Source organism: Alosa sapidissima, chromosome 13, assembly GCF_018492685.1.
Source record: "Alosa sapidissima isolate fAloSap1 chromosome 13, fAloSap1.pri, whole genome shotgun sequence".
Taxonomy (NCBI): domain Eukaryota; kingdom Metazoa; phylum Chordata; class Actinopteri; order Clupeiformes; family Clupeidae; genus Alosa; species Alosa sapidissima.
In genome coordinates, this window is record NC_055969.1 from 29,333,768 (window position 1) to 29,476,165 (window position 142,398).

Genomic DNA, 142,398 nt, shown 5'->3' on the forward strand with positions numbered 1-142,398 from the left:
TGTAGATTACCCTATCGCTCATAAATGTGGAAGTAATTGTTTTTTTTTTAATATAGGCGGTGTTGTGCGTCTCCACGTTTCACGATTGGCCAACGTCATCCCAACACCGAGAACGCGCACAGATCTGAGCTGAAAGCCTAGTTTGACAAATATATCACATAACTGCTATCATAGTATCACTTAACGTATACCCCTGAGTCAAGGTTACCTGCGTGAAGCTGGCCCCCCATGTTATTCAAAAATGATTAAAAACACTGCTATTCGTTTGTGCCTGTTTGTGCCGTAAAAATGATCGTTTGTGCTGTTAAGGGTTTTAAGTAATTAAACTTTACATTTTCTGGCCAGTGACGTCACTCAGCCCCCCATACTTGTTCAAATTTCCCCAAAATTGTGTCAATCGTTTGTGCTACGTTTGTGCTCATTTGTGCCGTTAAAAGTAACATTTGTGCTACTATGTTTTTTAAGATATTCCACGTTATTTGTTACACGTGTGACGTCATCCAGCCCCCCCATCAATGTCCAAAACTCACCAAAATGGTCTCAATCGTTTGGGCTATGTTTGTGCTGATTTGTGCCGTTAAAAATAACATTTGTGTAGCTATGTTTTCTAAGTTATTATGTACAAACGTAGCACAAACGAATAGCAGTGTTTTTAATCATTTTTGAATAACATGGGGGGCCAGCTTCACACAGGTGTCAAGGCTTTGTCAAGCCTCGATATGTCTACATAGCCTAGATATGTCTAACGTGCTTCGTAGTATACCCAACAGGGCAATGTTTATTAACTTCAGAACTTGCAACACACTGCACTGCATGGGTGTAAAATGTAAAAAAACAAAACAAAAACAAAAAAACAGCAATTATCCATTAGGCCTATCAAATTATCGAAAAAAACTAGACAAACACTCGAAAATAAAAACATATAGGCTATAGTATGCTATATATTGCAATGATGACCACTCAGTAATCAATAATCAACTAGATACAGCGTGGAATGATTAGTAATTTCTGATTGACACATCTGAATACCTATCTGAACCCCTATTCCGCCCCGGACACCTCCCCCCAATCAATACACATCGGAACTGACACATACTATGGACACAGAGAGGGAGCGGGAGACACAAACACTCACGCGCACACACACACAGGCCGAAAACAGGAGATAGGCTACAGGGGAACCAACAAAACAGTCCAACAAGGGGCTAATACCCTCAGCGCAGAGTATGCTATATATCGCAATGATGACCACCCACACCCAGTAATCAATGATCAACTAGATACAGCGTGGAAGCGCGATTTCTTCCTACCGTAGCCTAGGCCTACTTGTCCAAAATGGCCCATACAGCATCCAGACCCCCGGCCTCCATTACCCTGCTTCTTTCTCTACACCTATGCCCTTTAGAAATGACCTCACGTAAGGAAAGGGGTTGAACCGGGCAAGCGGCGGGCCGACAAGGCAAATGAAAAGTAGGGAGGAGATGGTAGAGGTGGTAGCCTATTCCCTGAAAGCCCTGATGACATTCCGCAGGCTATCGATGCAAAACTGCTGGCAGAGCGTCTCAACTTCTCTCTCCCCGAACAGCGCGTCACCCTCCTGTGGCCAATATTGTGGATAAAGCACTTTCAAATCATTGATTAGCTTGTTGTACCCTGTTTGGTCTTTCCCCTATTTCTAAAGACTAATAAGAAAGATATCAACATTGAACACTACACAAACAGTAATTTATTTATTTTTCGTTTAGGCGATTTATTTTTTTTATATTGACGTAGGAGTTGACGGATCCAATAAAAAAGGTTCCAGATTCAACGTCGGAGGTGCCGGAACATGTTCCAGCGTGTTCCGGCTCAAATTAAGCCCTGATTCTAAGAACAGAGAGTTCAAGTTAAATGTTGTTGTGCGGAGTTCTAAGAAGTGTGCACCCACACAGACAGGAACTGCACCCTGTCTGTGTGTGTGTGTGGGTGAGATAAGAGTGTCACAATGAAGTCGCTAAGTCTTGCTTCCTATTTTCTGTGTGCATCTCTACAATAAAAAGACACAGCTTTTGGGCTGCAGAGTCAGAGACTGATGGTGTGAGGAATTCTTCCTTACATTAGCAGGTTCTCCTCTTGGTACCAGAGTTTGTGGGCAAAGCCATACTACGTGTTGTGGTTCTTGTATCTATATGTTGGGGTTAAATTCCCTGACAGTTACCAACAATGTTAACAACAAACTCAGCTTTACTGCTGCAACAAAATATGACCGCCGCCCAGTCCAGCACATTTTTTCCACAAAAATAAATCACGCTGAAAGGCCTATATGATTCTAACTGTCTCACTAAATTGCATTATCCACACTCAATTATCACTGGTATCTGCTAGACAACAAGTACCAAAGCATGATTAGTTCATAGATTTCACATGTAAAATTAATTTTATACAACCCCACATGTATGTGTGTGTGTGTGTGTGTGTGTGTGTGTGTGTGTATCTGTTTGTGCACATGTGTGCACATGAAATGGGTTAACATGACCCCTGGAGGCAAACATGCGGAAAAAAAATGGTCATCCTAGGCCCTACAGTTCTCAAGATATTCACAGAGAACTGTGTCTGCCCTACCCTCCTTTCGGGGGGTCCAGTCCAGCGGGGTGGCTACAGATCAAAACGAAAAACGACGGTTCCATGCTATCCATGTGGGGTTACATGCCCACCAAGTTTTGTGTACCCCGGTCTTTTAGTGTCCCGGGAATCCTTGTTGGTGTACGTCACTAAATGTACACATAAATTATTTTATTGTAAGGCCCCCCATGAACGAAAGTACACAAAACTTGGCATGCATTCGGAGGGTGTCATAATGATCCTACACTTTTAATTTCGTGCAGTTTTGACCTTGTCAGCCAGAGACATTGTAATGAAAACACCTAATTTTTTGCTTTTTAATTTTTAACTAGGTGGCGCTATACATGAAATAAGTGGTAATGGGATGGGTTGACATGCCCCCTTAAGACCAACATAACAAAAAGGTGGACATCCTAGGCCCTACGGTTCTCAAGATATTCACAGAAAACTGTCTCCGGCCACCTACAGGCCAGTTGGTGTATAGTAACATAAATTAATTTATTGTGTGGCCCCCCATGAACGGAATTCCACGAAACTTGGCGTGCATTCAGAAGGTGTCATAATGATCCTACACTTCCAATTTCGTGCAGTTTTGACTATGTTAGGTCACAGATACCTGCGATTACAACACCTCATTTTTACTTTTTTGTTTTTAACTAGGTGGCGCTATACATGCGCTTCGCTGCAGTCATAATAATTGGGCTATTGATAGCCTACTATTACTTTACTACTATTACTGTTATTATTATTATTATTATTATTATTATTATTATTATTCGGATGAGGCAAAGGAATGTACATCTGAGTCTGAAATGTTGGTTACAAACAGTCTGCTGTAACTGCACTGCTGCTATTATTAATTGTTAACTTCCGGGAACTATTTGAGGCTTCCATTAGCTGCCATTGTTGGAAAAAAATGGAACATTAGCGTCAATGGAGTTGTCGCAACTCTACCTTTATATGTTTAGCGCCTCTCTAGCGTGTTTGGCTATAGTGAGAGGTGGCTATCCTGAATTCTTTATATAGCTTACTATCAATCAAATAAGTGGGGTTTCACTAATAAACTTATCAGTGTGTAATCAGTGTTTAACTTGTGTGTGTGTAATGGCTAACTTATTATATGAAATACTATTTCCCTTTAAATCACTATTTAAGCATTAATATGTACACTTTAACATCAAACTTTAACAAGGTAATGTCTTGGACTTACCTTTATCCTTTAAACACTTTCTAACCAAAATTACTCTTTTTCTTAATTAACTTAAAATATCAAAATAGTCATTCACCACAACTGTTTTATAAAAAAGTATAAAAGATTTACTTAGAAAAAAAGGTAAGTATTTAAATGTGTCTTTTCAAAAATCACTTCTCCAATCATAAATGCATTCACATTGAAAACATGAGGGCCCAAAAAAAAAAAAAATAGCCGCAATAACCTAACTGTAAATACCCTTCAAATGTTCAAATGATGCAGGCCTGAATGCAGTACGGGTGCGTTGTAACCTTAAACTGGGGAGGGGGGGGGGTGTTATTTCATGAAAATGTTCAGATTCAACTTTAGCCCAGATTTTCTAATGCTCCCATGTCTTGGGAATACATTGATGTGAAAAAATGTAAAATCAAGCCCGAAACCCCCCCCCCCCCTGAAAATTACTTTTTCAACCCTGAAAACGTGTGTTTTTTGCCAACTTTCAAAGTACATAGTGGATTTATGTTCATGCTGGGTCCTTTAAAAGGTATTTAATGTGGCATGCAATGCCGTAAGAGTACTTTGCACTACAAAGGGTATAGTGTCAAGGTCATATTTTAGGTCAAAGGTCACAAAAATGGCTCAAAATGCCTATTTTTTTCCAAAAAAACACAATATTCTAACATTTTGTTAAGTTCAGTGTAGAGAAATGTTCATTATGGGCCCTTTGATGGTCTTTCATGTGGTATGTCATGTCATGAGAATAGTTTGCATTATAAAATATCCTATTTTAAGGTCAGATCAAAGGTCACCCAAATGCGCCAGAATTACATTCAATAAGAAACATTAAGCAGAGATCATTACAATGCACAATGTAAAACAAAGTTGACCTCAGTCATAATGTTCTGCATGGTTCACTTTGATAGGCCATCTACAACTGCATCAAAATCCTCCCAGGACACGTCTGCTCTAGAACTTATCTTTGACAAATATGTCTTCAAGTTGTTGGCATATCTAGACAGAGGCAGATTTTTATAATTCTCCTTCAGCTTGAACAGTGGAGATGTTTTGGGCAACGACAGACTGGTGGCCTTACTGTATCTTATCTCAAGATAGAGCCGGTCACCTTTGGCTTCCTCTGATATGACTGTTGACTGAATGAACTCGTCGACCTCCTCTGGCTTTGTGAAGGGACCACCCATGGACTTCAGTTTGTGCAAGTCTGCATTGCGTTTTCGATCCAGGTCCTCATTCTGAGCTTCTCTCACACTTAGTCCCTTCTCTTCCAGCTTCTGCTGTGAATCCTTCCGGTTCTTCCAGAGGGCTACAAGCTTACCATCGTGCCTTACCAGGTCACGGAATCTGTCCATTTCGTCTGCTGGCTTTAGTTCAATCAGGTCAATTGACTTCGCCTTCACAATGCTGCTGCTTGCAGCAGCTATCTGACAAGCCCCACGGACTGACAACTCATGCTGAAATGATCCCACATGCCTCTCAGCAGCAATGTTGTTGATTGGTGCATGTTGCAACTTAGCTTGATCCTTTTTGTTGACAAGGAGTTCACTGTTTTCATCAAAATCTCCAAAACCAAAGACATCTGCCCGCTGTCGATGAAACCCCTGAGCTAGCTTAGGGAGAGCAAGAGAAATGACTTTGACAATTCTGTCTGAATGTTCTCGCACAACACTGGCAACAGCCGAAAGAATCTCTTCACTGTACTTGCAGTGTTGGAATGACTCCATGGTTATGAATCCAAAAGCTGGCTTAGAAGTGTCCAGAAGTGCACGCGGATCAGTCGTTGACAGATCAAGGTACAGTTCCTTCATGTGATGAGTGAGTCTGCTGTAGTTGATAGCTGTCGACGTGGTGATTGCTAGGAAAGGCTCTATCAAATGGACACCAAACAATGCGCCTACTGCCAGGTGCACCTTCAAAAACTCAACTCCTTCAAATGCCCTCACAATGCATGCCAGGCTATTAGTGACATGCTCATACTTTGCAAGAAACGACCAGATGTAGGGATCAAGGTAAAGAATCACGGCACAAAGGTACACAAAACGATTGAACCGTTCCTTCCTGAATCCTACTGCCAGATTCTTCTTGGGTGACCTATGGATTGAGAACTGTGCGCTCTGGTTCCATGCCTTATGGTTGAAATCAGGACTAAAAAGATTGGTGATACAGTGGATGAACTGCTCAGTAATGCTGTTGTGTTGATTTGTGGCAGTTAACTTACTGAAAATCTTCTCTGAGCCTATACCCTGTTCGATGGCTGCAAAGAGATTGATGAGTTCACGGTTGAACATTAGCACAGGATGAGTGTGGCATAGAAGGTGGTCCGGTGGTCCACATCTTCAAGTTCCTTCTTGGATTTTGACCTTGTTCCATGAATGCAAATCGCCATTGTTAATTCGTTCGTCAGTACTGGACATGCCAAACTTCAATTATGGTGAATGTGGGTTTTGTCACTGAATAAAAGCCACATCACATGAGACGGTTTTTTAGAAACAAAATATCTTAACTTGTATGACACTTAAATTGTCTGTCAGTAGTGTGACACATTTCGACGAGAACCATGATTTGATGAAGTGTGGGAATGTTATTGATTTTTTTGGGGAAAAAGGCATTTCGGTGACCTTTCACCTACAATATGACCTTGGCATTAGACTTTTCATTGTGCAAAGTACTCTTACGATACGACATGACACATATGAGATCATTAAATGGTCCAACATGAAATTATTTATATGTTGTAATAGGCCAAAAGTGGAAAAGCTGTGGAATATGGCAAAAAACACGCATTTTCAGGGTTTAAAAAGTATTTTGGGGGGGGGGGGGGGGGGGGGGGGGTTTGGAAGAACATTTAAAAAAAATTACACAGGAGTGCTTAAAACATCTTGTTGCATCAGGAAATCAGGGCTATTGTGGTATTTGGTATTAACACCCCCCCCCCCCCCCCCCCCCCCCCACACTTAAACAAAATGGCTGCTTCACCACCAAGGCATAAAAAAAAGAAAATGGTACCTTTACTCAATGGGAATGTAGCCTCACACACGCAGAATCAAAGGCAACAGCAGCAGGAGATATGACGAGAAGATTCACAATGAAGAGGAGACGGTTAAAGAGAAGATTCATGCAGCTGACGACCTCGCAAAGTCCAGACCTCGCAAAGTACACAGCTTCATTACTTGAGTAAAAGTACAGATACCCTTTGCTAAATTTTACTCAAGTACAAGTAAAAGTACAACAGTCAGATGTGTACTTAAGTAAAAGTACTGAAGTACTTGTTTTTAAAAGTACTTGAGTATTCAAGTTATGAAAAATGTTAATGTTAATACCTTTTTACCATGTTGCCAGGGATGGCCAGTTTTTCTAATACATGTATTTAAAATACTTATTTCAAATACAAAATACTATTTTGTAATTGAAACACTTAAAGCGAAAACTATCATTAACTTGTTCAGAAAATTGAAATAGTGGCGAGGTGGGGCCACGGGTTGGCACATTCCCGGGATGGACCTGCTGCATCTTCATCCATTGTATCGTCCATGGTTTTGACTTTGGCGGAAAGCTGAACGTGATTGCTGATAGGCTGTCCCAATCAGTGGCACCTGCACTGAGGGAAACAACAAATTGAGGGTTTCCGAGATTTTTCTTTTTCCTTTTTTTTAGAAGAAGTAACGGGTACTCACGGTTATGGATAGAAATGTAGTGGAGTAAAGAGTACAATATTCAAATGTACTTGAGTAAAGTAATGAGTACTCCCCAAAAATGATACTCGAGTAAAGTACAGATCACTCAAAATTGTACTCAAGTAAATGTACTCCGTTACTGTCCGGCTCTGGCAAAGTCCACCACTCGACAACGCTATCCGGCTCCGTCGGGTCTTTGTCGTTCTTCTTGCAGTTTCACACAGGCTTTAACTAGTCAAGGTCACTGATTGATAGCTTGTTAGCAAAGTCCATGCAAAGCACTAGCCACTAAGTCAGTAGCTAATTTAAACTTCTTTCTTTCTTTGTGTGCCGAGTCGTCCACTCAACCGGACATAAACTATCACCATTTACGCTTTGTATAGGAGTTCTTGTTGAACACTTACTAAACTGGTGCATTACATAAACAGTTCTCTATAAGCAAACACGCTTCTCGACACGTACTCTTTCGTGCTTTCTCCCAACTCCCATTTTTTTGTTGTCTTTACGTTTCTCCCGCACCACTCACTTCCTTGTCCTTTGAACTTGAATGTGATTGGCTCATTCACAAAACTTTAGAAATAAAATAAATTCACAAAACATTTGTGTAACTCTTTCTTCCTATTATTACAGGCATTTTTAAAGCATTTTAACATATTATTAAACAACAAATATTTAACATTTTAAATGCTATTCTCAGTAAAGATGAACATTACCCAATATGCATTTCTCTTATTGAGCAAACTCATAAATAGATTGCTGGTCAACGAATCTTAACCTTTTAACCTTACATTCTATTTTTTAAACTATGAAATTATGTATTCCCATTCGTATACATTTTCAACAGGGTTACATATGGCTCTGATGGTATGGCTATGGTATGGTATTCTCTCCGATATAATAAATACAACACATTGGGTTTGGCAAGAAATTTGGCAATACTACTTTCACACAAGTGATTGAACCCCTGCTTGGAGACATATTGTCCGTTTTGCTTTTAAGGATTTCATCTGCAATGGAAAAAAATGGAACGACATGTAGGCTATGCTTACTTTAGTGCTGGACTTGGACTCGACTTGATCAATAGGGACTCGACTCGGACTCGACGTGGATCAATAGTGACTCGACTCGGACTTGACTCGGATGAGTAGTGGACTCAACTCGGACTTGACTTGGAATTTTTTTTTAATGACTTGGACTTGACTCGGACTTGAACACTGGGGACTCGAACCTGGACTCGGACTCGAGGCATAGTGACTTGACTACAACACTGCCATAGTCATATGGTTTAAGCGTGACTACTCCCAATGGGTAGTCACTTCATCAAATGTTGGTGGTTTGTTACCTTACTTGTTGTGAGCAAGGTTGTCTAGTGATCTTGCTGTAACAGTACAGATCCACATACATTTTGTCGTGTCGCATTCCACTCTAGTCCTATAGGTGACGTCAAGCGACTTTAACGTGCCCGCAAAGCATTCCGGGAAGGCAGCGCTGCATTTGAAAATATGTTGCGCGTCAAAAAGCTGGGCGATGCCCATCTTTATGCAAATTAATCTGTTGAACGCGAGGCGACTATCAGAGAATGTCTAATAAGAGGAGAACCGCCACCAGAGAATGTCTAATAAGGGGAGAACCGCCACTCTTGGGAAACTTCCGGTTTCTGAACTGGTTGCAGTTCCTTTTCTGGTTCCACATGAGGGCGCTCACGAATAAGTGCAGAATTAATGGAGGTCTATGGAGCTGTACCCCTCAAATCCACTTTTCTCGGGATATAATTTTTTGCCCAGAAATTTGAATGTTGCATGCGAAAGAGGGGGCAGAGAAAATACACACCGCTGAGTATTATATTTTTTGAGTCACTTATTTGTTCTAAAAAGCCTTTCAAATGTGTCAATGACGTCATTCATTAGCAGAAAGCTAGTGTGTTGTGGGCAACAACGACCCAACCTGTAAGAAATCGAAAGGATGTAAGTACTCGTTCATTCAACTTTTGACCTATAATCCATAGTGAGCTTGCAGAAACCACAATCAAATCTTCGATTTTTCAACGACAACCAGGTGAAAGAGACAAATTTAGCCGTCTAGCTCCATAGACCCCCATTGTTTTTGCACTTAATCGTGATCGCCCCTAGTGGAACTGCAACAGATTGCAGGTACAATGGAGTTAATAGGGAGTGATCCGGCTCTCCGTAAACCATAGACAGTAAAAGAAATGGACGAACAGACTCCGTCGTTTTCAATGAGAGGGCACTGAGTCAAATAGAACGATTTTTCAGTTGGTCCCCCCAGTACTGCGCAGCCTCACACTTAACTTCGTGATGATAGCCATAGAACTGAATCTTGTAACTCATATGATAGACACACAGAAATTCTTCTCACATTTCCTTCGCCTTCAAAGTCATCAAAGTTAAACATTTATTTATGTATTATTATTAATATCATCCTCACCAAGTCGTGTTAATGTTGAAGCTACCATACATGATCATCTTCAAAAACAGTCATGCTAAAACAAAACAAAAAAGTTATAGCCTTGAAGCTATTTTCTTTCCACTTTTCCGACATACGGTCAATCCATCGAAAACCTCTGAAATGATTACTGCCGTTTTTTTTTTTTTTTTTTTTTAAATTAGGTTGCCTCTGTGTAATGCTTTACCTTAACATACGGTCGTGTATGCTAGGTTTTGCTTACGAGTTACCGTCATAGACAGTAAGGTGGACTGAGCTTCTTATCCAAACAATACGGTGATCTCCCTACGGCGCGAAAGAGAGATTACGTCAAAGCTAGCTTCCCTCCAACCAAACAAGCTAACCATTCTTCTTACGGGTAACCAACATTACGGACGAGGTAGTGGAGTCTGTTTTGCCTTTGTAGTGTTTATGTTGATTACACAAAAGCTACAATATCAGCACAGGATATATGTTATATGAAGTTATGGTATTTCAAAAAAATCCTAGAATGAATGGACTTCTATTGGAGTTAGCAGAGAGGTGGTCCCTCCAGCCTACGTCGATTCTTCTACTTCCGGGAATTCGCCTGCCCCCTTGCCGTAAACGGGCTCTGCGACTATCCAATGAAAGGACGTAGGTCCTTTGTTCTACCACAACGGTGCCTGTGAAACTTTGGTTCCGCTTACAAGACAAATAATGTTTTAACAATCTCTTTCACGACCACCCAGTAGTCCATAAAACAAACGAAACTATTTGAGATTGCATTGAGTAGTTTAAATAAAACAAGATTTCAAAATGGCTTGCATAGTTTGTTTAGTCTATTAATGTGTTGTATACTGTTAAGTACATGCCTAAAATTGTGGTCCATTTGTGGAAAAACACTTAAGATACGTTAAAACGAACTGAATATGAGCTGGTAACTGACATTTTAAACAAAACGCCCACACACGACTGAACGAGGGGAGGCAGCGCGACCCCATGCGTATGTTGTGTCGTGCAAGTGGATCGGTACCGTGACCGGTTCGCTCGCATGACACATTCAACAGCATCTAAGCAGATTTTCTAAAATCGTAAAGTTAACTCCTTAATATCTATGAAAAAAATAAAAAGTCAAGTCATTTCAAGTCATTTGTCTCAAGTCTAAGTCAAGTCTCAAGTCATGATTAGCAAGTCAAAGTCAAGTCGAGTCTTTTATACATGTTGATCAAGCAAGTCTCAAGTCCTGAAAAATGTGACTCGAGTCTGACTCGAGTCAAGTCATGTGACTCGAGTCCCCCATGTCTGCCAAGCAAAAACCCAAAATAATTCTCTTATTGAGAGGAAGCAAAAAAAAAAAAATCAATACAGTTAACAGTCAGATGCTTCTTTCTTATGTGTTCTTAGATATGTGACTTTCATGCATATCAGCTGGCCAACACACACACACACACTCTCACTCAGGCCTCATGTCGACTGACAGGAGAGAAGACAAAGACAAAACGGACTCACTTTTTAGTTGCAACACATACAACACATAACATGTAGCCTATAGTTTTAGACACATTCTTTCTCCTAATTATTTTGTGGTATATTTGATTGGCTGACACACAATGTTAGCAGCAATGGGATGTTTTGAATAGGCGTCCCCACCTTTATCTTAGTTTGGCCCAACTAATGCTGCTGACCATGTGTGACTGCCACAGACAGACAAAGCTGCCAAGTAAATTAACTTTCCCTTAACAGCGCAGATGAGGCGGATGTTTTCTTAGATTCAAATAGCTTTGCAGCTCCGAACAAACTATGCCAATTAGTAGTTCAAGCAGGGGCAGGTTGACACTCAGACATGTTAGTATCAGAGAGTACCTTTAGCAGACAATTGCCAAGCACACATACACATAACCCATAGGTCAGAAACATACATAGACATACATGTTGAGACACAAACTCATAGACTCATGTTCCTGATTGGTTACTGTAAAGTGACTGGTCTCAAAATTTGACAGATTGTCCAATTTAGCAAACCCAGTGATGGTGATCCCCCACCCAGACCCAGCATCAATCATCTGTACCTCTCAGGAGATTCGTTGACTTATACCGGTTATGTGTGCGCACACAATCTGTTCCTTGTTTAGGGGCAAAATGCCCAATTCTGTCAAGGGCCTAGATACACTATACAGCATATCACCCAACATGGACAGTAATCTTGCTCAACTGAATCTCCCTTGTTGTCCAGCTAAGGACTATAGCGTACTAATAGCGTAAGGACAAAACGTACTACTTACCGAGAGCGCATCTTACCAGCGGGCTGAGGGATCACACACAGTAAGTTTGGTAAAAAGAACAATCCTTAATTCAATAGATCAATATAATCCTTATCAATCTCGGCAGAACCTCCATAAACTGTTGGTAATTTTGATACCATAGATTTAATAGAGACCCAGTCAGACCAATAGTATGAAAAATGCATGCAAAATAGCATGACTTCACCTAAAGATCCATCAGCTGCTCTAGACAAGGAAATAGTTAGGGTTTAAGTATCCTTCCAGGCTGACGGGAGATGGCGTTGGTCATCCCATCTCACGTGGACTACACTGAATCAGACTCTGATTAGTGGCAACCTGGCAATCCGGAGCAGATAGCTACTGATGCAGCCATGCAGAACAGTGAAACACTGCAGTCATAATATTCCCGCTTATCTCTAAATACAGTCACACACAGATATACACAGGGACAGTACAGATATCATAGAGTCATTACATAGAATCATACTTTTAGTATCAAAGTGACCCACTAATGAGAAATGCAGAATATTAAACCACATATTGGAATATTGGACATAATGTTCTATTCCACTTTCTCTCAATGTTCATATTTTTCAGTTGGCCAACATTTCTAAAAAAACGTTTTTTGTATTGGTCCTAAGTAATATTCTAATTGTCTGAGATACTGAATTTGGGATTTTCATTAGTTGTCAGTTATAATCATCAAAATGAAAATAATTAAACTTTTGAAATATCAGTCTGTGTGTAATGAATGACATACAAGTTTCATTCAGTGGAATTACTGACATGATTGAACTTTTTGATGATATTCTAATTATATAACCAGCACCTGTGCATTTGGCCTTATAAACTCTTAAAGTCATTGGACCTTCCCTTTCGGATTTTCTTAGGTCCTCTGTGACAGACGGTTCTGCAGATGTCTTTTGCAAGGGTATTGTCAAGCAGTTTCTTCATAGTAAAGATGCTACGGCATTTTCTGTGATACAATATGGATGGTATTCTACCCTCAGGGAGACCTTTAGCAAGATCAAGGATGGGGCGATAGGCTCTTATTTCAGCTGCTCTCAGTAGTGTGTTCCATGACTTTATGTTCATACAGTAGGTGCCACAAGGTTTATCATCTGAACAATGTATTAAACACTCCGCCTGAATACCACTACTTCCTTCTGCCATGCTTCTCTATTCTGGGATGTACAACAATTTGAAAGCAACAGAGATATATCAGGAATGATGTGCTAATTTTGTTGTGCTGGGCAAATGATGTGCTAGGCATTTTCCTACTCAGCAACAGTGTGTGTGACTGTGTGTGTGTGAGAGAGGGAGAGACAGAGAGAATATATGAAGTGTGTGTGTGTGTGTGAGTGAGAGAGAGTGTAAGAGAGTGTGAGTGTATGTGAGGAGAGAACATGTTTGTGTATGTGAAGTATGTGTGTGTGTATGTGAGGAAGAGAAAGAGAGTGAGAGTGCAGTGGCTTGACTGTGCATCATCAGTATTCTGCCACTCTCATCAGTATTCTAGCCTAACAACTGAAACGGCTCTCTCACACATGGCTACATCTCTGTATATTATTTAAGTAAGTATAAGTAAGTATATGGACTCTTTTGATCCCGTGAGGGAAATTTGGTCTGCATTTATCCCAATCCGTGAATTAGTGAAACATACTCAGCACACAGTGAAGTGAAGCGCACTAATCCCGGCGCAGTGAGCTGCCTGCAACAACAGCGGCGCTCGGGGAGCAGTGAGGGGTTAGGTGCCTTGCTCAAGGGCACTTCAGCCGTGCCTACTGGTCGGGGTTCGAACCAGCAACCCTCCGGTTACAAGTCCAAAGCGCTAACCAGTAGGCCATGGCGGCCCCTAATTTTTGTCCTTTCTTTTGTTCACACACAAATTGGGGAAGTCTACAGTACGGTTTACAGCAGACATCATTGCTTGATAATGATGTTAGTACCTTACTTGGGCCGGTTGGGTTATTATATCTTGTCATTCACAAGTAGCCTAGTCATTGGTCATATCCTTACTCATTCTCACACATCTGAATCATAACAAAAAATAAAAATAAACAGGACTCACCTTGTAATCTGTTTTTGACACTACAACAGCCATTGTTGTTCTGTAGCCTAACTAAACTGCTTCCATCCACATACTGGCCCTGTGGCCCAGCAAACACCAACAACATACTCTAAAGTTGGCAGTTTATATTTGTATTGTAGAATGTTCAGAAAAGAAATCTAGTTCCAGACAAATTGAAAAAACAGATTTTAGGCCTAATAGTTATGCAGGATCTACATGCATTCTCTTTAGAATTGAAATATCATGGCATGTCCGATCATTATAGTTTTGGTATCATTAAGGAAAACAGATTAATTACCCTAAAATATATTTTTCTGAGAAGTCTATATATTCTAGATGTGATATAATGTGCATTGAGACATCTCCCAACTTCCTCCATACCACTATACCTTAGTTCTGTAATGTATTTTGCATTACATTGATTACATGCATTGATTTTCAATGGACAGCTATTAGTTATGGGTCTTAAATAGCTGTGTAAAGTGTATTCAGCTATCTAACCCATATATTTTCTAAAAGCCTATACTCTGTAGATGTGATATAGCAAGAGTTTGGATTTGACCCACCCACTTTTAGTCTTTTGCCTCTATCTAATCCTATATTATAGGTGAAAAAGTGTATGACGGATACATTTTAGCCTATGTAATTCATGGAAAGCTAAATTATCCATCTAAACTGTATATTTTCTAAAAGCCTATGCCATTTACATATGATATATCATAGATTAAGACATATCGCATCATCCCACACACTTGCATACACCTATACCTACACATAGGCATGTATTGTGAATTGTACTGGGTATAAAAGCTAGTAAAAATACTACTAAGCTACCACTTAGAAAACATATCTCTCAGACATAGAGGATTACGAAAATCATTGCTAGATTTTGCCACCTTTGCTGATACATGGTGCTCTGGCCCATGGACTATGATGGTGGGGACAAAATTATGGGCTTGTTTGCTAATTTTATTTTTTGTACAATGAGCACACAGTTTAGTGAAATTGTACTAAAACTAGCACTATTTACTGGAGTGGACAATTTAGTAAAACGTGTGCACTAGGTAGTAAAACAAGTGCACATTATACAAACTTGTGCACAGAGCAAAATGAGCACACTATTTCGTGCGCATGTTCTCTCCGTATATATATATAAAAAAAAAATTCTCGACTTCATGGCTTAATTTCACTCTGACCATCAACTGTGAAACCAGATGTGTGTCTCTCCTAAATGTCCAATGAATTCATTTAGGCACAGGTGGACTCCAATTAAGTTCTAGAAGCATCTCAAGGACCATTTACAGAGGTAGGATGCACTAGAGCTCAATTGCAAGCGTCATAGGGTCTTAAATAGGATATTACCGTCTCTTATTTTGGAGTATTTTGTGTAGAAAGAAAGTAACACTTGTGGTATACTCTTCTGAAACTCTTTTTTTTAACTAAATTTATACATTTCCACATTTTAAAACCACTCCATCCACCCTTATTGGAACAAATAGCTTAACTGCAGAATGACTTCTAAAGCAGTGGGACATCTGGTTGGTTCTGGGTGCAATTAGAGGGTGTCCAGAGGATGAGCAGGCAGAGTTTAACTGAAAAATGTAAATGTGAGTGTATGTATGTGTGTGTGTGTGTGTGTGTGTGTGTGTGTGTTTAAGTATGTAGGTTTTAGTTGTTGTGCACTTTTTTAAACTTATATTGGATTTTATGGTACGGTGGTGTTTTTACAAATGTTCAAAATGTTCAAAACTAATGCACAGTATATATATGCAACAGCAGTATTTGCACTTTTAAAATTTTTTATTTATATAAATTGTGGGTGAACTTAAACTGTATGGTTCCTGTAGGCTTTGCGTGGGGTGTGTGTGCCCTGTAGGCTTTGCGTGGGGTGTGTGTGTGTGTGTGTGTATGGGGGGGGGGGGCCTCCATGTCCATTTTGCTTGGGGCCCCCAAATTCCTTGAAACGCCCCTGCTTGTTATTAGACCTCGCTGACTTGCCAACTGGCGTCGTGATGTCTCCACTCGAAAGGGGAGGAGATGTAGGCAACTATTTAAGAGGGCATTTAAACAGCCTGTTGATACGTTGTCAGCCTAGAGGGACATCTCAGTCAGTGCATACTGTGAAGTTATACCCTTTATTTTTTCATTCATATTTGTTGGGAAAAATGGCTAGCAGCAAATTTCGCTCCATTGAGAGCCCCATGAAATTTAAAGATCAGGATTACAAATCCCTGAGAGATGCCTGTTTAAAGTCTGGTTCTCTCTTCTGCGACACTACATTTCTTGCTGACCAGAGCTCCATTGGAATGCCCGTGGATCCCAACACTGACAAGGTGACATGGTTACGACCCAAGGTAGGTTAAATAATCCGTCTCCATTATATATTGTATCAATAGTCAGCTCCTTCAAAGCTCTTTAAAATCATCTGAGTATTCATGTAACTAATTTTCCTCTTGTCAAAATGAAGATGAACAAGGAATAGGTATGGAATAGAAGATGGATATATCTGGGCTTAAGCAGGCAAAAGTTATATCTGAATTTACAAATGCTAACATTTCAACATAAAATAAATGAATAGCAGTTACTGCCTAAAAGTTATTCAGGTAGCTGCCTGCAGGTTAGTGAGTATACATTTTGTGTGTTTTATGATGTTTCTACTCTTCAATATGAACTCCTGTTACCATGTTCCTGCAGGAGATCTGTGACAATGCTGTATTTGTGGAGGGCACTATTGGCACCACAGATATCTGCCAGGGCCAGCTGGGTGAGTGTGCACTCTATCTATCCACCATTTATCTACTCTGTATATCTGTTCAGCTTCTCTATACCTATTATAGTATGTCTAAGGACTCCCCTGAGAGATGGTTATGAGCACTTGGATAGATTTCCCTTCTTCTTCTCTCCCTTATCTCTCTGTCCTGCCACCCCTCCCTCTGGGTCTGTTCCACAGCAATTGACTAACTTGACTGGACTTGCAGGGGGGAAGGATTAATGTCTTCATAATTTGTTCTCTCCTTTCTAATTCAGTTAGCTATGCTTACTGTTTTAGTATGTGCATGTCCATGTAAACTTGTGTGTGTGTGTGTGTGTGTGGGGGGGGGGGGGGGGGGGGGGGGGGGGTGTCCGAGATGTTTGTGTGTGTGTGTGTGTTTGTGTGTATTTTTAATTTTTTTACAAATATGCTCTAGCCCCTACAGCAAATTTTGTCCTTGGAATACAGATGAGTAACATTAACACAGGAACACAACATCTCTCGTGTTTTGGAAAACATATTTGGCATAGTGAGGGTTGAGTTTTAGGAATTTCTGAGAAATGTGCCCACACAGGCTATTTGCCCTTGCAATAGTGTGTCTGTGTGTGTGTGTGTGTGTATGTGTGTGTGTGTGTGTGTGTGTGTGTGTGTGCGCGCGTGTGCGTGTGTGCGTGTGTGTGTGTACAGCATGTGTGTGTGTGCAAATATTATTGTGATTTTCCTCATTCAGGTAACTGCTGGCTCTTGGCAGCACTGTCCTGTCTCACCATGCATCCTGAGCTTTTTGTAAAGGTGGTTTCATCTGAGCAGAGCTTGACGGAGGGATATGCTGGGATCTTTTATTTCCATGTAAGAGCTGTCAAATGCACTTAACTTATCCTGCTGTGACATGCAACAGGAGACTTTAGTATATGAGGCATATAAAACTGTGTGTCACCATACATATATCAATATACAATCACTGATAAGATTAAATTAAATGTGGTCTCTTTTATGGGGTGCCTTGAAGGTTAGGTCGTAATTAAAACTTAATTAAGGTTTGAATAAAGAAGAAGTTTCCAGACCCTTTATACATGAACATAATTATTTTGCAGCAAGCATGACCTGACTTGAGAGAGAGAGAGTAAAAAGTAAGGGATCGGTCAAGGGGAAAGAAGATATTGGAAATGACAAACAAGAGACAAGGATACGAGTTGAGACAAGAGAAGTGAGTGCTCCAGGGGTTTTACTCCAGCTGTTTTACTACCAACTTAGCAACACTCCCAGAAACAGACCAGCTGTGGGCTGGTGTGGACGTGTTTTCAGTCACCAAACAGGAAAAAAACAATTTGCACCTGGATGAAAGTCAAAACTGGTATGGGGTATATAAGTGGGAGTAAACATTGGGAGTAAAACAGAATGCAGAACAGCATATTTGATCAATCATTTAATTATGGCTCCCAAATGGAACTTTGCAAGTCAGACAGGCAAACACTCCACTTGCAAACTGTATATATGAACAAAATGTGTTAAAACCTGAGTTACAGTTTAAACAACAGTTGTCATATAGTACAATACATAGTATGAAAATTCATATGAAATTCATTTCACATATCTTCATCTCTCCTTCTTCATTTATCTATCTGATTGTGTTTCTCTGTTCTGTTCTTTTCGTGTGTGTCATCCCTCTCCCAGTTCTGGCAGTATGGGGAGTGGGTTGAGGTGGTGGTGGACGATCGGCTGCCGGTGCGCGGCGGCCGTCTGCTGTTCAGTTACTCCCGCAGCAAAAACGAGTTCTGGAGTGCCCTGGTGGAGAAAGCCTACGCCAAGTGAGTGCAGGCTTTAAGCACTTTGACGTGTGTGTACGTGAATATGTTTGTGTGTGTGTTAGATGTGTCAGATTAATAACTGTGCTGAATTCATTGTGTCTTCATGTGATGTTTACATATCTGTCTCCGCTCCTATAACACTTGTTTTTACATGCCACTCAGTATGCTTATGAGTACTGCCACTCGGTATGCTGGGATATGGTGTTTATGTGCTTATAAATGTGTTTTGTGGAGATTGATGGGATCCTACAGCAGTCTGAAAGGTGGTAATATCTCAGAGGGGATGGAGGACTTCACTGGAGGCATTGCATACTCACAGCTTGTGTCTGCCTACAAGCCCCCTGTGCTCTGGAGACAACTGACTGCATCACTGTCTAGAGGGACCTTGCTGAGCTGCTTTATACAGGTACTACAGCCAGACAGTCAGACAGACACACACACACACACACACACACACACACACCTTCATATCATATTCTTCATTACCAGGTCCAAACCAGTTTAATGCTGATATTGGCACTCTGGGCCTGGGGAACAGAAATTAACGTAAATAATGCAGGACGGCTGATTTATTTTAAAGTTTTTGCCCATTGCTTGAACACTACACATGTCTGCAACACACAATTTTGCAACACACTTGATCCTTTCTGCAACACACTAGCTCCTGCACACTACACACTATTTCATAAGACTCTTCGTTTATAAATTAAATCTCATGGGTACCATGACAACACATCTATTCAAAATACAAAACACAAGTGTTTTCAATCACCCAACACCTGAAAATACTTACTTACAAAACTGAACACCAATCAGCCAGCCACAAATAGGCCTCAGTTGATCCATTTTGAGAACTTTGCAAGCATCATGTTTACGGAATTAGCCGCCCTACATAACAAATAACAAAATCGAAATGTGCAACTGGTCTATGAGCTCTCACACTAAAAAACAGTGTGGAGAACAACATTATGAAACACAAAGAACAAAGAGAACATAGACTTAAGATTTACAGTTTTTGCCCATTGCTTGCACTTTTTGCAAAACTTTGGCTCACTGTTCTGTTATCTGTTCTGTTAAGTCTTTTTCTTCTTCTTCTTCTTCTTCTTATTGCATTGCATGTAAATGCAATGGACTATTATCACTGTTCTTCTTTTTACAGTGCATGAAAATGCACTGTTCTGTTATCCGAAGTCTTCTTCTTCTTCTTCTTCTTCTTCTTCTTCTTCTTCTTCCCACCAAATTTCTGCGTCTAATTTAGCTTCAACCGTTTAACGTAGAAACTTCGTTCAAACTTTGAAACGTAGGTTTTGAAAAGCACACTTGGGGAATGTATTTTTTATTTTTGTAAACTTTATACTTTTTGAGATATTAATAAAAAACAAGCTTATTTTTCCCCATAGACTTAACATTGGGCTGATGACATCACAATGGGCTAATTAACTTGATTTGCACCTGTATCAACTTCCAGCTGCTCAACTAGGACCCATCAAAGGGCCAGTTAAACTGATTGCACCTGTATCAACTGCTTTTTCCTCAACTAGGCCAAATAGGAGACCTTTTCCACCTAGCCATTTAATTGGACCCCATTCAATAGACCTCTCCAGAATAAGTCCCGCCTCCTAACTTCCGTATCCATCCAACCTTCGGTCGTCAAATGTCTATGGGAAATAACATGGCGTTTTGAAAGATCGTACCTGTCAAACTCTGTAGTCAAGTCAAGTCGGCTTTTATTGTCAATTTCTTTACATGCACTGGTCATACAAAGAATTGAAATTTCGTTTCTTACTTTCCCATGCAGACATAGACATGCTTTAAATACAGACATAGACATACTATGGACATAGCCATAGACAATAAACATTAAATTAAAGTGCAAGACTGAAATATAGAACATGTATGTATCAAAATAGAAATATAGGACATATATTAAAAAAAAAAAAAAAAAAAAAAAAAAAAAAATTCTGTAGGTGACAAAGTAGAAAAAGCTGCAGGGCAGATTGGCCTACACACTTCTGCCATCTAGTTTCCACTGGATTTTTTGATTTTCGGTGCCGTTTAAGTAGTATAGTCTATAGTATACTACTTAAACGGCACTGACAATCAAAAAATCCAGTGGAAACTAGATGGCAGAAGTGTAGACCAATCTGCCCACCAGCTTTTTCTACTTCGCTACCTACAGATGTTTTACCGGTATGATATTTCGAAACGCCATGTTATTTCCCATAGACAAATGACGCCCGGAAGTTGGATGGATACGGAAGTTACGGAGGCGGGACTTATTCTGGAGAGGTCTATTTGGTGCCACTTTGACATCAAATAACGTTACAGCTGAAGCGTTTTAAGCTTTTATATGAACCTATTGGCGTCATAATCTATAACTGACTTACCGGCTGAGTTGACACGAAACAAAGTTTTGCAAAATGTGTTTGCAAGTTGCAAGTTTTGCAAGCAATAGGCAAAAACTGTATTATTGACAATTGGACACAGATGTTGCTCAAACATCTTCAGATCTCACAGTAGAGTCACAGTAAAAAATACACATCTGAAGTATATTATCTGTGATAATAACACAAACCATCAAATGTTTCTGTTCATTCTGAAAGGGGTCTTTATATTTTCAGTGTGCCTTCACTGACACTAACAGCATTACACCGGAATGCAGTTGAAGTGTACAAATGTGTTTAATCAATGATCTTATTTGTGGTACAAGATTTATTTTTATATATGGAAAATAAATCTGTTAACACATTTGGAATGATTATTCTCTGTTTTAAATGACCTTGATTCCCCTTGTTTTCTTTGTGCTGTCTACAGGCCAAGACCTCGCGTGAGATTGGGACCATCACTTCAGAGGGACTAGTGAGAGGTCACGCCTATGCCATCACTGACACAAACAAGGTTTGTTCAGCCTCTGTGGACCAGACAATAATTCACAAACCAATCAAGTTTTTTATTCAGTCCATTAGGTGTTTTTGTATCCTTTAAATATGATATATGATCTGTTAAATTATAAAACGATTAAATTATTAAATGATAATTGCAACTTCATTGCAATTATCATTTTCATAACCATCGTTGGGCCTATGGGCCTTATAGGCCTATGTATTATCCATGTACTAACTTCCAGGAAATATGTATGGTATTTAGTTGACTATCATCAGTATCATATATCCAACTCTGGTAAGAAAATGTATCTGAAAACTGTTGTCACTGGCAGCCGTATTGAAAAATCCTTAATATGTCTTTAACATGCATGTGTCTACAGATACAAATAGACTCAACTGAGGTCCTGCTGGTGAAATTGCGTAATCCATGGGGTTTTGTGGAATATTGTGGACCCTGGAGTGACAAGTAAGGATGGGTTTTTATTTTATTTTATTATTACAATGACAAGTAAGGATGGGTTTTTTTTTTATTTTATTTTTTTTAATCATCTTCTTCTTCTTCTTCTTATTATTATTATGATGATGACTTCCAAACACCAAATTAACATCTCTGTTTAATGTGTATCTGTTTCTGAAATGCTCAGGTGTAAGAACTGGAAGAAGGTTGCCAAGGCTGAAATTGAAAAACTCCAGCTTCAAAATATGGAGGATGGGGAATTCTGGTGAGTCCTTGACTATAGCACAAGCACAACAATATCATGAATTTGTTGAACATACCTCAACCTGACAGACTACTGGGTTTGACTTTTGTTTTTGCTCAATGGGCATACCTCTGTGTGGATTTGTGTGTGTCTGTGTGCATATTTGAAGAGTTGTCGGAAACGGGATCATTATTATCCATTAATCTGTGTTATTTAAACATTACTTACAATGTGTGTGTGTGTGTGTGTGTGTGTGTGTGTGTGATTTGCAGGATTGCAGTGGAGGCGTTCAGTAGCCTCTTTAACATGGTGGAGCTGTGCAGTGTGAAGCCAGACTCCCTGAGCAGCGACAGTGACTCCGCCTCCTCCTGGTTTCTCACTGAGTACGAAGGCTCGTGGATCCCGGGCTGCTCTGCAGGAGGCAGCCGCAAATATAGACGTTAGTGTGTGTGTGTGTGTGTGCCCGCGAGCTCGTTCATGCAAATATGTGTTATATATGGAAATGAGTGTTTTGGAACCATAATATTTAAATGTGTTTTGCCTGTCTGTGATCTTGCAGGGTCGTTTTGGAAAAACCCAAACTTTAAGCTATCACTGACAGCAGCAGATGTCGAGGGACAGGATGATGATGATGACGATGAAGATGATGCAAACAGTGGGTAGCCTACTGGTTAAAAATTGACACTTCATTCACGATCACTTCTTATACGATCAAGGTGATTCACGCAGCTGGGTGAAATGTAAGTACAACTGCAGCCGCTTGGGGGCAGCATAAGTCCTCTGTGGTGTTCCGCGGTCGAACCGGACGAAGCGTTCGACAGCAAGGGCTGTGATTGGCTGAGTTTTCAGTGTGTTGTTTCTCTGTGTTTTTAGCAGCCCCTGCAACCTGCTAGTCCACTGTAACCTATAAGCTTTGTACATAATGTTAAACATAGTTTTGGATTCAGTGGCAAGATTTCTTGATTGTACAGTGCCTGTCTCTCAGTAATGTTGTAAAATGAGAGCTTCGTCAGCTGGCAGTAAGCTACTTTGTCGGCAGTCATGAGAAGTTCGCTTGCTACAAGGATACAAGCAGGGACGGATTAAACAAATATGGGCCCCTGTGCACAATATCAAAAAAGCCCCCCCCCCCCCCCCTCACCCTGACCGCGACGCGTTTGCGCATGCAAGTGACGTGCGCGTGCAGCCAGCGCTTCTCTCTTTGCTGTCGCTGTGCAGGCTGGTGCACAATTGCACACAATGAAAATGTAGTACATTATGTCATATATTATAACTCAGGCCCACACAGAAATGAATTCCAGCAGCTGTTTTTACTATTAGGCTGTAATCTCCCTTTGCTGTCCAAACAGTCTACAGCAACATTTTTCAAACGGACCGGACACAGTTGTCATATCTGACGTTTTCTGTCTGACTCAGGTGACGTGAACATTGGCTACCTGCATGATAAGGTTTTCACTTCACTGCTGCTTGACACTACCTTGCATGGAGACATATTTCACGTTAACAGTGGAGATGTTAGCAAAACTATAGCGTTTGGTAAATGGAGATGCAGATCATCTCCCTAATTAATTTCTTTGCGCAACAGCCCACATTATGCGCTCACTCAGCGAGACGAGTGAAATAAGTGTAGGCCTATCTGTCATCGGCATCGCCATAGGCTATTTGCTACGATATAAGCTACTGTTAGGCCTACACAAGTCAAGTCACGATTTATTTGGCTATCCAATCGCTGTGCTGTTTTCATGAACATTGCAGGAATCCACTTCATTCACCTACCCACGAGTGGGTCAGTTTCACTTTCGTAAACACGCATACACATTGAATGAGCACTCATAGCCTACCACTTCCACCTAATGTTATGCCTCTATATTTTATGAATTAAGAAGTATTTATTGATCAGGAAAACATTTAGTTTATTTTTCTTTCGGTCCGTGGTTCCATAACATCATTCAGTTGTGCTGCAAATTAACAGACAGAAGCACCGGGCTAGCCTGGGTGTTCCCATGCTGCCTTGCGCGTGATTTGATTCACGCTGCTAAGGCAGCCTGGAGACCATGGAGCAAATTTTCGCCTGAGATAGGGAACCAATCACAGAACAGGGGGGAAAGCAAGACGATGATGAGCTATGCACAGACGCATTTGATAGACATCCGTGGCACCCAATAAACGGATCTGGGCATTTTTTTCAAATACGAGAAAATGAACGTTTGGTTCCCAGACCACGTCTCATTGAGAAGTGGTGGCGCTAGCCAGGCTAGCACCGGGCATAATCTAGCCTAAATTCATGGCATTTTTTTTTTAATCCGAGGGCCCCCATTGGCTGAGGGCCCCTGTGCACGTGCACACTTGGCACAAGCCATGATCCGTCCCTGACTGCCGCAGAATGTGAAAAACTTTGTGGTCTCAACACTGCAACGAAAATTTCTTGCTATGGGGAGGAGTGACCTACAGGACTGCATCAGAAAGATCAACGAATTCCTCCGCACAACACGCAGATCTTCCCAGGGATTCAACATGCTTTAATGTAGACATTATTACACAGCTCTTCAAAGTGCTGCAGAAAGTTCCATTCACATGAATGGGCCTTCCCAACGTTCGGGCCTATGTTAAATCTTCATAAATCACCGGCAAAGCATTTAATCACCGCTGTCAATGGCAACGGGTTTTGTGCTTCTGATTAATGTCTTTCATATCACTACGCAAGGACTGGAACTTCATTCAAACGTGAAAGCAGACGGTTGATCAGCTGTGTTCTAAAGAATGTTTGATTCAAGTTCAGCAGCGTGTGTTGTTGCAAACTATTTGTTTCTCAGCAAATGCCACGATGAACGGTAACAAATAGGCTAGGTTATGTAGGCTAAAGTCATATCGTGGGGAGTTTATTATTTCGTTTTGGCAAGTAGCCGTATAATAAGCGGGATAATGTATAGAACGCCGGTCATTACTTTGAAAATAAGTCCCTTCAGGGCGGAACAAGACCCCTCCGCTGCGCGTCGGGGTCCGGTTCGCCCTGTCGGGACTTATTTTCCCAGTAATGACCGGCGTTCTATACATTATCCCTTACGTAGCCTAGGCTAGAATATAGAATGTAGACTGTTCATTATTTCAATAAATACGTTTTCTCTGAAGCACTTTTCCGACTTCGTCTTTCTATAAGCATATTAAGGAGATATGATAGAAAACTGGATTTAACTAAACCGTGATCAATTTAAGTTCCCGTGCCCCCGCTGAAAGTCTCATGCGCTTATCGTTACACTATCAAATCTATAAGTGACCGTGACAAATAGGGTATAAGATACATAAACTCACGCTATTGTATTATCATATATGTTTGGTAATGGCTCAACTGTCTCTGATTTTTCTACTGATTTGGACTGACTTGGAAACTGCGTTATGGAAGCAGTAAGTAAGTCACATCAAAAATAGTAGTGGCAGAACTCCCAAGTGACACCTTGTGGTTGTTTGTGTCAACTGCAGTTTGTGCCATTTCTGCTGGGGTGAGTAATTCATGAAGGAACCCGTCCAAACTTAACTGGTACCCACTGTAGATGTTAGTGTGTGTGTGTGCCCGCGAGCTCGTTCATTCAAACGTGTGTTATATATGGAAATGAGTGTTTTGGAACCATAATATTTAAATGTGTTTTGCATGTCTGTGATCTTGCAGGGTCAAACCCAAACTATCAGCTATCAATGACAGCAGCAGATGTTGATGGACAGGATTATGACGATGAAGATGATGCAAATGCTGCTGCACAGAATCAGAAGGAGAAAGGGAAGAAGTGCACGCTGCTGGTGGAGTTGCTGCAGAGAGACCGCAGGAGCAAGAACAAAGTCCAGTTCCTCCACATCGCCTTCCACATCTACAAGGTGAGAGAGGAGTGGCAGAGAGGAGTGGGTAGTGATGAGCGGGGAACATGGAAAATGGTGGTATATGCAGATCAAAATGTGAGAAATTTTGTATCGACATAAGAGTGACATGACACGGTCATGAACACATGAAACTGTCATGACACATGAACCCTAATCCTAACCCTAATTCTACACCTAACCCTAAATCTAACCCTAACTTGTTATGACAAAAAACGAATGTCACTTAATAACAGAAGTCTTATGTAATAAATGTTTATGACTTGTTTATGACACATTCATGACAGTGTCATGTCACTCTTATGTTGATACTGTCAAGTAAAGTGTAACCGAAATGTTACTATGGTGCACTGCTGCTGTGACTGAACAGCGATGCTCCTAGGAGCACAAATACTTATAAAATGTTGTTACAGATGAAGGCTTTGATTATATGGTAGAGTTTCTTTTTTTTTTGGGGGGGGGGGGGCTTTTTATGCCTTTAATTAGATATGATAGTGGAGATTGACAGAAAGTGAGTGGGAGAGAGAGTCGGGGTGGGATCCGGAAAGTCCCACGGGGTGGGAGTCAAACCCGGGTCGCCGGCGTACGGTGCAGGTGCCCCAGCCCCAGCCCCAGCCCCCGCTCTGAAGAGTGTATCATTTTTTGTCAAAAATGTTTTCTTTTATTCGTGCAATCCTGTATCCCTTTTTTGTCTCTTTCTCCATTGCTTTCCCATAGATTCCTCATACGGAGACACTGTTTTTAAGGATTATGAAATGTAAAATAATCTAAATATCATTGTTATAATGATATTCATAGGAAGTTCTAATAGGACGTCTGTATTAATTGTGTGTGTGTGTGTGTGTGTCTTTCTCTTTTGTTCTTCTGTATATATTTGGTTGCAGGTGGAGAACCAAGTGGGTAAGCTGGATGAGGCATTCTTCTCATCCAATAAACCCGCGGGGCGCTCGGGCAAGTACCAGGCCGTGCGGGGGGTGTATAACAGAGTACTGCTGGAGCCAGGCAATTATGTCATCATACCGTCCACCTACAGACCCAACCAGCCAGGGGACTTCTTCCTCCGGATCTATGCCAAGACTGGCAATACACTGGGGTGAGTGGTAAAAAATGAGCTGGACAATGTTTGGAGAATGTCTGTGTGTGTGTGTGAGAGAGCGAGTGTGTGTGTGTGTGTGTGTATGTGTGTGAGAGAGAGAGAAAAATCACTTCGAAGACTGGATACATATTAGTTGTTTATAAAAAAATACCTGTATTTTGGCCTAATTGTGCCCTTATTGGATAAATGTGAGGATGCTATATAAGTATTTAGCAAAAGCTTTAAAAATGTAATATGAATTCCAAAGAGTTATTCGGTTGTTAAGTTTAGGCAACAAGTGAGTAGTAGGATGACAATTTTCTTAAAGGCTGAATAGTGGAATTTTTATTTTATTTTTGCTGTCTATGGAGAAAAACAAGTGGCTCTGAAAGCTGTTGGACCCAGAAAGAAATTTATTATCCCATTATTGCATCATCACTTAATAAGCGAATTGCTTCTTGTGTTACAGACGTGAAAAGTTCACATGCTCCACAAACTTCTTCATGGTGAGTCCACCAGTCTTCATGAAGCGTGTTTTTGTGCCACATGTAAAGCATATTACTTTCAATATTAATACAAATACAACAAGTTATATATCATACCTTTTAGCTCACAGTCTCTCTCTCTCTGTGTGTGTGTGTGTGTGTGTGTGTGTGTGTGTATCTTTGCTTCAAAGACTGTGATGTCAAACCCACCTCTGCCTGAGGACCAAATGAGAGTGAATAACTGGTTCGATCAGGAGGATGTCTCTGTAAGTCCTGCCCTCCACTTTCATTAACAATTGTGTAAAACAGCAGTTAATATGAGACTCAAGGTGGCATATTTGAACTCTAAATCTAAAGATTAGATTAGATTCAACCTTTTGTCATGTACAGAGACCAGGTACATAGCCATTGAAATGCAGTTAGCATCAATCCAGAGGTGGCAAATAAGTGCTACAGCACAGTGGTGCTACTACACTGACACATCTAATCTCTAAATCTAATCTACAGCATTAGTCGTATGACCATAACATGTATTCTGAACTACAGCTATACATACAGGGGTGTATCTCTCTCCATGTTTACCCACCTTTTTCTACCACATGACCACTGCATGTCTGAGAATGAACAATGTCAGCCCTATCAGTTGGGCATTTTCATGTTTAGATCAGCATTAGTTTCTGCAGCCCTTCATTAGATTGTCTCATTACTAGGTTGAATAAAGCACAGCAAGCAATCTAATGGTCTGTTCTTTTTTTAGGACGACAGACTCGATGCTGCAGCGTTCATGAGGCTTGTGAACTCAGGTTTCAACTCACATTCATCTCGTGTTTGATTTTGTAATTGGTGTCCTGTTATCTTGTTTGACCACAAGGGGGAGAACTATCCTTCTGAGCCCTGTCAGTTGTCAGCAAAACTGTATGCTGTGATTGTGTGTCATTGGAATGAAGACATCCATCTTCAACCTCATCTAGTGGTTTCACATTTCCACTTACATTTTCACATTCTTGAGGAGGCTTTTCAGCAGAATAATGCACAAGGTTAATACTTACAATGATGCATAGTATCTGAAGGTTGATTCAACTGACAGAAAGTTTCTCTCCCAGTTTTGGAGAAGGACTATCATCTTCCTCTGGAGACGTGCCGACAGCTTGTTTTAGGAGAAGATGTATCCTTCCCACATGTCTTGCACTAGCTATTGTTCTGTCTTCTGCGTATCTGAGTGTGCATGGTTGATCCTTAATAATGCCCCACAGACCAGAGGAAAGGCCAGGCTGGACCGCACACAGGCTCTCAAGCTGGTGACATCACTGCGAAACCTACAAGTCAGTTGTTCATTGATTTTCAAATATTTTGTATCAGTCATTGTAAGGGAGACATATTGGGGATGATACGTGGCAGATTGGCTTCTGTATGTTAAGTATCTAATCAATTCATTATTTATTTTTTTTACATGTTTGTACATGTTTATGTTTATTGTTATTATGAAGACTTGCTATTGGATTAAATTAGATTCAACTTTATTGTCATTGTGCAGAGGTCAGGTAAAAAGACAACGAAATGCAGTTTGCGTCTAACCAAAAGTGCAAAAAAGTATAGACAGGAGGTACATATTATTGTCATAATTATTGTTATTACCAGTATTGTTAATCTATTATTTATCATTATTTGACTTCACTTTCAGTTATTATTTCTAATGTTAATGTACTGTAATGTTTACTGTCATTGTTGTAAGTCGCTTTGGATAAAAGCGTCCGCTAAGAAAACACAAATATATAACTGGTTTTCTCTTTACCTTTTTCCACTCTCAAAGTCAACCTTTTTCAAACATGATGAGGACTCATCCGGAACTATGAGTCCCTTTGAGCTCACTGAAGCCCTGAATGCATCAGGTATGCATACATAAGTAACATCTGGAAATTGAGGGTGCTCATTTATGTTCCAGAGGACAGAGGAATGAGACCCCTGTCTGTATTTTTGTATGTCGAAGTCAGAACATCAAATACAGTATTTGCTTTCCTCCACCCATGTAATTGCATTGGTATCACTCCTTTCCTATAAATCCAGACCTCTTTCGATCTCCTCCTTAGGTTTGAAGTGTGACAGTGAGGTCGTGAAGGTGGTTTGGGAACGCTTTGGGTCTGGGGAGATCCATCTGCCCTTCCATGGCTTTGTCTCCTGTGTCACCAGGCTGAGAGCACTCCATGGTGAGCCAGCCCAGCCTTCCACACACAGCCTGGACTTATTTGATCATTGTTTTGTTACCTTTCTCTACCTGTCACAGAGTAAGGCTTTTGCCAATGGCTTGTGATGGACTGTGTTTGTTCCCTCTCCTCAGAACTGTATGAGTCGGAGAATCTTGAGAAGAAGAAGTCAGGGCTGAAAACTGTGAGTATATCTTCATTCTGACTCAGTTCATCTCTAATCTGATCTCTTTTTGATCTCCCTCTTCTTCTTATCTTAATGTGGACAGTGATTAGATGTGGTGAAGCATGCTGTGATACATCAGTGATAATATAATGATAGTAAACTAGTATCATTAGCAAACTAGTGTCATTATTTACAAGCAGGGCACTAAGGTGAATCTAATTCTCAATAGGAGACAAACACTAAAGATGCTGATACATGACTGTTATCTCTAAGACCATTCTGTTATTATTAATTTAGAAAGTTTGTCACGACTACCTGGCTCACAGTAGTAATGACATAGGGGAGACCAGACCATTTGTTAGGTTAAATCCAAAATAATTTATTAAAACATTAACTTGATGAAAACATAATTTGAATAAATAAGTGTAACAAGTCAGTAAATGAGAAGCAAGAGAAATGTAATCAAAAGTGTAGTGCAGATCAGTAAAGTGTAGGCTGTGTGTAATGCAAAAAGGCAAAAAGGATGGTGCTGCCACCAGCATGGAGGCCAGAGCAAAGCCCAGCCGAGCAGAGCAAACGCACTGCGCAGAGCAGAACCAAGCAGAGCTGTGCATGGCAGAGAGCGAACAACTGGCAGGAGATGTTTTTAAACAGTCTCGCCAATCAGCTGCTGTCTAGACCAGATGGACTGAAAACAGACAGCTCCCCCTTCAGACTGGGGGGAGAGAGACCACCCAAACATATTTTATCAAAGGTGGAGTGAGCACACCCAGCAGGGCAAAGCCGGGCATGACAAGTTAAAATCTTGGTTCCCAGAGTTGTTACTGGACGCTGCCTGTCAATCAAAATAACCTCTATCTTTTCTCTCTGCAGTGGCTGCTGAGACTGCTGGCTTTATGAGGATACTCCAGATCCAGGATATTTCAGCCTATGATACAAGCGAATCTACAGTGCTTTAACGCATGCCTTTCTTTGTTCTTCCTACCAGCCATGAGACCCCCTAAAAAACATTTAGGGCCATACATTTGAAGGGTCAGTTTGAACTTTTCTAATCTACAGTAGCCTATGTCTAAGCCATAAACACTTGTTTAACATAGCTAATATGTGACCAGCCAAACAGCGTATGAGGAATGATTATCTGCTCCTGTTTAGCAAAGGCATGTTCAAAAGCAAAACATTCTGCTCTGTTTTGCTAAGATTTCTGGTTTGAACAACATGTTTGGTCACAATGGATGCAACGATGTGCAACAGACTTTTGAGGCATTTTTCTCTTGTTCGGTGGGTGTGACAGAGACACTATCCTATCAGCATATGTGTATACAAAACCAGCAGCATGAAAAAGGCAGTGACCACAGCATATCCACCTACAGTCATTTACCAATGAAAGATAAGAATGAAAAGTTGAAAGGAAGATGAAACCTACATTTACATAGATTTAATCGGGCTCAAAATAAATGTAGAAAACAAAGCAACTCTTAGAACACTTGTGCCGTCAACTTAAAAAGACAAATTATGAAGGCTGATTATTGGAGAGGTGTTTAAATGTTGTAACAAATTACATTGTTACATTGTAACAAAATACAATGGAACAATTGTAACACCCCTGGGGCCTTGTATACGTGTCTAATGTTGGCTAGTTTTTGTGTTTATGCAAGTTCGCCCAAGAGAAAATACAAGAACATAGTTGGGAATAGCCTGCCATATAAATCTGCCACTTCACAGTGATCATATCCCTTCACATTCCAATGAATATTTTGCTGTCCTCTGAAACTAATACAATTCATAATCAATTATGCAAAATTATACAATTTCTAGTGCTTTTTTAACACTGTGGGCATGCTGGCTGAATCTCAATAGCAATCTAGATGTCATGCTTACTCCAGCAACTCCCATAGCTCCCAATCCAAGGGCACACCCATCCTCCATTCACAAGACCAATTAGTTGTGCTTTATCTTCTCTCAGTTCCAGACAGTACTTTAACATTGTTGGGTTATGTGCTGCTGTTATTATTCCTCACTGTGAGGTACATTTGATCTCTTCAGCTTTTTGTTGTTTTTGGTTGTGCCTACTCCTTGTGAGTTAATTTTTGTAACTTGCAAGCTTTGTGGAATAAATTGCACTTGCATCCTGTCGACATGAGTGAATCATTCCATAGCCTTCAAACTACTGTACTCAGACAATAAGGTGCCTTTGAAAGTAATAATAATAATAATGAGGTCCAATGCAGCAGGTGATCCATTTTGAACACTAGTTATCATGCAGTTAGCCAAGTAAGTTGTGCTCTGAATTCCCCTTTAAGATGAAAGTTAACCTGCTCCGTGTCATAAATCACCACGGTTACCAAGCTGGGATTCCCTTGAGGAATGGAACGGAACTCTCACTTAAATTATCGAGATTTATCTAAATAAGTCAGGATTTGCATTTAGCTTGCTTGATGGAATACCCCCCTGGTTCCCTGAACTGTAAACAAACAGTATTTAGTAATCCGGTCCCCCAAACCATTCCAAAACACTGTGTGAGGTTGCTCACTCGCTGTCCGGTGTGTTTTGTTTGGTGTTCAGCTCAAATATGAGATTACACAAACGTAGAGAGCGAGAGAACTCAGTAACTGGTCTTATTACTTTATTTTCTCATGGATGAAGACCACAAATGCTAGCTTGTGTATATATGCTCATAAACGAGCACACAGACATTGTCCATGTGGGTCACTTTAAGATGAGGGGGTCATGCAACATTCACAGGGGCCCTGCCCAAGCTGACAACCAGTCTGGCTTACAAGGAGAGTGTGGGGAACGGCTTCCTTTCTTTACCTGAGAACGACGAGAGGTCATGAGCAGAAAAGCATCAACAGCATCCTTATCTGTGTGAAACAGAAACAGAATGAAAACGTCTCAGACAAACATTCAGTCATTCATCTGAAATATAAATCTAAAAATAGAGTACTAATTATACACATTCAAATTGTTACATTATTAAATCTCCAAAATGGCCTTTATTACCTATTCTCTATGACAGTAAAGGAAATAGGAATTATTTCTTTTGCATTTTTGTATTACACAAACCTCACCTTTTTGAGGAAGATGTTGATAGAGCTGCTTCAACTCCTGTGGCTGAAGGGATCTGAGTACTTCTGAAATGTCAGTGGTCTTTCCCCCAAAGTGCATGTCATAACTTGTCAGCTGCTTCCTGGTCTCCTGGTTCCTAATGTGACTGTGAACCACCGTGGGGACTGAAAGAGGACGGAATGCTGCTGTGTTCAGCTGACACACAAACCCATAAAAAATGCTGAAATGCCTCCATTAATCATGAGAACGACTGTCTCTGCCTTACCTATTCCTTTTGGGGCAACTCCATGGAGTGCATTGCATCCATAACGAGTCGTATTGCCTTGGAGGTCAGGCTTGTTTGACGGCTTGCAGTAATTGTGGCGCATCTCTGTGTCAATGGTGTAAGAGACCATTTTCTCTAAGCTCAGAGGTTTCAGTTTAGTGGGTTTCTGGACACCTGCAATTAAAACACTAATGTAAATCTACTTTACATACAACTATTCGCTTCATGTTATCTTTAAGTGTTAAATGTGAATTGGTAGGAGCAGGCTTCACTCTTTTTTGTTTTTAACCAGGTAATCAGAAAGGAGAATGAAAAGAAAATAGTTCAATGTTTAACAATTTAGTGTAAAAAGCCTCAATGTTGTACCATGTTTTCTTTAAAAATACATTTACTTAATCACATTGATATATCTGCTTCTTAATTGCTCCTGAGAACTCTATCTATCTTGTTTCTGAGGAACTCTATCTAATTATCTGTGGTAATTGTGACACTTTGTAAATGTCCATACATTGAGCTACTTCCACATACTGTAGATTTTCAAGTTCCTTCTAGCTATCCCACAACCTTCCCTTCCTTAATATCTTCAGCCCGATTATATACCTGAAAACATAATGATTAATACCATGCATACAAAAAACATGTTTATGATACCCTTAATGTCACTCTCTTTGCATTTTTTTCTCCAAATCTAAGGCCTTGTACATAATCGATGAGCATGCCATAGCCTACATTTAATGTTTCAGTCATACTGAGAACATGTTAGTCTTCCATCCCACAGTTTGGGCTGGCTATGAATAACACTTTTCAAGATATTGATGCCAAAACATTGCTCAATGTTTTTCAAGCTGTTAGGCTGAAGTAATATCAAGGGCTGAAAAATAGAATAGATTTGAACAGAAACATTTTACAAGCCTTGATTTTGGGACCCTTTCATGATATAGACATGGTTTGAACAACATCTGAGAAGATGCAGCAACAACCTTTTTTACATTTTTATTCTATGAAGTATATTCTGTGTGTAGGCAAATTGTGATGTCATGGAGAATTGTAAGCAATTAAAAACATAAGCTTACTAAGGTCTTCCTATCAGGCCTTCATTTGAAATACAGTAGATAGATAGATAGATAGATAGATAGATACTTTATTGATCCCCAAGGGGAAATTCAAGGGTCAGTATCACTGGGCAGTATCACTTGCCTTCATATATATATATATATATATATATATATATATATATATTATATATATATATATATATATATATATAATATAATATATATACAAATCATACCTTGAGGGATGCCCAAGTAGTCAGTGCGGTACGTAGAGCGATACTGGCCAGAAAGAGCATCAGTTATCTGCTGCTCAGAGGGGAGGCTTGTCCCAGGCTTTCCATTATAAGCAGACCTTAGCCCTCTGGGCAGCCGCCATACCATGAAAGACTAGGAAATAGCATCAGAATGCTAGAGTTACTGCAGAGGCATCCATGCACATTTATTGCTATAGGCTACCAGGCTGGTAAAGGCTACACACCTCACTCGGGTGGGGATTGTTTCTTCTGTTGCCAGAAACTGTTCCAGTTATGAAAGCAGGTTTGGACGTTGGTTTCCAACTGAACTCCTCATTGTACACAGTTTTTGTATCCACAGGCTTATCAAGTGTATATGGATTTATGTGAACCTTTGAAGTTGAAGTGCTAATATGTTGGAGAAAAAAACAACAACCGAGAGATGGGAGGCATAATTCGAATTTAAGAATTCTAAATGTTTTGCATAGCCTTTACATGTGCCTACCCGTAAACGGGCTCTGAAGAGTTGGGTCGGTAAACAAAGTCACGTCTGTGAGATGTCTGGTATGGATCCCACTGCTTTGCATCTTTAAAAAAAATATAGCAGCCTAGTTATGTCTGAGTTTAATATTAGGCTAGATAATGATGACACATAAGAACCGACAAATGCTACCTTACATAAAAAGAAAAAAAACATTTTGTCGCCGACTTCTAGAGGCGTACAGTTGGTGCTGTCCTTTCAACCTACCTGAATGGTCCATGGTTACTTAGGGTCAGGGGAAACTCCTGGGACTAACCTACATTTCGTCCTCCTCTCTACTGCTGTGTGTCCTCTACCATGTCCTCCAAGACGTTCGGAAAAAGGTTCGGCCCAAACACAGTGCTAATTATGACGCGACGGGTGCGCTCCACTCTACTATGACACACTCGGTGAAGTCTACAGGGGCTATTAGTATTCCAGAATCTTTGCCTAGGAACTTTCAAGCACCGGTTGTTAGGAGACTAGGCTACAACAACACAGGCTTTGTGTTGATTGATAGCTGGGGGGCGGGAGGATAGAAAATAAATAGGTCATTTTGCTTTACAAACCTTTATTTGCTTTTGACACATACACACATTTTAAGTTTCGAATAGGCAATATTACCCTATATTGTCTTAAGAAGCACTATCCGTAGGCTACATTATATTTTAGCTGAATGTTGCCTAGGCCTACTTAATTTAATTGAATGCTTGAATTATTGTAAACTAAAAAAAGGCCTAAAGACAACAAAAGGAACAGAAATATATTTAAAATGTGTAGGTTGAAACTTTCAGATGCACAGTTGACAGATGCAAAGGCTTAGGCCTACATAGGCAAAATCCGTGAGTGAGCTCAATGGCGCTGGCTATTATGTTCTGAACAGATCCAATAAGCTATGTTTCACATGCACATTCACTGTCATCCATTTTATAGGCTATCATACATACATAAGAATTTTTTTTTTATGATTTTAAAATGAACCACAAATACAATCCATATCACACATTAGTTGGATGATGTGAAATAAACAAAGTTACAGTGCATATTTTTTCGCAATGAAGAGTTTAATACATTAATTTCATAAGCTCACTCTGTTTTTTTTTTTACCACACTTTTCATAAAGCACCTCCTGAAGCAGAAGCAACATGATTTTACCACAATAAAAATGAACAATCCCACTGTGGCAAGCAGGAATATAATAACATCCAGACAGTGGTACTGGTACCAGCTGAGGTTGTGGGCCTGGACACGCAGGTGCTTCGCTCCTTTATTGCGCATGACAAACTCAATCCAAAACACAGCTTTATCCAAAGGTTTCATTGGCTGGTCATGGTGAATCCTGGAGAGCCTCATGATGCTTTGCTTATATCTAGGGTAAAACAGAATACGCAATACATGGTATGTTAGGAAGAGTCATAAGCTTAGGCATACATTTTAAGTAACAGCAATGCTGCACAACTTGTGAAATCAGGGAAACCTTGAATGAGTTTAATGCTCAACGCTTCAAGTTTATAATGCCAACATATGGCACTACAGATTTATTCAACGTAATTATGTAAAACATAATTTATCATAATAATTAAAAAATATATTTTATTTTTTATTTTATTTTATTATTTTATTAATATTAATAATAAAAATAAAAAAAAACGGGCAAAGTACAAAGTATATCAAAATGACTTTTTTTTTAACTATATAGCATTGTGTGGCATGTGGGAGCATTAAGCTGACTCATCAAAGTTAACCATGATGTTAAATTGGCAAATTGATTTAGCCTAGTCATTAAATTAGCTCTAGACTTCAGACTTTCCACTTTGCCCATCATTCAAATAAGGGCCCAGACTGTTGAACTAACATCAACTTTTAAGCAGGATTGCTTGAACTGCACTTCATTTGCAATCAAATGCAATGCGTGTTAGGTCATTTTGTGGTCAATACTCACATTGAACATGAAAGTAATTGTTAGGCCTATAACACCACTACATAATGCAATCATATCTACACAACACACTTGATTCAGTTCATTTTATTATTGTCATAAAGCCTGGGTTTTCCCATGCTGCCTTACGCGCGCAAGTTTATTCACGCTGCTAGGCAGCCTGGATTTTATGGACTTCGTTTTCACCTCAACGAACCAATCACAGAACGGAAGGAGGGCAGCAAGATGATGACGACACACCGAAACTGTTATGAGCTACGTACAGACGCATTTGATAGACATTCGTAGCGCCCAATCAATGGCTCTGGGCATTCGTAAACCACGTCTCATATACGAGAAAATGAATGTCTAGTTCCCAGACCCCATCTCAATGAGATGAGGTCTGACGTTAGCCAGGCTAATTGTCATATGACTAAGCAGAACTGTCAAATGATATTTTCTGTTTATCTAAGTCAATTAGATAATAAATATAAACAACTACAAGCAGAGAGTAGCTTACGATGGGTCATTTATCACTGTGTTGAGGGCATCCACAAGATCTTTACTTTCCAGTTTGTTGAAATCCAGAATGACAGCTGCTCCTTTCACCTTCATAATGTGAAGATTATCAGGCTGGTCACCAAACAGAGGAATGCCCACCATGGGCACTCCATGATAGATAGCCTCATAGAGCCCATTGGTGCCACCATGGGTTATGAAGGCTTTGGTCTTGGGATGGCCTTTCCAAGATAACAACATAGTGGACAGATTATTACAACAATCTCCGATCAACAAAATTTGTCTTCATAAGAGGTGTAACCTAAGGATTTACCTAGAAGGTCATTTTGGGGAAGCCAGTCATAAAGTCTTATATTGGGTGCCAGTGTCTCTGGTTTAGTCCCACTGTACCTCCATAATACCTAATAAAGTGTAACATACACACACACACGCACACGCACACACACAGTGACTCCACATGGTCTAATGTGATTCAGATTTTCAAGGTTATGTAATAACTATAGTGCATAATGAAGCATATTTGAATATATCAAGATATAGAACTACAGTAGAAAGTAACATGTGAAAGGTGCATACAACATTAAATTACATTACATTACATTTGGCTGACGCATTTTTAACCAAAGCGACTAACAATTATTATACTATTATACAAATATAAATATCCATTAACCTTTTGAGGTATCTGTCCAAGTGCAAAGGCTATTATGTTCGCTTTGTCCATCGTAATATTCTTGACAATGGATCCCAGTGAGAAAACCACAATACCGTCATCCCCGGAACTTTGAGCAAAGTCCTCCATATCCTAAGATACCATAGATATTAAGTATTCGCCAAACTTCATAAAATGAAAGAACTGCAGAATCAGATATTTTTACAGATAAAACAGATTAATTGTTCTTTTAGAGGTTATTTACAAATATATATATATATATATATATATATATTATGGCTGTCAAAATAACTGATTAATTTCGATTAATTAATTTGAGAAAAAATAACTGATTAAAAGAAATAATGCAGATTAATCGATTCTGTATGACCTTTGATCCCGAGCCGTTGTAGTCAGTAACCATTAGACTGTAAAATGAAGAAGAGAGAAGAAAATGTGCTGCCTAGATCATTGATTGGAACATTTACTTTTCAAAAACGGCTTGATGGTGTTGATAAAAATAAAGTCCTCTGCAATATGTGATAAAAAAAAATTCTTCCCGAAGCACTTTTGAATTTATTTCCTCAGCATATTAGGTCACATCATAGATTATTATGGCCATTATTAAAATAATAATAAAAGATTTGTTGAACTTTTTATGTCACTAATGCTGATTATTCAATGATTCATTTGAATTTAAATATTTAAAATACTTTCACAGCAAAAATCATATATGCGATTAATTTAGATTAATTAATCACAGAGTATGTAATTAATTAGATTATTTTTTTAATTGATTGACAGCCCTAATATATATATATACACACACATTATATAAACACATTGCTTCATCTCTAAAAGATATATAAATTATAATAAAAAATAACAGATATAAATAAAAAAAAAAGAATCTGACCTCACCTCTGGTAGAGGCTTAGCTGGCTTGCAGTGATACCCTCCAATAAATTTGAAATTGGGGAGAAGAGGTCGTGGGTACTCAAAATCCCAGTAGGTCCGGATCAACCAAATATCAGCTTTACTAGCAACATCACAAAATTCAGTTGGCTTACCTAAGAGAAGATATCAAAATAAATTGATTGAAAATTACTTTTTTTGGAAAGAGCAAGTGAAGAACACAGAGAAGGTCTAGTAGTAATGCAAGCAGTGGTGAAGACAAGACGGTGGCAATAGAAGAAGAAAGAGCAAGCTATGCCTTCAACAAGGATCCTAAGAATTTAAGTCTGAGATGTCAGTATTCACTAAGGAGAAAACAGGAGGTTTGAGAGTTGAAAGAAGTGACCTTGAGGAGTAAATAGTGTGAAAAGTGTAAATAGAATGTGTAAATTTCCACCAAAAAATTAATAAGAAATCCCTGATTGGTTTGGCTGGACAAAGTTGATGCAGAGTCTACACCTATTACCATGCTAGGGTTGGAAACATTTCTCAGTACAGACTACCCAGACTGACTCTACAAAGTGAGTGTATCTGGTGAAATCAGGCAAAGGATGCCAGAATTTTCTGGATATTTGGACAGTAGCATGATTTGGCATCAGATTCAGACGACAAGGACACAAAGCAGAGATATCCAAGTGGTCTTTATGAATCTTGCAAATGGTTTTGGATCTGTGCCTTGTGGAAGGCATTCAATTATTCTAAGGTCTCTGTGAAGATTTCGGCGTTAGTGTTAGGGCATATTTGGAGGACATTCAGTTGTGTTCAGTTGTGGATGTGAACTAGCCTGGGTGTTCCCATGCTGCCTTGCGCTGAGGCAGCCTGGAGACCATGGAGCAAATTTTCGCCTGAGATAGGGGACCAATCACAGAACAAGGGGGAAAGCAAGACGATGAGGAGCTATGCACAGACGCATTTGATCACATCCGTGGCACCCAATAAACGGATCTGGGCAATATGAGAAAATTATCGTTTGGTTCCCAGACCACGTCTCATTGAGAAGTGGTGGCGCTAGCCAGGCTAGATGTGAACCATTAAGGCATTAAATTCCTTTAGAAGTCACTTATGATGTTCTTCAAAATCCACAGAACCTCAGTCATGGGTTGGTGCAGGCATAAGCTGTAAGCTATGGATCATGGCCTGCAAAATGGAGTGTGAGTGCATTGTCAGACTTTATTGAGCTAACTATTCCCTTTGAAGAGGATGCCTTTGAAAAAGTATATAGAAGTGAACAGGTTGGCAAGCACACACAAGACCAGTGGAGAGATGTTAAAGACTTTGTCACAAAGTCAGCCACCACACTTTTGTGGGATGTTGGTTTATGAGGATGGTCACTGAAAGGAGTTGTAAAGGAGTAATGTCATGTTGTAACCTGAATTGATGCTGAGATTTTGAAATGTTGTCGTGGATTTCTGGAGTGGCAGTTGGTGCCTGCATCAAGGGTTTGCGTTTAGGCTGATAAATGTTGCTGATCAGAAACAGCCACAGCAACAAAGAGGAATGACTGAAGAACTGGTTGGCATTCCCTGGTGCCTGCATGTGGTCCCATGAAAGAAGACCATTATGAATCCTGGGTACAACATGTGTGTTTGCCGCCAAGTTGCCAACTGTGCATTGTTGGTGTCCCCTGCATCATGTTGTGTAATTTTAAATAGGCTTGGTCATTGATTGGCCTATACAGTAGGCAATAAGGAGTCGTGTACATCCCCGACTCTGCTATACACCTGGAGCAGCTAACGTGCTATCGAGCAGACCGAGCCCTAGCAGACAAAAGACGTGGTGGAGGAGTTTGTGTTTACACACATGATGCTTGGTGCCGAGACGCTACGGTAGTACACAGACACTGCTCTCCACTGGCGGAGTTTATGATTATTAAGTGCCGACCCTTCTACCTCCCCAGGGAATTCACCGCGATTCTGCTGGTCGCGGTGTACATCCCCCCCAGCAACAAAAACAGTGACAGGAGCATGGCACTGAATGAGCTGTATCGGGCCGTCAGTGAACAACAAAGTGAACACCCGGATGCCTTCACAATCATCGCTGGAGACTTCAATCACGCCAATCTCAAAACTGTACTACCAAAATTTCACCAACATGTAAACTTCCCAACAAGAGGACAAAACACCCTGGACCTTGTTTACACCCCACAGAAAGAAGCCTACAAAGCCAAACCCCTCCCCCATATCGGGCAATCAGACCACATTAGCATCCTACTAATGCCCCGATACAGACAAAGAGCAAAAGTCACCAAACCGGTTCTGAAGGAGGTGAGAATGTGGCCGGAGGGGGCCGTCTCACAACTTCAGGACTGCTTTGAAACAACAGACTGGGATATCTTCAAAACAGCTGCCACCCACAACAACCACATTGACATTGAGGAATACACAGACACTGTGACCTCCTACATCACCAAATGCATCGATGATGTTACAGAAATAAAACACATCACCACTCGGGCCAACCAGAAGCCATGGCTGACAGGAGACGTCCACAGACTGCTGAGGGCCAGAGACAAAGCCTTCAGAGCTGGAGATGTAGCTGGCCTAAGAACAGTGAGGGCTAACCTGTCCCAGGGCATCAGGAAGGCAAAAAAGGATTACACAGACAAAATAACAACACACTTCAAAGACAGCAGAGATGCACAGAGCCTATGGCAGGGCATACAGGCCATCACTGACTACAAGCCTGCGCCACGGAGCTGTGAGAACAACACCTCTCTGCTAAATGACCTGAACAGTTTTTTCGCCCGTTTTGAAGCACAAAATGACACTCACCCACAGAAAACCCCACCTCCCCCCCACGACCAACCCCTGTACCTGTCCTCTGCCAGCGTGAAGAGGACACTAGCCACCATTAACCCACGCAAAGCAGCAGGCCCAGACAACATACCAGGACGAGTGTTGAAGGACTGTGCAGAAGAGCTGAAGGATGTTTTTACAGACATTTTCAACACCTCTCTGGAGCAAGCAGTCATCCCATCACTTTTCAAAACTGCCACCATCATACCCGTGCCAAAGAAATCATCACCATCATGCTTCAATGACTACCGTCCTGTAGCACTCACGCCCATAATCATGAAGTGCTTCGAACGGCTAGTCATGTCACACATCAAAGCCACCCTACCCCCCACCCTGGACCCCTTCCAGTTTGCATACCGAGCCAAACGATCCACGGAGGATGCAATCTGCTCTGCCCTCCATCCAGCCCTCACCCACTTAGACAATAAAGACTCATATGTGAGAATGCTGTTCATAGACTTCAGTTCAGCATTCAATACCATAATACCACAACAACTCATCAGCAAACTGGACAAGCTAGGATTCAGTACCTCCCTCTGCAACTGGCTGCTGGATTTCCTGTTGCAGAGACCACAAGCAGTACGTGTCGGGGACAACACCTCAAGCACTCTGACCCTGAGCACGGGGGCCCCTCAAGGGTGTGTGCTCAGCCCCCTGCTCTTCACACTGCTAACACATGACTGTACAACCACTCACAGCTCCAACCATCTGGTGAAGTTTGCGGACGACACAACACTGGTGGGCCTCATCACTAAGGGCGATGAGGCTCACTACAGAGAAGAAGTAGACCTGCTGGCTAAATGGTGCAAAGACAACAACCTCCTGCTAAATGTCAGCAAGACCAAGGAGATTGTTGTCAACTTTCAGAGAGGCCACAAACAACTGCCACCACTGTCCATCGACGGAGATGCTGTGGAGAGAGTGAGCAGCACAACATTTCTGGGGGTGCACATCAGCGACGACCTCTCCTGGACCAGCAACACAGCATCACTGGCGAAGAAAGCCCAGCAGCGCCTCTACTTCTTGCGCAAATTGAAGAAGGCAAGTGCCACGCCTCCTGTCATGACTACATTCTACAGAGGGACCATCGAGAGCATCGTCTCCAGCAGCATCACAGTGTGGGGCGGAAGCTGCACAGATCAGAACAGGAAGACCCTCCAGCGCACTGTTAACACAGCTAAGAGGATCATTGGAGCACCACTCCCCTCCCTGCAGGACATTTACACCACCCGCCTCACCCGCAAAGCACTAATGATTGTCAAGGATACAACCCACCCTGCACACGAACTGTTCAGCCTCCTGCCCTCTGGAAAGCGGTACAGGAGCCTCCGCTCCCGCACCACCAGACTGGCAAGTAGCTTCATCCACCAAGCAATCAGGATGCTGAACACTCTACCCACTCTCCCATCACTGACAGCCCCCCCCACCCACCAGCCAACCAGGAACCTAGGAAACTAGGATCCTGCCTACCAAACCCCCCCCCCCTCCCCCAACACCGCCATGTGGAACTGCACTGTGACTGCGCAGCCAAACGTGTTGCTGCTTCACATCAAGCCTGATATACTTGAATTACTGCATACTGCATATCAATGTAAATATACAGGTCACACAAGCACAAGTTTAAACTTCATGTAACTGTTAAGACTATAGAAATATACAACACAACTACCTCTATTTTTTTTTTTATATATATGTCCTATATTTCTATTTTGATACATACATGTTCTATATTCCAGTCTTGCACTTTAATTTAATGTTTATTGTCTATGGCTATGTCCATAGTATGTCTATGTCTGTATTTAAAGCATGTCTATGTCTGCATGGGAAAGTAAGAAACGAAATTTCAATTCTTTGTATGACCAGTGCATGTAAAGAAATTGACAATAAAAGCCGACTTGACTTGACTTGACTTGTGTATACCTGAACAATTACCCAAATCAGTACACAAATAGTCAGAATAGATCAGATAATTATCCCAACAAAACCAGCAACAGCAGTAGGCCTATGAATTAAGCACATTAATGACATTAATGACACATCAGATCAGAAACTCAAGTCCCACAGTCACATCAAGAACATTCAGTGAGTTTTACAGAGTGGGCAAGAAATCATGAAATTATTCAATTAAATCTATTGAAAATGTATTTCCATATGGCACTTACCTCTGATTTCACTTAGATATTTATTTCTAGTCAGCTTGATGTATAGATAGAAAGATGCAGTGTGAAAGCCATACATTAAAAAATTCTGCAACCTTTCCATGAAGTCCATGCGGTCTGTCAACTGCCCAGGGAGAGCAGGTACATAAGATGGGGGTGTTGGCAATTGACCACACTCCCTTTCAGCCACATACCCAAAAGTAAGTCTCAGTGACAGAACGAATGGCACGCCCAGTATATCTGCCAAGATTTCACCACAGGGCATGATAGGGTCGGACAGAATCACCTCGAAGTTCGACTGTCTTAGAGTATCCATAAGCGCCTCATTACGTAGAATGCCATCACAGATTATGTTGTTATGAGAACTGAGACGGTCCATCATTGCTAACATGTCCAAAATAATCTGGAGTTTTGAAGCAGATGGATACATCTGTATTTCAACAAATTCAATCCACATGGCATGCACTTCGTGTTTCTCCAGAGGGACTTGGAAAATTGTGAAGTTTATACGCTCGTCCTGAAATGATTTCACAGAAGGCGAGGCTGAGTGGACCAATACTGTAACGCTGTGGTTCCGTTCAGCAAGCTCCTCCACAATAATGCGCATGTGGTGCCAATGGCTATACTCCCACGGCAATATCAAAGCTTTGCCACTCTCAACGCAAACAGGAACTGTAAGCAAAAGAGACACAATCGAAGAAATAATTGCGCAGTGGTGAAGTTTTGCTGGTGTTACCATTTTAAACGGTGATTTTGTCTAAAGCCACAGCCAGGAAGTCCATTCAGTCAACTATTGGGCAAAGTAGCCAAATAGCCTAACATCTAGTCACAGACAGCGGTAGAATTACAGACAAAGGCTACTCAAATTAAAATACGAAGTTCAGATAAGAAGACGCAAACAAGACGAGCAAACATCAACACAAGTGATTCTCAGAGATGAATAGCCTTGATATGCGAGTGTGCCGGGACCGTCTACAAATGGCAAAACGTAAAAGACCCTGTAGGCTGCCAACTGCACTTTTTAAATGTCAAAAGGGCGAATTTCCTGCAGTTCATATGCATTCATGCAAAACATGGAAAATTGCATTGCACTGCACTCTACTACAGAAATGTATTTGGACGGCAGTATTTAGGACATGAAACTGCATTGTACTGCCTAAGTATTGTTTTGTAAGGGGTGTACTGGCTATTCACATAGCTTAATCGCAAATATCGTAAATCCCTGAATGGCCTGGCACCAGCCTACATCACTGATCTCATTCACCACCACTCTGCCCCCAGGTCCCTTAGATCCTGCAATAATACAGTATGGGTCCTTTACACATTCCACGGACCAGGCTTAAGCTAAGAGATGATAGAGCTTTTGCGGTGGCTGCGCCACGCCTCTGGAATCAGCTGCCACCTTCCAATAGAAATGCTCCCTCCATCGATAGTTTTAAATCTAGGCTTAAAACATACTTCTTCACCTTAGCAATTCACCAATCTTGAATTTCCCCTTGGGGATCAATAAAGTAGGCTATCTATCGTCATTGAATCATTGAAATGCAATCCATTCCTGAGTACAGACTACACGCCAATTTCTGTAATCAGTAACATAATCCATTGAATTACAAAAATAATGTAACATAATCTAAATACTTTTGACAAAATTTAAATACATTAAATAAGACAAACACTGGCAAAAAATGTTCCACCAATATTCCTTTTCTTTTTCACTTTAAAGCAACACAATATAGTTATTTTTTACCTTAAAATAATGGTGTCAAGTTCATTTCAATGCTACACTGACTTATGTCACATTCCGTGTCCATTCACTCCAAATTGGGTCTATCGTAATTTTCCGACTATTAACTACACTGTATATTGACTGCATGATGTAAAGCTATGTTATGTATTGAAAGACATAATCAGGGGTAGCCGTGGCCTTCTGGTTAGGGCTTCGGGCTTGAAACTGAAGGGTTGCCAGTTCAATCCCTGACCAGTAGGAAAAATGTGGGTGGCGGAAGTGGTTGAGCACTGCTGTCCCATGCCCACATCCACGGCTGAAGTGCCCTAGAGCAATGCACCTAACACCTTACTGCTCCCCGGGCGCCACTGTAGCAAGGCAGCTCATTGCTCCAGGTTAGTGTGTACTTCACCTCACTGTGTGTTCACTAATTCACAGATGGGATGGGATAAATGCAGAGAACAAATTACTTGTATAAAACTGATTTACATTTACTGATTTACATTTACATCAAAATGTAATCAAGTAATCTTAGACTATGTAACTTTAATCTGATTTCACATTTCTTTTAATGTAATCTGGTCTGATTATAGGTTTTTGTCTTTAGTAATTTGTAATCCAGATTACTTGTAATCAATTACTGCCCAACCCTGATTACAGCAAATACAGGAATGCCCATTATTGGTATTTCATAATTAGTCTATTTGGGGGCACTACTGGTTAGCGCTTCGGACTTGTAACCGGAGGGTTGCCGGTTCGAACCCCGACCGGTAGGCCACGGCTGAAGTGCCCTTGAGCAAGGCACCTAACCCCTCACTGCTCCCCGAGCGCCGCTGTTGTTGCAGGCAGCTCACTGCGCCGGGATTAGTGTGTGCTTCACCTCACTGTGTATTCACTGTGTGCAGTGTGTTTCACTAATTCACGGATTGGGATAAATGCAGAGACCAAATTTCCCTCACGGGATCAAAAGAGTATATATACTTATACGTATACTTACTTATACTTATACTTACTTATGGCCCCAAATTTAGATACTGCGCAAAATGCAAAGTCAGTCTATTTATGTGGAATTAGACATCTTTTAACTGACCTATTGCTGTTTGTGCTTAGGTTATGGTATTACATTTGCAAATAGATCTTTTGTGTGTGTGATGATGGTAGTTGAGTGACCTCTGTCCACCAGCTTAAAGGAACAGCTTGCAGTGAAATGTTTCGGGTGAAATGTTGTTGATATTTGGGCTTGACAACCAATCAAAATACATCTCCCCTCCATTTTCTTTCAGTTTCCTATACAGTGCTAGGACTGTGTATGAACACCAGTTCTTTGCACCCTGCATACGGAGAGAAAAAGGACTTCCTTCCAAGCAGACCAGCCCACAATCCAAAACAGGAGTTATATTATATAGTTACCGCCATGCAATAACAATGTCACTTATTTAGCTTTGCACCTGGATCATGGTATTATTAACATGTCTAGACATATACAGGTTGGGAAACGTAATTCACTGGAGAAAGCTGTCTCATTAAGATAATTCATAACTAATCTCATTTTGTTACAGCCTGTAAAGATGGGATGTAGGCAACAAGCTCAAACAGGGACTTGGTCCAGAGGTTTCCAAGCAGAGGAAAGGCGATAAACTCTCTGTAGGTTAACTGAAACAGGAAGTGTTAGGCACCAATTTAACACTATGAGCATGAATACGTAACTACCAGCAACATCCAAAATTGGACAAAAAAATCGATGTCCCCTTTGAGCCCTGAAGCAGCTCTTGAGACCAAACTGCAGTCTCATCCCCTGTGACGGGGCTCTCTCCTCTGCTGCACCGGGAGTGTGACTCAGCAGGATTGGATTCTCTTACTTGTTTGATTCTGTCTCACTCTAATCAGACAGTGACATGGCCAGAAATGCGCTCCACGAGTGGATTTCAGACCACTTGTGAAGATGAAGATCTTGCTACTGTTATCTCTTGTATGTTGTACACACAACAGGCAGGAAGTAGCATTCACCATATACACACAATTTTTTGATGATGGTGTTTCACCTGTTCTTTTTATTTGTTCAAAGCAAGTATGTAAACTTTCTTGTTGTGTTTCACCTGTTAATTTTATTTTTTTAAAACAAATGTGTAGGATATTCTATGAAAAGTGTCCTATACATATAGACTTTCACTTGCATATAAATATCATCTAAAAATGTCATGATTTTTTAATTAAGCATTGATTTCATACAAATACAAATTCATACACCCCTTCCACTCGATTACTTGCATGTGTACTTGCAGTGTTGGATATAATCCAAGAGGTATTCATATACAGTACAGTGCATATAATTTTTTTCCATGGTAAAAACTTGAATCCATATTTTTTAAAATGTTACTCTGTTTTCTTTTTTAGGAGACTTTTCCCAAAGCACTTCCTGAAGCAGAAGCAACATGATTTTACCACAATAAAAATGAACAGTCCCACTATTGTAAGCAGGAATATAATAACATCCAGACTGTGGTACTGATACCAGCTGAGGTTGTGGGCCTGGACACGCAGGTGCTTCGCTCCTTTATTGCGCATGACAAACTCGATCCAGAACACGGCCTCATCCAAAGGTTTCATTGGCTGGTCATGGTGAATCCTGGAGAGCCTCACAATGCTTTCCTTATATCTAAAATCAAACAGAATGGCAATTGTCAGCAATGGGCATCAACAAAATGACATCATACCACAGCCTCCACGGTGTTTCTAAACTACAAAAACACATTTACTGTAGTAATGTCCACCATGAGGGTTCATGCTTAAAAGTCAGGTAGCTTAGTCATTTGCTTAAAATAATGCAGCCATGTTGCAAAACAAGAAAGGGAATCCTTGAAGTTCAAGGGTCTTAATTTATTGGGTGGGCAAAGTGAAAAGCCTGTCAGCGATCAAGTTCTTTGGCATGAACTACAGCTATCATGCGCCATATTGAGCTATCATGCGCCATATTGGAGCACTGAGCTGACTCATTAATGTTCAATGTCTTGCCCATGATGTTAAACTAGCAAACTGATTTTGTCTAGTTATTAAACTAACTAGTTAGATTTAAGACTTTACACTTTGCCAATCATTCAAATTAGGACCCAAAATGTTACCATCTCAACTAAACACTACACATATGAATTATGTAAAACAACTCAACTAAAGCAAAATTACCTGTACTCTGTCTCAGAGTACAAGGTACATTATCTAGACTATAACCTCCTGCATGCAATGTTTTCATAAACCAATGTAGACAGAGAGTGACTTACGAGGGATCATTTATCACTGTGTTGAGAGCAGCCACTAAATCTTTACTTTCTAGTTTGTTGAAATCCAGAATGACAGCTGCCCCTTTCACCTTCATGTGGTGCAGATTATCAGGCTGGTCAGCGAACAGGGGGATGCCTACCATGGGCACTCCATGATAGATAGCCTCATAGAGCCCATTGGTGCCACCATGGGTTATGAAGGCTTTGGTTTTGGGATGGCCTTTCCAAGATAACAACATAGTGGACAGATTATTACAACAATCTCCGATCAACAAAATGTGTCTTCATAAGAGGTGTAACCTAAGGATTTACCTAGAAGGTCATTTTGAGGAAGCCAGTCATAAAGTCTTGTATTGGGTGCCAGTGTCTCTGGTTTTACACCACTGTACCTCCATAATACCTAAGGAAGGCACACAAAACGTTAAACACATGACATGAGTAATATATAATATAATAATAATAAGTTTATTTTATATAGCGCTCAAAGCGCATACGTTTATTTTATATAGCGCTCTCAAACCCAAGGTCGCTTTATATAGTAGGAAGGCAGGGAAACACAATAACAAACAAACAAACAATACAACAGAGACAAAGGCAGGGAAATACAATAACAAACAAACAAAACAATACAAGAAAGACAAGTTATCTGTAGGAACTATGTGTTGGGTGTGGAGGAGAAGTTATCATTAAACAGAAAGGTCTTGAGATGTGCTTTGAAGAAAGGAAGAGAAGGGCAGGCTCGAAGTGGCTGGGGGAGGGAGTTCCAGAGTTTGGGGGCCAAGGCACTGAAGGACCTGCCACCCAGGGTGGAGAGTCTGGAGCGGGGGATAGCCAAGAGGTTTTAGTCAGAGGATCTGAGTGAGCGGGAAGGAGTGTAAGGGGTCAGGAGGTCGCAGATGTAGGGGGGAGCAAGGTTGTGGAGGGCTTTGAAGGTGAGTAGTAGTACTTTGTATTTGATCCGGGACGGAACTGGTAGCCAATGGAGTTGATGGAGAATGGGGGTGATGTGTGCTGATCGTCTGGTATGGGTGAGGAGCCTAGCTGCAGAGTTTTGAATATATTGTAGTCTTTGAAGGGTTTTAGTGGGGAGACCAAGGAAAAGTGAGTTGCAGTAATCTAAACGGGACATAATGAAAGAGTAAACCAAAGTCTGTGCATCACTAGCAGAGAGTAAGGGTCGGAGGCGTGCAATGTTACGGAGGTGAAAAAAAGCAATCTTAGTGAGTGATTTGATATGAGGATCAAAGCTAAGGGTGGAGTCAAGCTGAACGCCAAGGTTTTTAACAACAGGGGTGGAGTGGACAGATGAGCCATCAATGTTGAGAGTGAGATGGGGAGATTTGGTGAGGATGCTTTTAGGGCCAATCAGCAGAATTTCGGTTTTGTCTTGTGTTGAGCTTGAGAAAATTGTTTTGCATCCATAATTTTAAGTCAGAGAGGCATTCAGTGAGGGAGCGTGGTGGGGGGTCAGAGGGAGAGGGAGTGGTAAGATAAAGTTGGATGTCATCTGCATAGCAGTGGAAGTTGAGACCGTGGCTGCGAATAATCTGGCCAAGAGGGAGGATGTATATGAGAAAGAGGAGGGGCCCAAGTACAGAAACCTGGGGGACACCACGAGTGACAGGGGACTTGGGGGACTGATGTGGACCAAGTGTTACAAACTGCTTTCTGTTGGTGAGGTATGACTGAAACCAATTGAGGGCTGTGCCAGAAACACCAATAGCAGACAGTCGATACCATCAACCACATTGTGGTTGATGGTATCGAAAGCAGCACTAAGGTCAAGGAGAATGAGAATGTTAAGTGAACCAGAGAGTAACTTCACATGGTCTGTAATATCATCCCTGTGACACAGATTTTCAAGATGACATCTAATAACTGGGGGTGCCTTAAAAATCACAACCCAAGATATTCAAAAGACAGTATGAAGACATTTGAATATCTTAAGTTTCAGTTACAAAGACTGGTGGAAAGTAAAATGTAAAAAATGTCCATCAACCTTTTGAGGTATTTCTCCAAGTGCAGAGGCTATTGTGTTTGCTCTCTCCATCGTGAGGTTGTTGATCATGGATCCCAGTGAGAACACTACAATACCATCATCCCCTGAACTTTGCACAAAAAACTCCATGTCCTAAGAAACCATACCATAAAAAAAAACATTAAAACACTTACAGGTAATAAATGAATGGGAGCAAGGAGCTTCACAATTAAAGGGACACCAGGCAACGTTTTCGTGTTAATTAATCATCTTCGTAAGTCGGTATATGGTTAAATGACTCATTACGGGGCGAATGAAGGCTCTCTCGCCCACCCCTACTGCCTGTAGGAAGAATATCCCACTTGCAAGTTAGGTGTATCCTACCCGCCGACCGAAGCAGGATCAGTTTACAGCACAGAGGCAGGCTAACGAAACACTAGAGATTGTTGCAAACGTGTGTATAATGGCAGAGCCGGCGAAGAAGCAGCGAAAACCCTTGACGGAAGATGCAAAGAAAAGGAAAAGAGCTTCAGACTGAGCGAGGGGGAGTTTCGTAGAGAAAAAGCATCAGGCTTGCCTGGTGTCCCTTTAAATACAATTCTCACATATGAATTTTTCCATATTGAAATAGGGGTGTTCAATTTTCGATATTATTTTTTATGTCACTCTTCTTGAGGAGAAACATTGACATTTTTTAACAGTAAAAATCAACAAATAAAAAAATAAAAAAGCTGATCTCACCTCTGGAAGAGGCTTTGCTGGCTTGCAATGCAGGCCTCCAACAAATTTGAAATTGGGGAGAAGAGGTCGGGGGTACTCAAAATCCCAGTAGGTCCTGATCAACCAAATATCAGCTTTACCAAGGACATCACATAATTCTGTTGGTTTACCTTAAAAAAGACAAAAATCTGTGATGGTTTCTCCTAATTTCTAAACACAGTAATTGGAAATTGAATAGATCAGATAAACCTTCAAGACTAGCTACAGTAGTTGGCCTATTATGGATTATAAACACAAAATGACACTTCAACAGATCAATTTTAGGAAATTCAATTCCCAAAGTAAGATCAAGGACAAGTCAACCTTATCAGACTAATCAAACATGGAGTCAAAACAGTATACTAATGCAAATACCACCGTTATATGCGCCCCTTACCTCTGATTTCACTTAAATAATTATTCGTAGTCAGCTTGGTGTGCAGGTAAAATATGGCAGTATGAACTCCATACATCAAAACATTTTGCAGCCTTTCCATAAATTCCATATGGTCTGTGAACTGTGTTGGTACAGCAGGTACATATGACGGAGGTGTTGGCAATTGGCCGCATTGCCTCTCAAATACATAGCCAAATGTGAGTCTCAAGGATAGAATAAACGGTATGTCCAAAGTTTCCGCCAAAACATCACCGCAGGGCATCATAGGATCAAACAGTATAACTTCGAATTTGTCCAGTTTCAATGCATCAATTAACATTGGGTTGCGTAAAACGCCATCACACATGACATAGTTATGAGCAGTGATGCGATTCATCACGGCTATAATTTTAAAAAACATTTGTGGCATAGACGCAGTTCTAGACTGGTACATCCACACATCAACAAACTCATTCCACATGGCGTGCACTTCGTGTTTCTCCAGAGGAACCTGGAAAATTTTAAAATTTACACGCTCGTCATGAAATGATTTCACAGATGGGGAGGCTGAGTTTACCAATACTGTAATGCTGTGGTTCCGTTCTGCAAGCTCTTCCACAATCATACGCATATTGTGCCAGTGGCTATACTCCCCAGGTAAAATCAAAACATTGCCGCTTTCAACGCAAACACCAACTATGAGTAAGCCTAGAAGAGGTGCAATGGTAGAAGTCATGACGCAGTTATGCGCTTTTGGTGATATAAACATTGTGCTCCGCTGGAAATAAAGCGCATTTACGACGGTGATTAAAACAGAAAAAGCCACGGAAAGTCAGTCCTCTGTGTAACTTTCGTTGGTAAATACTTGTACTGTGGTATGCGTACCGAGGCGTGGCCAAAGTCTACTACAATGTGTGGCCAGATAACATGGAATTGAGATTAGCCCACTTAATTAGTTAGATTTAGTTAGCCCACAGAGCCAGTACGAACTATATATCGTCATGCCACCAGCTACTTTGCAATTCCTTTGTAACTCATTGAACTCAACGTTGTTTTTGTTTTCTTTATTTTTCAAGTTCAGACTTACGTGTTTGTGTGGGCAAAGGAAATGAGGTGAAAGCAGAGAGTAGAAAGCACAACAAGATGTGTCAGACAGTTGCAGTTTTTTTGTCATGGATTTTGTCAGCGTCAGTTTTTTTTTTTTATCATGGATTTTTGTTCAACATCTCCAAATATTGTCTGTGTTCTGGAACTCACCTGCCAGTTCAGTATATATTGGGTCCCAATGGAAATATGTATAAACATGGAGCAAAATATCTTGAGATAAATTAAAAAGAAACATTTTCATCCTCTGAGCTTACATCTTTGAAATTAGACTAAACCTTTCATATTTTATGTTATTTATCCATTCTCACAACAATAACCGCTTCCATGAAGCTAATGATTCAAACTGATAGGTTATCTCTGAATACCCTTTAACACACTGGACTTTGAACTGGCAGTTACCCAAAGAAGGCTGACCCAGCTGTACTTCTATTAACCTTATACCGCCCTCCTAAACTCTGGACTGGCTTTCTCGACCAGTTTTCTGAACTTATGTCGCTCATCATCACTAGCTATGATCGGATAATTGTAAATGGCGACTTCAATATTCATGTCAATAAGACAACTGATGCTAAAGCCAGTAAGTTCCTTAATGTGTTGGACAGTTTAGAGCTAAAGCAGCATGTTACAGGACCCACCCACAACCTTGGCAACACCCTCGATCTAGTCATTTCCAGAGGGATAGAAGTCACAGACTTATCAGTAAATGATATAAATATGTCTGATCATCATTGTGTATCTTTTAATATTGTACTACATACTCCAAAAATTCATCCCGAAATTGCAATCAAATCGCGACTCTTGGACATTAGAGCAGAACAGCAGTTCATAGCTCTTATAGACTCCATAAATTTAGATATTTTACATCATCCCATTGATCAAATGGTAGAGGCTCTCAATCGTGAATTAGGCGCTCTGCTTGACAGAGTGGCACCCTTAAAGACTAAAAAAAGGCCCTGTAGCAAACTGACACCTTGGATGAACGAAAATATCCATGATCTAAAAAGATCATGTAGGAAAGCTGAGAGAAAATGGAGAAAAACTAAGTTACAGGTTCACCGTGCCATTCTAAAAGAAAAAATTGCAAATTATAATAGAGCTATTCGGAATGAGAGGAGGAACCACTTCTCTAAGGTAATTGCTGAAAACAGTGGAAACTCTAGGGTGTTGTTCTCTACCATTGATAGGCTATTGCATCAAACACCTTTTGATACACTCAGTCAGGCATCCTCTCTAAGATGCGAAGAATTTGCAGACTTCTTCAAAAACAAAGTCATTTCTATAAGGGAGGCTATTGGTAACACAAGTAATATGTTTGATAGTACACCCAAAAACAGCCCCCCAAAATTAAGGTCCTTTAGCACTATTACTCAATCTGAGCTTGGTAAAATTATAACTCAAACCGGCTCCTCAACATGTGTTTTAGATCCAATCCCTACTACATTCCTCAAAAAAGTATATGATGGCTTAGCTCCCTTTTTTCTCAAGGTAATAAATACCTCATTAGAAACAGGTATATTTCCAACTGCTTTTAAAACCGCTGTTGTGAAACCTTTACTTAAAAAGTCAAATCTTGACCATACCAATCTGAGCAACTACAGGCCTATATCAAATCTATCGTTTTTGAGCAAAGTACTTGAAAAAGTTGTTTGTAATCAGTTAAATACCTTCCTCAACGAAAACAGTATCCTTGAAAAATTCCAATCAGGTTTTAGATCAAATCATAGCACAGAAACGGCTCTAGTAAAAATAGTCAATGATCTCAGACTAGCTACCGACTCAAACAAAGTCTCAATCCTTATTCTTCTGGATTTGAGTGCGGCATTTGACACCATTGATCATAGCATCCTAATTCACCGCCTTGCGAAGTGGGTGGGTCTCTCTGATAATGCTCTAAACTGGTTTCAAACCTACATTACTGGCAGAGATTTTTATATCAGTCTAGGAGATCATGTATCTGAAAAACAAGACTTGCCTTTTGGTGTGGCCCAGGGGAGCTGCCTTGGTCCCCTGCTATTTTCTCTATATATGCTTCCATTGGGAAACGTCATAAGTCAACATAATGTAAACTTCCACAGCTACGCAGATGATACCCAATTGTATCTTTCTGTGGAGCCAACTAACCCAGATGGCCTTTGCTCCCTCACTGCATGCCTAACCTCCATTAATCAGTGGATGAGCAAAAACTTTTTGAAACTAAATGATGACAAAACAGAGGTACTTCTGGTTGGACCAAAACTAAAGCGAGATATTATTCTTAGTAATCTGGGAAACTTGGCACACCAGGTCAAACCAAAAGTAACAAGCCTCGGTGTCATCTTAGATGCAGAGTTAAGTTTTAAGCCCCATATCAGTAAAGTTACTCAGACAGCCTATTTCCACTTGAGAAACATTGCCAAAGTGCGGCCCTTTTTAACTCAACAAGATGCAGAAAAACTAATTCACGCCTTTATCACTAGCAGGTTAGACTACTGCAATGCACTTTTCACTGGTCTTCCCAAAAAACATCTAAAGAAATTGGCACTCATACAGAACTCTGCGGCTAGACTTTTAACTAAGACTAAGAAGAGAGAACACATCACCCCTGTGTTGGCTGAACTGCACTGGCTCCCTATTTCCTATAGAATTGATTTTAAGGTTATGTTAATTACTTACAAAGCTCTGAATGGCATAGCACCTTCATATATCTCTGAGCTTTTAATATCTTATCAACCACAAAGGAAACTTAGATCATCCAATTCTAATCTTTTAATCGTACCCAAAGTGCTCCACAAACAAAGTGGAGAAGCTGCGTTTATCCATTATGCCCCCAAACTATGGAACACCCTGCCTCTGTACATCAAGCAGGCGAGTTCAGTAAATATTTTTAAAAAAGATCTGAAAACATACCTGTACAGGAAAGCTTTTAGTTAACTCATCTTATCCTGTAGACTACATTTTCAGATTATTCTACATCTGCTACTATTGGAGGGCGCAGCCAGCCAGAAGCAGATGGGCTCCCCCTATTAAGTCAGGTTCTGCTCAAGGTTTCTTCCTGGAATATGGGAGTTTTTCCTTGCCACAGTTGCCATATGGCGTGCTTGTGGGGGGTAAGAGGGTTAAGGCTGCCAGTCTTATGACGTCATTTTCTATATTTTTGATATGTTGCTGAGTATATCATAAACAGCAAAGAAAAGTGATTGATAATGACTGACTGACTATTATTGTGTTACATGCTTCAAATGTAAAGCACTTTGAGCTGCATTCTGTGTATGAAAGGTGCTATACAAATAAAGCTTTATTATTATTATTATTATTATTATTAAAGAACTGATCTGTAATGTGATTAAAATAACACATGTGGCCGAATGTAAAGGATTTGAGAATTGTCTAGTTTTATTGTAGTATGGTTGTAAATTATTTGGTGACAATTTTGATTAGAATGAAATCCTCATAATGATTTATAATTCTCTATCTCTTTCGTGGTAACATTTATTGAGAAATATTTTTAAGTTGGCAAATGGAGTGAAGTAAAAAAAAAACAAATCCAACATCTCCACTGCTCTTATTACACCTATTTACATTAAATAGCAAAGGATGAGGTTAGTAAAACATGACATCATGCCATTTTAAATGTGTGAACAAATTTGTGTGCTCCTGATATTTCAAACAGCTATCAACTGCTCTTGTATGATCTATAATTATTATGGCCGCCACTAGCAGTTTTTTCCCCCATATTTCATGGTCACATGAAACGTGGTCGGCATGTTGTCATATTAGGTACCACTACACAGTACATCTAGTTTTTGGGCTCTATTTACGCTACCCAGACATGGGCAGTGTGAGAGAGAGAGGCTTTGCAACCCCCAACTCACATTTATGGGATGGGCGTGTCCAGAAAAACTCCAGTGGCAGACAACAAATAGCTCTCGAGTTTTAAGTGATAAAGGTGCAGGTTTATTTACAGTGCGCAGGTGCAATATATGAAATAACAAACAAACAAAAATACTTTGAAAAAGAAAACAAAACCGGCCATCATAGGCGTTCCAAACTCACACTGTATACAGATACAGCCTCACAGCAAGCTGACGCAGTACTCTGCCATTTCAAACCAGTTCTCCATTCCACTCTCTCTTTCTCCCTTAAATAGGCCTACCAATCAAAAGTGAATTGGTAGAGCTCACTGTCCAACAGGGTGTAATACATGAGGAATGACTATGGACCTTTTCCATACAGATACATAACATATGACATAACACATAATTTTACCACACAAAGTACATAAATGGCCACACATATACTTTACATACAGACAGGGACTTTACATGCAACAATCATAACAAATAATAACAAACTAATTAAACACACGCCAACTCACCACCCCCGCGCCAAACAACCCACTTTCCACTGTCCCGGGACAGTGAATAAGGAACTGGCTCCAATGCGGTTCAGCAAACAAGATGCGTGAGTGTTGTGTATGTTTCAAAAGTGATGTTATTGCTACTATGGAATGAACAATGGAGCTGAATCAGTGGGTACCTCACTGTTCGCTATGTATGTTGATAAATAAATGTAGTAGACTGAACTGACATGCATTGTGTTTGTTTTAAACGTAATGTTTGTAGCGGTCGCTAGCAGGGTAGTCTTTGAAACGCCGCGGGTCGTGTATGTGATGCACGTCGGGAACTGTATGCGTTTATCAGTGTAAATGCTATGTGGGAGCTACGTCAAAGTCCTTTTAGGCAAGTCCCTCCACTCGGCGGCCATATACCAACGTTTTATGGGCACTCATCGGGCACAGTCTTTGGGTTGAACTGCGCGTGCGCAAGGCTTCACGACACCAATCTTGCTCCAGCGGCAAGATCACAACACATGATTGGCACGATGTCTTCACAACACACCATATGATTGGCTCAATGTATTCACATCACACCACATGATTGGCTCAATGTATTCACATGTCGACGTTTTGCCGAGGAAGGGGTGGGATATGTGTAGACAACGGCCATATTGGCGTGACAAACTAGCCCCATGCATTTCTATGGAGTATTTTTTGAGTGCTGTCTCCACATTAGAAAGTCTCTGGCTACGTGTAGGGAATTAAGGTTTACTAACGGTGGGACCTGTGAAAGCGAGACCTTCGCTTTTCACAGGCAGTATTTCAATTATATGTATTTAAAATATGTATTTAATTACTTTAGCGTATTTTGTAATTTGTATTTTGCAGGATTGGAAAAACTCAAATGTAGTTTGTAACAAAATACTTTGAGGGATTGTATTTGAGTATTTCAACTACTTAAATACTTCTTAAATAAGCCAAAATGTCATCACTCAATTAAATACTACCCACTATAACCATGGCAATAGGCAATGCTAATCATAAAGCCAAAGGCCAGAATCTTGGTGAATCTGGTTTTAAGAATAGGCTGGGTGCCTGGAGATATCCTTTGGGCAATTCCCTATATTCAACTGTAAAGTAGACCTAAACATTTCATTACCTTTTTGGAAGAAAAGCATGAAATGTTTACCCATTTTCCATTTTTCTTACTGTGGAATGCCACATTGGGACCAGCTTAAAAGTGTTACATCCAACTTTCTTCTATTACGATCCCCTCTGAACATGTGTAAAGTAAAAAAAAATGAAAAGAAAAGTCAATTGTGGGAGCCAAAATGGTCAACTTTATCACCCTTCTGTAAGGACAACATGGGGTGTAAACCAAATTTGTTTATGTCAATTTTTGTCACCCTGTAGACAACTTAAAGCCCCTTAGAACCCCTTAGAACATGTCAGGAAGTTGAAAGAAATTAAAAAAGTAACTAGGAGCTTGAATTGTCAGGTGTGTTAAGTGCTACAAGACTAAAATTTGAAAACGATACAGATAAGATACTGAGGGAGAATACTAGGACCACGACCTTTGACCCCATGACCTTGAGTACCTAATAGCTGACGTTCATTCTTACTATAGGACAGTATTAAAACTTGGATTTGACATGAGGATTTATGTAGGATATCGTAGTGCAATTCATGACTTTCCCATTTCTGTTTGAGGTATAAGTAATTTGCAAGAGGGAGTGAATAGCAGGTACATTGACTTCTTTAGAGGCATTTGCACCTCATTGAAATGATGAGGACTTGGACATGGCTTGAACATACAGATTAGCGTTACAGTTCATCAATGGAGAGGCTCCTTTAAATGTAGTATCATTACCGCAGCAGCCATGATGCTGTTCTTGTACCACATCTATTGCCAGCAATAGAACATTCTCAGTTCTCAGTAGACCTGGATGACCTCGTCCCACTCACGCACGGGCCACACACCGTTCTCCTGCACGTTGGGTGGAGAGCTCTTAAAAGTCCCAGGCCTTTACCGGAACATTCCAGTCGGAGCCGTAGTTGGCCTGCACGTAGTCCAGAGTCTGACACGGCACCCGCACCTTCAGCTCCAGTAGCTCTGTCCAGCACAGCTGAAATCTGTGGAACATGTATCTGTCCAGGAAGAAAACTATATTGTCATAAGAGTTAGACGGTGAAGAGAGCTGACAACATTAACGCGGAGAAGCATGATTTATGAATGTGACACTATCATTGGCCATATGCCATATGTGTTCAGAAATGACATGAATCATACTGTAGCATTCCTTGTATGAATCATACTGTAGCATTCCTTGTATGCAGTATATAATGCAGTACTGTGGTTTCAGAAATATTTAAACAAAGTATGACCATGTCGTGCCATAGGCTCTAATGCACCTCCTTACCATCATAACAAGGCCGTAGTCTTGATGTCAACATTGGGGGGGGGGGGGGGGGGGGGGGGGCAAATCTGTGCTGTGGTGGGGTCTGAGGGACCCCCAAACAGAATTTCAATACATTTCCTACCATGCAAAAAATATTATTAAAAATCACAAACAAGTCGTTAGTTAAGTCAGTCAATTAGGGTATTCCAAACATTTGACGGACATAGCATGGCATGGATGGATAATGAACCCCTGGGCAGAGATGCCCCCCCCTCTCCTCCAGATAGAGGGGTCCTGAGGCATTCTCCCATGGAAGATTTTTTATAAAAAAAAAAAATGACCCTTTAAATGATGACTTCTGGTGAGTTTTGTGAAAAGAGAGGGTGGAGAAGAGGCAACTTCACACAGAGGCTTGGGCTTCAGGGCCTCCTGAGCTCTTGGGCCCTGAAGTAGGCCCATAGGCCCATTCAGTAATCCATCCCTGGACCTGTGGTATGACTCCATTTGTCTTCAAAATGTATAGATTAAAATAAATTACAAACTAGAGTATCTTTGTTAAGCTCTATATTACAAAGAATGTGGTTCTTTGACTTGTTACTTTGTACACCTGAAGATTTTTTTTAACTAAGGCTTAGATTCATAGGTTTGGACCTATAACCTAATAAGATTTTGTCTTTTAATTTAGATTGTATTATGCTGGTGGCTACCCACACAATTTTAACGTAGTGTAACGATTTGATAGCGACGCACAAAGTTGTCCAATCAAAAGGTTTATTAGCTGGGAACGAGAGCACACAGATCAAGACCAAGACACACCAAGATACAGAACACAATACACACGGGGCAGGTCAAACAGACACACACACTACACATACAGGGGAGGACGCAGCCCCCCACACAAAAAGGAACACACACGAGGGAGAATTAAAGGGAAACATGTTACAATAAAGACGCTAACTTTACACTTATAACTTAAGAGAAATACAGACATAAACCCCCCAAATGTTCGCTCTCGTATCCCAGGATGCCTTTCGTGGGAGAACGCTAACACTGTCTTTTTGCGGCGACGCTACAGTAGTTTGAAAGGGACAGGATTCAGGAATAGGCTAAGACAGGCCCCTCTTCTGTCTGACTCACGTTACCACCTGCATTAGGCTATAGACTGGCTTCTGACAGAAATGACGTTTTGTGCCAACAACATGTAGAAACACTAGGCCTACTACAGCCTTTAATTGGTGAATGGAGGTGCAAATTCCTTTCTTTAGTTATTGTCCACGATTCACATTAACTGTAGGCTATCACCGCCAGTGCACTGTGAACGTCTTTTTCAACTTGTGTGCCGTCGCCACATTTGAATCCTACGTTTTGCCTGCATGGATGCGCGATTGAGTGCGCATCTAAACAATATGCAAGATGCAACAACCATTTCTAAGAGGCCTATAAACGGTAATTTCTGGCATTACTACTAGCATATGAATGCATTATTTATGTTGAAAGACATGTGAAAGAAATGAATGACACAGGCTTGCACAAATTCTTCATTAAAAATAAAACGTTTCATTGCGAGAATAGGCTACAATATGAAAAATGTTTCAAAGTTCCCTTTGAGTCTGATCGGCTCCAAAAATGTATGGGATGTCCTTAGCCTGTGCTACACCTTTCCAACAAGTTATGTGAAAATTGTAGCCTACGGGTAGCTTTTGCGATATTGTTGACAGCCCTACCTCACCACAGTATAGGGTGCAGTAAATGGAAGCTTTTAACAGCGCATGCCACTAACGAAAAACGGAAAACCACCAAGACAAACCACTCAGGGGTGTAGGCTACTCTGGAACCATCACTAGGTCACTAATTTGTGCGTTATTTACGTTTGATTTTGTTTTTTCAATATTTGTTTATGAATGTGCACCCGAATGTGATAGGCTACAAACCAACAAATAATGCTTTGTTTTTCAGACTTTTGATTTCATGATCAGATCAAAAGTAGAACGTTTAAAAAACGGCCTCAGGCCCAAAACTGATTTTGATATTTATTTTTTTCCGATTGCTCTGACCCGGAAATTATTTATTGACTTCCATTGCCAGCTGCTGCTTCTGTTTTGCAGTGTTAAATCGGACTAGGCCTACCAGTCCGATTATAACTACCACACACAATTTAACCTAAAGATATATATTTAAATGACCACTCGGACAGAGCAACATAATCTCTTTTTTCCCCCTCAGTCGGCAGTCTAAACGAATAGGTTTTTCTACTATATGCTCGATTAGAGTAGCCAGAAATGTTCAAATGGGTGGGCACAGAAAGAAAAGGGTGGGCAAAGCCAATTTGATTGAACATAGCCTAAGAGAAGCCTAGATGAGATACACCATACAAACATTAATCGGCATGTTATATTTATGACATAGTGGAATTTATTGAACGCATTTGATCACAGCTGACAAATTAGGCAGAAACATTTTAAACTGGAGCAAAACAATGCATGAATGTAGGCCTAGCTTCGGAGCGTCACATGAAACACAATTGAGACAATAGATTGACCATATTGAACAAGTGCAAAGCCTTATCATAGGCATGTTACATTCATGACATGAAAAGTAGAACTTATTGAACAAAAATGGCAAATTACGCAGTCACATGAACCCAATGGTGCGTCGCATAACTTAAAACACAAACTGAAGCAACAGCTTGGACAATCCTACTGCAAAGCCTTTCCTTGCATAGGCATGCAACGTCTATGACATAAAAAGTGGAATATGAACGCATTTCACACCTGACAATTAAACGGAGCTGCCGCCTGTTCGCGATTTGACTGATTCTTGAGCTCTCAGAGTAGTGTTGACTTGCGCGTCTTTTTTAGATGGTGAACGTAATTGGACGGGCAAGACTGACAAGTAGACTACTATATGGCTACGCCTATGGCTCGATTTGAATTATTTGCTCTGTTTGTGAATGAAGTTGTAGCCCCTAGTATGTGTCCCTAGTTTCCCTGTCATATACTGTCTTTGGTGTAATCTCACCAGAAGGCTTCTGCAGCTGGCTGCCTTCCAATGACGTTGGCGACAAATGATGATCTGAGCTGGTAGATCTAACATCTAGGCCTACATGGGCTGATACTACATAGCCTAGGCCAGTTATTACTTCTATAATCATGGGGCAACGCTTTGGGCGAACGCGATGTTCATAAACGAAACAGGCATGAGAAGGGAGATGATTTTCTGTCGATTCAACGAAACCAAGTTTGCCATCGTTGCGCAAGTCGCCCAATTTCTCGCTATAGTTGTTAGACAATATTTTCTGTCGCTAAGGATGGCCAAAATTAAATCTAGCAATAAAGTCACTAATTGGTAACACTGAGCACCGACAGGTCTAGACCAAGACTTGGATAGACTTCCAGGTCACAGAAATCGGAACAAATATCAAAATCAGTTTCGGCCCTGAAGCCATTTTTTAAACGTTATACTTTTGATCTGACCATGAAATCAAAAGCCTGGAAAACAACGTGTTATTTGTTTGTTTGTATTACATTCATAAACAAATAATGAAATAACAAGTAATTTTTTTTTTTTTTTTTCGTTTTTGATTCTCAATTGAATATCAAATGAACGAATGATACATGTTTCAACCTGTTCGTTTATTTCTTTTTAGAGGCACCATATGATTTTTGTGTACAAATATACTGTAATTCAGCGATCAGTCACTGGCTACTGGTTAGTGTTCATCAACAGGTTTGTAGGATATTCCATAAAGAGTCCTACGTTCATATTGACATTCATTTGCATATCAAAAGGTCATGATATTTAAATGAAGCATTGATTTCATGCAAATACACCCTTTCCACTCGATTACTTGCATGTGTACTTGCAGTGTTGGATTACAATTCAACATAGAGGTATTCATATAGTGCATATTTTCCCATGATAAAAAACTTTAATGAATATAGATTTTTTAAATTCACTCTTTTTTCTTTTTTAGGAGACTTTTCCCAAAGCACTTCCTAAAGCAGAAGCAGCAAGATTTTACCACAATAAAAATGAACATTCCCACTATTGCAAGCAGGAATAAAATAACATCCAGACTGTGGTACTGATACCAGCTGAGGTTGTGGGCCTGGACACGCAGGTGCTTCGCTCCTTTATTGCGCATGACAAACTCGATCCAGAACACGGCCTCATCCAAAGGTTTCATTGGCTGGTCATGGTGAATCCTGGAGAGCCTCATGATGCTTTCCTTATATCTAGCATCAAACAGAATGGCAATTGTCAGCAACCAATGGGCATCAACAAAATTACATCATACCACAGCCTCCATCCAACACATTATATCCACCCTGTGTTTAAAATATCCAAACTTTGGGCTCATGTTGGTAATTCATGTACATATTTCATGTAGTCATTCATTTAAAATAATGCAGCCTGGCTGCAAAAACAAGAAAGGGGATCCTTGAAGTTCAAGGGCCTTAATTTATTATGTGGGCAAAGTGCCAAGCCTGTCAGCGATCAAGTTCTTGTGTATGAAATACAGCTATTATGTGGCATATGGGAGCACTGAGCTGACTCATCAATGTTTGAGGTTCAATGTCTTGCCCATGATGTTAAACTAGCAAACTGGTTTTGACTAGTTATTAAAATGAACTTGAGCTAGACTTAAGACTTTACACTTTGCCAATCATTCAAATTAGGACCCAAAATGTCACCATCTCAACTAAACACATACAGTGCATACGGAAAGTATTCACAGGGCAGGGTTGGTTTTCATTCTGACATACACCATCAACTGTGAGACCTTATATAAAGAGATGTGTGCCTTTCCTAATAATGTCCAGTGAATTACTTTAGGCACAGGTGGACTCCAATCAAGTTGTAGAAGCATCTCAAGGACCATTGATAGAAGTAGGATGCACCAGAGCTAAATTACAAGCGTCATAACAAAGGGTCTGAATACTTATGTAAATGGAACATTTCAGTCTTTTATTTTTTTTAATAAATTAAATTAAGATGAGTCTGAAACATAACAAAATATGGAAAAAGTGAAGTGCTGTGAATACTTTCCATATGCACTGTATGTATTATGTAGAACAACTATTATTAAACTCAACTAAACCAAAATTACTTGTACTCTGTCTCATAGTAAGAAACCTCCTGCAATGTTTTCATAAACCAATGCAGACAGAGAGTGACTTACGATGGATCATTTATCACTGTGTTGAGAGCAGCCACCAAATCTTTACTTTCCAGTTTGTTGAAATCCAGACTGACAGCTGCCCCTTTCACCTTCATGTGGTGCAGATTATCAGGCTGGTCAGCGAACAGGGGGATGCCCACCATGGGCACTCCATGATAGATAGCCTCATAGAGCCCATTGGTGCCACCATGGGTTATGAAGGCTTTGGTCTTGGGATGGCCTTTGTAGTATAACAACATGGACATAAGACACATCTCTCATCAACACAATTTGTCTTCATAGGGATGTAAACCTAAGACTTTACCTAGAAGGTCATTTTGAGGAAGCCAGTCATAAAGTCTTGTATTGGGTGCCAGTGTCTCTGGTTTTACACCACTGTACCTCCATAATACCTAAGGAAGGCACACGAATTGTTAAACACATGACATGAGTAACTTCACATGTAATATCCTCCCTGTGACACAGATTTTCAAGGTTACATCTTATAACTGGGGTGCCTTAAAAATCATAACCCAAGATATTGAAAAGACATTTGAATTTGAATATCTTAAGTTTCAGTTACAAAGACTGGTGGAAAGTAAAATGTGAAAATGTTCATCAACCTTTTGAGGTATTTCTCCAAGTGCAGAGGCTATTGTGTTTGCTCTCTCCATCGTGAGGTTGTTGATCATAGATCCCAGTGAGAACACTACAATACCATCATCCCCTGAACTTTGCACAAACGCCTCCATGTCCTAAGAAACCATACCATAAAAACAACATTAAAACACTAACAGGTAATAAATGAATGGGAGCAAGGAGCTGCAAAATCTAACACTGTAGTGCACATTTTTTCCATATTGAAACAGGGATATTATTTTTTTTATGTCACTCTGCCTTCTTCTTGAGGAGAAACATTGTCATTTTCCAATAAATTAAATGAATAAATAACAAATGAAAATGTGAAAAGTAGCTGATCTCACCTCTGGAAGAGGCTTTGCTGGCTTGCAGTGCAGGCCTCCAACGAATTTGAAATTGGGGAGAAGAGGTCGTGGGTACTCAAAATCCCAGTAGGTCCTGATCAACCAAATATCAGCTTTACTAAGGACATCACATAATTCTGTAGGTTTACCTAAAAAAGACAGGAATAGGCAGTGATAGCTAATTTGTTATCCCCCAAATCAACACAGATACAGCTAGAAGTCAGCCTATTATGGATTATAAGGACAAAATGACACTTCAACAGATCAATTTTAGGAAACTCAATTCCCAAAGTAAGATCAAGAACAAGTCAACCCGTCACCCAGACAAAACAAGTCACTAACTCGGAGTAGAAGTGATGTGATAGTAGAAATAAAGCGCAACGACGGTAATTAATCCAAAGCCACGGAAAGTCAATGTTCTATGAAATTTACGCTTGTAAATAATAGTACCGAGGTATGCGTATATTGCGTGCAGAGGCGTGGCCAAAGTCTTCTACAACTGCATCTATGGTCAAAGATGACGGCTATGTTATTGTGATTAGGTAACCCACAGACCCAGAGCGTAGGCTACTATATCGTCATGACACCGGCTACTTTAGGATTATATTTATCATTGAACTAATAACAGGTTGGTTGCTGACAGTTTTTTTTTTTATCTCACCTCAAGTTCAGACTTATCTGTTTATGTGGGGAAAGAAAAGGAAAAGAGAAAACACAAAAGAGTAAAGAGAGCGCATTAAGAGGGACAGATATACCATATAGATAGATCGCCTAGTTAGAGTTTGGAGTGCTTGAGCAGCGAAAGCAGACTATAGAATAGTCAGTGGGTTATGTGGGATCAGAGATGACCGAAAAAGCTTTCTCGGTATAGTATTTTTTTCATGGATGTTTGTCCAGAATTTCCTAATATTGTCTGTGTTCTGGAACTCACCTGCCAGCTCAGTATATATTGGGTCCCACTTGAAATATGTCAAAACATGGAGCAAAATATCTTGAGATAAATAAAAAAGAAACATTTTCATCCTCTGAGCAAAATCCATCTGATCTGTGTACTGAAAACCAACTCCTGGCACATAAGAGGGGGGAGTGGGCAGCTGCCCACACTGTCTCTCTATGGCACTTCCAAAGCTGAAGCGCAGTGTTAGCACGAAGGGCACGTCCAGTGTCTGGGCCAGCAGGTCGCCACACATGGCCATGGGGTCAAGAAGTATGACCTCATAGTGCTCCTGCCGCAGCTTCTCAATCAGGCCCTTGTTCGAGTACAGGGCCCTGCACAGTGCATGGTTCTGCTCCACTCCTCTGTCAATCATCTCTTTGACCTTCAGCGATGCCCTCAGGAAGCTGTCATTAGGCATGTCATACACCCAGTAACTCAGCATCTCTTCGAAATGTTTTGTGATGTCCTCTTTAGTAAACGGAACTTGCAAAATCTCAACGTTGAACCTGGAGGACTTGGTCACAACAGATGGTGTGGCGGAGTGAGTGATAATGGTGACAGAATGGCCTCTGTCCACCAGGCTGTCCAGGATAGTTTTCATGTTGAGCCAGTGGCTAAACTCACCTGGCCACACCAGCACCTTCCCTCCATCACTACATGCAGCTAGAGACACCAGTGAAACCAGCAATGGCAGCACACGCATAGTGGTTCACCGGCAGCTACTACAACTGGAAAGGAGCTCAAGAAACCGGAGGTAAGCTCCAGTCAGTGAGAATACATGTGATCTAGAGTGGGAGAAAATATGAGCTGCCAACTAGGAAGCCACTCCCAAAATTACGCAACTCCACAAGCAAGCGTTCCACGTGAAATGCATGTCAGCCAACTCCATTTCCTGTCATTTAACAAACACTTGTGGGCTTTTAAGTTAGATCAGTGAGATATTAACTACGAAACAGTAAAAAGTAAAACAAAACAAAAAATTATGAAAGAAGTTCTGAGGATGTCAGTCAGCTGTGGCTAAAATATAAAGGGGAAGAAGGTATTGCATTAAGCTGCACATTGCCTGGCTTATCAAGGCATGTTTTGAGTAGAGCTTACATCTTTGAAATTAGACTAAACTTTTCATATTTGCGTTATTTACCCTCACAACAATTAGAGCTTCCATGAAGCTAATGATTCATGGAATCATTTGGGTCATTTCTGAATGCCCTTTAACACACTGAACTTTGAACCAGCAGTTACAAACCCAAAGAACTGATCTGTAATGTGATCAACACCTGTGGCACAATGTAAATGATGTGAGAATTGTCTAGTTTTATTGTTTATCTGTTGGTAAATTAAGTTAAATTAATTATTTGGTGACAACTTTGATGAGAATGAAATCCTCATAATACTAAAGAACACTTATATTTATATCTCTTTTGTGGTAACATTTATTGAAAAATATTTTCTATTGTAAATGTAAGAACAAATTTGTGTGCTGATATTTCAAACAGCTATCAACTGCTCTTATCAAACCAGATTTTTGCTTGACGACTCCTGGGACACTGAAATGTTATGGGCATGTTATGTACTACTACACGGTACATCTAGTTTTTATGTTAATTTTCCTTCCCGGCCAGCACACACAACAATGACTTTCTATTCCGTTCAACATTTAAATACCTGAGAGCAGGTAGACTTTCAGAAAGATGGCCAAAGGTGAATACACCCACAACACAGTATTCAAACAAAGGCAGGCTTTTTTCTTCCAAATGAAACACGACAGGTGATAATATTTTTTTAGTGCTGTAGTGGTCTGAACATGGGTCATGATGAGATGTGAAAGTCAAATTTTGTCAAAAGGGAACATTATGACAAATAATACACATCATTATTTAGAACACATTTAACTGGGTTAGTTAGCATGCAACAGGAGCCCACTGAAACAGATATGCCCATTCCTGTTACTGTACATGTTGCAGAGAAGAAATACAGAATGATACAGAATCAGGTTTTGCTAGTGTCATATTTAGTTGTAATCTACATTTCCTTTTTGAACACTGCAGATCATCTCTAGGGCCTCTTCAGATTACAGTCTGTGCTGGGACCCTCACATCCAAACACGTAGCATGGATCACCAAACCCATCAAATACTGCAGTTATTCATTATTTCCAGAGCTCCTTTTATCATTTACATAATCAACATTATACCACCATCTATCCATATTTATGTTCAAAATTACACAAAAACAGTGTTAAGACATACATATATATACATATAAAGAAAAAAGTTATGAAATTCACTGTTTTCAGTCAAATAAATTATAGCCATTTAATTGATATCTTAGTGCAGTGCACGTTTGTCCCCCTCCTGTTTGAGGTACTACTAAGTAATGTGCAAGAGGGAGGGAGTGAATAGCAGGTGTATCACTGCCTTATGTTAAGGCATTTGAAGATTGTTTGAACTAATGAGGACTCTGACAGGGCTTGAACACGCAGATTCGAGTCACAGTTCATAAATGGAGAAGCTTTTTTGCAGAAATGTAGTGTCTATCATTACCGCAGCAGCCATGATGCTGTTTTTGTACCACATCTATTGCCAGCAATAGAACATTCTCAGTTCTCAGTAGACCTGGATGACCTCGTCCCACTCACGCACAGGCCACACACCGTTCTCCTGCACGTTGGGTGGAGAGCTCTTCCAGTCCCAGGCCTTTACCGGAACATTCCAGTCGGAGCCGTAGTTGGCCTGCACGTAGTCCAGAGTCTGACACGGCACACGCACCTTCAGCTCCAGTAGCTCTGTCCAGCACAGCTGAAATCTGGGGAACACGTATCTGTCCGGGGAGAAAAAAACATATAGTCATAAGAGTTAGACGGCCAAGAGAGCGGACAACATTAATATAGACTGCTTTTACATGCGCGTTAGTATCCCGGTTATGATCAGGATTTTGATGTATCCTCACTTTGTATTTGCGCATGTAAATATCATATATCATCATATATTATATTTACTCATCATAATATCATATCCGTATTTCAGCCCTTACCCCAGTTTTGAGTATCCTGGTTATGCTAGGTGGAGTACTCCCGAAAGAAACCGGGATCCTGTTCCATACACCTTATCCTGATTTGTCATGCAAACGTGCGATAAAGTGTGCTAATAGAACTTTACTGTTGGTAACCGGGATACTAGAATTTATCATGCATACAGGGGTATTAATAACTGGGTTTCTCTGTGTTCATATAAACACCATATCCTGAATATGGGCTACTGAAGCGCATGTAAACATAGTCATAGAGAAACCATAAATTATGAATGCAACACTATCATAGGCTATATGCCATTATGCATTCAGAAATCACATGGATCATACTGAAGCATTCCTTGTATACTATACAGTATATACTGTGTGTGAGGTGTCAACAAAAAGTATACGCATTCAAGTATCTATCAGCGTATGCAAACTGACAACACACTTGAATTTCTTGCCACTTTTCGCCTGCGTGCCTCCATTCCACACGGTCTCTCCTTCATCATAGAAAAAGAAGATGTCCAGCTTCACATCTAAGCCTTGGAAGGACAGCTCCAGACTGTCCTCGACCTGAGGATGGACACATACACAGAGGCTATGCGTTTAACAAACACTTGAAGAGTCATAACCATCATGTCTGACTGAAAACTGAAGACGAAAGTTCTCAACGCGTCCAGATATTACCAGACCTTTCCAAACTTGTGTTTGAGTGGGAGCCCTGCTTTCTGAAACGCGTGTGTGATGTCGTGTCTGTAGTTCTTGATCCAGATCCCCAGGTCTACATCTTTACTGTAGGGTATTATACTGCACTGCCTGAACCAGCCTGCAGGAGAGAATGAGGAGACCACGTCAAGTCTGAGGATGTCTTGGGTATGTTTAGAGTGGACATGACTGTCTGCATTTATGTGCACATCTTTATGTGTGTGATCAGAAGTATGTGAAGTATCTAGTTATCTATTATGCGTGTGTGTGTGTGTGTGCATTTGTCACCTAAACAGGTTCCACTACTGAGCCAAAAGGGAACTCCAAGCTCGTACAGCGTTCTAGCGGCCAGGTGCAGCAGACTCTTGGCCTTCATCCTGAAGTCCATGGCCTCTGGTGACAGGTCATCTGGATACAGCTTGAGGAAACAAGAGAAAGCAACACTGAGAATGCAAAGGGAAAAGGGAAAATGGAAACTGAAACTTCTTGACAATAGCTAAGACCTATTCATTCTCAAGGAGAACAAGTCTTACTGTTATCACCTTGTCCTATGAACAACCAAGGAACAGTTGAAGCCAAGGACAGAAAATGTATGCTTGACTGAGCAAACAGATAAAAACTGGTTCCAAGTTCAAAGTAGCATTCTGTATTGGAATGCTTCAAATGCTAAGCTTAATACAGAGTTGGGTCAGCGTTTTCCAGGAAAGTGAGTCTGAATGTTACAGAAGCGGAGAAATAGTGGAGATGATGCAGTGGCAAAATTTTTGTGAAAGGCACTTATGTGTTGGTAGGTGTGACATGAGTATGTGTACACGGATGGCAGCAGGTATTTGATGAGCGTGTGTGCACGGGTGGGAGCAGGTATTTGATGAGCGTGTGTGCACGGGTGGCAGCAGGTATTTGGTATTTGATGAGCGTGTGTGCACGGGTGGCAGCAGGTATTTGATGAGCGTGTGTGCACGGGTGGGAGCAGGTATTTGATGAGTATATTTGCACAGGTGGCGGGCGGCAGGTACCTGGTAGAATGCACGGGCCTCTCTAAAGGGGCACTCGAGGAAACGTGCCTCGGAATGTTCTTTCAGGAAATATGAGAAGTTTCGTGGGATTCGCACGTCCAGCCCATCCAACGTTGTCAGGACCAATTCAGGCCTGAAAAGATAACAATGTGCACAATATGTTTGTTGAAAATCAACTCATCTTAGTAACCGTGGGTGATTTAAGCAACCATTCAACTGCCATTTAGTGTTTGTGAAGCATATGCACACAATCAAACCCTTACCTATTGTACGCCCCAGCGTAGCGCCCAAAATCCAGCTTCTTAAAGGGGGCAAACCTTCTGTCCATGCTAGGTTTCAGTCTGAGGGGGCCGTGCCATAGATAGTTTCCGCTGCGCTCGTACAGGACCACCAGATGCACCAGCCGGCCATTCATCTTGAACAGGAAGTGGAGGGGGATGTCATTTCCTGCCAGGTCGTCCATGCTGACGAGTCGGGGGTCCTTCCCTCGTATCTCGAGGACCTCCATACCCCGTTCCTCAGCTGCTTCAATCAGACCGACCTAACATCCACACAAAGAATCAGATTATAGAACCTTTCAAGAGAGTTCCATTATCAGCATCATAGTTGGCCCCACAAGGCTTCCGTTTTAACATTCCATATGTTATCTTAATGCAGAGGAAGTAGATTGGAAACCAAATAGAACGTTCAGGCATTGTTTTTGTTTTTATTGTTGAAAGGGTCTATAGTGATATGATAATACAACAACATGCACTCATTGCACTTTGCAACTGCTATGGTATTAGCATTTCCAATACCTCCTGATTGGAAAACACAAGATGTAGGGGAGCAGCTATCACAAGGATAAAGTACTTACATCGTACTTCCAGAGGTTTCCCAGGAGGGCAAAGGATGTGAACTCTCTGTGGGTACACAGGAACATGCAGTGGGGTTCTTTCAACTTGCTCTCCTTCAGCAGAAGAGCATCGTGAGAGAGCAGGTCCAGTGAGGCAGTGTCCACCATGAAGACAGGCAGGCTATACTTGTGCACCAACCCAAGGAACTTCACTATCAGGTGCTGTCAGACACATTCCATGGTGAGTTTCACAATTGGAAAAACACATGTACAGTATATTCAATTGATTCTTTGCACCATGTCACATAGTAGTCAGGCAGAGTCGGAGAGATAGAGAAAGAGAGAGAGAGCGAGAGAGAGAAAGAGAGAGCGTGTACAAATATGGTATGGTCACCAGGTAGATGCCTTCTTAAATCAGTGTTATATTTACCCTTTGTGCATCAGTGCCTGTCAAGGACCCTTTACCACCGAAAACATGTAGTCCATTCTAGGTGGAAGGTGAAAAACCAGCGTCAGATTTACTGATGGTGAGGGCTTATGATATGACCATACTAAACATTACATAAAAAATGTCAAGTAGAAGTCTAGCTCCTTGTCGACCTCACGTACAAACCTTTGATATGTATTGTCGGTAATAATACAACTGGAATAGCAGAAATATCGAGCTTGTTGCAATGAGTAGGGCAAGAACCACGGTCTTGTTGATTCTAGGCATTGGTCCTTGAAGATGAGATGCAGGCTTGGAACTGAGAAAGCTTTCCAACCATGTTCATCATCGCTTGCATCTGGCAGCATGTACATTCAATTATGAGGAAACCAACATGCACATCAGCTAGAGCAGTCATGACAGAAAGCCAAGATAAGAGGACTATACAAAGAAATAATCGCAAAAATATAGGCTGGCTACCTTATGAATGAACACATTTAGCCTCCTCACATCAGGCTTGCTATGCATATTTGAAATATAATTAGATGGCTAGCAACAGCAGCTCTGAAATAGTGAAAGGTCACTTGTCCAGAATCTGTAAACAAAGTCATTATCGAGCATTGTCGAGCGTTTTTAACTATTCTGAATGGATGCAGTTTGCGTGCAGCTAACGTTAACTAGCAAGCATTCGTCTGTGAAGTCATAGCCTACTCACGCTATTCAACACATTTCTTCCACACTACGATGTCTAATCTGTATTGAAAAATAACACCATCTGATAGCTTGGTATAACGTTTTCTAAAAATACATGATCAAAATTGACATTGTTTATTGTTACCTTACCTAGACCAGAGAGGGTTCAAGCGGAGCTAGTAATCAAGGATCTTTGCCTAGACGCTCTCAGACTCAAATACAGGGTACGGCAAACCACTTTAGACAAAAGTTAGGCGTTTTGAAAATAGCGACGTAGCCTATCCGTTTGATGCAGACCTGATCTATTAATAAGGGAATGGGAAACGGTTTTCCTTGTTTAATTGCAATTACTATGATTGTGGAGCTTTTTTTTATTTTTTTATTATGTCCACAGAAGCTTGAAATTACACACCAGTTGTTTTTAAACTAGTCCTAATTCACCAATAAATAAAGACCCAATTCTGAGGCAAGAAAAGTATTTATTTGCTCATTGAAGAACAGGAACCACACATACGACCAACAAACTACGTATTTGTGTAAATCTTATTCATATCACACGCCATCCTCTCCCTCGACAGCAACCAAAACGATTAGGGTAGGATTATAAGCCTACAAGGCTTGCTGGATGATAAAACACCAACTGTCGTGGAGGTGAAATTCAAGGAAGTTGCATATAATATTAAAATAGTCTAAAAGTGCTTAATTCGTCATCTCAAATAAAGTGGATGTTGAGAGGAATTTTGGCCTGCATTTTGGTCTGTTTTCCCTCAGATGGCAACACAAGCAAACCTTTTTTTATTATTATTGTCAAATTATCTTATACTGTATGCTAACATATCTTTGGTGTGGGCAGTGTCTCCTGTCACCCATTGTAAAATAAAAAGCTTATGAATATCTCCAATTTAAGCATTATTTTGATAGAAGAAACATTTATACTGAACTGTGAAAACATTGATTAAATAATTTATTTCATGGTAGGACAAACACTTCCAGAAATCATTAATATTTCTTTTTAAGGGAGCAGGACTACATGGTTTACAGGGTCGACCATGACAAAAGAGCACAATTTCTCTGACAACAGTGCATACAAAACTAGTTGAAGTCCAGGTTCACAGGTGCATGTCCAGTCCCAATCTCAGTTGAAGGTAGAATTGTGACAGAAATGGATCAGCAATAACAGAGGGTTTGTAAAAAGCAGCACTACATATTATACACTGTGCAAAAAGTCTCCCCACATCAGATTCTGTACATAGCGTAAACATTTGTTTGTTTGAAGACAAGGTTACTCTGCTCAGTTGAGAACTGGCAATGGAGATTCAAGGAAAAATGCCTTGAATTACATAGATGGTTACAGCCAGTTATATTCCCAGTTACCTCTACACATACATACACTCATAATCACACATACACACACGCATACACACACACACACACACACACACAAACAATAGACTGACGTCTTTAAGTATATTAGTAGAATAAAACAGGTAAATCAGCAGGTAAAGGACACTGTTATCATGCCTGAACACACTCACTTCAGAAATAAAATCTAAAAAAAAAATAGCATTCAACCTAGAACAAAGTAAAGGAGGAAAAGTGCACTCTCATCTATTCCCTGATTAAGCAGCTAGCATTCCTGATGCAAATGTCCCCAAAAGAAAGCCAGAGTCTCTCAAAATATTGAGGATGAGAGAGAGATGTCTCTCAAACAGAAGGGAAGAATCTCCAGTAAAGTCAGAGTGAAGGCGAGGCGAGCTGCTAGAGTGCCACAAAAAAATGACTCAGTTTCCCATAATGCTTCACAGGGTCTCTTCAGGGTAAGTTCATGGATGCAGCTCTCTTCAGGAAGTGCACAGGATATGGGGAGTGGCTTGCACAGGAAGCAGAAAAGGGGAGGAGGTGAGTTCTTGGACAAGCGTAGGCTACTGCGCCATGCTGTTGAGACTACTGTTGGAGCCACCAATGCCGTTCTCCGTCTTCTGGAAACTTCGTACTGCACTTGGGACCTGAAGTCCTGTGGACAGGGACAGCCCACCACACCACACCTACAAAACGTAGAGAAGACAGCTCGTCTCAACAATGCAGATTGATTCCATGTATAACTTGCATAAGGAACCTACGCAGTTTCGATATTTTATACAATGGTTCATGGTTCACTGCCTAAGTTAAGCTTTAACCTTTTGTGAGAGACACACAAAGCTGCATTTCAACTTAAAAGTCGTTTGAGGTAGAGAGATTACGAGTCGTAATTACCGACTCGTTTCAAACAAGTGAACTCTGACACACTAGGGTTCATTCAGATTCACATAGTATAGTGATACTACAAGCGAATCAATCTCACACTTCCGTACAAGAAGCCACGGCCTACAGCTAAATGTAGCTGTGCCCTGAATAACTATCTGACTGTACTGTGAGATGCGTTGGCATACAGACAAGTAGGGCAGATTCTATTTGACGCAGCGCCACATATAACCTGACCACGTACAGATGTGGCCTTTTGCTGTCCTTTGTGTTCCCTGATAGCACCACTGATATTAGAGGTCAGCAGGATTGCATCCAAGAGATAAACACACACATGTTGTGTTTTTCTGTTAGCACAAACAAATGTGGTGTGTGTGTGTGTGTGTGTGTGTGTGTGTGTGTGTATGGGGGGTTCTTTGTATGTGTGTATGTGTGAGTGAGTGAATTATTTTACCATGAAAGCTGGTACTACAGGTTGGCTGAATTTCGTCTTAAATGTGTGGAGCAACTGTTTGCTTTCTGCATTGTAGAAAGAGAGTTGACCTGAAAAAAATCAAATGAAACAACTGGAGATTAAACAATTCAGTCAGAGACATACAGCACAAAACCACTCTTCACACATATCCAGGCAAAGCAAGACATAAAAGGACAGCCATTTCCAACGCTGAGTAACTGAAAAGGCCTTGGAGTACATTCATCTGTTGCGCAGTCGCATCCCTGCAGAAGAATGGAAATGAGTGACACACAATACAGAGGTATCCAATGGCCCTGCAGGATTAATGGGGCTGGAGTCGCCTGTGGCCTATACTGTTCCCTGTAACGGACACTACCTGAAAGACCGGTCTACAGGATACTACCGAGAGACCAAATGTAGGTCACAGAGGAGACTTACCATCTGAGAACTCTTTTATTGTTAGTAATCAATTGACTTATAGTACAGTAGTCCCACAGTCTACCCACATCTTGGTATATCACACCGTTTATAATGACATGTACACCTATGACACATGTTAATATGAACTCGTTAAGGTCTCCTTTCAGGGCGTTCCATTTAGAAAGTAGTACTCAGGGTGATCACGTTGGAAATAAATTAATTCTACCGTACAACCCCAAATCAGAATGTTGTGTAAATGCGAATAAAAACAGAATGCAATAATCTGCAAATCTGCAAAAAGATTTAGTAACCAAAAGGACACAGACAACATATCAAATGTTAAAAAAAAAGACTATTTCATGGAAAATATATGTTCATTTTGAATTTGATACCAGCAACACGTTTCAAAAAAAGTTGGGACGGGGGTGACAAAATGCTGGAAAAGTTGTGCAATGATGAAGAAAACCAAAAGAGGAATGTTTCACAACTAATTAGGGTAACTGGCAACATGATTGCCTCTCTGGGATGCTCTTTTTCATACCCAGAGTCTCTTATAAGTAAAGATGTAGGGGTATTCATCACTCTGTGTAAACCTGTGTGGACAAATAATGAAACAATGTCATTTTAATGCTTCTTAACATGAAATTGTGAAGTATTTGGGGAGGTCATCATCTACAGTACATAATATCATTAAAATATTTAGAGAACAAATGGCACTGCATTAAAACCAGACCTGTTTCTGTAAAGAAAATCATTGTATGGGCTCAGGAAAAACAATGATAACCATTGTCTATGAGAACAGTTTGATACTCAATTCAGAAATGCTAGAGTAAACTTTACCATGCAACAGCCAAAATTGTATTTAGACATGATACAGAAATACCACCGTCTTATCTGGGCCTGAGCTTGTTTAAAATGGACTGAGGTAACGTGAAAAAAGGTCCTGTGGTTAGACCAATCAAAATGTGCTATTTTTTTGGAAATCATGGACTCATCTGGGCTAAAGAGAAGAGGGCCTACCCAAGCATCCAACCTTTCCAACTTGTTTTGGTCCTCAATTCGAAACCCAACATCTATGATGGTGTGGAGGTGCATTAGTGTCTACAGCATGGGAATCTTGCACATCAATTCTGAATGATGAATACAGGTTTTGTGCAACATATACTGCCATCCAGGCAATGTTTTTTTCCAGGGAAGACCTTGAATATTTCAGGAAAACAATGGCAAAATGAATTCTGCACATATTTAAACAGTATTTCTCCATAGAGGAAGAGTCCAGGTGCTATAATGGCCTGTCTGCAGTCCAGACCTGTCAAATTAGGTGCATCATGGAATGAAAAACATGATTAAGAATACCTCATACTGTTGAGCAACTGAAATCCTATATCGGGCAGGAATGGGACAACATTTAATTCTCAAAACTCTAGCAACTGGTCTTCTCAGTTCCTAAACGTTTACATCGTTTTGTTAAATGAAGACGTGAAGCAGCACAGTGGTAAACATTCCCTGTCCCAACTTTTTTTGAAACATGATTCAAAATGATCAAATATTTTCCATGAAATAGTCAAAATGTTAATTTTCAACATTTGATATGTTGTCTATGTCCTTTTTGCTGCTAAATATGGGTTTACAAGACTTGTATTTTATCACATTCTGTTTTTATTTGTATTTTACACAACATCCCAACTTTTTCTGATTTGGGGTTGTACAACAAGGAGGGATGAAATTGAAAAACATGTTGGCTGATAGGAATCCTTCAAATTGTGTAACGTGTTAAAGATTACATTTCCCCCATAATCATTCATTGGGTCACTGCTGCTTTCACTGAAGGAGATCTGCTGCTGACCCTTACCTCCATCCAGGTCACAGTACACTCCTATACACTCGGGGAACGCCACGTCCAGACTCTTTGCCTTGTTGTTGTGCTTGGCGGCGAAGGAGGTCTGCAGCCAGTTGTTGATGTGGATGCACCAGGACGTGTTGGTTTTGCCTAGCTGGTCGAACTTGCCAAGGTTCCTGTAGGCCACACCGATGCTGTAGGACTTGCAGTCCTTCAAGGCCTTGACTTCCCAGTAGTGCTGACCACAGTCCATACTCGTGTCACCTGAGGGAGGGCAGGAGCATGCATGCACACACGCACACACACACACATGCGCGCGCGCGCACACACACACACACACACACACACACACACACACACACACACACACACACACACACACACACACACACACACACACACACACACACACAAAATATAAGAAAATCTAGAGAATAATTGTTCTGCTGATTATTATTATTATACACGGAGTAAGTGCGTTAATCCTGTGTATAATAGTGTAGTAGCCCATGACTGCCATACCCAGAACTGTGTAGGACTCTCCTGTAAAGCGATCCCTGCCTCCTCTTACTGCCGGCGACCGTGCAGTCGACGCTCTCTTGGGAGACGGCGTTCCACTTCTGAAAAGGCCCCAGCAAAACACAGCATTCAGTTTACTGCAGAATGATGGACACACTAGGCTCCAAAGTGATATCACATAGTAGTCATCATCGGGGATTAGTTCAGTAGGAAAACAAACAAGTGACACAGGATCGGAACAAAACACAAAAATCACACAGAAAGGAGCACCAGTGAGTCAGACAAATGAGAAGAAGAGGTTGACATAGAACGACACCACAGTCAGAAAAATGAAGAAATGGCAACAAAAGTGAAACAAATCTACACACTACTGGAGTGACTTGTATCACACGTTTTAGTAGCTACTGTACAGGTTTGGGAAATACAAAAATGCACAGGGCACATAAGGACATCAGTGACACTAGAGTAATAATGGCATGGTGTAAGACTAGGGAGGCAGATGCAATGACATATCATCTGTGCTCTAGTCACCCAGTGCTTTGTGATTACATGTCCCCTCTCGGCCTCATGGGTAATCCAGGGAAGCACAATCAAATTAGCGCTCTTACACTCTACAATTAGGACCAGGCAAGCGTGTGTTTGGTGTTTAATCAAATTAACAATTGCATGATCCATCAGCAGCGCATGACTAGAGAAAGCGGAACTGGGATGGAGGATGGCGCCACTCTCTAAGACATGCCTAACGTTGGACAAAGTGCACACATGTCTGGGGTTGATAATCAGTCAATGTGGACTGGCAGCTGCTGAAAGGCGCAGCGTGTATCCAAGGCGACGGGCCTGCCCACCCTGCCCATATGGCACATGCCGCACATTGGAGAGCAACTCCAGGAACAACTGGCCACTGAGTGACAGTCCACATAATGTGTGCAGACCAATCAACAGGCGCTAAGTGGTCACTTGTGGCAGTACTGAGGCACAAGAGTCCAACCCTCCTCTGGACATTGCTGTGACACCTGAAAAAAAGCTGTCCACACTATTGGTTTTTCAGTGACAGCTCAGTCAGTATGGTTCTGGTTTAGCAACATGATGGACTGTACAGGCTGTAAATTCGAATGTCGTTAAAGTTCCTCTTCGAAAGATGCGCTTAATGCATGTGATTGACTTAGCTTAACCATTGACGTTAGTATGCAAATTAAGTCGCAGACATGTGTGCACATAGTTTCACTGGACTGTCTGCTGATGTTGATGGACAAACTTGATGTTGATGGACATAGATGGACTACACAAACTATATTACAGGAATCTTACTCACCAAGTCATAAGATGCAAGCGTGAAAAAAAATTAGTATACGAAAATTATTACTTACTTACTTCCTTGTTATTTTCATTGATTAAAGATGTAAGTAAGGCTAGGATCTGAATTAGGCTTTGCCACCATTTCTTTCAAGAGGAGGAAGAAGAGCAAACAAACCCAAACGAGACCCACAAAGAAAAGAAGTTAGGGGACACAGTCACACACAGATGGGCTCAGTCGGTGGACAAAAATGCACTGTTCACAATTTCACTCTCCTTGGCCATTTCAGTACAGACTTGAGATCTGCTGAGAGTATGATTATGAAGCCATCCATCTGTACGTGACTGATCTCTGCCCGGCAGTCAGAATAAAAACACACACACGGCACACACTACACACGGCACACACGCCTATCTCATCTTTATCCAGTGCCTCCATTGAAACATTTGTGCTTGTGAATAGTGAGACCACAGACCCCAGGTCAGCAACGCAGAGGGCTTTACTGCGTCAGAGGCCTGTGGCCCAGTAAGCACACTGCCCTGGGGAGGCACTGGATAAGAGCACTACGCCTAAGCCAGTGTTTGTTTGGCCTGACGGCCCCCAGGCAGCCGTCTGAAGCTAATGCCACCCACTAAGCTAAATCCTAAAGCTAAGAGCCATGAGGTCACCTTGACATGTTCTTCAGATTGGCAAGGTGTGCGCTGTGGGCAAAATGAACATAAGGAGACAAATAAAAGCAAAAGGGTTAAAAAAAGATGTAGAGTGAAGAGAGGGGGGTTATGGGTGAAGCTAAGTGGTCCTGAGAGAACAGTGTTGTTGCTTAAAGCTGAATGAATTCTTAGGGGGTCTTGTAAATAATCTAGCATATGATTACATTTCTGCTGACAGCACAAAGTTGTGTAGGGGTAAAAGAGCCACACAAGGTGACAAAGGTGATGGGTCTTTCCCTCTTGCTCACTGGAACCCAAACATTCTTTCACTGCTAATCTGTACAATGAAATATTAGATTACCGGGAGATAACTTTCTTTATGGATTCAAGGATGTCAGGAAGTCAATCATTAGAGCTAAACTGAATTCTGAACACCTATGTCGTGGGTGTTAGATAACATAAATCTCTAGGATGTCAGAATGGGACTTAAAATTTAACTTCTGGAAGCAAAAGATCTAAAGAAAAATCTAAATACAGCTAATCTCAAATCTGAGCATTCTTCCAGCATTCTACACTGATCTTTAAATCACAAAAAAAAAAAAATCCATGGACCTGATCCTTTAGATAGCACATGAAATACCTGTATCTTACACAAACAGACTTGAACATGTGCAAGGTCTTGTACTGGGACATCAGGGCTAGAAAAGGGTCAGTTGCTGACCCCGGGGCTCACCTGCCCTTGTTCTCCTTGCCCTTGATTTTGCTCTCCAGGCCCTTGCCCCCCTGGGGGTCCCACTCTACACTGCCGTCCTCCACCTTCAGGTTCAGATGAGAGGAGGTCGACTCAAAGCTGAAGTTGAACGCTGGAGAGAAAACAAGTAACAATGAATGAGTTGAATAATGACTAGAAATGGGGGAGCAGTTCAAGATGACTTCTCCCCTCTCCCCCTTCAGGTGTCTTACCAGGATATCATTGTAAATAAGAAATGGTCTTCCCTGGTCATGTTAAATAAATAAATAAATAAATAAATAAAACAACATGCTTCGCCTCCCGTACTCCTTTGTCAGAAAAATAAAATGCCCACTGCCTGTTTTGGAACTGGACCTCACCCTTGGTCTCCAGTGTGACTGGATCCGAGTAGTCCCCTGCGGCCGCTTTGTTACACGCTCGGACCCGGAAGTTCATGTATCTGGAGTCAAACTTCAGGCCTGTTGGGCGTTCAGACCAATGGAAATAAAAACACCACTCAACCAAACACAACCATATCATTTTTGCAACGTAACAGGAATGTAGTATTGTGTTTGTGAGTAACTATTGTGAGTGAGAGTGTGCAAAGGTGTGTGTAGGTGTCTATAAGGGTGTGTTTGTACCTGTAAGTGTGTGTTCTGTGGTCTTGATGTTGTCCACCACCTCCCAGCAGCGCTCGTCCTTGACACGGGGGAGGCCCTCGTGGTTGGTCTTTCTGTACTCCAGGATGTAGTGGTCAATCTTGTTGTCCTCCACCGGCATCCGCCAGACTACGGTCACCGTGTTGTCCACCACAAGGCAGTCCTGCGCCTCAATCTCAGGCGCTCGTGGAACTAAAAAAAAAAAAAAAAAAAAAAAAGAGAAATAATCAACCATCCATCAACTCATTCTGTTCATGAAAATTGTTTCTCAGTGAGCATTTGTTCAGATTGTGCATTTAAATATACCTGAAGCAGCAGGAAATTTTAAGATATTTTGTGCAATAAAAGAAGCATGATTGATGTGCAACTAGACAATTGTACTTTACGCTGTAAATATTTAAACCCTGTGCTATCTGATCTAGATAATGAAAGGCTTTCAGCATCCTAATATAATCCTCTGATCTGAATGCACACAAAAGTAGAGGAGGATCGGCTGGGCTGGGTGACAGATGTCTTATTACCATCACAGTGTCCATCACTGGCCAGAGCAGGTGGCTTAGTTGCCTGTAATTGGAAGTACCCTTGAGTCTCCATTAAAAAAAACAGAGAATCCCACAGCTGGGCCTTCATAACCCCTGCTACGCTCTGGCTGTTTCACTGTAACCCTCTTCTAACACCTGAGGCGTATGCAGAGCGAGTGTCTGATCAAATAAACGATTTTACATCTAGAAGTGGATAAAAAGCACCATGGAGAATTGCCCTGCCCTATTCAACAGAGGGAAGTTTCATTCATTCGTCAATCAAAACAAACCGCACCGCTGACCAGCTCTCAAGGGCCCATAGGGGGGTGTGACGGTTTCCATGGAGACGCAACGCGATTCTGATTCTCGGCGGGTTTGAAAAGAGAGCTGGGCAGCAGAGTGACCCCGCCTTTCAGACCCCAAGCGGCCCCTATTGTCTCCTACTGCCCTAAGCGGTCAGGGCTGGGAGGGAGGTGGCAGTGGATCGCCGGTGATGGAGGCCTCTGCTCCTGGGATACACCTCTTCAGCCACAGGACTCAAGCCATCACACTCACAGGCGTTTATGTAGCTCTGTCCTCCCAGGGTAAAAGCGCAATTTCTTGATATCTTGTCTAATCTAATCTAGTCCAATAGTTGATACTTGGACCCTTGGTGTGTGTATATACATACAAATATGACATGACTGCTACTGTAATTTAAATTCCTAAATAATAGGGTTGGATAGCGTCCAGTTCAGATACTGTGCCATTACAGGTTGTGCTACAGACAACATGTTTTGAGGCAAGAGTCATGAGGAAAATGCCAAACAAAGTATAATCTGAGATTTGGAATTTATAAAAACATGACAGATCCCTGGTGCCATCTGACTGGGGTTACAAGCAGTATGTGTTTGATCCCAAATCCTTATCTCGAAGATCCTAAGAACGAAAACACTAAAAGCACCACACCAGCTGTACACTCCCCCAACCACACACACACACACACACACACACACACACAAAACACAACTGATTCTCACGTGTGCCATCACTTTCAAGCCATCAAATGCCTTTTCTACTTTTCCAGGCTTCCCTTACCAGCACATCCGCTTTCCCCCAGTAACGTGAACCCATCGTCAGCCTAATTGAGCCCAGCTGAGGGTAGGGGTTACATTTTTTTGCACTGCTAAATTTGCCCAGCACTCAACATGCTGGCCAGACAGACCACTGCTGCCAGGCTGATTAGTGTCAGACACAGGAGTTGTGCTGAAGTCATGGAGGTAAGCAGGGGGGCCGAGGCCGAGGCATTAGCTAAAGAGACTGGCTGGCTTTGTGACTTTTGGGAGCGGCTCTCACTCTCTCGCTCTCTTTCTGCACTCAGCCGGGACAACCGGGATGCGTGCACGGTCCAGCGAGCATATCCAGTGGCTCACAGCAAGAGGAGCGCAGAGGAAATGAGCTGCAGTCTGGCTGGATATGTGGAGCAAAGATACACAGTCTCTCTCTCACACACACACACACACACACACACACACACACACACACAGCTTCGCTAAGGAAACGGAGAGCTACCCATGTCCTCAACAACCCTCTTATCAACTGTCTTTACTGGTGTGGGACGTCACTGAACTTTCAATAATGATCAACATCAAGTATGGAGTGAAAGGAAAAGAGCACATGGTGCCTTAGTCCATCATCATAGACACACAGACACATCGAATGTCTAAGAGCAGCGGTGTAGTCTACGTGATACACAGGACTACGCAGTATACCCACTTAAAAAGCATCACCATCTCAGTATACCCACTTAAATAGGCAAGGATATATATATATATAAGTATATATTAAGTATATATACTCTTTTGATCCCGTGAGGGAAATTTGGTCTCTGTATTTATCCCAATCCGTGAATTAGTGAAACACACACAGCACACAGTGAATACACAGTGAGGTGAAGCACACACTAATACCGGCGCAGTGAGCTGCCTGCTTCAACAGCGGCGCTCGGGGAGCAGTGAGTGGTTAGGTGCTCAAGGGCACTTCAGCCGTGGCCCACTGGTCGGGGCTCGAACCGGCAACCCTCCGGTTACAAGTCCAGAGTGCTAACCAGTGGGCCACGGCTGCCCCATATGTAGCCTATTAACATTTGGGGTTGATCACAGTATACCCACTATAGCTAACTACTACATCAGTACACCCACTACAGCTACCTAGACTACACTAGGCCTACTGTCTAAGAGCACAATGACAGATCCCAAGTTGTGCTGCACATCTCTCTCCGCCTGCCCAGAGAGCCTCTTTTACCTGAGGGACTCTCTTCCTCATTTTGGTTTGTTAAAGTCTCCCTCTAGTATTGGATTCAGATTTTAGGAGCCCATGTTCTGTCTCTGTGGTATTTGTAGCCCCTTTGGAGTGCGTTGGTGTGGGGCACGTTCACTCCTGCTTCACTGAGATGCCCCCTGGGAGACCGGCGCTCCGCACCCATCCCCTCCACTCTCCTCCCCCCTACTCAGGCAGGCAGGCAGGCAGGCAGGGCTCTGGGTGCTCAGTCTCAGCCTCCCCTCCTCCACTCCATGCACAAGTCACTGGCCATCCCATCACAAGTCACTGCACTCCTCTCCTCAACCTGATAGCACCAGGGGCCTTTAGCTTCCTGTTCTTTACGTTCAAGAAATCTGGTAGACGGAGGACTGGAAGACTTTGGAAATTTCCCTCACGGGATCAAAAAGAGTATATACTGTATATGCTTAAAGACTTTGGTTCTCATGCAGATTGTGAATGCAACATAACCATTCAGTCTTTCTGTTGATAGGAAGCCAGATCTGTTGTGGGCTGCCGTTATCATGTCTCTTCATATGTCCCTGTGATTGATGGGCAAGTCTGTCAAAGCTACTACCTCTTTACATTATTACTGACCCACTGTCAGTCTGAGCTGTCAGGGCTAGTTACAGTTACCCTTATATGCATTGTAACAACTGACCTTGCATCAGCTGCGAAAGACCACGATCTACTGAGGGACTAAGCTTGGTGAGTCCTACACCCACTCACATGGTGCTGCTTGACTAGGGGGGTTTATTCCTTCTGACACTCCCCAGACACACATGTACACACACACACACACACACACCAACACACACACACACACACACACACACACACACACACACACACACACACACACACACACACACACACACACACACACACACACACACAATGACCTCAGGAGAGAAAACCTCTTCTGCATGAGCAGGCAACAAATGTGCTCACAATGAGGGAAACAGAAAATCTGCATTCTGTCCACTGAGACAAGGAAAAAAAACACATCAGTGCACCTATTTAAAAACGAGCCTGTGGTTGGTTAGCCAGAACTAAAAAGATGGATGAGAAAATGAACAGGCCAAAGCTGTTTCCAGCCAGAAAAAAAGTTCACCATCTTGATTACAATATCTCGTTCCCTGACATTATAAAGTGTTTTTTGACAGTAAATAGTATTTAAAGTATGAGGATGGACTAATAACGTCAGAATGTTCAAGAAGGCCAATATTAGTGGCCTCATTCAGTTGCTGTAATAGTTCCTGTGATGTGTTTTTTTATAGTGAGAAGGAAAACGAATCCAGGCACTCCAGGAAAGGTGACTGAGGAAGGTATATTTAAAAAGCCTTTATTTATTACTGGCTAATCCATAGTTTAAAACGCCAACATGTTTCCATCACACTTGGTCTTCATCAGGGCATGTTCGTTTTAAACTATGGATTAGCCAGTAATAAATAAAGGCTTTTTAAATATACCTTCCTCAGTCACCTTTCCTGGAGTGCCTGGATTCGTTTTCCTTCTCATGAACTGATCCCATTTTCCAAGAGCACCCGATACGAGGATAAAGTCTACGCTTTACAACCAAGAGCTACCAGCCTCTTTTGCTGAAGTGTTTTTTAGAGTGTTGTTCAACCCAAGACATTTCATTTAGTGAGATTATTAATGACATATCTTAAACCGGAACTTTGTTCAAAATGCAACTTACTCTGAAATGTGAAATGTTAATCTTGCTAAGGGCACACTATTGATATCTTCCTTTGTATTTTTGTAGTATGTATGTGTGTGTGGATGTATGTGTGATGTGCATAAGCTATTGGACACCTTCATTTCCTTCTGGATAAATAAAGTATCTCTATCTATCTATCTATATATAGATTAGAAACCGCAGATTTTTATGCTGCCCCATCCCACACTGTTTTGGTGTGGATTTAAGAAACTCACCAGGGAGGAAGTTGAGGTTCTGGAGCAGCTGTCGCTCCTGGGAGAAGTCCACCATGAGATGCGTCATGCTATCCGTGGCCTTGGGCTTCATGGTCAGGCGGAAGGCCGGAGCCATCGTTACCCTGAGAGTGGTCAGCAGAACAGCATTTCAGAACCGATTCTTCTCTAATTACAAACAAAATATTACACATGCAAGCATCAATTATTTTTTTGTAATCTACTTATCATGCAGAAAGAAAAACTCATATCCATGTTTTAGACCAAAACATGAGTGAAGCTTTATCTAACATGAGTGAAGCTTTGTCCCTGTCCAAACAGCTTTAAAATTATCCAAAATCATTTTAGTGAAGTCTGACCTTATGGTCATCTAACTATTATAAAAAAACAAAACACAAGGGTCTTGCAGCGCCTGACTCATGTTAAGCTCTAGTGGAACCCTAAGGGTGGCACTAAACTAGAACACTCACACACACACGCACACGCACACGCACACGCACACGGCCCATGTCACAAATACATCTGTGGCCAGATTCACATTAAAACATCTCTTTCAATATTTTTACATTATTTACAATCCATTGAAACACAGTCTTGAGTCATTTTACAAGGATTAAAAGAAAAACCACCCAAGTGTTTACGTGAGGGCATCGCGTGCATTGAAGTTTGAGTGCATTTGATGCTTTGCATTAAGACAACACACAGGACACCAGGCTCAAGCAGAGAGAAGTGAAAGGGATACCGTACCTATCTTTGATCTGTTTGGCAGCCTTTGGAGAGGAGGCGAGGAGGAGAGGAGGAGAGGAGAGGAGAGGAGGAGAGGAGGAGAGGAGAGGAGGCGAGGAGGAGAGGAGAGGAGAGGAGGAGAGGAGAGGAGAGGAGAGGAGGAGAGGAGGAGAGGAGAGGAGAGGAGAGGAGAGGAGAGGAGAGGAGGAGAGGAGTGGGGGGGGGGGGGGGAGAATGGAAACAGGTTGAGAGGGAGAGAAGAAGGAGGTGTCGTTAGTAGAGCCAGAGACGGTTGATAAAGCATATATGTATATTAAGGATCTTTGGTAGAGCCATGCAGGTGGAGAGGTGAGCATGCACATCAGTCAGCCCAGAGCTGCTCTGGAGTAGAGAACAAGTCCATCCGGACACATAAACACACACACACACACACACACTCTATCCACACACACACACACACACACACACGCACTCCATCCACACACACTAACACACACACACCCACACTCTATCCACACACACACACACACGCGTGCACGCACACACACACACACACACACACACACACACACACACACACATCTCACACTCTATCCACACACACACCTCTCACACTCTATCCACACACACCCACACCCATTACCCACGTGATCTCTCTCTCTCTCAATTGCTCATTCACTCCTTCTCTCTTTCCCACTCACACACACACAAACACACTCATGATATTCAAATGAGAATAGCACAGCTGGTCTATTTTTCACCACACCACACCACACCCTCATACACACACACACACACACACACAAACATATATTGTTAGGCAGACAATACAGAAAGCACAGACCACAGAACTCAACATGTGAGGGAAAAATTCAGCTGTATCATTTCAAGGAATTATTTAAGACCAGTTTTTTTTGTGAAACGAGATTGTTTGCTTTGAATGTAAAGTGATAAATAAGTCATGTTCAAACACAACAACAAAAGACCCCCAACCCCCCCCCCCCCCCCCCCCCCACAGGATTAGTGTCTTCTTCATTGTCATACATGTATGTATGGCGGGACCAATGATAGACAGATTTCTGGCTTAGTTAATGTGTTTGTTTTTTGACCCTCTTACTACCTGTCACAGTCAGCACATATATCCAATGGTGACCTTAAATCCTTAAATGTTTAGGATATGTTTGTAAAGTATTAAAAAGACGTTTTCTGAAATAGCACAGTTGATGTTACCTTTATCTTAATGAAGGAAACGACAAAAGGAAATGATACATAACTGAGTCTGTTGGCATGAGCCTAAATGCAGTGGCTCTTTTTAATCTGAATCATGTTTCACAACAGAGCTGAAGCCAACTGACAGATGAACAGCTGCTTATAAATGGGCCCCTGGCAATCTCTCGACCTTCGTGCTAACATACATGAGTGGCACTGGAGTGTGTGTGTGTGTGTGTGTGTGTGTGTCTCCTTAGACATGGTGGAGGGGCATTTTTCTACCTTTGCGAACTCGTCTTCATCTTTGATGTGCAGAGCGTTGTTTGCGAACTCCAGAAGCTCCTCTGCACTCTCCAAGGCATTGGTGCTTTGCGTTAGCTGGTTCTGCCAGAGTAAAAAACACAGGGAAGTGGGATTTTAAGCACCAAAAGAGGAACATTAATTGAACGTCATGGCAACACCAACCCCTCTACCACGACTGCAGGCTCGATTAGCAACAAAAATCCAAATAAATATTTGTTTTGAGAGGATTAAGCTTGAATGCACACATCTCGACGAGTCTCCGCCCTCTCTGGTTAAAAAAGGGCTTATGTAAGGGCATTACATAAAGTTGACTACATGTCGGACAGGCAGGGAGGCAAAAACATTCCGGTGACATTTGTATGGACAGAGGACTGAGGGCTCCAGATGCTGCATAGGCGTCCTGAGCCTCCACCAGGTGGCTGGACTCCTCGCTTTGTCAACACAAATACGCAGGCCAGGCATTTAGGGCTTTAACAGCATCAGGGGAGTAAACGGAGCGCTGAAGGTGACCGGGGGAGTGTCACCTTCTCTCAGCCGTTACTTAGCCGTTGCTCATTAATTGAGAGTGGGGTCCAGCTCGTAAGTGGCCTCCACGAGCCGAGTCATACCACAACAGACTGGGCTTATTTCAGCAGTAACGTTGTCCTCCCTCAGGGACGAACACAAGAAGCCTGCTCTACTCTTCTCTCTTTCTGATCATTCTTATGTCTCTCTCTCTCTCTCTCTCTCTCTCTCTCTCTCTCTCTCATCTTGCATCTTGCATCTTGCATCTTGCATCTTGCCCTTGCTCTCTATCTCTTTTCCCCTCTATCCAACGGGGGGGGGGGGGGGGGTGCGTTGGGGGGAGCAAGGGCAAGATGCAAGAGGGCATTGACGAGAGAGAGAGAGAGAGACATAAGAATGATCAGAAAGAGAGAAGAGTAGAGCAGGCTTCTTGTGTCGTCCCTGAGGAGGTTAGAGCGTTGTGTGAGATCAGTGAGAGATCAGGTAGCTGTGAATCTGGTCTCAGGTTCCCTTGGCCAGAGAGCGGTCAGATATTGTCCTCTCAGAGCTGCAGCTGCCCAGGCTGTGGTGGATGCCTTTGTGTTCAGGGTTCACCCTCACCCTCACACACACACACACACACACACACACACACAGTGTCCGGGCTGACTCAGAGTAACGGCCAATGACTCATGATTATACTAGCAACACAGAAGTCCAGGAGCGCAAATGAAGTGGAAACGTCAACATGTCCGCGGACGACTAAAGGTCAATAACACACAGACACGTTACCAAGGGCATGTTTTGGTCATTTTATATAGCCCACATGACACATGCATACAGAGTAATGGTTGTTGTCCTCTACATGAGACCTGGTAGACAGCTGGGCAACACCGGGCACGCCAAATAAAGCGTTTTGTTTGCAGAGCGTACTGTGCAACAATTAGCTTTCACTATGATCAATGGATGCTGGCTACACCAGATGCAAGAGCAGTGCTCATATACGAAAACGTTTGATTATTTCTAAACTACTTTTACACTATGTGAACAGAGCGCTTCAGCTGTGCATTCGGTGTAGCCCGGCTGCAAGGGTGTGTGCTGAACTTGACGTGATGGGAGCTGGAGAGGGCAGGGCCTCTGATGGCTAAGCTCTTATCTGGGCTAATTTCACACACTTTTATTGTTCCTGTTCAGCGGCCTCAGAGGGCTGGCCAGAGAACTGCCATAGCAGCACGATGACATCACCGGGCCCAGCCGCGCAGGGCTCAACAGGCCGGCCAAAACCCAAACAACACACACGCACACGCACACACACACACAGAATCTCTCACATTTGCTTGGTCATGACCCCCTCACAAACATATACTGTATAGTATTGCGGCCCCCCCCCCCCCCCCCCCCCCCAGTACCCCACCTTCTGTTCATGTTTAAGACAAACACACAAAGAAACAAACATGCACCCATCCGGATGTGCACTAGCCCAGACACAAACAATTCACACATTCTTACACTCTCCAATTATACACAGTCATCCAGTGTCCTGCACAAGAGACACTCATGGTTATGTCAATAACAAACACACAAACACACACACACACACACACATATATTCTTTTGTCTGAATTACTCCTACAGAGCGTATTTTGTACCCAATCTACAACCCCAGGGAATATGCAGGGTTTGTAATAGCAGACCGTAACAGAGTTTCTAATAGGAAGCTCTGGTTTACCTGGAGCTCATGGGACTTCCTGGCCTGTTCCTGCTTGATGGCGTTGGTCATACTCCCCTTCATCTCGTCCAGGATGGAGAATAATGTGTCAAACTCCTCCTCAAGGTCTGAGACTACCTGTGAGGAATTCACCTGCACAGCACCATTCAAACACAGAGTAACAACATGCATCAGAAAGACTGCCTGAGAATGGAGAGCAGATCAAACTATACACGGGTTTCCAGTTTACCAACAAAACTAGATGCGCGCGCAGCCGTGGGGCAGAAGACGCTTGGTGGCCGTCCACAACGTTATAAACTTAACCTAAATAGTCAGCTGCTGTAAGCTACAATCGGATTTTTTTGTATACCCCTGTTGTCTCAATGATAATAACATCTCATTTCAGACATGCATTTCGTTAGGGATATTGAACATATTTAACATTCTCTAACCATCGTGATTTCAAATTGGTGCAGTTTTCAGCACAAAAACTCATTTTATTCTTTTGCATTGCTCTATGCTGTTCTATGGTGCTTTCTGCCTCTTGGTTGCGCACACATGTTTTCGTGACGTTGCATAGAAATCCATGTATAAGGATGAAACACTTCCTGTTTCAATCTATCCCTGTTACAATGTATTGTTTTTGTCACGAAAGATCTCACTTTCTGCTCCTGAGAGAAGCAGCTACTTTCATTATTAATGAATAACTGAAAAAGATGGTTGAATAGATAAAAAATCCATCACAGGTCAAATATCAGTGCAGCAAGTTTATGTATATTTAGCCAGATTTATGAGCACTCTGATCCCTTGTGGGGACTAAAGTTACAAATCAATTGCAATGTATCTCATATGGGGGTCATTCTGTATCAAATCAGACAGAATCCAGGAAAATGGTTGCCGCACCATCTCAGAGTTTGTCTACACAATGTTAAGGTCCCAAAACAATTCCAATGTTTACATATATTTTGCACTTGAACTACAATCTCAAAAAAAGTCTTATTTTGGAAGCCATGTTTGGGCATTAAATCAATCTTCAAAGGTATTTTTTGGACCCATTCATCTGAGACAGTGACAACCTTATCTGATTTGACATAGATCCATGGGTAAAAGCCATAACAGTTGCATACTGTGGCTGGATTCAGTGACTCCAGCTCTTTGGAAGCAAGGTGAAAGCCTTGGCCTGGGACACAACTATCCAATATTACACATTCTGCCACGTAAGGAGTTTCTCACCTGAACTCCCGCCAAGGAGTGACTAAGCGTATCAATGAAATTGTGCAGCTCCTCATTTTTGTTCGCCAACGTGGTAATTATCCTTTGTAGGGCCTCCTAGAAGAAGAGAGAGAGAGAAAAAAAACCAAGCAACTTAGTATGAATGGTCAGTTCATTAAGTATAAGTATGTATATATACTTTTTTGATCCCGTGAGGGAAATTTGGTCTCTGCATTTAACCCAATCGGTGAATTAGTGAAACACAAACAGCACACAGTGAACACACAGTGAGGTGAAGCACACACTAATCCCGGCGCAGTGAGCTGCCTGCTACAACAGCGGCGCTCGGGGAGCAGTTGGCTCAAGGGCACTATAGCCGCGGCCTACTGGTCGGGGCTCGAACCGGCAACCCTCCGGTCACAAGTCCAGAGTGCTAACCAGTGGGCCACGGCTGCCCCAATTTTAAGGCCAAGGTGTAAAACCAGTGTAAGTTAGCAATATGGTAATGTGATGTGCCATGTTACATTGATAGGGATGCTTGGCAGTTCAATCATGTGAACACGGTTAAAAGCGTCTGCCAACACAGGACTACTATTTAAGCTCACACTCCACTTATATACTCCCACTAACTTTAGAACCTCAGGTGACCTTCTCACACAGGAATTGGGTCTGGCACGCACACACATCCCTGGATATTTCCAGAAATACTGACTCTGCAGAGGATATCGGTGGCAGTGAGGCACAGGGTCAATGCAGGAAGTACAGTATCCTCAGACTGAAACCACATGTTATCCAAAGCACAAATGATTGATTTGCATGTGACAGATGTTACATGTGCACCCGAGCACAGACGGTTTGTATGCAAGACTGCAGTACCCATCTTTGAGAGTCTCAAGAGTGACTTTAAGGAAAACAGGCATGGGACAGGGAGTCAGAAGTGTTGCTAGAGACCTGCATTGTTGGCGCTGACTCCACCGAGTGGTGCAGCCTCTAGCGTTTCCATCGGGACTGAGATACTATCTGCCTACTGCTCCCCGTCAGCTTGCCATCAGCCCCTGTTCTGTGACTCAAACTCAGTTATTGGAAGGGGGGGGGGTTTGCAATATGCAAGCATGGGGGATAACAGAACACTTCCTGCAGTGTCTCAGTCATCACAGAGAAAGACAAGATACCTCTCTAAGATCCTTGAAGTGCTTGTTAGCTGGTTGCTTGGTGATGGTTGCTTTAGTTCTACAGGGGCTGGTCAGTTACAGACAAACATATTGAAGTATAACGGTCATCTGCACATTCTGTTGTTGTGAAGCGTGCAGCTAAATCTCTGCATAGTTCACCCATGCATGTACACACTCGGTCACACATACAAGAATGCCTCTGTAGCATCATGACCCAATTCGTAGCGACGGCAGCATCGCTTGATTTTCACATTCATTTTCAGACGGCCATGGCGGACATCGCCTTTAAAGGCTCGTTTGTGCTGGCCCATATAGCAAATCAGGCGTTAACAGCGCAGCCGTGCCACGCGTGCACAAGCAGCCATGCCTGGACGGCCCTGCCGCCTGTCCTTTTGGACTTGTGAAAAAGACTGCCCACCGCCGCCATACGCCCGCGCCTGTCAACTGGCACGACACCACCCCGCAAGAGTTCATCAGGTGTCCATGTCAACACCCCAACAACAGACAGATACCACTCTGTGTGTGTTACAGTTTAACCGTACTTAACAGCTGCTGACAAGGGCTTGGTTTGCTTCATTGTACCTTAGACAGATAAGGGGGGAAGAGCAGTGTCATAAAGCAACCATCCATTGGGTTTTATTGTCTTCTTTGATTTTTTTTTTAATTTAATTTGGCCACTGACTGCAGCAGTGATTCCTCAGTGTGACAAGATGCCAGTGACTAATGCTGACAAACACCCTTTCCCCAGTGGAGACAGTGAGGAGGGCAAAACTGGAGAAGGGATGAAAAAGAACAGCATCAGAAACACAGGACTCTGTGGACAAAAAATGAGTGTGTAAAAGAGTGAGTGAAAGTAGGTGTTGTGGTTGTGTGTGTGTGTGTGTGTGTGTGTGTGTGTGTGTGTGTGTGTGTGTGTGTGTGTGTGTGTGTGAGTGAGTGAGTGAGTGAGCGAGCGAGTGAGCGAATGAGTGACTGAGTAGGGAGTAGGTGTGTGTGTGTAAGACAGGCAGATAGAGCTTAGAGCATAAGTGTCTGAGAAGATCATTTCAAAATGCAGATAAATGGTTTAAAAAAAAAAACTGCATGAATATATCCTCAACCATAGCAAACTAGTCTTCATTTAACAGAGCACAAAGGTTTACTACCAGAGGTAATATCAAAACAAGCCTACATCAGCAATCTTGAGGTCTATAAATATGGTGTTGCGTCAACCAACATTCCTACAGAAGCCATGGAGAGAGACACGCTGGCTGGAAGTGAGGAAATAGTCACGTCTCCCACTACTCCAAGACGCTGCCTCTATAGTATGTGTAATGGTATGGGCCGTTTCCTCTTTCACGGACATGAAACCCTAAACAGGGGGATTAGGTTCACTTGTCGTGCAAAAGTATCGGAACTCCTATAGTTGTTTACTGAGTTGCAGGAGCAAAGGGATAAGACAGCACGTAAATCTTTCCTAGGAGTTGTATTCATGCAATAAAGTATCTTTGGGATGTCTCTTCATATGCTGATACATTTGAAGGTTTTATATTGATGAATATTTGAATATATTGATTGAATATATGAATATTTTAAATTCATAAAATGACCTGACTTGACTTTTCGACACAAGTTGAGTAATCGCATACGATATTGATTTTGTGTGTTTTATACACGGTAAAAAATATGAAAATAAACTCAAAAAAGACTTTAGAGTGTAAAAACCTTAAAAATCGTTACAAGTATTCTGTCAATATTGCACAAAACTGCAATTGTATATTTTCTCTTTGGTGTATTTGAACCAAATATCATGTTACCAGAGCTACAGCAACATATTGATTAACAGCACGAACTGCTATAGACCTTAATGAGAATCCAATACCTAACAACTGTACTAGAAAGCCAATAGGTCAGCAACAGCAGGAAACGGAGTGATGGAGGTGCTTTTGACCACATCAAAAGTGAAGGCTCGCGTCCATGCCCAGTTATGGGCACAAAGCCATATCAGATAACAGTGGAAAAGAGCCGACTCCCTGGACACAAAGAAAGGTGTGGTTGCCTTATTTGCTCATGTCCACCCTATTAGGTCCATCTGTGTTACAGTAGAGATTAATAATTCATGTGTGTCATGTTAGAGTGAATGATTGTGTTCTCTGTGTGTGTGTGTGTGTGTGTGTGTATTTGTATTTGTGTGTGTGTGTGTGTGTGTGTGTGTGTGTGTGAGGGGGGGGGGGGGGTGGGTTAGAGGTCTTTCTCCAATTCACCACTCTGTGTAGTAGGGGAACCCAATACACCCCTGAGATGTAACGTGTTGCTGTGTGTGTGGCTTTCCCTTGGTAGCACTGAACGAGAGTCCATCCATGTAGCACGGCATAATTAGATAGATTTAGGGATTAGTCCTCTCTGCTATCTATAGCTGCAAGGCGACACCAGGTTTAGGACATTAACAGTAGAATTGCATGCAGAAATGTTGTGCAGTGCAGGTAACACAGAGAATCCATATACAGTAACCTATAGCTGAAAAAAAAAAACTTCTAAACAATAATTAGTGGGACAATTAAAGATCATATATATATATATATATATATATATATATATATATATATTAAATAAACTAAATATACCTCATTTATATAGTATAGCAATAAAAATGGATATCATTACAGCTATATCATTAAGTCTTAAAGTCTTTGAAACAAAAATTGAAACAGCAAAAACCACAATGGCCCGTAAAGGCCATCATACCTGTTGTTTGACATTAGCTTGCGATCTCACTAACGAGGTTACATAATACACATGGTGTGGTGCTGATGCTCAGAAACATGTTACAGCACAAAGGGCGGCGCTAACATGCTCTATTCTGAGCGTGCTGCGTTGGTGAATCAGGGGCAAATCCTCAAGACCAGACCAAACAGTACTTTCCCCAGATCTACATGCAAAACAGCCTTCTTCAGACCTTCAGGCCTAGATTGTTAAGATCCATAACACCTCTGCTAGATGTTGATTGCTATGTTTGCTAATAATGTGTCAATGCTACTGTAGGTTCTACAATCTGACATCCTCTGTATTCTGCACATCTCATTGACATTCTGGAGCATTTAGGATCAGTATACTGTAGGCCTACACCAACATGCAGCAGCTCCCCCGGCATCAAGTGATTATTTCATTCACATTTTGAAGTGGAATAACAGCAACCTATACATCAGAGCCAAAGCTGAGAGAGAAAGAATCATTACATTGAGTTATGCCATTGCCACCCATGCCAATTGTGCTGTTTCATAAAGTTCATAAAGTAATTACAACACCCTCAATCAGTCTTAGTCAGCAGGAAAGTTTATTGGTGTCTAACACAGGGGAACAAAATATACTTGGCAGAAAAATGAATCCTCGAGTCTCAACTGTAACCACAGCACAGTAGCCCAGGCAACAAACACACACACGGACGCATATCCTGGCTAGTAAAAACACCACCCTCTGGCCCTGGGCCTGGGTCGTCTGCTATTTATGCTGCCTCTGACTAACCTGGACCTCCACACACAGTCAACATGATCAGTGGTATACAAGACAAAACGCTTCGACATGTGAATGGTTGACATCAAAGCCAATTACATGAGTACATGAAATATGTGAAATGTTCTTCTGGTCTACAGAGAACTTAGTGTTCAAAGACAGTGTTCAAATGACTTTTTTTTTTACTGATTAGAGCCTTTAAATGCAATATGTAAACATTAAGTCAAATTAATGCACTACTGTAAACTTATGAGGTAAATACCATGTCTGCTATGTAAACATAATGGAAAATGCGGGCATAAGCACTGTGTAATAAAATAGCATGATTATTACCATGGAAAGGAGCTAATAACACAGAGAACAGGACAAGAACCAAGTTTCAAATCTATAGGCTTCCTTCATGATAGCAACACTGACACAAAAATGACTAGATTAGAGTTGCAGCTTAGTGGTATTCATGTACCACTGAACACGTCACTATGTAAATGAGTAAAAAAGATGTTTACATATATTTGATCAACATCCAGTCTACCCTGGTGCAGGACAATGTGTGACTGTCAATGTGACAAGATACTGATAGTGAGTAAGAGAGTGTACACACGTCACACACACACACAAGGGCATCAAAACCCAGGACACACAGATGTACACAGATGTACAGTGTAGCCTACTAGCTAGGCTATGTATCAATAACTCTTGATCAAGTCAACAGTTTTTACAGAACAAGTCCATCTGTTTTGACACAGCAATACCACACAGGAACAGTGAAAATCTACATAGCCTACACCTTTACTAAGTCATACCCACAACAGCATATTCGTTTGAATTCGTTTGAATAATCCCAGTTCAATCATGTTTATGTGCATGCTGCTGTTTTAGGCTCATACAGGATTGTTGTGTTAGTAAGGATGTCTGCCATCTGCCTTTCCCAGAGGCCTTTCCTCCATAGGTGATGTCATTCTTTCAGACAGTGACCATGTTGTGCCACTGTTGGGCAAAAGCCTCTATTATTAGTTAATTCTATTTAGCAAGTAAAAGGCTTTAGGCTGAAAGCACATGAAGACCACTGACATTCATATGGTTATGGTGCTTATGGTGCACTATACATATCTGAACATCATGTAAGATTCTTTGACCTTTCAGATCCAAACAGGTATTTTTTTTTAACTTCTGCCAATAAGTAAACAAACACCCTACACGTGAATGTGACAATACTAAAGAAAAAGACCAAGAGTACGAATATTAAAATGACTGATCACTATTCAAACTAGAGGTACTCTAAATAACAAAGGGAAAACTGAATCTATTTCAAGACACCAATCCTCATTTCCTTGATGCACCTGCTACGTAACGGAAGGGCAGAAGGACTGCAATTTCCCAGCAAATTGACAAGTCAGTGAGAGCTATTTGAAATGCGACACCTGTTCCCCCCCTAAAGAAACAATTGTATTTTCATGTTTTCTTTCTGAAACCTATTATGTAACTTTATGAAATCTCTCAACGCAAACCAGACTAAATCCCATTTCTGCATAACCCAGAGTGGGAATCATACATAAACCAACCAGCGTTCCCATGCAGTGTGTATGTAGACGACACTATTCAATGCCATGCTAAAATCAACAGTAGGCAAGAATGTAATGTTAACATCAATGTAAACGCCCTCGAATGATGCTATAGCCTCGAGATGCAACACAGATAGCCACTACAACACTTTACTGTCATTTTAATCTTATGGGAATAACCTGCCGACGATTTCAGTGCAAACAAACGAATCTGATGGCTGCTAGCCGCAGCTTGAGGTCAAACAAAATGACAATGTGTAGCATCTATTCGTAAATATTCCTGCACGGAGTAGCATATGTAACGACCTGACAAGATCAAATGTAACTGGGTGCATGACAAGAGTTCCACTGTAGGATAGCTGCTACACACTAACCTACCAACTAGCGGTGCAGCCTCTCAGCTTTACGATATAATGTAACAATGATCATTCAGAAGAACACAAAATACTTGCCACGGAATACACCAGTATCAGCTGTGCAATACACATACGTCAGATCTACTTACTTTTTGAGAGTCCATACCGAGGACCAAAAACAAATAAGATCAGATATAATTCATGGACGGGCCAAGTTTCTCCGCGAGGAAGACGATTATCCCGGTGGAACAAGGCGGAGCACTGTGAACATGCGCATTAGATTTCAAATCCCCCACTCAAATGAGGCAAGTGGTAAATAGAGGCTTGTACAGTGTGACAAGAGCGGTCAGTTAACAAGGCCATAGATATCTAAAGACTTGGGGAGAAAAGTGGGTGTTTGGAAATTTTAGGCTCATCTTTTAACTTCCAGTTTGTTGACAATATTTTATGTGGACATAGGCCTAGGCTTAGGCTAATTCACATAGCAGATGGCTCAGACCATCTTTTTTACCTGAAGTAATTATGTTCACAAATGATGGTTAGATTTTAAAATATGGTTTGGCCAAACTCTTAAATTCCCAGCAGTTGTATTTTGAAGACTGCATCAAAGAAGGCCTGGCTAAACCTGTAGCGCCCCCTTCTGTTATACATTTCCAGATAAATGGAATTGTGAATTCCCATATTCAAAACTACATAATGCAAACACAGAAATGCGTTTTCTTTAAATTCAACATGTGCATGCGTGCATAAACGTTACATAAACGTTACTTCGTTGAACCTTACGGGAAAAGTCAATGAAATATTTGCAGATGTTTAACTAAGCCATAGACTGTATGAGATAAGCTCGTGTGCTCCATCTGCTAGTTCCACGAGGGGGCACGAGATTGCGGTAAACCCTCAAAAGGTTGCTGAGCAACGAAACGAGAACAGGACGCAACGCAGGAAGCTAGCGTTAGCAAAACATTGGGAGAGCTCTCAGCTAACGTTACATTTAGGAGTACGCCGCATAATACAGGTAATGCAAAAGAGAGAAAAGATTCACTTTTACATTTGTACCTTTGTGGTGTCGTCCATATTTGTTCTCATGGGAGAGAGAGACATGCCTAAACGTGCTTATCAAATGAAATGGCAAGCTAGAGCTAACTGTTAACATAACGTTACGTTACTTGCATTTTGTTAGCCAGCCCTCCTGCTAACTAAACGTTCATGTAATTTATGGTCATTTGGATGTCTATCATTTTTAGCTAACATTAGTTAACATAACTTTTGTTACATTTAAACTTACGTTTGTTGACATTCTTACTAAACCATCGTTTAGAGACATAAATTAACTGTTAATGTTTGTTTGATTGACAAACGATAACGTTAGTGTGTTGTTATTTTGTTTAACGTTAACTTAGTTAACAGAATAACGTTAACTTTAGTGATAACAAATGCTATCACTAACTTAGCTAGCTGATTTGGTCTGTTGATGTAACGTTATAACTAGCAAAAAGACAGCTGTTAATACGCATTGTGTCTGTTAATATTGTGGATTGAAGTGAAGACGTTTCTACAGTCTAATCAATGCCATTGCCATTTCTAGCTAACATTAGCCTACGTGATCTAGGAATGGCTAGCCAACGACCTCCATCCAGTAGACCGATGAGTCGTGGGTCTCTTGTACCAGGGGCAGGAAGACCACCAACAGCCATCAGACCACCACAGACAGCCGTCCGAGTTGGCACAGGGGTAAGTAAGCGTCATACATTTGTATGAACATATCGTGAAAACAGCCACCCTCCCCTACTTTCCAAACATTTCCACTACCTTCCGTACATCTGCCCTATCTTCTCCGTGAGGTGTAGGCTGACGTGTCAGTGTGATGAGGATAGGATTCATCATTATAATGGTGATGTTCTGACAGATGGTTCCAGGGACCGGTCGTCCGGGGACACGAGGAGGTCCTATAGCCACCCCAGGTGTCCTGTCAGCCCAAATAAAGGTGGCGGATCGGCCCGTGACACAACAGGGGCTCAGTGGGATGAAGACTGGAATGAAAGGTCAGTTTCTGATAAGTCACAGTTTTCTATTCATTCCTGGTGTTCTGCTATACAATTGCAGTGTGTAATGTAAAATCTCAGGGGACATATGTTTGTATCTGAAATTGTTGATGTTCACCAGGTCCACAGAGACAAATTCTGGATAAATCATACTACCTTGGGTTACTTAGGTTAGTGGAGCGGTGTTACTCTTTGTTACTTTTTCACGGATAACTTTATGAATCTAGAGTTGTTATTAATGTATTTATAATATATCTGTAACAAATTGAAATCCATCAGGAGTAAAATCAATGAACTCACTACAGAGTGCAGCAAATTGCAAAAAGAGATTGACACTTTCAACCAGGAAAACTCTGTTTACCTTTCATATGAGAAAAGGTAAGTGTTTTATTGATTGTTTAGAAGTATCTCTTGAATTAAACATAGCCTACAGTACATCCTATGCCAAAACAAGTGTTAGTGTTATGTTCATTTTTATTGATACAATTCTTGGTTGGAATGATGTTTTTTCTATCTACAAAGCATAATTCCATTTTCAAAGTAGCAGTGGACATGCCATTGGGCTATGGGGCTTTCTACAGGAATATATTTTGTCATATTTGTTTTTAGAGCTGAAGGGCTTGTGGGAGAGCTAAAAGATCTTCAGGGACAACTGGCAGATTACAATATGGTAATTGTGTGTTTGACCTTTAGAGAGAGAAATTGTGACTGCTCAGATTTAATGAGAGTTGATTTTCTTTAAGTTTACTAAGTTTGTCTGAGTGCTGTATTCATTGCGTCTACAACTTGGAACATAACAACTGTGTTTTGGGAATTCCAGCTTGTTGACAAACTGAACACCAATACAGAGATGGAAGAAGTTGTGAATGACTGCAACATGGTACGTTTTTTGTGTGTGTGTATTTTGTTGGCATGAACATAAATATGTAATCCATGCTAGTGTGTAGACACAGATGTGTCCAGTAGTAGTACTGATTGTCATTTTCTTTTTCAGTTGAGAGCCCAGAATGACAGAGAGGCTAAAAGCATGGATGTCATATTTACTGAGAGAAGAGAGTAAGTATGTTGAATGTCTTTCAAATAAGTTGCCTCAATATTCTTTTTTTAATTTCTCTTCAGTGAAAAGACTGGTGGCTTATAATAGTCAGCCAAATGTAGGTGAATTTTCTGTTAAAAGTGCTCAATCAGATAGCAAATGTGCTGTACAGTACACTCACAGTGTGTCCACTGCAGCAGTGCAGGGTTGCTTTACAACAGTAATCATTAATGTTGATCATTGAACATCAGCTTTTCCATGTGTCAGACTTTACCAAGGATTAAATTCAGTGAGTTCATCATACTTTGAAAACCTTCAAACACCAGAAAATGATCTTTCACATTTAGGTGTTCATCATCTTAACCTTTGTTAATCCATTCATGTTCATCATCATGACCGTTGTTAGATTGTTGATTTTAACTGGCACAAAACAGTACACCACAACAATCCCTCAACAACACACCAAGATAGATACCTCTTATTTACATATGTAAGAAGCATGAATGGTTGCAGTTATGGGTTTAGTTTAGTTACACTGCAGGATGAGTGGTTATGAATCATAGCACAGAGGTCTCCACATGGCTTATTGTTCTATCAGGTCATAGGGCACCTGGATGTGTTCACAGAGGCTTCATATCATAAACACAAATACATCCTCCTGGAATGAGAGCCCATCCCAATCACAGTCCTACATACTCATGCGATGTCTCACTTTTTCTGAAATCCCCGGTGGGAGCCTCCTGCTGTCTCATTTCGCTCGTCCAAATGAGATACATCCATCACAGTTCCTCAGGATTCGTTTTGGTCTTTGTAGTCCCCCGGCTCAATGTAGCGGTCCTCTATGAAGCCGTCCTCGTCCTCCATCTCCTCATCTGGCATCTCGCAGTCCAGTCCCTCGTCCAGCTCGTGGGCGCTGGTCTCCGTCTGCTCCGTCTCCAGGCTGAAGTTGGAGTAGCGGCCCGTGACCGAGACATGGGACCACTCCTCCTCACGCAGGCGCTGGTGCCGGTAGTTGAAGATCAGCTTGTACCAGGAGGGTGACTTCACAGCACAAACAATGACCACTGACGTGATGAGAGCAATGACCACTACCCCAACAAGGAACTTCCAGGTGTTCCCAACCACCGGGAGTCCTCCACTACTGTTGGTGCCCTCACCTACATTAAAGTCTAGAGAGGAGACAAGAAACTAGTTTAGTTCTTACAGTGTAAGAGCTGATGCTAGAGTTCTACACAGCTTTTTGCTACTGTCCACTTTGAGATTGGATTTTTGCATAATTTACATACACACTGATGATGGCACTTTTTTATCTTTATTCTTTATTCTTTACCTTTACTTGAGAGACTGTCGTTGCTGCTCTTTGATGGTATACTGCTCTGTGTGCTTGTCAGAATATTTCTGAGTGTGGTGACTATGGTAGAAGATGTTTTTGATGATTCAGTAACACACAGGCTGTCGTCGAGGATGCTTTTGCCTGGTGGTGTTGCACATGTTGCTTGAGTACCTGTTCAAAATACGTATTCAAAAAGAATTTGAAAATCAAAAATCAACTGCATGACAACAAAACAATACCAAACGGTGTATAGACATGCAGTGTGCAGATAGTAGGCTCTTGCACTACACTTTTATGTCAGTAGATGTCAGCATCCTGCTGTTATCCAGCACTTGTAGCTGTCTGCTACATAGTGTAGCCTATGGGTAGGACTGAGTCATGATCATACACTTCATCCACACTTACTTGTTAGTAAACCAGTGCTGTTGATCAATTTTACAAGGTCCACAAACTCGCAAGAGCAGTTCCAAGGATTGTCCTCCAAAGCCAACAGCTGTAATTTTTCTAGTGCTGCGAAAGTTTCCTTTGTCAGAGTGTTGAGTCTGTTGCCCTGCAGGTGAAGTCTCTCCAGGCTGGGCAACTTACCAAACAGAGGCAGGGACACTATGTGGTTGTGTGAGAGATCCAGCTCAGTCAGCGAGCCGGACAGGGCAGTGTGCTCCAGTGCACTGAGGTTGTTGTGGGAGAGGTTGAGGGCCCTCAGTGCAGGGAGGCTGGGCAGCAGGGTATCAGGCAGGACACTGATGACATTGCTGCTGAGATCGAGTTCTGTCAGGTTCTTGAACTTACTCAGAAATTCCATGTCTGAGCTGTCCAGGCTTATTAAGCCTAAATGACTGATTATTAACTTGGTGACATTTAGAGGGATGTATTCCTCTGCGATGTTTTTCAATGTTTTGTTGGTGAAACCACCTACGACCTGAGAAGGCAATTAGTTTTCACTGTTTAAAGCACTAAACATTTAAGGTAATCCATATACTAGAGCAGATGTTGGAAAAGTCCCCTCAACAGTGTAGACCAAATAGCATTGGGTTATCAAACGAATATTTTTTTAAATATGCCTCCGATATTTCTTTTAATATAATTTTAGTCATGCTATTGTTAGAAATGCCCTTACCTGTTCTGAATGCCCCAGTCTAATCATCACAAGGGATGTAGAAACGCTTTTTGCAAAGAATAATTGGGGGGGAGGGGTGCTGAAATACTGTATGTCCAACGACACTTACCTCAAACGTTGCTAGTCCTCCCATACACAGTAGTAGCAGTATGCACAAAGCCATGGTCCTGTCACAGAAAGGAAACAAACTTCAGCACTCGGCCACATCACAACTGCATCAGAGCCCAAGTGCACAGTCACATCCCCGTCACGCCACGGAGAAGCTGTGTGGCACTGAGCTAGATGGATGGCAATCTTGATCGCTCTGGAAAGGTTAGAGTGCGCTCGACTCTCTGTACACTTTGGAAGGCGTTGTCAGCGGATCCACACTCCACAGAGTTGTTTTTTGCTGGCCAGAATTAAGAGAGAACCCCCCTCCACCCCACCCGCTCTGCCCCTGTAGGATAATGCATAACCCCTGCAGTAAAAGCACAGTCTTTTAAAGAACCGCACAAAGAGTGTCTTTGTATGGGAGACCGCTGGTTTATGAGGCTTGCTCGCTGTCCTCCACCACTGCTGTGCTTACATGCCTTCTCCTCTCCGCTATATTTGTGTGGCTTGTTGTTGTTATCTCTGACCCGGTCACAAAGACACCCATGGTCTCCGCAAACTGGCAAGGAGCACAAAGTGCCACTGTCCCCCCCTCACCCCTCCTCTCCCCCTCATCCTCACAGGAGAGATGTTTTTCAGTCTGCCGGATTAGCGGACTGCTGGAGTCGAGGACAGACGTCTGTTTGATCTCTATGGAGTAAACAGGGAGTGATTGCCATACAGCTTGCTGTCAGTATGCACAAGGGCGTCGCGGCTCACAGAATCGGTGTCACATGTTTGCTGGAATCCCACCTTGCGTGTGACCACTGAAGGAGTGAATCAATACTCCTCTTGATTATGACGAGTGAGATAGGACACTTCCTAAGTCACCTCTGTGAATGTGAAATAGCTGTGGAATCTGTACTGTACAGTGTCAAGGGAATCCACTGCAGTACATTTTATCCTAAAGTTCTTGGAAACCTCATAATCATGTTGTCTGTTGCCGACTGAGCATTTTGTGAATAGTCTTGTGAAATGAGTTAAGATCTATTCACAGTATTTACCTAAATTGAATTAACCATCACTGCTGCTAAAGATATCAGCATGGGATTTCACGGACTAAAATGCCAAAGAGTGTCTGGCTTGTGATTTCATTTCGTTAGGTAGAACTCTATCTATAGCAGCACAGCTGCTTTCGCACAGAGAAAGTCACGGAACAAAAGGAAACATCATTTACAGAGACATTATGAAATTAGAAACAAAGAAAAGGAACAGGGCAAAGCTCAGGACACTGAATCTGTAAACCCAAACAGTATGCCTGCTCTCATTTAGCACTTGACAGTGGCATGTAGCAGAAACGGCTGTAGCATAATGAGCCCTCTCCTGTAAGAGAGTATACTTGAGTAGTATGCTGCTCTTATTGCCAGTTCCCTTGTGAACATGCCATGGCACTGTTAAACTGTGTCGTTACACTCCTGAATCACATCTCTTCATACTACGCTCTGTTAATGAATACAGACTGGCTAATGTCTTAATAGCAAACTACCAAATGTTTAAACATACATACCAAATGTTTAAACATACATGTACAGTACATGTGCCTTACCTTGAGGAAGAGTATTTGCCTTGCTCAGGAATGTGTGACTGGAATAGGGCCTGTTAAGCACCTTTGGTCTCAGTAATAAAAAGAAAGCCATGATGTTCTAGCTAAACATTGACCATGCAACGACTGCTTACTGAAGTAGGTGAATTGTAAAAAAAATGCAGGACAAGATACTGTATTATTCATTTCTAGAGAATGTAACTTGAAACTTGTTTTTTATCAATGGATCCATGCGTGTACATATTTCAGACATTCATTGTTAATTTACGACGATTTAGGACGTATTAGTATTTAGCGTTATTATATTTTTTAGTTTTAAAGTTTTGTTTTTGCTTTATTTGGTGTTGGGATGTGTCCCAGATATTCCTGAATGTCTGTTTTTAATCCTTCCCTTAAAAAAGAACAGGTCTACTGAGGGAGTCCTAAATACCTACACGGCTAAACAAATTAAGGAAAAATGTTGTTGGGTTCTAGGAAGGAGGACATGATCCGAGCGGTGGAGGAGGAGATTGAGAGGGCGAAACAGGCCGCCGAGGACATCATCAAAAAGATGTCGCCCGAAAAGCAAGCCAAGTATGCCGAGATGAAAGCCAACAACGAAGAACTGCTGCAGGTGAGCGGCTTCATATATTCATCTGATAAAGACGAGGTGAACGATCCTGGATGACGAAAAGTAATCCACTATCGCTCTGTCCTTTGGGGAAATGTTCTTGCTGTCTTTGACCCGTGAGTGTCCTCAGTAACACATACAGCCAGCTGAATGCCAGCAGGTCACTTCTGTCACCTCACACGTACAGTAGCTACTGATTTATGATGGAGATAGACAATCATTGGCCTCGGCAGGCATAGAGGACATGCTGACAGGTTGCATGACCGCCTTAAACTCCTTTACTGGACTCCCTTTGATGTGTTTTTCTCAGGAACTTGACGCTCGTCAGGAGGAGCTGGATGCCCTCATCACACGGAAGGAGGTGTTTGAAGCCGTGAGTCCAGAGCCCAGATTTCTTATCACTGACCCCGAACCCTGTGACCTTTCCCACCAACACCACCACAGGCGGTGCACCCTGAAAGCCTATGCAGTCTGAAATCAAAGGCCTATTTCACCTAAAACCCATTGAATGCACTGTCACAGACTTTCTCCCTTCATGGCCCAAAGTACAAAGAAAACTGTTGTGTTGCTCTCTCTGAACAGTTTATTTATCTCTCACCCCACCCACTAACTTCTTTGCCTTTGTCTGTCTGTTCCCATGATTGCCCTCCTGGTATGTTTTCTGTCCTGTCTAACTGACTGCCTGTCTGTCTGTCTGTTTGATGTGGTCCTCTCTCCACAGGAGATGGCGCACTCCCAGGTGAAGCAGGAGGCCGTGCTGCTGCACGAGCGTCTGCAGGAGCTGGAGCTGCGGCGCGACGCCATGCTGGCCGAGGACAAGAGCGTAGGCTCCCCGCAGGAGGAGCGCGAGAGGCTGCTCAAGCAGGTGACCCGGCCCTGAGCTTCTCCGTCACTATTGGGCCCTCTGGAGCCAACGTGTCGTGGCCTAGAAAGATGAGGTCTGCAACGTGTCTGCAGCCTTCCCAAAGCATTTCCCATGTCTCTCTCACTGAGCCCGATGCTGGTGAGAAAATTATACGAGAGAATAGGGAACGCACACAAAAAGGCAGCGTTTAGATTCTACATTTACATTTTTTTCATTTAGCAGACGCCTTTAACCAAAGCGACCTTCAAAAATGAGGAATAACATTCAAGCTGCAATGCAGACTGTAGACTCCTCTCCAATATTCGAGACTCCTTGAGGAATCTGTTCTGTTCCCACCTGCCTGAGTTCAGGCCTTGTCCAGTCGGTGTGGACCAGTGGTGATGAAAACATTCTGGCCGTGACCTCTGGCTGTGGTTATTTCAGGGCTTATTTCAGGGTTATTTCATTATTTCATTTGCCCTTTTGCCAATGGGAAGGCTGTACCCACACGGGTGCTAATAGGGAACCGCAGTGGTTTTATTATTTTCCGCAGTCATGACTGCTGTTGGCTGCCAGCACTTATCTGTCACAGGACCAGAGATAAAGGCTCTATTCATGGCTGGCCTCAGAAAAAACCATACGGCAATATTAACCTCTGAAGACTCATTTTATGTCTCTGTGTGTGTGGAGAAACTTCATATGAGTATTGTCCTAGATAGATAGATAGATAGATACTTTATTGATCCCCAGGGGAAATTCAAGAAGTCCTTTTGACTTGGGCGTGTTCCTCCACAGGTGAAAGAAGATAATCAAGAAATAGCAAGTATGGAGCGACAGTAAGTATGACGTGATATGCAAGCCTTACATTCTGGGTTGTAAAGCCATGGCGTTCACTCACCCTTATTCAGCCTGCATCAGTAAGCGTAACCTTTCCTCAGGTTGACAGAAATGCGGGAGAAGATCAGCCAGGTCACCGAGGAGATGCGTCAGCTGGACAACGACTTGGAGGAGAGCCAAGGTGAGGCAGAGGTAGAACACGGCTTGTCCTAAGCGGCGGAATGGGAGGAGGCCCCCCCGGTTTATCGGGCGGAGGTGTCACAGGGGACGTCAGAGATTAGGAGGAGTAGTGGTGGAGGTGCAGGGAGAGGTGGGGGTCGGGAATTGGCTGCTGTCAGGCATCTTCCCCCATGTAAGACTAGGGTGGGGGGTGCTTTCAGAGGGTTGAAGCTGTACCTTTTTAGAAAATATATATTTTTTTTTACTGCGACTAGCAGGCCATAAATCCCAGCGAGTTTGGACGGTGTCCAGAAAGAAGTTCCTCCCGCTGGCCTTCACGTCCTCCCTGGGGTCTGGGGGGCTCCTGCCTGGAAGCGGCTCTTTGAGTGGCCGCTCCTGGCCGGGGACGCTGGAAGTGCGGCACGCACACCGCTGAGGAACAATAGAGTTGACAGGGAGGGCCTCACCAGGGCGGGTGGAGGGCCTGAGGGGAAAGTTTGGCTCAGGTGACATTAAAACAGCGTAGGTTCTGTGATAAGAAGAGTACAACAACACAATCAGCCCGTGGTGTAGTGAAAAGCATACACGACAAGCTGTGGGAGTGCTGGACTTCTAAGCAGAGAGGGCTGATTCTCAAGGTGTCCTGTGTGTTCTCTCATCACCCCTGTGTCTCTCTTGCTTTGCCGTCCTCTCGTACTCCATGGGCAGATGGTAAGACACAGCAGTAGGGCTCGGATCACCTCTAACATCCAGTATACTCCCTTACTACCCCCTGGTCTGTAACCTTCAGTGTGTCAAGAATGTGCTGTATGTAATTAGAAACAAGTGATTGAGATCTGTGGCCTAAGCGCAGTGATAGTTAATATAGTTGTATCATACCATTGCATAGTGATGGTCTAGTTAGTAGATACAGTAACTCTTCTTTGGTTTAGCAAAGCCATAGCAGGCAGAGAAGGAGCGAATGCAACCTGTCCACCTCCATTAACCGGCTTTGTTCTGACAGGGGAGCGAAGCCAGAAGTACAAGGAGCTGAAGAAGAAAGAGGAGACCATGAACAGTCAGTGGACTACCTTCATCTTCTGCATGTGTTAGACTAGTGTGTGATGAGGCGCACGCCCTGCCAGTGCGCTAACGGTGCTAACGGCTCTGGCTGTGTCTCAGGTTTCCTGGAGACGTACGACGAAGTCAAAGCCCAGGAGCTGGAGCGCCATCAGCAGACCCAGGCCAGCATCACGGCTCTTCTAGAACATTCTAGCAGAGTGAGTAATAACAACAGAAACTCTACGATACCACAGAACTCAAGACCAGTTTATATATTTTCTTAGCTGAGTATGTTGCACGTTGACATGTTTATAGTCTTGGCATTTCTGATGAGTTTTAGTTTCAATCAAGCTCCCAAAACAACTACTTGAGGCTGTCGTTTTTGGCTGTAGTTGGTTTTGGCAACTGCCTACCCTAATTTGTGTTTCTCAAATGTGAACTAAATGGATGGGGACAAGGGATTATAGGTTTACGCTGATTGATAATGCTGGTTAAAATGATCTCTTATTAGTCAGTGTTTCACAATATACACTTCCTACGGTTTCCCATGATGGACTCAGCCAAACCCCAAAGTACATGCTAAAAGCCATGTCATGATAAAAGTCAGTCATGTTATGGCTGAAAAGCCCCTGGATGAGCCTCTCTCCTCTCTTTCTTTCTCTCTCTCTCTCTCTCTCTCTCTCTCTCTCTGTCTCTGTCTCTCTCTCTCTGTTGCAGAACATGACGCGCCTGCGGCAGATCTCCTCTGTGACGGCTCACGAGCTGCGCTCCATGCAGGAGGACCTCAGCTTCAAGGAGACCGAGATGCACAAGTCCGAGAGCACGGCCAAAGGCCTGTCCTCAGGTGAGACTCACACAACCTCACATACTCTGCACATTTCTGTGCTCAACACAGTGTCATAGCCGTAAATAGTCACATGCCGTAAAAACAGTACAGTGCAACTGTGTCATTTTATACTCTATACATTCCATTTCAGTTACAACAGCACTGCCACTTAGAGTAACTTAGAGCTAATGTCATAGCAGCTGAAGTAGCCCCATTAGCTTTACAACACTGATACAGACTTAGAATTGGAGGCTGTCCTGGGCCAATAGGACCTGATTATACTCCATATCCAAATTAGTGGGAGTGTTTAGTCTACTGCTTGATGGCTGAATGTTGTTCATCACCTTTTGTAATCAGCCAGGCAATTTGACATGGGAAGACTGATTGAGAAAGCTAAAAAGGAAGTTGTGTGGAGGAGTCTTTTAATTTTGTTCTGTGGAAAGCCCCATTTCCCCACTCCCACCACTTTTGACTGAAGTCAGAAGGCTTGAGGAACTCACCTCGATGATGAAATGCAGTGTGGTCACTGTAGTCACTTTAGTAATGAGTGATGGGCATTCAGGATCAGGTCCCTTGGAACCATTCTACAGGCACATCCACATTATTCAGTTATAATTTGAAAAGTTAATGATCTAAAAAGTTAATAAGCTAAAATGATCCTCGTCCATACAAGTGTATGGAACCCCGCATCTGAAACTGTCTGTTTCCATATATTACACTTAGAAAACTCACATTTCATGACCATTTGACCGCTCAAATGATAGATTGCTTCCTGCAGGCCACTGCAGCATTGCAGCATTGTATAATGCTGAATTGAACTGTACAACAGCTGCCAGCAAAGACTGCAAGGTAGCCAAAGCTTGCAATTACTGTAGTTATCCATGTTGGTAGTGTCGATTTCATGGACAATCACACAGCTTATTTGTCAGAGTTTTGTTCCGGGAAAGGGTCCTAAAGTGTCCTTCCGAGAAGACTAATGTAGATGAGAGACGTAATTGTAACAAAAGTGTTGCGGATTGATGGTCTTGGCTCGTGTGACTGCCTGTGCTACCGTTACTGCTAAACAAAAGACCAGTGGCACCTCATCACTTGACGAGCCTCAGGTGGGGGCATACCTGAGCCAGCCCCCCGTTGAGCTTTACCACCCTACAGTCCGACTCTCTCCCGGCCCCTATTTCCTGACCCCCCCCCGCCCCCCCCCCCATTCCCTCACACTGTTATCAAATGAGCTGCTGAAGCTGAGCCAAGAGACCTTCCTTCCTTTGTGTTGGGCTCCCCCCCCCCCCCCCACGTCCCCCAGACCCCTCTCCCCTCCCCCCGGCCCCCCGAAAAACCGTCTCTTATCTCATCAGGGCCACAGCCGAAAGCCAGCCTTCCGCCGTCCGACTATTCTGAGCTGGGGGTCGGCATTGTTCGGTTTCACTTATTTATTTGTATTAGCAGCAGCGGACCTTTTCACAGCAGCGTAACAAAAAAAAAATCAAGAGAAGCAAATCGATGCCCAGTGGTGGGGTTTGCTTTGAAGGCCTCTATATGTGACCGAGAGGTCTTTCAGCCTCTGTGTGGGTGCGAGGTATGTTAGAGGAAGTTTTAGCACCAGGGAGCAGTGGAGAGGTACACCGAGGTGAAGTACACAGTATTAATAAACAGACGATTATCTGCTCTACACAATTGGGCCTCCACAACGTCCCTGTATAAATATTATTAGGAACCAAAGCCAAGACATTCATCCCCAAGGGGTTGGAAGGCTGTAGAAATCCTTGGGGTGGGGTGGGGTGTGTTTGTGGGGGCTGTAGCAGTTTGTGTGTACTTGAGGATGTGGGTGTGTGTGTGGGTGTGTATGCTGGTTTTGGGAGTGCTAGCAGTGGTGGGTGGGTGTGTGTGTATGTGTTATTGAAGGATTACAGGGTGGATGTGTGTGTGGTGTGTGTGTGTGTCTGGTTTTTGGGAGTGAAGTGGAGGGAGTTGTGTGTGTGTGTGTGTGGTTGAGGGATTATAGACAAGGGCTGTACATGTGTGTGTGTGTGTGAGGGTGGCGGGGGGGGGGGGGGGGGGGGGGGGGGAGTTCTGCGGCTGCGGCGAGAAACGCTAACCCCAGGAGGAAGCGGCAGAGAATGCACAGAAGTGCTGATGGGGCACTTTGTGAGTCTTTCGCCGCTCCGAGTGCAGCGGCCTCTCCAAACAGTGCGGCCGGCCGGCCGCGTATCAGGAGGAACCGGCCCACTTCCTCTTCCTGCCCCGAGAGTAACAGGGGCAACAGAACTCGGCCTCAGAGGGGGGTGGAGTGTGTGTGTGTGTGTGTGTGTGTGTGTGTGTGTTGTTTTTTGGGTGGAGAGGTTGGGTGGGGGGACTCAATAGATTAATAACCTGAGACAGACGGACTGTAAGGATGTGTTAAGATGCCATTGCCACAGAGCATAGGGACGAGAGAAGCTTTGGTTTTGCAATCAGCACACTTGGGTGGGGGTTGGGTAAAGGGGCTTGAGGGTTTCTCCATCAGTTCTGCGTGGGGTCTGGTACCAGTCGAGAGGGGATTGCAGCAGGTCTTGCGGTCATTGAGAATAAACAGAGGAAACTGAAAGCCAGCCTCACAGTGGGCCTGTCTTCTCCTGATCCGACAGTTTTTGCATTCCTCTTATGGGAGGCTGACCGCCCAGTATTTAGCCATCGATTGCGTTGATATTTGCCAGAAAGGATTGAATGAGACCTCCATAGACTTGGCTGAGACGGGCGCTGGAGGATCAGTTTAATACGGTTTGTGCAACGCACCAAAAAGAATACAGCCATAAAAAGAATACGATTATGAAGTGTAACTAAATAAAAAAGTATCCGATGGAACGCTGAATCCCGTATCCTCACCGCTGGGGCTCTTCCAGCTGTTACCGGCTCTGCGTTGGATCCGTCCCTGGTGCTCGGCGAGGGCCCGGAATGATGAGTCCGGAGACGCCCATGTGGCTCTCGTGTTCTGGTCCGGGGGTTGAGGTTCTGGTCACAGAGGTGGGTCGGGTGTCGGGTCTCTCACCATACGTTAATAACGTGGCCACCGTCCAGGCGCTTGACTTGCGTCTGCTGGGCTTTGTCTCCTCTTCTCCTTATTTGCACAAAAATGCAGACGTCCTCCAAGGTCTATTAAGCTCCAACGTCTCAGAGAAACGAAGTCTCGGCCCCTACCGAATCGAATGTCGAAAAAGCAAATAGTAGCCCACCTAGGTCATTCCCTGTCAGCAAAATTTCTGAAGTTTTATTTGAAATGGCAAAACCAAACGGCCTGTTTTTTTTATTTGAAAGGCTGCGAAAAACAAGTCTCCAGCCTTGTTAATGTTTAGGACCGAGGTGGCTCAGGTGAAGAGAGCTTTGGTCCTGCGGCTTGAGTTGGACCTCTCAGCACTGTCTGGTGCGTCTCCCTGAACCCATGCCTTCCCCCACGGGTCTGAGACTGATGGCACAGTGATGTGGGGAGTGGGGGCCCAGGGGTCAATGGAGCAGAGGTGCTGAAAAGCAGTTTTTCTCACGTGTGTAATGAGTTTGAATGTGCCCCGCAGTGTGTATGTTAACCAGGTGTGTGATTATGATGATTTCCCTGCACGCTATCCAAGGGGGTGTTAACATACTGTATATGTGCTGCTGTGCCCATCTGTTCTGTGTGTGTGTGTGTGTGCGTGTGTGTGTGTGTGTGGGGGGGGGGGGGTTGTTAAGTGCGTACGTGTGTGTGTGTGTGTGTGCATACGTGTGTGTGTGTGCATATATATGTGTGTGTGTGTGTGTGTGTGTGTGTGTGTGTTTCTTTTTACATTTTCATGTGTGTGTGTGCTTCTCCCCAGAGAACCAGCATCTTCAGCAGGACCTGCAGAAGGTGGAGCAGCTGGAGGGGAAGATCTTGTCGGAGATGGAGAGCCTGAGGGAGCGCATCCAGCACATGACCGAGGGCCTGCAGACCTACAGCAACCTGGACGCCCTCAAGGCCGCCGGAGAGGACAAGAAGAAGGTGAGGCTCCGCTAGCGTCCAGCTGTCCTCGGTCTCTCGTTCTGGGGGTTAGGGGCTGATGGTCCAGGCCAGGGAGTTGTTGTGGGCTATTTAGTCAGTCTAAACACTCTGTCCACATCTGAGCATGTAGTTATTTGTGTATGTATTTGTTGAGTTGTTGAGGTGTGGATGGACAAGACTTGGCCCGCCCGCCTGTTGCTTTCATCTGTGGGCAGGCAAGTTTCATCGAGTTTGCGTAGAACAACACGGGCTCATTAGCGCTTGTAGCCGTGCACTCATCCACGTTTTTGCACACACACACACGCACACACACACACACACGTAAACACATCACAGATATGAAGATAACATCAGGGCTTTCACATTTTCACACCTCTCAAAAAAAAAAAAAAACCTTTTGGCTGCGTCCGGAAAGCCTGTGGCACCATCTGCTCCGGGAGATTTGGGGCCAGTCGAAGACGGCCACCAGATAAAAGCTCCCACTCCGCTGCTCTGGAGCTCCTGTTCCATGCGCGGCCACAGGAAGAATATTCATTTCTCAGCCTCCGTTCTCCTCTGTGTTGCGGGAGAGGCGCCCTGACAGACGTATCCGACCTGCTCCCACTTCCCAGGCTGCCTCTCCAGCAGCAGACTGCGGCGTAGTGTAAACAACGATAGGCCTGCTCCCGCCCCGGGAGGCAGCCCACGGCAACGTTTCCATAGGAACTGGTGTGTGTGTGTGTGTGTGTGTGTGTGTGTGTGTGTGTGTGTGTGTTATATATGTGTGTGGGTGTGTTGGTTTGGTTGTGCCTGTGTGCATGCGTGTGTTTATGCGTGTTAGTGTGTTTATGCTTTTGTGTGTGTGTGTGTGTGTGTGTGTGTGTGTGTGTGTGTGTGTGTGTGTGTGTGTGTGAGAGAGTGGCCAGGAGGAAGAGGACATAAAAGCATCCCTTCACTTCACCAGAGAAATGACTTGTAGGGGCGTCTAGAAATGGGAATGGGGGTGAGTGGGTTTCAGGGGCCTTTTTCCTACAACAGGATGCAGGTTTCTCTGCAGTGTTTGACACCAGGAAGACATGTTTCTTCCACTGAGGAGCTTCTGACTTACCCCCCCAGGGGAGTGGGCTGCTCCTAGGGCCACTCTGGATCTTATGAGTCCTCACACACACACACACACACACACACACACACACACACACACACACACACACACACACGTGTGGCCGTGCAGATGCACTTGCAGGAAACGTCTCCTACCGGCTTAAATTTATCAGTGTCATGCATAATTTCTTTGTTGTATGGGTGGGATAAACAATGAGGGAAGTCTTATGATTAGAAAGTGAGTAAAAAGATTAGGGCAAAGCAATGGAATGTGAAGAGATTGAACATGAATTGTTTGTTTATCGAGAATATGACAAATGTCATCCGATCTGCGTACTTGGCCTTCCCACCCACTTCCCACACCCCTGTCAAATAAAATAATCTACTCAAAAAGTGCTTTGCTGATATAACATGGAATTGTATTGCCAAAGCAGTTATTACGTACAGGATACACATACATCACATATGGATATACAACATACACATACTTCATATATGTATACATCAACAGATACAAAAAATCTCTCTGAAAATCTCTCTCTCTGTTTCCATCTCTCAGAGGCTGCAGGAGGAGAAAGTTTCCCTCTCCACGCGTAAGGACGCCTTCAAAAAGGATATGGCAAAGATGAACCAGGAGTACGAGACTCTGAAGACCCAGCTTCAAGAGAACGAGACTCATTCTCAGGTGACCCCCAGCGTCCATCATTCACCCACACGCGCCCCCACAGTTCCACATGCACCCCCACAGTTCCACATGCACCCCCACAGTTCCACCCTCACCCCCACAGTTCCCCACAGTTCCACATGCGTCCCCACAGTTCCACTCTCACCCCCACAGTTCCACCCTCACCCCCACAGTTCCCCACAGTTCCACATGCGTCCCCACAGTTCCACTCTCACCCCCACAGTTCCACTCTCACCCCCACAGTTCCCCACAGTTCCACATGCATCCCCACAGTTCCACTCTCACAGTCTCTCAGTTCCACATTCCCGCTGCTCTAATCCACGTTCCCTCTACTGGAGTCCTCACAAGCGTCCTGTGAGTGCATCAAGAGCTGAACACCGCATAACTTATCACGTGGAGTTGAATACAACAAATCTCTCTGTACATGGAGGTTAAAAAGTTTAGTTCTTGACTGGACAAACAGGACCCTGACGCCACAGCGGCGGGGTCTTGTGTCGTCCTGAAGGGATTCATCTTTCAGAAGCTTCAGTAGAGGGTGTGGGTTCATGTAAGCTAAAGGGGGATCGCGCTGACGATCTTGGCAAGAACAGAAGCCTCTATCAGCCAAAGGAAGCCATTTCTGTGCAGGACAGCAGATTCTCCCCGCCAGTGGGGTCGTGCTGAGACAGACTGGATGGAGCTGACCCCAGATAATCCCTGCAGGGGTCACAGGGTCATCTGACGTGACTGAGACGCCCACTGTCTCCAACGGCAATCCCAGATGACCTGCGTTGGTGATGAGTGATGATGATGGAGATGTTTTGGGGCCGTAGTTGCTTTTTCAGGCGTGCGAATTTGGAATTGATCTCATTTCTACTGTACTGTGTGCTTCTTTCGTTGCAGCTCACTAACTTGGAGAGGAAATGGCAACACCATGAACAGAACAACTTTGTCATGAAAGAGTGTATCCTTTTTTCAACATTCAAGATAGCATCACAAAAGCACAAAACCAAACACTAGAACACACACGTGGACCTTGAAAGTAGCAGCTGTGCAAAGTGAGTCTTAATGTAGTGTCAGTAACTCTGTTGAAGACGGTAGAGTGTAGACTAGGGCTTCCCTGTGCATGCACATGTCTCTGAGGAACAGTGGTAATCTGTGTCATGATTGAGCACTCAATCTGCCTTAACTCACCTCCTGCCTCCAGTCATTGCTTCCAAAGGCCTGGAGAGTGACTACCGTCCTGTGGTGAAGACAGTCACCAAGCAGCTGAGTGACTACAACAGGATCCTCGTCGAGACCCTGCAGGGCAGCCGCAGCTGAGCCGAGAAACCCCCCCCCCCCCCCCCTACTTCCTGTCTCTGACAGCAGCCATTACGGCTCCGCCAGTCTGTCCCCCGGACACTTCCTGTGAGAGAGGAGGCCGGCACTTAATTACCATTCTGCTCCACATTTAGAATAATCCGCCACGTGAAGCTGCATCAGAGGTCTTCTACATGCATGCGTAGTGCATAGTCCATAGACTATGGTGTCACTGGTGTCATAACTTGTCAAACTATTATACAAAAAAACAAAACATTACTATAAAGTATGACGTTTCATTTTATATATCCAAAAAGTGTAAATATATGAATGTCATATTGTAGAATATTATATTTTTATGTGAGATTATTGATTTAATAAACATTTTTCTGAGAGAATGCCTGTGATTTTATGACCGTTATATTTGATGTGATGGATGTGGTCATGGAAAGGATATGGTGATGATAAAGACTTTAGGCTTTAGTGATACTGCACAGAGATGGGGAAAAATAGGATCCAGGTCTTGCTTCATCTCTGGCTCCGCAACATTTAAGGGATTAAGTGCGCTATGTGGTCTGCAAGAAATGCAGTTGGAGTCAATCAGTCATATTTTGTTGTCTCTCACTCTCTCTCTCTTTCGTTTGCTCTCTCTGTCACTGTGTGTGTGTGTGTGTGTGTGTGTGTGTGTATGTGTGTGCCCATGTGTGTGGGGCATACTGCTGTTAAGCAGTGTGATCCGGAATGGTAGCAGGGGTTAATGGTAGCCAGGAACTGGGCCTGCTGATAACACTATTGTTTTAATGCAATTGGTTTCCGCCGAGCACTATCACAGTAGGAGGCCCGGTGTTTCCCAACCAGTGCGGCCTCGTGCCCTGCCCAACTCTGGTAAGTTAGAGTGTGTGTGTGTGTGTTCTGGTGTTGGGCAACCTTCTGAATTAAATGCATGTGAAATTGCCATTGAAAATCACTGAATGTTATGCACAATTAGAGGTTATTTGTCATCGTTCAAAACCCATTGCTGAGACCAGTTGCCATTCTCACTCCGAGGGCTGTTAATAGCAACTAGCATGACTGTCCTTCGGAGCGTGATTCCGGGAGTATGGGTGGATAAAGAGAAAGGAGAACCCAGGAGGAGGAGACGAGTAAAATGTGAATGAGACGGAGGAAGGGACAGAGAGGCGCTCAGTGAGTGAGTCAGTGTGGAAAACTTTGTTTGTGGACGTATGAGAAAAGGAAAAGTAAAGAAAAAGAACAATTGTCCACGAGGAGATGGGGGTTGGGTGCCTTGTTTGTTTGTCCTGAGTCGGGATGAGGTGGGGGGGAATTCCACCACAGGATAATAGGCCCCGTGCAATCAGGGCTGACCGGCCCTACAGACAACCGGCAAACCCCCAGTAGCCCACACACTGGCTTCCTCTACAACTGTCCTTAAATTACTCAGATGCAGAGAAAATAAACCAATTGTTCCTCAATTTTCCCCCTCGTACACAAGCCAGTGTTTTGTCTCGCGTCTAACAATGCCCCCTCAAAGTGTGCGATGACTTGTGCTAACCCGGAACCAGAGCAGGAATAACAAACCGCTCGGATTTATTAAAGTAATGAGATCATCGGTTTTGTCGCAGAGGGGGCGCATTCTTCTGTTCTGGGAGGTCAAAATAACACATAGAACTTAAACTGCGTGTGTGAGTGAACTCAAGTCAAGTCACAGCATAGTCCCAGCGTGTTTGTTCTGCGGAGAAACCCGACTAATTGGCCCCATTGTGTATCTAGCCGAATATTGACCAGCTGCGCTCTGGAGTAAGAGCTCTGGGAAAGGAGGCATAACCCCCAGTTCCAACCTCCAGGCTCCAGACTTCAGCCCACGAACCCACCCCTTTCCCCGGGCTGAACCACAGGACTTCAGCCGGGACTAAGCCTCTTGCTTGACAGCCCGCATCAATTAGTGTGGAGAGAGCGAGTGCTTTGCGGCCGATGCCAGGAGGTTTAGGGCTCCCCTGGTGACCCTAACGCTGCCGTAACACCCTCTGGCCGCCTCGCTGGCCCACCGCCGCACCCCACTGCGCTGGAACGGGGGTGAGTCGATGAGAGGTGTGCTTCTGCACACACACACACACACACACACTTACAGAGTTTGTCTTTTTCCTCTTGCCCCCCACCCCTCCCCTCCCCTCCCCTCCTCACTCCCTTCCTTCTCTCGGTCCCACTTAGCTACTGGTCAGCAAGTCCACACCCCTTTAAGAACAATAGTCTCACACCCATGCAGAGTTTATGGACATCATCCCACAACGGCTCCCTCACAAACGGACTCACGCTCTGGGCACTCGCACTTGGCATACGCCAGCCATCTCCTCTCTCTCTCTCTCTCTCTCTCTCTCTCTCTGGCTGTGAACCACTTCAGGGTGGGAGTCCAGGAAAGGAGGAACTCTACCCAACTTCTCCACAAGGCCAGTGACAGAGTTACAGCTCCCTGTGCACTTCGGGGGAGAACGAAAGACGAAAGAGAAGAGAGAGGTGGAGGGAGAGAGATAGAGGGAGAGAGGTGGAGGGAGAGAGGTGGAGGGAGAGAGATAGAGGGAGAGAGGTGGAGGGAGAGAGGTGGAGGGAGAGAGATAGAGGGAGAGAGATAGAGGGAGAGGTGGAGAGGGCCGTGACCCCTTCACTGTGGCATCTACCCTTTCACTCTCTCTCCCACACTTTCTCCTTTCACTCTCCCTCCCCCACTCTCTCCCTTTTTTTTTCTTTTTCTTCTCTCTCTTTCTCTCCTAAGCCTCTTTCGCAAGAGCCACCACCAGCTACAAAAGAGGCCCTCTATCAGCCTGCCTGAAGTTTCACAACATCATGCTTCGACAGTAGTGCAGGAGTGGCTCACTGTTGTTAACCCCCTCCGCTATAGGGATGTGAGTGTGGCGGGAAAAGATGGCCGCCGTCCTGTCAGGGTGTTGGGTATCGGGGTGAATGAATGGCTGCGCCGCCTCACTGTTTCCACAGCTGCTGCCTTCCTTCGCCCTGTGCGAGCAGAGGAAGAAACACAGGCCTCTGTCAAAACAAAAGTCCTCAAACCTGTTCCTCTCGCCCGAGTCAAGAGGGCCATGAGAATATTTTTCCTACGCTGCAATTGTGAATGCTCCCAAACTGTGCCTGGGGCCAGTCATCGATATAAATGGCCGTTCTCACCGAGCCACGGGTGGCGTGGAATGAGATTCCCTGCTGGGAAGGAATGTTTGTCCCATGCATGTTAATCTGCAGTGTGTGTGTGTGTGTGTGTGTGTGTGTGTGTGTGTGTGTGTGTGTGTGTGTGTGTGTGCTTCGGTTATCTTGGCCATTCTAGAGGAAACGGACTGGAGAGGAAAAAGTAAAACAGACCAGGAACAGTGCAGAGGTCCAGGCTGCTTTGTCTTAACTCTGGACAGGATCTCTATTCCTCTGACCATGATGGAAGCCTGGGCAAAAAGATCATGGTGTGGCAGCACCTGTGTTAGCACCAGTTGAGGGTCCCTGCACTACCTGATAAGACCCCCCCCCCCCCCAGCTTCCCACCAACCTCCCCCTTGACTTGCTAAAGGGTACAAGCATTTCCTGACCCAGTTTCTGTGTGTCTCCTCACATTACATCACTCCTCCGACCCCTGGGTCCAACCTTCAGCCGTCCGGCCACCCCAGAGCACGGGCTTGTGAAAGATGGAGGTCAGACAGGGGAGTGTAATTCACGCACAGCGCAAACTCCTCCTTTGTAACAACCTCCATCGAACACACACTCTCTTGACACTCCCCCCTCTTCTCCCCCTCTCACACCTGTTTAACGGGGGGAAATGTGTGTGTGATTTATTGCCCCTGGGCTTTCAGAGAACCCACATCTTTTCCATATGGTCTCTCATCCACTCCGGAGTCCAAGGAGGAGACTCTGGATGAGGTTTTTGGGGAGAGCACTCTTCACATTTCTTTCTTCTTTATTCCGTGAGGAATCTGTAGCTGTTTAGCAGAGCACCACCACCCAGCACTCCCTCCTCGTTTGCGGGTAGCCTCTGGCACATGGTGGGTCCAACGTGAGATGGAAGGGCGGGCGAGTGACCAGAGTGCCACAGAGGGGCCGAGGCTCAGAGGCCTCCCTACCAGGTCTACCTCCCCCCGGGGGGGAGGCGCTCCGAAACGTAAAACAGAGCGCCAGATTGGCAGCTCGCTGCTTGAAGAAACACGGGCGTCTTGTAATGCAAGTGAAATAACCCGTAACCTAGGTTACACATCAAACTGTCAGGAGAATATCCATGCCTCTGGCAACGGAGTGAATAATTCAAACTTTCACAAACACGAGCATTTGGAGGACATAAGTGGGGAGAAGGGTCCACGGGGAGACTAAAACGGTAAATTAAACTATTTAGAGAGGCACTTTCACACCAGCAGTGGAAAAAACATGGAAACATGGAGAGAGCATTCCAGAAGAAACGTAATAACGCTATTAAAAGTATAGTTATTGTCGGCCTATGGTGACAGCTGAGCTGGTGTGAACAAGGGAAGAAAGTGCAAAATGTAAATAACATAATGTCATGGGTTTCAAAATGATATAATATGGATCGTTTTCATAGCCTGCAGTTGTGAAATAATTCATTATTATAGTGTTGACATTGTTTAATATTTGTTGATGATGATTTGATGATGTTTAGGTTTTGTCTGTAGTCTACATATAGAAAAATTGTATAGCAAAGTCAGAGAAAGTATGTTGTTGTTGATCAGTGTAGCCAGGTTTGTCTTCAGATTTATTGGGTCTCTGAAGAGAAGGATTTGTCTCTACCTGGAATGTGTATCTGCATGAAATATTGAGTGCCAAGGTAGTTTCATGCGTAATTCTTCCTCAGAAAAAGTGGTAAATTTTGATAGCAGCTTGTGACTATTTGACAGTGTTTTGTAGTCTGGATAAACTATTTCTCCAAAAAAAAAAACCTTTCAGTATGCTCTTTCTTCTTTGTGACACAAAAGTACTAATTTCCACAGAGATTATCAGTGACCATTCAAAAATAGCTTATAGAGTGTATTACATAAAGCAGTTTTCACCTGAAATGATTGCAGTGTTTGTTGTGGGTACAAACCCCCCCCCCCAGTGTCTCTGTTCTGCGGCCCCTCCCTGAGCAATGAGGGTCCTTTTGCAGGGTTCCAGTGAGGAGACGCCCTACAGGGCTGCGCAGGAGCCGCAATTAATGTCAAGCAATTGTTCAGACTAGGCCTTTCCCATCCTCACATGAAAAGGAAACAGGAAAAAGGAACTTCAACTCCCAGCGCCTGGACAGAGGAGAGGCGAGGGGGGGTCAGTCAGGGAATACAGGGAGAGGGAGGGGACGGCAGAGAGAGAGAGAGAGGGAAAGGGAGAGAGAGAGAGAGAAAGGGAAGGGAGGGAGAGAATTTTGAGCTTCAGACTGAGTGCCGAGATGTGTGTGGAGGGGCTTTTCTGACACCCTTCTGGGGGTTTGGTCCCTGACTTGAGCCGTAGCCCAGTGTGTAACCCCTCGCTGTGGATGTACCGCCAGCTTTGCCTCCTCTCCCGTGCCCAGACCCAGGCCTGTGGCTGGGGGAACATGCGTCAGCTCTCCTCCCTCGCCCTGTGTCTGCTCTGCTGGATCTACTCAGGTGAGTTTGCCGGCCTTTGTCTACGTCGCGTGGAGTCATGATGGTCCGTTATGAAGTCATTGATTATAACTAACCACTAATGTTTGTTATTGGATTTTGGTTTTGATACTACCTCAGTAACCTCTGAATTAGTGAGTCATAAGTAATTGGAGTGAGAGACTCCAAACATATTTGACACAATTTATGTCTTAACTTTGTGTGTATGCACGTGTGTATGGATGCATGTATAAGATGTGTAATGGTGGGAGTCATGCTGTTTATGAGGACTGGAATTGTCTGTATAATCTGCCTTTGCCAAAATGTTGTCAGTTTATTTCAGGAGAATGTTTATTTAAAATGTCTCAAAAGCATGTCATTCTTTATCTCTCTAAATTTATAGTTTGTCCATTTTGAGATATATGGATGATGCGATGGTGTTTTATGTGGTTTTGGGAGGCTTTACTGTGTTTGTCAGTTTATTTGAGGAGAATGGATTGCACCGATTTGCTGCGTGAGGTACAGAGAGCTGCCTTAAACTCTGATGCCCTCCAAATGTCAGATTTGCATCATGCATCAAGTTCAGTTGGGAAATAGTTCCGTTGAATGTTTTAGCATCCTTTTGGCCCCGGTAACACTAACCACTAACATATTTAACATTCTTTCTCTTTGTTCTTGGACTGCCTTCTCTGCCAAAAGCTATGTTCTTTTGGATTAAATCTGTCCCCAGTTGAATACCCAATGTATAATTTTTAGGCAACTGGATTTTTTGTAGTGCACAAAATGTAATCCTGTATGTTGTTTTGGAAAAGTAGTTTTCAATTGTTCAGTGTTAATGAATTACTCTTAGTGCATACTCTGGAATATGTAATGGCTGAGTCATTGGTTTAAGCAACACTGGTGTGTGCCATTGGCATTAATATTAATATTATTACCCGATGACATTGAGAGTGAATTACAGACATCTCGGCCATCTTGGCACTGGTATTGTGTTGGGTTGATGTGCTTTGAAGGAAACTCTCAAAACCTCTCCAAAAGGCGCGCCCAAGTAACGAAGAAAGCTTGTTCTCTTGGTGCCGCAGGCAAAACACGACATCACTATGACAGCCAGCACTCACAAAACACTCAGTGTGCGTGTTCCTCAAGTCAGGGGAATCAGCAACACCAGGTTACAGCCCCAGCCTCCTGCGCCAGTCAGTCAGTCAGTCAGTCAGTGCGGCGTGTATGGCATTTCCAAATACACTATCTTCCAAACCCTTTTCATTGTGACACGCGTGTGAAATCTCCTTACTTGGCAGACTCTAGCGAGATCGCTCACACTGTATTAGGTTGACTCTAGCTGGCACCCAAAGCTGGGGATGTCTACATATGTAGGAGGGAGGATTTTGTGCCCCCCCCCCCTTGGGCTTTGCTGTGATGTTTTCCAGAGTGCTAGAAACCAAAGTGCTTATAACTACCCCAGGAGAAGGAGAGGAGACATTGGTGTAATCCACAGTTATGTACCAGGTGAAAAATGGGACTAAATGTGGGCTGTGATGTTGGGGATGGATTGAACATCTGAGCTTGTGGAATGTATGAGGAGCCATGGGCAAAGAGCTCCACGGCCTTGATGGTTTGCACATGATTGTTCCTTTTATCTGTAATTTTACCTGTTCCTATAATGATGATGTACCACTAGTGTTTTTAACCGTTTTGATTTGTAGGCCAGTGTGTAAATGCTTGCAGCCTGGTTGCAGTCATGCCTCAAGTGAGCTTCCTTAGATTTCCAGCATCGTGGTTATGGGTCTCTGAGTGTGAAGTGTGTTCAGAGCATAAACCCAGGCGCTATAAAAATTCCTGCAAATGAGGGAATGATTTTATACGTGCTCTTGTCATTTGTGAGGTCTTTAAACTCCCATCTTGGTGTTCATTAATCAAGTCTGTGGCTCCCTAGAATGCCTCTAGAATTCTCCCCCCTGACTCTTAAGCACTCGTTTATGGACCTCGGCTACACTGCACTGATGAAGTCTGATGTGTCTATCAAGGCTAAAGGAGGAGGAGAGAAATATGTTGAGGGGAGAGAAAAAACATGGAGTGAATAAAGCATCGGCATTAATATGAAAACCATATGGCCAGTGCCTGGAAATGGAGAGGGCTGTTGGAGCTTAATGTACCAGTGGCTCCAGTTACTTAACACGGTGGAATTAATGAAATAATCCTGTCAAGCAAGCACTGGAACGCCAAATGGTTTCCTCTCCACCTAAACACACACACCCTCTCTCTCTCTCTGTGTTTCTCTCTCTTTCTCTCTCTCTCTCTCTCTCTCTCACTCTCTCTCATGGACCCACACCCCTTGTTCTTGGGCTGCCAACTCTGAACTCCCTCATTGGCAAAATAAAACATAGCTACGCTCTGTCGCCTCTTAATCAACTCGTGAAAACAATGCAGAGGATGCCCTGGTTTACTGGAAGAAATGAGCGACTTGGGCCTGTTTAAGATGGCCGGTAGATTACCAGACAACCCTATTCGTCAGCATATAAAGGCTCATTAACCTATCTCTGTTTATCAACAGATTGGCTCTGATAGCATTGACCATTGTAATAACAGTGTAATTAAGGGTGTGTATGTGTGCAGATGGGGCTCCTGGCTGTGCTTCAACCCTAGTTAAATGGTTCTGATTTAATGATTAATCCCAGTAGTAAGCCTGCTAATTAGAATAAGTGATTGGACCGTGAATGTTTGATAGGTTTGTGTATCCTTAGCTGGTTGCTAAATTGTGAATGACTTCTATATCAAATGCAGTCATCTCCTTTGCAAAGTCATAATTTTCTGATTGCGTCATGTGTCAGAGGTCATCACACTATGGCTTATTGTCCTATTTTTACGAGCCCTTTGGATGTTGGAGTCCATACATTTCTGCACATTGTTGTTGATGGCTTTTCTGATGAGGTCTAGTACATTCCTCCCATCAAGGAGATTTGGTGAGGTCAACACATTCTCTCCGTCATGTTAATGGATGAGTTTAATCTCTTGGCCTTTCTGAGTCTCTCCCGTCACCTTTGGTCCAGTAAACCCGTGAAAAGCAATGCAAACTTGCAGTGCTGTGGGCCTACAGTCCTGCCTGGACACACCAAACAATCCACTGTGCTTGCAGTCAGCCACAACAGTAACCTAACAGCCCCCTGTTGTGGCAACACTATATCTACTACAGCCGGGGGCTTAACTACTAACTTTCGCTGATAAGAGTAGGGAACGATTTGTCATGTTGACGTTGCTGTTCCGCCCGGCTTTGGAGGAGGGTTGGATCGGACCCAGAGTCCAGACCCGCCACCCGACTCAATTAACCCCAATCTTATTTATGACCCACTAGGCCCACTGAGTTCACATCAGCCATCTACAGCCGAGCCAACAGTGAAAGGGAGTATAGGAAATGCCTTCGTATTTTTCCTCGTTGCTTTTTCTTCCAGATAAGCTTGACTTGTGTCGCCCGTGCGAGGGCGTGCCGTCTGTTGAGAATGAAATATGCCTCTGGGCTAAAGGCTTTTGAGCATCTGCAGAGAGAGAGATATAGAGCTGGACCACCTGTGGCTGACAAATGTTGGCCAACATTGGTCTGGACAAGAGTGCGTTACAGTCTAGGAATATCTCATATTCGAGCGCAGTCAGGAAATAGAATCGCTGTGTGTAAACTGAGAGAACAGCCGACTGTGTTTATACACGTCTACAGGGGTCATATTCGGAATGATTTTTTGTTTGCTTTTAAAATCCGTTACATCTCGGCTCCCAATCAGGATTTATGTGTGTATGCTCTTAGGCTTAGTAAGCATGGTCTGACACAAAGTGCTGTAGTTATTTTATTTTCTAGGAGATATTTGTCTAAGCAGGCAGAAAACTGTTTGGTCCTCGACCGTGAAATCAGTTCCAAAGTCCTTCTATGCGCACACTCAATGTGTTTATTTAAGATGGCTTTTTTTTATTTGGCAGCCATAAAACTGCACGACACAATAAGTCTGCATCCAAGCACTAGACCAAGGCAATTCAGCGTTACTCTGTAAACTCCTGCAGGAATGTTGAATTTGTATCACCCTCAAACATCTGCCTCTCTACGCTTTTGACATCTCTTGGATCAAAATGTGAAAGCAAGTTAAATGTTCACATTTGTAAATTGAGAAATTCCCTGGGTCGCACTCACATAAATCGCTGCACAAGCCAGAAGTGTTATGGCTTGCTTTTTTTTTTTTTTGATGTTGTGTATCTCACTTTGTTTATTCAGCCTTAGTTCACGTCAAATGTGAAATAAACTCCATCTCTTTAGCTGAAAGAGCAACTCAAAGGACACAGAGAGCGCACATGTTGCTGACCTACTCCAGTCATACTGTACCACTGAACTTTCTTTCAAAATATTGGCATAAATAATCTACAAATATAATCTGGCATCTAGACCATAAATAGCACTCTAAATTGTTTTCAATATTTACTGTGTCCTTATTGTGCAAGTTTTTGCCGTTCATTTCGTAGACCTGCACCCCTCATTGCTCCTCGTTGTGGACTATTCTTATTACAACAATAAGTGGGTGAGGTTTCCCCTTGGCCTTTTTTAACACTAATCACCTATTGCCATCAGGGTACTCATTGTGCATGATAAAAAAAGCACAAATAGTAATTGCAGTTTGATGTACTGTTACAACAGAAAGAGCTAGATGCATATGCTGTAGTACTAAGTTGTTCAAAGAGCAGAAATTGTTCAGAGAGTCTTGAATCAGTTAACAACTGGAGACACATTTATCAGTTTGACATAACTCATTTTGAGAAAATTGGTAGGATAAAATATTTGTTTTTGCCCAAAAACCAGAGAATTGTGAAAGAAGACGGCTGGAAGCAGAAATCTGAGAGGAAGACTGAAAAGTGAAGAAAGTTTTTTCACAGTATATGCCCCTGAACCCACCTAATTAGAATTTATTTGTTTTTTGAAATAGTTGATAGTGTTGGCCAAGGGTCTATCTCTTTGGGCACTGACAATCTACTGGCTGGCTCGCCATCACCTTGGCTAGGGAGGTTTTCATGGAGTGTGCTTAAGTAAACTGGCTGTTGCTTCCACTGCAGGAGCAGTCCCGTTTGTATGTCCAGACATAGAACTAACTAATTTTATTACCCGTTTTATGTGGGTAAAATGGCAGCAGCCCTTACTGTGTCGCAAACCTTTGACAGAAAAACGCTGGTGCCCTTTTGACTCTGCCGGCCCCAATAGCCCAGATTGTAAGCCCCCACCCCCACCCCTTTCCCCAAAGGAGCATGGAACTTATCAAACTTCAATTTATCCCGTGGAACTCATGCACACCTGCACTCAATTGCTGTCATGTTGCCAAACGCCCCACAAGCTGCCCTCTCTGAGCGAATCAATATGTTGCACAAGGAGTCGGACGCACCGGTGCATGTGCTATTGGTTTTGCACTTGAAAACAACATGCTAATGTGTTCATACTGCACTGACACCTTCAATTTGACTTCCACTAAATCATCTCGGGCAGCACCGCTTCAACCACCTCCAAGACACAGCGGTGGGCATCCGTTTGGATTACGGGAGAGCAGCGGGGGAGTGAGAGGCTATGAGGGGGAGATGTGAGATGATCTTGCGTTCTGTGTGCGTACGGCGCCGTTTGAAGAGCGGCATGTGTGACAGATAGGTGGTCAAGTGTGAGGAGTGTCGGGTGTGAAAGGCAGCGCGCTGGAGGCAGGCATATGGAAGAGATCATGAGTGTGTGTGCGGTGCGCTTTGTACTGTGCCGACCCCGGGGTGGGCACTAGTGCACACTTGTGCTGCACACACACACACACACACACACACACTTATGCATATTTACACACACACACACACACACACACTTATGCATATTTACACACACACACCCCTGTAGAGAAGGGACGGCGTCAGGCCAACATTTCACCATGCATCAACTCCATGGCTCTGACACGCTCATCACTCACCATGGAAGGCAGGAAAAGATTAACCTGACAGGAGTCTCTCGGAGCCACGGGCCAGCAGCACATTTACGACCAGCGCTACAGTAAACAGCCCTCACCTCACCTCAAGCTCGTCCTTAATCCAAACCCTCTCGGGCCTCCCAAACAGCTCTCCTCCTCAACTCTTCACATACCCAGTGGGCATAGTGGAAACAAACAAAGTCTTTGCCTTTTGTAAACCCCCTCACTCTCATTTCCCTGCGTATCGACCCTGCTGATTTGGGAGGAACTACATCTCGGTGCTCTAAAGTAATGAATCCTCTGGAAGAAAACGTTGGGGAAGGGTTGCAATGACTCACTGTTTGAAACAACAGAAGATGGAGAAAATAAACGTTAAATCTTCACTCTAGATGTGGGTTCAAATTGGGACTTGACAGGCCCATTGGTAATGTAATCCTCTTCCTCTATCTCTCTCTCTGCACTCTAAACAAACTCTTCATCATTCATTATTAGTCGTTACATCATCAATAACGGGAGGAGTAATCCTGAAAGAAGCTCTGTCCTGTATTTCTTGGGTTCAAATATTGTGATTTAACTAACTCATGATTAATACTGCTTTCTGGTCTTTTTTTGTCAAAATTGATGACCACATGAAGATTGTAGCTTGACTATAGGAAGTTATTAGTTTGTACTGCGGTCAGATGTTAATGTGACTTTAATAAGGGTGTTCTATCTGATGTCTGACACTGATTCTATGTAATATGATCTACACCTCTTTTAGTTAGTGCATATAGACCAAATTACTCTCTGGTGTGAAAATTCATCATGATATCGAGGTGGGACTATCTGCGCACAGAAGGAGAAAAAGAACCTGACCTCGCATGTGCTTGTGTTTGCACAAGGCATTACGCGAGCCCTTTCGCTTTGCCAAATCTCGACGCATGGGCTTAGCATGCAGTAAACCCGGGGTCCCATAAAGTCCATTAGTGTAGCACATAAATCAGAGGCAGTTATTGTTCTAGCCACATGATGCACCAGAGAGCATGGCAGGCCCCTGGGCCCCACACACACACACACGCATGCACATGCACACACACACACACACACACACACACACACACAGCTGCTGGAACAGCTAAGTGCCTGATAGCACTGTATGTATTAGCTAGGTGCAACCCTGTTGTCTGACTGAAATAGTAATTATGCTGTTTTGTGAGTTATTGAGAATTGTGGGAAGATGAATGCTCAGTCTTTAGCATCAAACTTATTTTGGTAAACAATGAATAGCCTATTGTTAAGTTGCAGCTAATTCTGAGATTATTTACTTTCTTGATCTTGACTGTCATCTGTTTAGCAACTATGAACTCGAGCCAAATCTTAATGACTGTGACTGATGTGACTTTAAGGATCTTCAAGAAATATTTCTGAGCAGTAATTCCATTGTTCAGACAGCCAGACTCACTTAATACTTACAAAGGACATCCTCAGTAAAACTCAGTTTTGTGTCTTTCTGTCTCTGCCCTCTGTCTTTTCCAGGCAGTGCCTCCGATATCGCAGATTTGACCCTAATCAACCCAGACCCTGTAGTCACCTCTGTGAACTCCTCCTTGCTGTGCGTAAGCAGTGACTGGACCTCCACCAACTCCCTCACCGTGAACCGCGACGCCCACCCAGCACATCCCCACCCGCCCACGCTCACCAACATGCCAGATGAGCGGTACCGCTCCGCCACCAAAATCGACTGGACCAACCGCAATGGCATCTTTGGCTCCTACTTCTGCCGATTCAAAGGCGCTGCAGAATCCGGCAAAATCTACACCTACAAGATGCTGAATGAAGGTAGAGACATTTCAAATGTTAGGCCTACTCTAAATTCCAAAACAGCTTGCTTGCCTTCTATAGCGGCAACTTGGGGCAGCCGTGGCCTACTGGTTAGCACTTGTAACTTGGACTTGTAACCGGAGGGTTGCCGGTTCGAGCCCCAACCAGTGGGCCGCGGCTGAAGTGCCCTTGAGCAAGGCACCTAACCCCTCACTGCTCCCCGAGCGCCACTGTTGATGCAGGCAGCTCACTGCGCTGCGCCGGATTAGTGCTTCACCTCACTGTGTGTTCACTGTGTGCTGTTTGTGTTTCACTAATTCACCGATTGGGTTAAATGCAGAGACCAAATTTCCCTCACGGGATCAAAAAAGTATATATACTATACTATACTATACTTTTGGTGTAGAGCCAAAGAGCCATTGCACTTAGAGCTATACAGTATAAGTAGTGACAGCTATAAGTCATAGATCTGGAAAAATGATCCCGATCCAAAATGTTGATGTCTTGTTATTCAACCCTTGTTATTCAACACATGCTGCCCAATGTTATGAAGGGAGAGAGATGCTTTGAAGCCATCTGGAACCTCTGAAGCAACAACATTGCACTATACTTACTCAGGGAGTGGACATGGTCCTCCCAGCTTTAACATTGGGGTGATGAAAGCATGAGAAATGATTTCTGACACAATGTCAGTTTTTGGCGGCATAACTTGTTATGCTTAGTTCGAGGGGGAGCCCTCCCCTGCCTCGCATCCCATAATTAACACAAACAGATGCGAGGGAGGAGGGGTTGGCTGGAACGTTGAACTTCAATAGTCTTTGACTTCCTGTCAGAAGAGTTTGTTTGCCTGGGCCTTCCTGGATGGGTAAAACTGCTGCAAAATCTCCAATCCATGTGTTTGCTTGTGTTCCATTCTATTTGTCTTCCCTCAGTAAGTGTCGGCTATGTTATGATTGCTCAGATCTTACTCTTGGCGATTCCAGTGAATTTTAATTTTGGTCCACAGCTGCCTTCCTTCCAGAGTCGCTAACGATCACGGCCAGCATTGGGGAGAATGTCAACATATCTTATGTGCGAAAGAAAGTGCTGCAGATGGATCCACTCATCTATAAGAATGGTATGATTGCTTGACGATGTAACAACATTAAGTCATTCCAGGGAAGGAGATCATCTTGCAATTTTATCAAGTGCTTGCAGTCTAACCCTGTGCTACTTGATGATATTTGATGGTCAATTAACTAACGTGAACTGTTATTTTGTCTGATGTAATAAATTGGTCAAAGTTATCAACCACATAGATCAGAGGTTTGCTGAAATCTGTAATCAGCAACTGTTGGAACTGTGAGAAAATGTCTGAATTTTTCAGGAACATTTCTTCACTCTTTGCCGAAGCATGAAATCTTCGACACACTTCAGTACCCTATCAAATCAGCGGCATTTGCCGATGCTGGCCTCTACACCGCCAGATACATTGCCGATTCAGACATCACTGCTGGGATCACCAGGCTGATAGTAAGAAGTTAGTGTTGCTTTCATTCTCTTTCATCTCACACTGCTGCTACAGTAGGTGTCTTCAGTCATCTTGCGGTGCTTGGGATCTGTTTGTGCAAGGATGGAGAGGACGTATTCAAACATTGGGGTTGACTTTTGACTGTATCTCCTCATATTCATATGTATTGTACAGTCACATACCGCATTTTGGTGAGCTAAGTGAATGTATTCTGGCAGGGAATCACTGGCACAGTCTACCCCTTAAGGGTGTTTAGTTTTCAACTTCACTTAGCTCTAAGTAATCACATAACATCAGTGTTCACAATGTCCAGTCCAGAATGTCCTGAAGTAAACTCAGATTAATATTCTGTGGCTAGTTGATAAATGCAAGACCAATAGTTTGCAGTTTCCAAATTTGACAAGTCATGATCGTATCTCATTGCTTTTAATTCATGACCTGCTGTTACTGTCGACCTCAGGAGAGGTGATGTTTAGATGTGGTTTTACAGTAATGGGTAGTTTCTGTGTCCAAGATATCTATTATTCTATCTTGGGTGGAGATAGTCCTCCTCTCTACTCCCTCACGATCCAGTCCAGCCCCAGGATTTTGACCACAGGCAGGCTCCACTCATGCCAGCTATCTCAGATGTCTGACCGCTGGGATCGCTCTCATGTTTGTCTTCTGATGCTTTGATGCTCTGATGGAATCCCAGAATGCAGAGCTCAACTTTGGGGTCCGGACTGTTCCAAAAGCTGCCCGGAATGTGCCAACGGAGGCGTGTGCCACGACGAGACCGGCGAGTGTGTTTGTCCTCCAGGGTTCAAGGGCTCCACGTGTGAAATAGGTACTGAATCACACTCAACCGTGCTTTAGACTTCTTCAAACATCCAGAATGTCAAACATAAATCACACTATACAATTCTCTACTGTGCAGTTTGTGGTGAGGGTCGTTTTGGTCGGACCTGTAAGGAGAGGTGCATGAATGGCAACTGCCAGTCCATGGTGTTCTGCCTGCGGGACCCGTATGGATGCTCCTGCTCTACAGGATGGAGAGGCCTGAACTGCAGGGAACGTGAGGGACTCATATATTATAGTACTACATTATTGTATGTATATGTATATAAATGCGTATATATATGTTTGTGTATGTTTGTGTGTGTGTGTGTGTGTGTGTGTGTGTGTGTGTGTGTGTGTGTGTGCTATATGCTATATAATTGTGCTCTTGGATGCTCTCCCAGTTGATACTGCAGTTTAGTCACACATCATGTGATTTTACTCTGCGAATGAGAATAACCAACAGACATTTTATATGATGTCCAGCTTGTCCAGCAGGTTATTATGGGGCTGGCTGTAAACTGCGCTGTATGTGTGGAGGGAAAGGAAAATGTGACCGTTATCGGGGCTGCGTGTGTCCAGGGAGACACGGCTCTCGCTGTGAGGGAGAAGGTAGGAGAAGAGGATCTCTTTTTTTCCTTCTCAACCACATATCTTCTCTCTCTTACTTTAAACATCAGGAGGTCTGTCCACCAGTCCCTCATAACGCTGTCCATTGTCGTTTTTTCAAGACAAACCTCCTGTTGTGGTCAGCACCTTCAGGGACACAGAGGAGCTGAATGCTGGAGTCGTCTACGCGGTCAACTGCTCCGCCCGGGGCCAACCAGTGCCGCTTCACGGGGACATCATCCTGCTCAAACCCGACAGGACACCTGTATATGTGCGTATAAAACGCAGGATGCTCCAGTCATCTTAAATCACAGGACACAGGATCACAGGATATTTATGAGAGTTTAAAACAACAGGGCTCTCAGCAGCCAATGTCATTTTAGATTTGTGTAGCCACACAAGATAAGTCTTATGTTAGCATGAAACTTTTACTGTCTTTTGTTACAGTGTATGTTAATGTTCACCTTACAATAACCCTCTGCCGTTGGTTGACATTTTGTGTCAGGAAAAATAGAACATAGTTTTTTTGTGTCTGTTTTGTTTTGTTTTCAGGCATTGGACACAGAGACGGTGAATGATCAGACCACCTCTATGTTCCGAGTGGATAAGATCTCCGTGTCAGACACAGGCCACTGGCGCTGCCAGGTGAACACCACAGCTGGGCAGGTGGGCAAGGATTTCCTGGTGATCGTCAAAGGTGAGATTAGGATCTTATGAATAATCTGGTTTAAGTAGATTTTAGTTTATTAGTGGGGCAATTCCACAGAAAATTTACTTTTTGACACATCCATAACGCCAGTGAAATGCCTTGGGATTTGTATGATGTGAATGATAACATTCATTTTTTGTGCATTTTTTCTCATGTACATTCTTCAGCCAAAAATAGCAAATGCTCAAATGTCATGTAATCATTCACATCATACCATACCATCACATTTTATTGGCGTTATGGATTACAAAAAACATAATTTTCCATGGAATTGGACTTGTGTTCCCTTTGTGACTTCTAAGCTAACCAGCTGTTTACTTTGGGTGCAGCAACAGATTTCAGTCCTCTTGCACTGTCTGCTCCCTCCAAAGATATTCAGTTAGTGTTCAAATGCCCCACATGAATGCCCCACATTGAGTGTCTTGGTTATTCAGTTACATCTCCCCTCTCTCTCTGAGGATGTTCAACTTCACTGCACTCGTCCTCTGTGGAGAGATATCTTGTCCGTATAGCAGAAAGATGATACACGTAGATTCAGCCTACTTGTGCAAATGCCAGAGGTCTGACAATGAAAATAAGTCTGTTTTTGCTCTCGCATCAGAGCTAATTCTCCAACTGTGCAGCATTATTTAATCTGACTTCCACGCGGTTTATGTTGCCTTTGGTGTAGCGTTGAGGATCCCATGGAGTAGAATATGTTTTGGCTCTTGTGTAAGATCCAGTGCATATGTTATCTCTCAGGGCATCCAGCCATAGAATATCCCAATGGCAAAGGCATGTGAAGAGAGCTTTCCTCATTGAGTTCCTGTTCTTAAAGTTCCCCCACAGCCCCAGTACCCCCCCTTTCTAAACGGCAGTGGGCCCTACCATCTTGTCATCCACGTGAACAAGGAACCCTACTCTGGCGACGGGCCTGTGACCTCCGTGAAGGTCGCCTACAAGCAGGTCAACACCTCGTCGTGGCGGATGGTGGAAGGTAGGTGGCAGCGTTTAGCCATGTGTGTGTGTGAGTGCGCACACTGTACAGAGAGCTCTGTTTACATCCTGCAGCTACAAGTCAAAGTTCAAAGGTTAACTCACTGTTCCTGGCTGGCGCTCAATTTATGATGTGTTTTCCATTGCATATTGAATTAAAACCTGCGGACAGAAATAGTTATCTGATGAGCTCAACGTTTTTCTAGGGGGGAATTGTTTTTTGATACTTGGTTCTGAAAGTTATTACGGGCGCGCAGAACAATTGCAGTGAGGTCATCCTCCGGAAAGGGCCTTGTGTTTTTTAGGAAAAGAATAATTGCTTCCAGAGAGCTTTTGTTTCTTCTGAAGATCGCTTGCTTTGCATATCTCTGCGTGTCTTCGCTGCTCCCAAGGTTATCCTCGAGACCTTGGAGCTGTTTCCATTTTGGTGCTGTTTGAAGACGTGCCGGCACTTCTGTCCCTTGTTAAAAGTGTTAGGCGTCTAATACACGTCTTACTCATCCGGTGGTAAAAATGGAATGATAAGGTGGAGGTTTTTCAGTTTTTCATTTGTCAGCAACGTGCAATTGAGTTACATTTCCATAATCACAAGACTGCATGTTTTTACTGCTCTTGGATGATATTTGTGCGATTCTCAGAATACTAATGAAACTGAGAATTGGCTGTAGTGACTTTTATCTCATCTAATTGTGTGTGTGTGTGTGTGTGTGTGTGTGTGTGTGTGTGTGTGTGTGTGTGTGTGTGTGTGTGTGTGTGTGTGTGTGTGTGTATGTGTGTGTGTGTGTGTGTGTGTGTTTGGCTGTAGTAATGGATTTTGATCTCATCTGTTTGTTTGTGTTTGTGTGTATCAGTGATGGGCTCCCAGGTGAAGCTGGAGAACCTGACGCCCATGACTGAATACACCACGTTTGTGCTGCTTGCTCGAAGAGGAGTAGGAGGTACCGGCTATCCCGGACCTGAGGCCAGCTTCTACACACAGTTACTGGGTGAGGCATGCACTATGTACTTAAACCAGAAAGCCACACACACACACACACATACACACACATACACGCACGCACACCCTTACACAAGCACATACACACACATACTCACACAAGCACACACACACACACACACACACACACACACATGTACATACACCCTTACCCTCACACACACACACACACACACACACACACACACACACACACACACACACACACACACACACACACTTATGCACATATATACACACACATGTACAATCACACACACACTATACATGCGTCCTCCCATATAACTAATTTCCAACATGGCATGACTCCCTCCCTCGATTCCAGAGTGTTCTTACCCCACTGGTATCAAACTGGTCCCGCTGAGCCAGACTGCACTGGACCTGTCCTGGGACCCGCTGGACCGGCCCACCAAGGACGACTGGATCTACCAGCTGGAGTGCCTCCAGAGCTCTGACCCCAGCAACCTCCAGACGTACCACCTGCCCGCCAACTCCACAGGCCTGCCACTCCGCGGGCTAAAGCCCAAGCACAAGTACGAGTGCCGCCTGTGGCTGACGTCCAGCTCCGACAGCACAGACGTCCAGTGTCGCCCGGGCCACTCAGTGGGCTTGTACCGAGCAGCCGTGTCGGCCTGGACCCTCAGCAATGGTATGATCTTAAAGATGATGATGAGCAATGGTTCATGGGAAATGTAGTCTTTCATTTCTTTCCTAATCCCTGTGCTTTGTTTTTGGAGAACACTGCAGGAGTGTTACCTTATAGGTCAATAAGGGATCATAATATTTGAAGGTGGTTCAGGCATTTGTCAACTGCAATGAAACTGTGGAAATTAAACATTGTTGTCTAACTAGACTGGTCATTTTTAACCCAGAACTGCCCCCTGCACCTTTCAACATCCTCGCCTGCAACGTCACCGACACCTCGGCCACCATCACCTGGTCACTGGCCGAGGGCAACTCCATCTCCAAGGTGACCATCCTGTACCAGCGGGACCAGGACGACCTGCGTCAGCTGGTGGAGATCGCCGTGCCCCAGGACCAGCTGGCCATGCAGTTCCAGCTACGCGGCCTGCTGCAGGACACTCTCTACCAGGTGGAGCTCTGGGCGGCCAACAACATGGGCGAGAGCCAGGACAGACCCCAGATCCACGTCAGGACCCTCACGCATCAGGAAAGCGCCAGTGAGTCCACTGGGTCAGGGGTTCCCAAACTTTTCCACTACAAGGCCCCCCAAATACCACTAGGTTCTGGCCAAGGACCCCTTGATGTGTTATTAAACCCATCGACAATACTACGGCAAATTTAAAAATACATTAAGCTAATCCTAATAACTATTTTAGCCACAAGCACTTTGTGATGGAGCATACAGTGTGTAAAATTACATTTGGGGCTTTCTGCTATATGAGAGCTATCACTCTACTATTATTCCCAGTCATTATCATGGAAAATAATGTTCAGATATGTGACAAATTATTATAATGGCATTGTATAACAACCCTCATAGTAATGGGTATATTTAAAACATTTCAAATGTATTTATTTGTTGCTTTTATTTTTCTTTCCAACTTGCTGAGGCCCCCCTGGCACCCCCTCGCGGCCCCCACTTTGAAAACCACTGCACTGGGTTACCACAACTCTGGGGCATGGGAAGCATATAGCACCCTTATCATTTTTTAACATTGTGTTGGGGGCACTGATTGCAGTGAAATGAATAGTGCAGAGCATGTATATGTATATTTATATGTATATGTATATGTATATGTATATGTATATGTATATGTATATGTATGTATGATTGCAGTGAAATGAATAGTGCAGAGCATATGTACAGTGCAGGCCAAACGTTTGGACACACCTTCTCATTCAATGCGTTTCCTTTATTTTTATGACTATTTACATTGTAGATTCATCAAAACTATTAATGAACACATGTGGAATTATGTACTTAACAAAAAAGTGTGAAATAACAGCAAGCCATAACTTGACAAATATTCATCTGTGGGCCAAATAACTTTGCATTCATTCATAGTTTTGATGCCTTCAGTGAGAATCTACAATGAAAATAGTCATGAAAATAAAGAAAACGCATTGAAATGAGAAGGTGTGTCCAAACTTTTGGCCTGTACTGTACTTTGTTATCATCACTGGCATATGTACATGAACAAAAAAATCAAGTGCAGATAGACATATTTCCACAAGTTTTTTGTTGACTGGTTTGACTTCTGTTTTGCCACAGGACTGAGCAGACTGACCAGTGAAGGCAACATGCTGTTCTTCGCCATCCTGGGCTCAGCGGGAATGACCTGCATCACCATCCTCATCGCCTTCTGCATCGTGCTGCAGCTCAAACGTGCCACCTTTCAGAGGAGGATGGTGCAGGCTTTCCAGAACATCGTGGTAAGTCACACACACACACACACACACACACACACACACACACACACACGTATCCATTGGTGGAAAGGATGGAGAGGCTGAATGGGGACCCTGCACCCACCACCACCCAATACACCACCTCCACTAATCCTCCACCCACTAACACACACAAACACACACACACACACACACACACTGAAATTTCAACACTGGACTGAAGACAGTCACATTTTACGGGCTTCACTGAAAAGAGCACAATATCATGGAAATGTTGAACACTGATGATTGAAAATGTAAATATGCTTGAGTACTTAGCTGTTACACATGCACACACAAGGCATCAATCATCCATTTTGCTGTTCTGCTCATTTTCGAAAACCCCACTCTCCCCCCTTGCAGAGAGAGGAACCAGTGGTGCAGTTCAGCTCAGGGACCCTGAACATGCCCAAGAAGTCCATGCACACCCCCCAGCACGTGGCCTACCCTGCCCTCGAGTGGAACGACATCAAGTTCCAGGACGTCATCGGTGAGGGCAATTTTGGACAGGTCCTGAAGGCCAGCATCAAGAAGGACGGTCTGAGAATGGATGCAGCCATAAAAAGGATGAAAGGTAAACTACAGGCCAGTAGCATTGACTCAATTGACACTCGTCTCCAACTGTCACTCGCACTGCATTATGGTAAACAACAGCTATCTATGTTAAAGGTTATCTGTTGGTAAAAGAGCAATGACGAATCGTAAAGATTTGCATGGGCTTGTTTTTTGGTTCAGAGAAGGGAGGTGGAAAGAATCCATTTTTTGGTGAAGTTTCTTTAACAAATTGCTACTCCATAATGGTTTCCTGGTGCTGCTGTCGTGCTAGCCAAAACCAGTATTGATGAATGCTGTGTGTGTGTGTGTGTGTGTGTGTGTGTGTGTGTGTGTGTGGGTACGTGTACGTATGTATGTTTGTATGCGTGTGTGTATGTATGCTTGTGTGTGCGTATGTATGTGTGCGTGCCACAACCTCAGAGTACGCCTCCAAGGATGACCACAGGGACTTTGCCGGGGAGCTGGAGGTGCTCTGCAAGCTTGGCCACCATCCCAACATCATCAATCTGCTGGGGGCCTGTGAGCACAGGGGTAAATCTGAGCGCTCTCCTCTCTTCTCTACACCCCTCTACCCTCCTCTCCTCTTCTCTCTTCTCCTCTCCTCCTCCCTTGTCCCCTCCTCTCCGATCCTTTCCCCTCTCCTCTCTTCTCTTCTTCTCTCTCCCCTCCACTCCTCCCTTCCTCTCCTCTCCTCCCTTCCTCTCCTCTCCCTTCCTCTCCTCTCCTCCCCTCCTCTCCTCACCTCTCCTCCACTTACACGCTTTGAGACCCCACCTGGGCCTTTTAACACACCACTCAAGCGACATAAAATGCACAGAGTGGTACGTGACATTTATCATGTATGAGATATATAAAGGAAGTGAAGGATTTCACGAACGACCCCCAGACGCCCTGAAATCACATCTGGTGAACGTTTAAACACGTCTCATAAATCTCATATACACAGGTGCAAACCAGTGGAACTAATTGTGAAGTGAACTGTGACATGGTTATGGATTTAGGCTTTTGGGGATGATGGTCAGGGATGTCTTCTCTGCAGGCTATCTCTACTTGGCCATTGAGTTCGCTCCGCACGGCAACCTGCTGGACTTCCTGCGGAAGAGCAGGGTTCTGGAGACGGACCCAGCGTTCGCCATCGCCCACAGCACGGCGTCCACACTGTCCTCCCAGCAGCTCCTGCACTTTGCAGCAGACGTGGCACGGGGCATGGACTACCTGAGCCAGAAACAGGTGAGACTGACCGCCGAGTCTGACCGCTGAGTTTGACTTGTTCCATGTCTCATTCTATAGGCCGTGAACAGTAAAGGGGTAATAGATAGATAGATAGATAGATAGATAGATAGATAGATAGATAGATAGATAGATAAAAAGATAGATACTTTATTGATCCCCAAGGTGAAATTCAAGGTCTCAGTAGCATACAGACATCACACACACATTCACTAACAGCAGAAAAAAGTAATTAAAAGTATATAAAAAAAAAAAACACTGCTAAGCAATAAGGACAGTAGAAGATAAAGAATACTAAAATACAAATTATACTAAATAACACAAAATCTAAATCAAGTCTAAAAACAGTATCCACCTAGTGGGTGATTAATCAAGAGGCGCTTGCAATGACTGAGGCAGATCCTGAGCCTGTGATTCTCTGTGCATAGTAAGGTAAGGTGCTCTGTGTGGGTGAGTGTCATGGTGATGGTAATAAACCCTATGAAACAGACCAGAAGATCAGGAATAACATACTTTTACTAAACCTACCATGAAAACCCCATGAAGACAGACCAGAACCTTCTGCAAGTCTGATACTAAAAATCAGGAATAGCATACTTGTACTAAACCCAAACCCACAGACCAATGTTGGCTAAGGAACCATGAACTTAGTTCTATTGGTTCGTGGTTGAAATTTTCATATTAATGTGCTGACTGTGAGACAGAAAGACAATGCAGTGCATAACTCAGACATGATAAATAATGCCAGTACCATGGATGTGATCAGTTTATCCACAGAGATCTGGCCGCCAGGAACATTCTTGTTGGGGAGAACTTTGTGGCGAAGATCGCGGACTTTGGGCTCTCCCGAGGCCAGGAGGTGTA

At 42.8% G+C, this 142,398-nt stretch overlaps 9 protein-coding genes across 16 annotated transcripts in view; 3 read left to right on the top strand and 6 right to left on the bottom strand.

The window, feature by feature from the left end:
• Positions 1–16,323: 16,323 nt before the first annotated feature.
• On the top strand, positions 16,324–32,332 carry capn12 (calpain 12). Its single transcript, XM_042059889.1, has 21 exons — positions 16,324–16,613; positions 16,954–17,023; positions 17,742–17,860; positions 18,686–18,819; positions 19,054–19,225; positions 21,634–21,717; positions 22,085–22,170; positions 22,349–22,426; positions 22,678–22,844; positions 22,965–23,060; positions 26,070–26,272; positions 27,157–27,365; positions 27,817–27,853; positions 28,024–28,098; positions 28,590–28,635; positions 28,936–28,997; positions 29,086–29,154; positions 29,643–29,721; positions 29,920–30,036; positions 30,168–30,217; positions 31,073–32,332. Exons 1-21 carry the CDS (start codon positions 16,425–16,427, stop codon positions 31,097–31,099), a joined length of 2,169 nt encoding a protein of 722 aa, XP_041915823.1. The 5' UTR covers positions 16,324–16,424; the 3' UTR covers positions 31,100–32,332.
• A 473-nt stretch (positions 32,333–32,805) lies between these two features.
• Positions 32,806–35,707, bottom strand: LOC121680497 (testis-expressed protein 26-like). Its single transcript, XM_042059900.1, has 7 exons — positions 35,567–35,707; positions 35,324–35,405; positions 35,064–35,226; positions 34,822–34,972; positions 33,531–33,704; positions 33,268–33,429; positions 32,806–33,060 (listed from the first exon to the last, which is right to left on the bottom strand). Exons 1-7 carry the CDS (start codon positions 35,577–35,579, stop codon positions 32,936–32,938), a joined length of 870 nt encoding a protein of 289 aa, XP_041915834.1. The 5' UTR covers positions 35,580–35,707; the 3' UTR covers positions 32,806–32,935.
• A 675-nt stretch (positions 35,708–36,382) lies between these two features.
• Positions 36,383–45,284, bottom strand: LOC121680494 (UDP-glucuronosyltransferase 2A1-like). The gene is made up of 6 exons (XM_042059895.1): positions 44,339–45,284; positions 39,349–39,497; positions 38,449–38,580; positions 38,089–38,176; positions 37,777–37,996; positions 36,383–36,707 (listed from the first exon to the last, which is right to left on the bottom strand). The coding sequence occupies exons 1-6, from the start codon at positions 45,072–45,074 to the stop codon at positions 36,425–36,427; spliced, it is 1,608 nt and encodes a 535-aa protein (XP_041915829.1). The 5' UTR covers positions 45,075–45,284; the 3' UTR covers positions 36,383–36,424.
• A 2,960-nt stretch (positions 45,285–48,244) lies between these two features.
• On the bottom strand, positions 48,245–68,152 carry LOC121680493 (UDP-glucuronosyltransferase 2C1-like). Of its 3 annotated transcripts, XM_042059894.1 has the most exons (7): positions 67,438–68,152; positions 53,707–53,798; positions 52,056–52,204; positions 51,336–51,467; positions 49,649–49,736; positions 49,337–49,556; positions 48,245–48,717 (listed from the first exon to the last, which is right to left on the bottom strand). In XM_042059894.1, exons 1-7 carry the CDS (start codon positions 68,052–68,054, stop codon positions 48,435–48,437), a joined length of 1,581 nt encoding a protein of 526 aa, XP_041915828.1. In that variant the 5' UTR covers positions 68,055–68,152; the 3' UTR covers positions 48,245–48,434. The 3 variants fall into 3 exon arrangements, with proteins under 3 accessions (XP_041915828.1, XP_041915826.1, XP_041915827.1); XM_042059892.1 differs by lacking the exons at positions 53,707–53,798; positions 67,438–68,152 and adding an exon at positions 52,471–53,675; XM_042059893.1 differs by lacking the exons at positions 48,245–48,717; positions 49,337–49,556; positions 49,649–49,736; ... (1 more) ...; positions 52,056–52,204; positions 53,707–53,798 and adding exons at positions 63,884–64,505; positions 65,453–65,672; positions 65,757–65,844; positions 66,055–66,186; positions 66,415–66,563 and having other exon boundaries at positions 67,346–68,138.
• Positions 68,153–69,120: 968 nt separating this feature from the next.
• fktn (fukutin) lies at positions 69,121–74,313 on the bottom strand. Of its 4 annotated transcripts, none has more exons than XM_042059896.1 (10): positions 74,239–74,313; positions 73,535–73,706; positions 73,352–73,408; positions 72,943–73,143; positions 72,350–72,627; positions 72,087–72,219; positions 71,359–71,488; positions 71,058–71,191; positions 70,814–70,938; positions 69,121–70,170 (listed from the first exon to the last, which is right to left on the bottom strand). In XM_042059896.1, exons 2-10 carry the CDS (start codon positions 73,634–73,636, stop codon positions 69,957–69,959), a joined length of 1,374 nt encoding a protein of 457 aa, XP_041915830.1. In that variant the 5' UTR covers positions 73,637–73,706; positions 74,239–74,313; the 3' UTR covers positions 69,121–69,956. The 4 variants fall into 4 exon arrangements, with proteins under 4 accessions (XP_041915830.1, XP_041915832.1, XP_041915833.1 ...); XM_042059898.1 differs by having other exon boundaries at positions 74,192–74,249; XM_042059899.1 differs by lacking the exon at positions 74,239–74,313 and adding an exon at positions 74,064–74,183.
• A 187-nt stretch (positions 74,314–74,500) lies between these two features.
• fsd1l (fibronectin type III and SPRY domain containing 1-like) lies at positions 74,501–100,113 on the bottom strand. 2 transcript variants are annotated; one of them, XM_042060046.1, is made up of 14 exons: positions 99,972–100,113; positions 93,265–93,360; positions 92,053–92,184; positions 89,820–89,921; positions 88,350–88,372; positions 87,606–87,727; positions 82,831–83,040; positions 82,570–82,668; positions 82,193–82,322; positions 81,478–81,510; positions 79,519–79,616; positions 79,009–79,260; positions 76,737–76,825; positions 74,501–76,086 (listed from the first exon to the last, which is right to left on the bottom strand). In XM_042060046.1, the coding sequence occupies exons 1-14, from the start codon at positions 99,984–99,986 to the stop codon at positions 75,964–75,966; spliced, it is 1,524 nt and encodes a 507-aa protein (XP_041915980.1). In that variant the 5' UTR covers positions 99,987–100,113; the 3' UTR covers positions 74,501–75,963. The 2 variants fall into 2 exon arrangements, with proteins under 2 accessions (XP_041915980.1, XP_041915981.1); XM_042060047.1 differs by lacking the exon at positions 81,478–81,510.
• Positions 100,114–100,696: 583 nt separating this feature from the next.
• ift74 (intraflagellar transport 74) lies at positions 100,697–118,765 on the top strand. Of its 2 annotated transcripts, none has more exons than XM_042059905.1 (20): positions 100,697–100,837; positions 101,432–101,553; positions 101,729–101,864; positions 101,986–102,034; positions 102,144–102,242; positions 102,474–102,534; positions 102,685–102,744; positions 102,859–102,920; positions 107,497–107,635; positions 107,943–108,005; positions 108,354–108,497; positions 109,272–109,312; positions 109,415–109,494; positions 110,476–110,529; positions 110,634–110,731; positions 111,231–111,357; positions 115,161–115,324; positions 116,964–117,089; positions 117,972–118,032; positions 118,276–118,765. In XM_042059905.1, exons 2-20 carry the CDS (start codon positions 101,434–101,436, stop codon positions 118,389–118,391), a joined length of 1,800 nt encoding a protein of 599 aa, XP_041915839.1. In that variant the 5' UTR covers positions 100,697–100,837; positions 101,432–101,433; the 3' UTR covers positions 118,392–118,765. The 2 variants fall into 2 exon arrangements, with proteins under 2 accessions (XP_041915839.1, XP_041915838.1); XM_042059904.1 differs by having other exon boundaries at positions 100,715–100,837; positions 101,408–101,553.
• Positions 102,972–107,195, bottom strand: LOC121680502 (leucine-rich repeat-containing protein 19-like). The gene is made up of 5 exons (XM_042059906.1): positions 107,045–107,195; positions 105,460–105,517; positions 104,639–105,152; positions 104,231–104,404; positions 102,972–104,069 (listed from the first exon to the last, which is right to left on the bottom strand). Exons 2-5 carry the CDS (start codon positions 105,511–105,513, stop codon positions 103,690–103,692), a joined length of 1,122 nt encoding a protein of 373 aa, XP_041915840.1. The 5' UTR covers positions 105,514–105,517; positions 107,045–107,195; the 3' UTR covers positions 102,972–103,689.
• A 4,985-nt stretch (positions 118,766–123,750) lies between the features above and the next one.
• The window catches only part of tek (TEK tyrosine kinase, endothelial), a 20,718-nt gene continuing 2,070 nt past the window's right edge, over positions 123,751–142,398 (top strand). Inside the window, exons 1-18 of the mRNA XM_042059401.1 lie at positions 123,751–123,985; positions 131,437–131,739; positions 132,728–132,838; positions 133,088–133,240; positions 133,926–134,057; positions 134,148–134,285; positions 134,534–134,659; positions 134,779–134,927; positions 135,209–135,353; positions 136,183–136,341; positions 137,192–137,326; positions 137,663–137,986; positions 138,210–138,518; positions 139,574–139,734; positions 140,113–140,323; positions 140,725–140,835; positions 141,344–141,534; positions 142,301–142,398. The exon at positions 142,301–142,398 is cut by the window's right edge and continues 16 nt beyond it. Of these exons, the coding sequence (XP_041915335.1) occupies positions 123,874–123,985; positions 131,437–131,739; positions 132,728–132,838; positions 133,088–133,240; positions 133,926–134,057; positions 134,148–134,285; positions 134,534–134,659; positions 134,779–134,927; positions 135,209–135,353; positions 136,183–136,341; positions 137,192–137,326; positions 137,663–137,986; positions 138,210–138,518; positions 139,574–139,734; positions 140,113–140,323; positions 140,725–140,835; positions 141,344–141,534; positions 142,301–142,398 (3,068 nt within the window). The 5' untranslated portion in view covers positions 123,751–123,873. The remainder of the gene's footprint in view (positions 123,986–131,436; positions 131,740–132,727; positions 132,839–133,087; positions 133,241–133,925; positions 134,058–134,147; positions 134,286–134,533; positions 134,660–134,778; positions 134,928–135,208; positions 135,354–136,182; positions 136,342–137,191; positions 137,327–137,662; positions 137,987–138,209; positions 138,519–139,573; positions 139,735–140,112; positions 140,324–140,724; positions 140,836–141,343; positions 141,535–142,300) is intronic.

Coding starts and splice junctions, on each gene's coding strand:
- capn12 (XM_042059889.1), top strand. CDS start 16,425: ATGGCTAGCAGCAAATTTCGCTCCATTGAGAGCCCCATGAAATTTAAA. Junction 19,226..21,633: donor TGCTGAGCTGCTTTATACAG/GTACTACAGCCA, acceptor TGCTGTCTACAG/GCCAAGACCTCGCGTGAGAT. Junction 22,845..22,964: donor AGGCAGCCGCAAATATAGAC/GTTAGTGTGTGT, acceptor GTGATCTTGCAG/GGTCGTTTTGGAAAAACCCA.
- LOC121680502 (XM_042059906.1), bottom strand. CDS start 105,513: ATGGCTTTGTGCATACTGCTACTACTGTGTATGGGAGGACTAGCAACG. Junction 104,405..104,638: donor CAGCACTGGTTTACTAACAA/GTAAGTGTGGAT, acceptor TATTTTGAACAG/GTACTCAAGCAACATGTGCA. Junction 104,070..104,230: donor CGACAGTCTCTCAAGTAAAG/GTAAAGAATAAA, acceptor TCTCCTCTCTAG/ACTTTAATGTAGGTGAGGGC.
- LOC121680497 (XM_042059900.1), bottom strand. Junction 35,227..35,323: donor TCTTCAGAGCCCGTTTACGG/GTAGGCACATGT, acceptor CCAACATATTAG/CACTTCAACTTCAAAGGTTC. Junction 33,061..33,267: donor TCAACATCTTCCTCAAAAAG/GTGAGGTTTGTG, acceptor TGTTTCACACAG/ATAAGGATGCTGTTGATGCT.
- LOC121680493 (XM_042059892.1), bottom strand. CDS start 53,218: ATGTTTATATCACCAAAAGCGCATAACTGCGTCATGACTTCTACCATT. Junction 51,468..52,055: donor CAGCAAAGCCTCTTCCAGAG/GTGAGATCAGCT, acceptor ATGGTTTCTTAG/GACATGGAGTTTTTTGTGCA. Junction 49,737..51,335: donor TTGGAGAAATACCTCAAAAG/GTTGATGGACAT, acceptor TGCCTTCCTTAG/GTATTATGGAGGTACAGTGG.
- fsd1l (XM_042060046.1), bottom strand. Junction 82,323..82,569: donor AGTCACACTGGAGACCAAGG/GTGAGGTCCAGT, acceptor TTTTCTCTCCAG/CGTTCAACTTCAGCTTTGAG. Junction 79,617..81,477: donor AATCTGAAGAACATGTCAAG/GTGACCTCATGG, acceptor GGGCCTTTTCAG/AAGTGGAACGCCGTCTCCCA.
- fktn (XM_042059896.1), bottom strand. CDS start 73,636: ATGCCTAGAATCAACAAGACCGTGGTTCTTGCCCTACTCATTGCAACA. Junction 73,409..73,534: donor ACCGACAATACATATCAAAG/GTTTGTACGTGA, acceptor CCTTCCACCTAG/AATGGACTACATGTTTTCGG. Junction 71,192..71,358: donor CAGTAGTGGAACCTGTTTAG/GTGACAAATGCA, acceptor TCTCTCCTGCAG/GCTGGTTCAGGCAGTGCAGT.
- LOC121680494 (XM_042059895.1), bottom strand. CDS start 45,074: ATGGTAACACCAGCAAAACTTCACCACTGCGCAATTATTTCTTCGATT. Junction 39,498..44,338: donor ATATCTAAGTGAAATCAGAG/GTAAGTGCCATA, acceptor ATCTTCTCTTAG/GTAAGCCAACTGAATTTTGT. Junction 38,177..38,448: donor TTGGACAGATACCTCAAAAG/GTTAATGGATAT, acceptor ACACTTTATTAG/GTATTATGGAGGTACAGTGG.
- ift74 (XM_042059905.1), top strand. CDS start 101,434: ATGGCTAGCCAACGACCTCCATCCAGTAGACCGATGAGTCGTGGGTCT. Junction 109,313..109,414: donor ATAGCAAGTATGGAGCGACA/GTAAGTATGACG, acceptor ACCTTTCCTCAG/GTTGACAGAAATGCGGGAGA. Junction 111,358..115,160: donor GGCCAAAGGCCTGTCCTCAG/GTGAGACTCACA, acceptor GCTTCTCCCCAG/AGAACCAGCATCTTCAGCAG.